A 144,179-nucleotide genomic window follows, 5' to 3' on the forward strand; every position below is an offset into this window, starting at 1 on the left:
CATGGAATCTGTTCCCCCTTCTGTGGGACTTGATCCCCCCTTTCCTTGGGATCCTCTCCCTTTTCTTCATCATCTGCTCCCCTTTCCACAGGATCCTCTCCCCTTTCCCTGGGATCTGCTTCCCTTTCCTCAGAACCTGCTCCCATTTCTGTGGGATCTGCTCCCATTTCCATGGGACTTGCTCTGGTTTCTGCAGGATCCATGCCCATTTCTGTGGGATCCACTGCCATTTCTGCAGGATCTGCTTCCCTTTCCATGGGATTTGTTCTCCTTTCCACGGGCTCCGCTCCCACTGCAGGCCCAGCACGAGGCACCTGCTCTATGACGGGCACACTCACCTCTCTGCAGAGCTGTAATTGAGTTAGGGAGGTTACCATGGCAACCTCTGCAATTAATTAAAGTGCCTGGGCACGGGAAGTTTATAGATGCTGAAAACATTTTCATATATAAATAGTGCAATCTGTTTGTGCTCCGAGGATTTGCCCCTTCCCTGCTTCTCCTCTAATCTCAGCTGAAGAATTGGGTTGTTTTGTTGTTTTTTTTCCTGGTTTTTTTTTCCCTCTGGGGATTGATAAATAACTGAGTTATTGCCCATAAATGGGTAAATAAAGTCCCTTCAGTCCGTGTCTACCTGCTGAATGCTGAGTGAGGGGACGAGGCTTCCCAGGGCAGTCCAGGACAGTGTCCCCAAGCTCTCCTGTACCCAGAGGTGCCCTGCTGGCTGTGCCACAGGTGAAATGTGTGACCTGGGCAGGCAGCAGTGCCCAGGCTCTGCCCTGCCTTGGGTGCTCGTTGGGTGTCACCCTGATTTTTTAAGATTTTCTAAGCCTTCTGATGTTTACGTTCTTGTAACAAACTTACACGCTTTATGTAAATAACTCATTGTTTTGCATTCCTTTATGGAGGAGGAGAATTTTGATGGACTGTTGGTTTTGCCAGTGTCATTGGAGAGGTGGCACTTGTTCTTTGTGCTGGCACCTGAGTCCGGCTGGGGGCTCTGTACAAATCACAAACAGGACAGGACTGCTGGGAACGTGACTTGAGCTGTTTGATTTTCCAGCATCACTCTCATTCCATGGTTATGACAATGGGAAGATGCCACCAGCTCACATCTCAGGCAGCAGACCAAGAACTTAATGTTACAACTCAGTAACATTATAAGTTTTTTGACCAATCACACAAAGCAAAAGCACATTGACAGTAGTTCCATCCAACCACTATAAGCACAGGTACCTTTGGTTAAAAAAATGCTTGCTTATTTCAAATACAATACCTGCCTGTAAGCCTTCAAACACAATGCACACAGCTTTTATTAAGCTTAAAACTTCCTAATATCTCACTAGATAAACTTTTCTGCAGCTTAGGGAGTTATTCTAGATAAGGGTTAATACACAGACCATTGTTCTATTTGTCCTTGCTTGTCTACAGTTTAAATAATTTTTCTGCTGACCAATCTCATGGCTGCTGCTTAGCACTAATCACAGTTCTGCTGTATCTGAGGCCCGCCTTTTGTAGCTTTCCCAAAACTCTCTGATTTTGTGGATTCCCACAGGCACCTTCAGGAAGGGTGGGTGAAGGGCTGGGGACAGCCTCAGCAGTGTCCTGAGAGAAGCCCCTGAATTAAAGCTGTGCCACAAAAAGGACCCATTCTTTGGGGTGATCTCCTGTCCTTGCCTGCATTTCCACCCCCAGGAAGGTGCAGATTTCACTCCCCACGTTATTCCCTTCCTCCCCATTATTCCATCGTTTTATCCTCGTGCACTGGGGATTTCTAAATGGTGTGTTAAATGAACATCTGCCACCGGCAGGGCAGGCACATCTGGAGCCGTTAATTTTTCATTATTTCCCCGTGTTGGGGGTCAGATGTTCACGATGTGGTAACGCAAGAGATTCCACTGGTGGGTTTAATGTCTCTGAAGCAGATAATTCTATTTACAGAAGTGTTTCAAACCCCCTAACTGTGAGAGCTAACTGCTAGAAAGGTTTCATTTTCTAATTATGTATTTTTTGTTTAAACCAAGAATCCTGCAGTACTTATCCAAACACCAACCCATTTATGACTTATAAAAGTTTGGAAAGTGGATTATTCTTCTCTCTGTTGTTTCTTGGGCTTTGCTCCATCCCTTGTGCTTTTTACCTCTTTCCTGTTTTAAGCAGGAGGAATCACTTATTGGCATTAAGAGTTTGGAAGCAGAATAATAAATGTAATTAATAAAATTATAATATAATTAATAAATTATATTATCATATATATATTATAATATGTTTATTAATAATTATATTAATAAATGTTTTAATATAGTAAATATACAGAGCTCTAAAGTAACTCTTTTTTAGCCCATTGTCACTTTTCTTTGCTGCCACCAGGGAGTTTGGAAGCAGAATAATAAATATAATTAATATAAATTATAATATTATTAATAAATTATATTATAATATATTTTTATAATATATATATAATAAATATTTATATATATTAAATATACAGAGCTCTAAGCTAACTCTTTTTTGGCCAATTGTCACTTTTCTTTGGGAGGTGCCCTGATCCCAGGGGCTCTGGAGCTCTGCCAGGGGGGTAAATTGTATTCTTGTGGTAAAAAATTATCAGTAAAACCTGGATTTGTGCCCTGTATGCTGTGATTTCAGTTTCCTCCCTGCACCCCGGCCCAGCTCAGCCCTGCCCAGGGCCGGGCTCGTCCCTCCTGCTGCTCCCAGCCAAGCAAATGTCACCCAAAGGTCACCCAGCAGCACAGAGCTCTGATGGAGTGGATGCTGAATTTCAATGGGGAGGGAAAAAAAAAGAAAAAATTAAGGAAGAAAGGAAGAAAGTTTTAATTTTCTTGGCATTTGCTGTGTGTGGAGCAGCATCGCCTCGGGCTGGGCTCGGTCTGGCTGAGAGCTCTGCAAAGCTCAGCCTCTCTCAGGCTCCTCACTTCCACCTGCAAGGACAAGCTCAAGGGCAGGGAAGGGACAAGGTTGGAGGGGATGCAGCTGAGCCTCTGCAGGGCATTTTTGTACCTGAATTTTGGGGCAAGGAGGAGATGCCACCCCTGAAGTCCTTGCTCCCATCCAGCCCTCCCTGTGACCTGTGTCCTCCTCAGCTTGGCTGGGTTATTGCCCCAGCCAAAATGAGCTCTCCACTTACAAACCCCTGTGGTTCTGTCGAGATGAAGCTCTACCAGCAGAGATCCCTGGTTAGCTGCCTCATCCTCTGTTTGCTAAAGCTCTGCTGCTTCTCCACCCGTCCAGGCCGGGGAGCACCTCAGAATTATTTTCTGTGTGTGGGGAAGCAGAGAGGTACCATCCTGTGATGGTGTTCACAGGGGTTCTTGGGTGAGGGAAGAGACGAGGATCTGACTCCATGTTTCAGAAGGCTTGATTTATTATTTTATGATACATATTACATTAAAACTGTACTAAGAATGAAAAAAAGGATTTCATCAGAAGGCTTGCTAAGAATAGAATAGCGAAGAATGATAACAAAGGTTTGTGTCTCGGACAGAAAGTCTGAGCCAGCTGACTGTGATTGGCCATTAATTAGAAACAACCACATGAGACCAATCACAGATGCACCTGTTGCATTCCACAGCAGCAGATAACCATTGTTTACATTTTGTTCCTGAGCCCTCTCAGCTTCTCAGGAGGAAAAATCCTAAGGAAAGGATTTTCCATAAAAGTTGTCTGCGACACCACCCCACTGATATTTTCCAGGATTGTGCCCTTTTCTGTGGCTTGGAGTGCCTTCATTTGTGGTATTAAATTGTTGTTATTCCCTCCCAACCCCACTCACCAATAAGGGCCACGCTAATGATGGTAATTGTGGTGTGAGCAGCCTGACTTTGGCGCTCAGTGACCCAAGCTGTGTCCATTTATCCAGGTGCACTCAGCTGAATTCACTGCGCTGCAAAATGCTGAGCTGGTCCTGTGCAGTGGATATTTTCACCCCTGATGAGGGGAGAGAAAACGACGAGGAGCCAGAGCAGGGCAGGAGGAGCTGCTTGGGGTCACACCTGGAGGAGGCTGCTCCTGCCATGCCCTGGCTCCTCCTGTGCTCTCCCAGATACTCCTCAGTGCCCTGGGTGCTCCCCAGGCAGGGATGGATGGTTTTGCTGTTCCCAAGGCAAGCGTGGACAGTTTTGGTGCTCCCGAGGTGAGGATGGATGGTTTTTGCTGTTCCCAAGGCAGGGGATGGATGGTTTTTGGTGCTCCCCAGGCAGGGATGGGTGTTTTTGCAGTTCCCAAGGCAGGGGTGGATGTTTTTGGTGTTCCTGAGGTGAGGATGGATGGTTTTGGTGCTCTCCAGTCAAGAGTGGATGGTTTTGGCACTCCTGAGGCAGGGATAGGCGTTTTTGGTGCTCCCAAGGCAGGAATGGATGTTTTTGGTGTTCCTGAGGCAAGGATGGATGGTTTTGGCACTCCTGAGGTGGGGATGTGTGTTTTTGGTGCTCCCAAAGCAAAGATGGAGGTTTTTTGGTGTTCTCGAGGCAGGAATGGATGGTCTTGGCACTCTTGAGGCAGGGATAGGTGTTTTTGATGCTCCCGAAGTGGGGATGGATGTTTTTGGTTCTCCCAAGGCAGGGCTGGATTACTTTGATGCTCCCAAGTCAGGGATGGATGGTTTTGGCACTCCTGAGGCAGGTATAGGAATTTTTGGTGCTCCCGAGGTGGGAATGGATGTTTTTGGTGCTTCCCAGGCAGGGATGGATGGTTTTGCTCTTCCCAAGGCAGGGATGAACGGTTTTGGTGCTCCCCAGGCAAGGGGGGATGATTTTAGCACTTCTGAGGGAGGGATAGGCATTTTTGGTGTTCCCAAGGCAGGGATGAGTGGTTTTGATGTTCCCAAGGTGGGAATAGATGGTTTTGATGTTCCCAAGGTGGGAATGGATGGTTTTGGTGTTCCTGAGGCAGGGATGGATGTTTTTGGTGCTCCTTTCCCCAAGCTCAGCCCAGCGAAGGCTCCCCAGAAACACAATCCTGGGGAGGGAGGAAAACCCCTTCATTTCTACTTTTCTCTGGTTTTTAAACCGCTCTGTTACCCTCGCAGAACATTCCCAGTCCTATTAGGGATAATAATGGAGAAAATGAGGTGATTTCTCTGGTCAGAGGTAACAAAAATCCCTGGAAGTGTTGGGAAGGACGGAGGCAGCTGTGAAATTCCTCCTGCAACGTGTCAGAGCCAGCAGGAGCGTCCCTTGGCCTGTCAGGAGCTCAGGGATGGTTTTTCTATATTCCATGTGTTCCCTGCTCTGCCCGGGCAGCACCCCCTCCCTTTTTTTATTAATGTCAGAAGACGTTTCCAGCCCCGCAGGGCACAGGCAGCATTTCCCAGCTGGGCTCGTTATTAATTCAGCCCCAAAATTTCAATTCCAGCCAGCCCGAGGTGAAGCTCCTGCTCCAGCAGGGTCCCCAGTAATGACCTCTGCTGCCTCATTTCCTCTTTTTAGCGGTAATAAATAGAATAAAATAATAAATAATAAAACAATCCCAGCTACTGGGATTTAAAAAGGGTGGAAAAAATGGGTTCTGTTTGTCCGGGATATTTCCTAAAGGAGCTGACAGCTGTTTAGGAAAATGAGCTGGGGTGTAAATCATCCTTCAAGGAGAGTCAGGGGGAAATGCACTTTATAAAGAGTAGCATTTTCTGGGTGTAAAGCTTTTGCTGTAATCTCTGTAAACTCTGGAGCTGAGCTTTAATGAGCGCCGTGTTTGCAGAGAGCTCCCAGTGCCCTCCACAGCAGGGAGAAGGAAACAGAAATAACAGTGAAGGGCAAGGGTGGGGAAGGGAATCACAGCACCTTTCCCACACACAGTCAGGATTTTAATTGACTTTCTGCTGTCAGGAAAATTAATCCACAAACACCAGAGGTTTGTGTCCAAAAAGGAGACAGAGGAGTCCTTTGACTTTATTCCAATCAAGGTAGAGGCCATGGGGCATCCCCTGGGGTCTCTCCAATTTTTGTAGGACACAGCCTCCCTTTTTATCCCAATTTCCAGCCACATTTCCCTTCTCTCTTTCCCCATTTCTGAGGTACTTGAGAGGTTCAGAGTTCCCAAAACACCTGATCCCAAAGATTCCCCTCTAATGTATAACGCTCCCTTTTAATTTTAATTCTTACAGAATTTAGGGGTTTTTCCCCATTGGCTGAGGTACTTGGAGGTTCAGACTCCCTGGAACACCTGATCCCAAAGATTCCTCTCTAATATATAATCCTCCCTTTTAATTTTTAATTCTTATGTAATTTAGGGGGTTTTCCTCATTTTCACGGTGCTTGAGAGGTTCAGACTTCCCAGTACACCTGATTTCAGAGATTTCCCTCTAATGTATAACTCTTCCTTTTCATTTTTAATTCTTATGGAATTTAGGAGGTTTCCCCCATTGTTTCTTTCATCTTTCAATGTCTAATTTCATTTATTAGCAAAACTAAAGTTTATTTGTAAAAGGAAATATATTTTCCCATTCATCAATCAGTGGAATCCTTCGCATTGTTTCTTTTCTCTCCCAGTGCTGGTTTTATCTCCCAGCAGACCCACAGCTTGTTTGGAAACACAAAACTGCCATTTCTCTCCCTGTGAAGGCAAACGGTGAAGTTTTCTCCCCAGGAACGTGAAGTGCAGAGGTTTCAGCGCTGTCACAGCCCCTTAAATGGGTCTGATGGTGACAAATCCTTTCAGGAACGCTTGTCACTCCTCGCCGAGTTTGTAAATCAAGTCGGAGCTTAAGGTACTTTTTCTCGCCTTGCATTTTAATGTTGTTGGTGTTTCCACCAGCCCGGATCTCTGCTCCTCGCTTCCTGCTCGGTCCCAGCTCCCTGGAGCTGACAGGAGCCCGTGATAATGAGCAGTAAATAATTGCTAGCCGTGGGCAAGATTCTGAGCAGGAACCAGAACATTCCAGGTAATGAGGGGGAGAATTTATCTGCACATCCACCGAGTGGGGCTGGGGAGATGCAGGGTCCTGCTCTGCCAGGTTTGTCACCCACAAGCGGGCTGGCATTTCTCAGAAGAGCTCAGCTGCTAATTAGCACCTTTAAAAATCTGAGTTTTTTTAGCCCAAGACGTCCCAGCAGCTCTCAGGAGTGCCAGCAGTGCTTTGGGTGTTTCTCAATGCTGGGTCTAAGGGGGAATTCTTGGATTTGGGGTTTGGGAAGGGCTTTGAGGTCAGGTTGTGTTCCAGGTGAGGCTTCAGCACCTGCCCAGAGCTTGAGGGATCAAACAAAGGGGAGCTGTGGCTGCTCCAAGGAGAAAATGCTTGGGTGACACAGACATCTTTTATGGAAAGTGCTTTCCTTAGGGTTTTTCCTCTTGAGAAGCCGAGAGGCCTCAGGACCAAAATGTAAACATTGATTATCTGCTGCTGTGGAATGCAACAGGTGCATATATATATATTTTTATATATATATATTTTATATATATTTATATATATTATATATAATATATATTTTATATATCTATATCTAATAATCTTCTGACCCCACTCCAGAGCATGGTCCTGGAGCTGAACTCAGCTCGGTGAGCAGAACAGAAGAATTCTTTTTGCTGTGGGAATTTTGCCCCGGCCCTGCCGCTCTCCCCACATTCCTGGAAAGCCTTGAATAATCAAATGGGTCATTTCTGCTCAGCTGCTGTGATTTATTGTCCCACGGAACCCAGATCTTCTGAATGCTAATGAAAAAAACCCCCATCAGCCGGGCTGATGCCATTCTGCTTTATGACCTTATTAAATCTTACACTTTCCTATCATGTGGTGACAATTACTGGAGGACAGGCCAGGGCTCCTGCCACCACCACTCAGCGCTGTCAGCGCCGGGCCCAGGAGATTTACACCCCTGAGCAGTCCTGAGAGACATTTTTACACTGCTGACAGGATTATATAACAAGAGAAAAGGCCATTAACAAATACAAAGGAACGGGCGGCGGCGAGAGGGCAGGTGGGGAATGGGGCAGTAAATCCCAGCTCTGGCAGCCGGCAATAAAATCACCTTGCGGGGAGATTTAATGAGCTGAGAGGGGGCAGAGCTGGCACTATGCACAGCCCGGGGCTCGGGGAGGGCACAGGGCACAGCCCGGCCTTGGATGGGCAGGTCTGTGCCAAGAAATATCCCTGGGATGTCCTGGAATGTCCTGGGATGTCCCCGAGTGTGGGCACAGCCAGCCTTCGCTGGGGATGTCTGTGCTAAGGAATATCCTGGAATATCCTGGGATTTCCCTGAGTGTGGGCACAGCCTGGCCCTGGCTGGGCAAGTCTATGCCAAGGAATGTCCCTGGGATGTCCTGGGACGTCCTGGAATATCCTGAGATGTTCCTGGAATATCCTGGGATATCCTGGGATGTCCCCATGTGTGGGCACAGCCAGCCCTGGCTGGGGATGTCTGTGCCCATGGAATATCCTGGGATGTCCTCGGAATGTCCCAGAATGTCCCTGGGATGTCCTGGCATATCCTGGGATATCCCCAAGTGTGGGCACAGCCTGGCTCTGGCTGGGGATGTCTGTGCCCCTGGGATGTCCTTAGAATGTCCTGGAATGTCCCTGGGATGTCCCTGGGATGTCCTGGAATGTTCCTGGGATATGGGCACAGCCAGTCCTGGCTAGGGATATCTGTGCCAAGGAGTGTCTTTGGATGTCTCTGGAATATCCTGGGATGTTCCCAAGCCAGGGCACAGCCCTGAATGTGCCAAGGAATGATCAAGTGAATGAATTAATTCCATTCAAATAATTAATTATCCAAATAATTAATGGAATTATTAAAACCAAAAAGCCACGCCCAGAGGTCCGTGTGAGCCCCCCTCCCCAGTGCCTGGCCTGGTTTGACCCCAGCAGTGAAAGGACAGCAGGGTCAGGCGTCAGTAAAAGACTCTTTATTCATAAATAGCTGATATCCATCATTCCCATCTGTACACCTCTCTCTGAAGACCGGGGCCACACAGCTCTGAAACTCTACAGAAAACACCCAAAGTGTCCACTTTGACTTCTCCAGGACAATAGAACACAGCTGGTTGGCATTACCAAATATATATATATATATGTATATATATTTATATATGTACATGTGCTGAAAAAAGAAGCCAGTGCAGCCTTTCCCAAGGAGTCTCTCCCAAGTATTTTCACTGTACAACATTCAGAATTTACATTGATAGAACAAGGCACAGAAAGTGTGGTATGAAGCCAAGGCCATGCTTTTGATTCCACGTTCTGTCTCCCTTCCCCTTCTCCTTCAGCTTCATCCTAGGAAGGGCTCAGGGCTCTGCCCTCCTTCACCCCAAACACGCCGGGGCAGGGAGGGATGCTCAGGCAGAGCAGCCAAGAACCTTTTCACAACCTCTTCACTGCAAAAATAAAGGAGCAGAAGAGAAAACAAGTCTCTCTAGAGGAATACTTCTGTTTTTTTTTTTTTTTTCTCTTTTTAGGAATTATTTATATTTTGTCTCGGGCTGGGTTGAAGTTCCTCCTCCTGTTTTCACCTAAGAGCTGGCTTAAAGTTCTGGAAGTTGAGGATGCAATGGGAATTTTGTTATCTCTTGTGTGACACTGCCCAGAGCCTTTGCAGACTGACTAGCACCACGTTTTATATTATCCAAACCAACACAAGGAGCACATTTAACATTTTTGTAGCCGTTTATCAGCTGGGATATCGGGGTCACAGAGGGATGGGGGAGTGCCAGGTGAGGGGATGGAGTTTGTGGTCCCAAAGCTGTGGTTGTGAGCCCAGGGTTTGTGTGTGCCCTGCCCAGCTGGGAGAGGCACTCAGGAGCCCTGGGGCTCAGCACAGGGGCTGGGGTGGAGGATGAGGGGGGAAAGGATGGAAAAATCGACAGCTTCACCTAAAAATCTGGGGCTGGGGTTTGGGGTTTCCTTCCTCCCCCTCCAGTGCCTGAACAAGGGACACCTGAAGGGATTCCTTGAGGAGATATCCCAACCAGAGACACCTGAAGGGATTCCTTGAGGAGATATCCCAACCATGGGTCAATATTCCCAATTCCATGGGTCAATATTCCCAATTCCAGAGTGGGCATGGCAGGGGCTGGATGTTCCACTCTGCCAGAGCCAGGGGCTAGTCAGTGCTGGGAGGGTTTGGGAGGAAACCCCAAACTTTCCCCTCCTGCTGTGCCCAGGCTGGGTGCAGGGCACCCCAAACTTCACCAATTCCACCCCAAAATCCTGGTGCTGGGCAGGGAGGGCTGTGCACACCCCAGCCCCTGCAGGATCAGGAGCTCATCCAAGGAGGAATTTCACCAATTCCACCCCAAAATCCTGGTGCTGGGCAGGGAGGGCTGTGCACACCCCAGCCCCTGTTGGATCAGGAGCAGTGTCCAGGGAGGAATTTCAGCAGAGCTCATCCCAGGAATGAGCAGCCCCTGGGAAACCACGAGCAGGCCCTGGGTGAGGGATGTTCCCCTTTCCTGCTGTGCTCCAGGTGAGACAGAACTCCCTGGGGGTGTCAGCCAAGGACAGGCCAGAGAGGCAACCCTGGAGATCGTCCTTGGTTGTCAAGGACTTCAAATCTCATTTCCTGTTTTCCACTCAGTTAATTACCAGCCAAGAGCAGCTCTTTGCTGCAATCTGTGTTTTACAGGCAGAAACAGCCTGAAAAAAGAAGATTCAGTTGGTGACCAGAAGCCCAGCCCGGTTCCTCCCTTGTTTAACTCACCGTGGACCTGGGCTGTGTCTCCCTTTAGTGGAAAATTGGAATTGATCAGTTATTGAATGCTTTAAAACTCTCACAGCACTGCCTTGCAGGTGGAAAAGAATGAATTTGCAGTGTGATGTGAATATCCCAGACCCTGCAAAATGATTTATGCTGAATAAGATTCTCTGAAAGGCAGCAGTGCCCAGGCCAGACAGGGGGAAAGCAGCTGTGGCCAGAGATAAAAACAAGGACAAAAGCAGTTTGCTGGATTTTAAAGAGAATTGTTTGATATCTCTTCATCTATTACAAAAATCCCAATAAAATTTATGTGGGAGTGCAGGGCGGTACGAGATGGAAATGAGCTTTATGGTGCTGGCGGAGCTGGGAGTCATTTTTAAAATGCAGCCATTAGTCTGCAATGAGTCATGGCACAGAAATACCTGGGCAAAGTGCTCAGGAAAATGAAAATCTATTAAAGCAGATTCTTTGGTGATGTAAAATCAGAATGGCTCTTTCCCCTGAATAGAGCTAGGGCAGCCACGTGGAATCTACAGGGGGGAAAATGCACATTTCTCCTTCTTTTACTTTCTAGTTCAGGGAAAATTGTTTTTCAATTATCATAATTTATACAACAGAAGAAAGGAATGAATTTTTAATTCCTGGCCTCTAATCCTTTTCCAGGTGCTCCTCCACATCTGTGTTTTGGGTCAAATCATATGAATACGTGCACGGATTTCCAAAAGGTCTTTTAAAGAGAAAGAGAGAAAGGAAATAAATATTTGGGGCATTTCTGGTTCATTTGAAGAACACAAGAGCATCAAAGCAGTCAGGAATAGGAAGGAAAGCTGGAGAGTTGTTGATTCAGGATCTCAAAGAGTGAGATCAGCAACAAAGAGTTGCTTTAATCAAAGGGAAGAAGAAAAACCAAGGAACAAAACCTAAAGGGCAACATCCAACTGAGCCCTTCATGGGGGAACAGCTTCCCTATAGAATTGTCCAGCTTGGACATTTATTCCCTTTCAGGACATGGGATTGTGGGTGGGCTGGGATTCTGGGGCAGGGCAGGGTCCTTCTGAGAGGGGGGTCCTGCACTGGGAGGGTCTGCAGAGCTCCAGGGTGGACAGAACCCCGAGGAAAGGCAGCAGAGGCTGAGCCCACACAGATCCTGGGGCTCCCCTGGGCTGTCAGGAGGATGGAGCAGAGCAGGAGGATGCAGCTCCTTTTCATCCCGATTTCCCAAACCCTCCCTTTTAATCCCAATTTCCCTTCTCTCTTTCCTGTTGGGAAGGATGAGAGTTTGACTAGAAAGTCTCACAGATATGTGTGCTTGGCAGAAGGATTTTTAAATGTAGAGTCTGATGAAGGAATAGAGATGGAAGCAAGTTTTGGTATAGAAGAAAAGAATTGCTGAGCCAGTCTCACTGGATAACCAGGGAGGCAAAGGGTGTGTTAGTTAGAAGGGGTTTTTATGGCTTAGAGCAAAGGATAAACCCACCCCAAACAAGAAGATGCTTTTACCAAGCAGAAAGATAGTACAGGCAAACAAGGCAGCAAATGTTGTAAGTAGAAAAAAGGTCTCAGAATTTTCCACTGCAAGAAAACTGAAAAAAACTTCTAGCTTAAACTGTAATGTACAGACTTTTAGTGATTGGAGAACAGCAACATGAATATGGTAATTACAGTAGTTATGATAGGCTGTAGATAATAGTTAAGGTATAGATTAGTTCTACTATAGATTGGTATTAAGATGCTCAGGAAAGAAAAGTATATAATGCATTTGTAGCCAAAATTAAAGGGTCTTCAGCCTTGTGTGCAGCTAGAGCTGACAGCTGTGGGCACAACTCTGTCACCCACGACCCTGGACTGCTGTAGCATCTTGGATAGAATAAACTGCATTCTGTATACAATAAACTGCATTTTGGATACAATAAACTGCATTTTGAAGAGCCCCTGGAGTCCCACATCTCTCATTTTGGCTCTCACAGTGGCGCCCAACGTGGGGCGCCATTAGTAAGAGCATGAATGAGGGATGTGGGTGTCCAGGCCTGCCTGCAGCTGGAACTGACAGCTGGAGGAACAGCTCTGTCATCCACGACCCTGGACTGCTGTAGCATCTTGAATAGAATAAACTGCATTTTGGATACAATAATCTGCATTTTGGAGAGCTGCCTGGAATCCCATATCCCTCATTCAGGCTCCTACACTTTCCCCATTTCTGAGGTACTTGAGAGGTTCAGACTTCCCAGAACACCTGATCCCAAAGATCCCCCTCCAATGTCTAACCCAGGAATCCCCTGCAGCACCTGGGGCACACAAACCCAGCCTGCTCAGGAGCAGAGCAGCTCTGGGGCGCTGAGAACAAATCCCCGCTGCAGGCAGAGCCGGGTTGGTTTCCCCGACAACGGCAGCTCGCAGACTCTGCTTGTTCCCCCGGTGCCATCATCCCTTGTTTTGTTTTTTTTTCTAATGCCTGACATTTTGTCCAACCAAGAACAGGTTTGTGGAGGAGGACTGGCAGTCAGTGGGGATGGAACTGGAGGAGCATGTGCTGCTGAAAGCAGTGACAGCTTGCAGCCGGTATTTCTGTCTGCCCCGAAACCTGTGCCAGGAGCCTCCTGCCAGGCTTGCAGGAGATGCTGAGCTGCAGGAAAGCTTTGCACTGGTCTCAGGATTTCCAAGTTTCAGGATTTCCATGTCTCAGCCTATTCCTGAGCTGGGCAGTCAGTGACATTTGTGATTTCAGGGCAGCACAAGCAAGGACAGAGCTGATGTTGCTGATCTTGTTGTTGTTTTGTTTAGATTTTCACACTGCAGTCCTCGGTGAAGGGACTGCCCTGCTCTCAGCCAAACACAAGGCTAAAACAGCCCCCAAACTCTTGGTCTGGGTTTCCTGCATTTCCACAAAGCTCCCAAAGCCTCATTTCTGTTCCTTTTTCTCCTGCCTGTGCCCTGGCAGCCCCATGGGCTCCAGCACCTTGGCTATGGTGAAGGATGGGAGTGAAAAGAATGGTCAAAAATAATGGTGACATTTGGCTCAGTACCAGCTCCACCAGGCCCTCACTCACAGTGACAGCTCTTTTTGGTTTGATTGAAGCCATAAATAATTTCTGCATGGAATGGGTAAAAAATGAGGTGAATTCTCTGCTTAGATCCTGATTTTTGGGGGAAATGCAATATGTAATTAAACCAAGGTAAAACAGCCAGCTCTGGACCCCACAAAATTCCCAAACTGTGCAACAAAATCCAGGCCAGTGTTGGCAGTGCTGTGTGGGGTTTGTGGTTTCAATCTGAAACCAAACCTAAATGAAGCTGTGCTGACTGCCTTCACCTTCAGCTCAGCCACAGAGAATGAAGTAACAAAAATAAATGTCTCAACTTGCTAAAATAGGGCTGGAAATTTTCCCGTGTGTTATTTGGTTATTTAAATCCACCCCCAAAGACAGTTTTTTGACTAAGAAAGTTTGCAGACGTAGAAAATTAGAAAATTCCTCTGGCGTGTGCACACACCCCCCAGTCTCAGAGAGAAGGGGTTTGTTCTGGAATTTTGGTAACAGAGCAGGCAGCAAAGCTCTGCAGCAAATGTACATTCATTAAGGGGCTGAATTTTTAAAACAAATTATTTGGAATACACACAATGTGAAATAATTATGGGATCTTCTAATTCCTCAAACATCTGAACAGGATAAGGCCAAATTTTCAGTTTTCCTGTAGCAGACATAAAGTGACAACGTGATGGGATTTTTAAACCACCCTTGAAGCGAGAAACCTTTTAACCAGGACCAACCTCCAGTGGCTCGAAATATCCAGTGTTATTTGTTGATTTTCACTAGAGAAACCTTTTAACCAGGACCAACCTCCAGTGGCTCGAAATATCCAATGCTATTTGTTGATTTTTCACTAGGCAGTACACGAACATGACTGTTCCTAAATACAGAATAACATTTCCCTCTTATGGCTCTGTGTCTCTCTCCCTCCTGCCCCGGCACTGACACAAGTGCAGGCTCGTTTGGGGCACCAAAATGTGGATTTTAAGTGGAGGAGGACAGGGAGGAGCTGGTTTTCCTCATCACCAGAGGGTTTTTAGCTTCTGCTCCTCCTGTTGCCACTGATGGGGGCGAGTTCCATCCCCACAACCCCTGCTGGCCGTGTGTCCTGGCAGGACAGAGGGACTAAAGCCCCTTCCTGGTGCAGGGGAACTCAGGCTCGTCCAGCTCGGGCTCTGGCACGTCGGGGGGCTTGGAGTGTGTCCTGCCAATCTCCTCCAGGGCACAGGCCAGCGAGTCCAGGTCCCCGTCGTGCTGGTGCCGCGCCTCCCACAGGTCCAAGATGACGGCAGAGGGGCTGCTCTGGGTGGCAAAGAAGGAGAGATTCCTGCAGGGAAAGGAGAGAAAATGGGTAAGGAAGGAGAGACTACTGCAGGGAAGGGAGGGAAAAAGAGATGAGGAATAAGGAGATATTCCTGTAGGAAAAAAAAGAGATTCCTGCAGGGAAAGGAGGGAAAAAGAGATGATGAAGAAGGAGAGATTCCTACAGGGAAAAAGGGGTGAGGAAGAAGGAGAGATTCCTGCAGGGAAAGGAGAGATTCCTGCAGGGAAAGGAGGGAGAAAGGGATGAGGGAGAAGAAAAGATTCCTGCAGGGAAAGGAGAAATACCTGCAGGGGAAAGGGATGAGGAAGAAGGAGAGATTCCTGCAGGGAAAAAGGGAAAATGGGGTGACAAAGAAGGAGAGATTCCTGCAGGGAAAGGAGAGAAAAAGGGTTGAGGAAGAAGGAGAGATTGCTGCAGGGAAAGGAGGGAGAAAGGAATGGGGAAGGAGGAGAGATTCCTGCAGGGAAAAAGGGGTGAGGATGGAAGAGAGATTCCTGCAGGGAAAAAGGGAGATGATAGAGGAGAGATTCCTGCAGGGAAAGGAGAGATTCCTGCAGGAAGAAAAGGGAAAAAGGGGTGAGGAGGAAGGAGAGATACCGGCAGGGAAAGGAGAGAAAAGAGGGCGAGGAAAAAGGAGAGATTCCTGCAGCGAATGGAGGGAGAAGGAGATGAGGAAGAAGGAGAGGCTCCTGCAGGGGAAGGAGAGAAAATGGGTAAGGAAGAAGGAGAGATTCCTGCAGGGAAATGAGAGAAAAAAGGAGAGATTCCTGCAGGGAAAAAGGGATGAGGATAAGGAGAGATTCCTGCAGGGAAGGGAGTGAAAAAAGGAGAGATTCCTGCAGGGAAAACGGGATGAGGAATAAGGAGAGATTCCTGCAGGGAAAGGAGAGAAAAAAGGAGAGATTCCTGCAGGGAAAGAAGGGAAAAGGGATGAGGAGCAGCCCAGGCTGCAGCTGTGCCCTATGCCCAGCACAATCCGCGTGTTTGGCAAATAAAACCCCTCAGCAGCTGGTGCTTGGGTTGTGCAAAGACACAACCCCTTTGATCCGGGATTTTCTATTTTGGTAATGTGCTGTTTTTAGGACCATGCAGGGGTAATTTGCACAGAATTTGGTAAAACAAAGTGTTTATCCAAAACTCTTTTTCCTTTGGCTCAGATGTGGTTTATTGAGGCTCCCACACAAAGCAGGAAGCCAATGGAAAGTTACTTTGCCTGATTTAAGTATTCCTCTGCTCTCCTGGGAATGCATTTATAGAGTTTGTGACAATCAGAAAATATTTTTGTGAGGAAGCTGCCTCCGCCAATTTAATTTAGCCAAGCAGAAAAAGCAAAGTAAGAAGTAAATTGGTTTTTACAGCATCTTTCAGTTTTAATAATCATAATATTATTACTCCTAACAGTAGAGCATGACTGTCTCTTTTTAAGATGTCTTTCCCTTCAAAAAAAATATATCTGCAGGATTCATTTTGGAATAGGAAAGAGAGAGAGAGAGTCAAGGGGATTTGTCTAGGGGAACGTGCAGCCTCCTAAGGGCTTTGAACAACTCTTGGATGGACAAAATCCTTCTGCAGCCTTGGGCTCCTGAGGGTGGGCAGAAGGATGAGGAGCTGGAACCAGGAGTAAGACCCACTTAGCCCTTCATTCCCACCCACACCCCAACACCAGAAGCAAACCAACCAACCAACCAACCACCCACCCACCCCTGAATGGCCCAAAATCCCCTTTCCAGGTGCCAACCCCTGCAGCCATGATATTTTATGAAAAATTCTTTTGTTAGGATTTTTCCTTTTGAGAAGCTGAGAAGCCTCAGAGGAAAAGAAAAACAATAATTATCTGCTGCTGTGGAATGCAACAAGTGGATCTTTGATTGGTCTCATGTTGGATGTTTCTAATTAATGGCTAATCGCAGTCCAGCTCTCTTGGATTCTCTGAGAGTCACGAGCTTTTGTTATCATTCCACTTCTTTCCTTTCAAGCCTTCTGATGAAATCCTTTCTTCTATTCTTTTACTGTAGTTTTAATGTAATATATATAATAAAATAATAAATCAAGCCTTATGAAAGATGGAGTCAGATCCTCATCTCTTCCCTCATCCTAAGACCCCTGTGAACACGGTCATGTATCATTTTCTTTTAATATAATATACATCAAATATATATATATATATATGAAATATATATCATAAAATAATAAAACAGCCTTCTGAAACGAGTCAAGATTCTCATCTCTTCCCTCGTCCTGGGACCCCTGTGAACACCACCACAAACCCCATGCCAGGGCGCTGCCGTCACCTGCTGATGCTGTTCTTCTGTGCCAGCAGCTGCCAGTCCTTGCCCTTGGCGCCGGGCGCATCGAAGGTGGCGCAGATGCGCTGCCGGATGGAGCGCGGGATCTTGAAGGCCTTGGGGCCCAGCTGGGCAGGGAAGGCGCTGTCCTCGTGGCCAAAGTAGGGGATGTTTTCTCTCTCGGCCTGTAGGGAAAGGAGAATCAAAGCTCAAATTGCTTGAACTGGAAACAGAAAATGGCTCAGAGGTTAATGTGGCTGTGCTGGGGTTCGGGGTATCCCTAGCAGGCTGCAGCGGGGTCCGGATTGTGGGAATCCACAAAATCAGATGGTTTTGGGAAAGCTACAACATGCAGGCCTCAGAAACAGCAGAACTGTGATTAGAGCCAAGCAGCAGCCATGAGATTGGTCAGCAGAAAAATTATTTAAACTGTAGAAAAGCAAGGGCAAATAGAACAATGGTCTGTGTATTAATGTTTCTCTAGAATAACTCCCTAAGCTACAGAAAAGTTTATCTAGTGAGATATTAGGAAGTTTGAAGCTTAATAATGGAGCTCTGTGCATTGTATTTTAAAGCCTACAAATAAGAATTGTATTCAAAATAAGCAAGCATTGTTTTAAGCAAAAGTACATGCACTTATAGTGGTTGGATAGAACTACTGTCTATGTGCTTTTGCTTTGGTGATGGGTCAAAAAACTTATAAAGTGAGTTGTAACATTAAGTTCTTCATCTGCTGGCTGAGATGTGAGCTGCTGACATCTTCCCATTGTCATAACCATGGGATGAGACTGATGCTGGAAAATAAAACAGCTCAAAGCATGTTCCACAGCAGCTCCGTCCTGTTTGTGATTTGTACACAGCCCCCAGCCAGCATCACTGATAGCTCTGATCTGGGATAGCTCTGACCTGCTCGGCACAGCTTGTCTAAGTTCCCAAGCAGTTTTTAGCCACAGGCAACCTTAGCAAGCTTAAGTGATACCAGCTCTTTAGTGATTATCAGCTCATTGTGGTGATTTCAGCTCTCAGCTTGCTAGGTGCCCAAGCAGGCAGATGCAGGGAGAGGGAGGAGAAGCCTGTGTGGGGTTCCACAGGAGTGTCTTTACTGAATCTTCTGCAAAGGTTTCCAGTGACAGCTCTTTTGCCTGAGCTGGGCAAAAGCAGCTCTTTATATAGGGTTCAGGGGTTTTGGAAATTGTCCAATAGCAAGGGTTAAAATAAAGTGACCTATAGTCTTACAGAGAGATAAGCAAGAGGTCCAAAGGCAGAAGAGAGGAGCTTCTAAGGTTCCAGTCACCATGAATTGACATTTCCTATCTTAAGCTCCTGAAGGTCAGGAAAGTGTTGCAGGCTCTGGCCAGCTTCAAGAGGTGCTTCTGTGAGTTGTGAAAGAACACCCAGAAGGTGTTCCTTCACCATCACAAGGACTTGTGCATAAAAACCTTTAAAATTTTGGCTTTTCCTTCCATAAGTTTTATTTTTTGGTTATTTTTGTCTTGCAGAGCAGTGCTGGGTTTCTAAATCTTTAATTTCTTAAACCCCAAACATGGGCACAAAAATTTGTGTTTGTTTCTTTATTTCTTTGGGTTTTCTTAAACACCTGAATTCCTTAAACACCTCAGCTCTCCCAGATTCTCTGGAATCCAGGTCCTTTGCAGATCTGGCCCCTCTTTTCCTGTGGAATCACACCAGCCTTGCACAACAGAGTCAAATTTCAGTGCATTACTCATCCTAGAGTGACACAGCATCAATATTAACCAGCAGCAGTGACGATGCTGCAGCCTCCATCCACCATTTGTGACAGGTCCCCAGGGCCAGCCAGGCTCAGCACCCGGTGCTGCAGCTCTGCCCTGGGCTCTGCTCAAGATGCAGAGCAGGAGAAGCTCCTGCCCTGCACGTGTGAGATAAGCACAGCGACCCCGGCGCTGCGGGGATTGTCGCGCACGGAGCGGCTCCGGGGGGGAGTTGTCACTCACAGAATTTATTTCGCAGTCAAATTATCCTCCCTCTTCAATCACTGCTGGAGATAGGCATGAGAAAGCCTTCCAGAGCAGTAAATCTGCTTGAAGCAGAACGGGAACATGCTCTGGGGACTTGTGTACAGACAGAGCCCTTAAAAACACAGCAGAGAGGGAGAGCAAGGCAGCAGCAGCACGGGCTGGAGACACAGAGAGTGACAGAGGGGTTTTATGAAATAACAGTAAAGGAGCAGAAAACACTTGGCCAGTTCTGAGTTTTTATATAAAATGATGTTCATGTTCTCTTGCCCAGCTGCCGCACTCCCTGCTCAGAGCATTTATGGGTGTAGAACTATAATCCAGCATTATTAATCTGGATTAATCAACAAAGATGCTCAATAATCTAAAAAATGCAGCTGCTGGAGTTCTAATGGCTGTGGGACAGATCAGCAGCTTGCTCAGCTGTAGGTCTGATTTGTTTTAGCCATGAGCAGGGCTCAGTCCCCACAAGGCACAGTTTGTACCCCTGTCCCCAGCTCTCAGTGCTCTTCAAAGGCTTCTTGCTAGGAAACCACAGCCACCAACCCAAACAATCAATTATTGAATTATTGATAAATTATTGTTGGTGCTGCAGAGTCTCTGTGCCTTGATTTCTGCTGGAAATTGGATCTGCAAGGCTTTAAAGACTGCTTCCAGCTTTGAGCAAAATCTACAGGAGGAAAGGACAAAACTGGGGAGGGAACCTGTGGGCAGAGAGGTGGTGCCCTCTCCTTGGAAGGGTCCAAGGGGTGGGATGGTGGAAGATGGCCTTGCCCATGGCAGGGGTGGCACTGGATGGGCTTTAAGGCCCTTCCAAGCCAAGCCAAACCAAGCCAAACCAAGCCAAGTCAAGCCAAGCCAAGCCAAGCCAAGCCAAGCCAAGCCAAACCAACTCAATCCAACCCAACTCAACCCAACTCAACCCAACCCAACCCCAGGATTCTGTTCCATGACCATCCCACCCTACAGACCAGGGGATGCTGGTGTCTGTACCTCGAGGATGGAGGTCTGGATGTGCAGCAGCTGCTCGTGGCCCTGCAGCTGCCTGACACACACGGTGCAGCACAGCTGGGTGGTGGCGGGGCTGAAGCGCTCCAGGGAGAAGGCGCCGAGCAGGGGCCGGGGGCTGCCGCGCCACACACGGGAGAACGGCACCTCCTGTGGGACAGGGACACGTCAGGGACAGGGGACATGGCCTGGGGGCACACACGGTACTGCTCTGCTGGGGTGGGCTGGGTAATGGCACCTCCAGGTCCGAGCAAAGACAGAAAATGAGGATTGAATTGATGGAACTGAGGTGTGGCAGTGACCGAGAGCTCAGAGAAACAAGCAATGGGAGATTCTTGAAAAAGATGTTTAGAGAGACTTCAGAAAGATGCATTTCACTTCCTCCCTCTTGCCAAGTTCAAATTCCTCTCTGTGTCTCCTTGAAATCACCTTGTAACCACAATGCAAGGACAGAAACTTCCCACTGAGAACTGCCAGCCTTCCCTTCTCCACCCCAAAGGAACTTCGCACCAGGAACTGCCCTGGCCCTGCCAACCTTCCCTTCTCCATCCCGAAGAAACTTCCAACCAAGAACTGCCCTGTCAGCCTTTCCTTCCACATCCCAAAGGAATTTCCCACCAGAAACTGCCTTGGTCCTGCCGCCCTTCCCTTCTCCATCTCAGAGGAACTTCCCACTGAGAACTGCCCTGGCCCTGCCAACCTTTTCTCCTCCACCTCAAAGAACTTTGCACCAGGAACTGCCCTGGCCCTGCCAATCTTCCCTTTTCCATTCCAAAGGAATTTACCACCAGGAACTGCCCTGGCCCTTCCCTCCTGTCCCCAGCCCCAGGCTGGATACCGAGCTGGGAACAGCAGCAGTAGTAAAATGCTCCCAATGATAAAGGAAACATTAGCAAAATGTTAGAAGTGGAGCAGCTGTAATTAGATTTTTTTCAGGGTGATGATCTCTGCTTTCACTCCGAGTGGAAGAATCACTCAGCTGAAAGGAGCTGTGTGAAACAAAGCAGAGCAGCAAGGAGTGCTGCAACAATGAGTGCTTGGAGTATTCCAGAGATGCTTTCAGCTCCACTCTGCGTTTATAATTAAGCTCCTCGCAGACAGAGGGGCTGTAAATCATCTCCTGGCCCCAGGCAGAGCTGGATCCTCCAGGAGATGCAGATCTGAGCAGCCAGAGGTGCCTGCCCAGCTCCTGCCATGCCCATCCCTGCTCTGCCTGCACCACCCACATCTCTCAGGGATCCCCGGCGGGAAGGGAGCCAAGCCCTGGGCCAGGACAAACACAGGCTCTGAGCAGGAATCCTGGTGCCACCTGCCACCAGCTGCCTCCCAGCAGCTCCTCAGTGTGATTTATTCATCTGCTCGGCCTCCCTGAGACATCATTTCCATAAATCCTCCTCCCCACGCTGCCCGGGGAGGCTCTGCTGCTGGACCAGAGACATTCCTGGAACAGGCTGTGTTCAGTTGTTCCTGCCAGGCAGCACAAGCAGCTGCTCTCACAGGGTGGGACGTAGGAGAGGAGCCCAGGGAACACTGGAAGAAACTCCACGTGCAAAAATAGATCCTTTTCTCTATAAAGGGGCTGGAAGCAAACCAGAGCTGTCACCAGACTTTTCACTGCGAGGGAAGCACCGAGCCAGGGGAGGTTCTGCAGCTCCTCTGAGGAGCAGTGATTGTGTTTCTGAGCTGCCCAAGGCATCCCAGTTACACCAGTTAGAAAATGTAAATTTTCCTCTGGGTCAAGGCAGCCCTGGGTTTGGCACAGGCTTTTTTCCAGCCCTGAGCCCCTGCTCTGATCAGGCTCTAAGTGCCACTCGGAGGTTGAATTCCAGACATTTATTCTTCGTGTTTGGAGAAGGGATTAGGACACAATAAAATAATCAAAGTGTGGAGCTCTATAATCTGCTGAGGGCAGAAGTGAATTTGTTGCATTAAGAGGAAACTCCTCTGATTTGATTTTTCTTTTGGGCACACTCTGGCAGGACTAGGTCATCCTAACCCTGCTTGGTTTAGATTTTAAAATACAGGTGAGTGGGAAGAACAATCAAAACACCAAAAAGCTCTTCTTCCTGAGAAGCTGAAAAGGATTAATTTATTTAATTTCTTAAGCCGTAGGCTGAATTATCCCCATGAGGGATAATTGGGGATTGCTCTGGCTCTGGGTCTGTGTTTATAACTTTCAGAGCCCATTACCCTCTTATGTTTTAGGTTTTGGGGAATGTGGCAACACATTTAAAACAGGGTTTTTGCCAAAATTCTTGAGGATGCAAAAACTGTGTCTCTGCTTCTGGGAGAAGGGAGATTGTACATTCTAATTGAGTGCTGTGTTTTAAAACCAACCCACTCCATGTGCCAGCACATTCCTTAGAATTTCCAGTCATCAAAAATCCTTGGAAATTCTTCTTTTGTTTTGATTTTTCCTTTTCAGTTTTCAACAGCCTCTCTAATTAATGGAGAAGAGAAAAACCAATTTGCTGCTCTTCAGTTCTAATGCTTGCTCTCTGCGTGCTGTGATTTGAACTCGTGGTTACATTTAAATGTCATTTTTAGCCATATTTCCATAGTTATATCAAAACTGCAATGACAGATATTAGAAACATCTTGAGGAGTGGTTAAGTTTGAGCAGGAATATTTGCCGTCTGTTGGAGGCAACTGAAATGGGGGAAGGCAAAAGCATTTCTGTAAAATGACAAATTTACAGTGTTCTGGTGTAAACGAAATCTGTGTTTGTCAGAACCAAGAGGCAACATGTTTTTGTTAAATGCTCGGGGGGTTTTAAAGCTTTTTAAATAAAAGGAACCTCAGTTCATTTGTGTTTCATTTGTGTTCTCCCCCAGTGCAGAGGGAAGCAGTGAAATGAAATGCCAGGTACCTGACAAGCAGTGAAGGGTTTGATTCTCCACAGGAAGGGAGGCACGTCCAGCACTGAGATCTGGAGGCTGCAGGTGTTGCCTTTAAAATGCAGAAGTTTGGGTTCCTCCAGCAATTGTCCCCCTTGGAGCCTTTCATCCGAAACCACTTCCTGCAAGGGAGAAGGAGAGAATATTTCCAGCATCAGGAACAAACCCCAGATCCAGTGATTTGGGGAGTCTGCATCCAGGGATCCAGAATTCCTCTCTGTGGGGTCTCAGGTTCCCCCACAGTGTTGAATGCAGTGGAGTCTCTCTCATGGGCAGCTGATGGTATTTATAATATAAATATTTATATTTATAAATATTTGATATTCCTATTTCCCAGAAGGCTGGGTTTGGGCACTGCCAGCCCCATTTCTGGGCAGGTAATGCTGGTTGGACACTGAATTTTTGGCTGCCTCCACTCTCCAACACCCCCAGTGCAGCCCAGCACAGCTGGATTCCAGAGCAGCTTTGCTGGGGAACTTCTCTGAGGGCTTTTCAGAGCCTTCAAATGCTTCAGGTGAAACCATTCACTTCCATTTCCCACCTCTGGGGCACCTCCAGAATCACTGCACAAGACCCTGAGCAGTGTGAAGGGCAGACTCTGGGCAGGGGTTTGCACTACAGCCCTCCAGAGCTCTGTTCCAAAAGAAATTTTCATGTAATTCGGTGAATTTAAAACATAATGGCAAAAAAAAAAAAAAAAATCACCCCTGCCGGTACTTAAACAATGTTTATTCCTGTGCTGCTGCAGTAAAAACACCAGTGAGGGAGGAAAGGTTGCAGAACTCTTTAAAAATCAGCAGGCAAGCAGTGCTTCCAAATTACCTTTCTCAATCCACATAAATTGTATCAAATGTGTGTCCATGGAAGGGGTTTAGTGCTTGTCAGGACCAAAGTCGCCGTTAGAGGAGCTCCTGGAATCACTGTGACCTTCTGCAAATTCAATGCTCCAGCTCTCTGAAACTGCACTAATGGATTTCTATTATAAACCAATTTTTTTTCCAGGCATTTAGGTTGGTTTAACCCCTGGTGGTGTTCCAGACTGCAAGGCAAGATGTATTTATTCTATTTGCCATCTGCATGGCAGCTGTCTTTTGTCCAGTTTGCAGTTTTCCTTATCTCTTCCACAATCACTCTTGGGAGGGGACATCTGCTGATAAGAGGCCATTGAATGTCACTGCATGGCTGATAAGAGCTACAGATCCCATTGGGAGATGTGAGCCCAGAGGGAGGAGCCAAGAATTCCTACCTGGATATAATCTTGAGTTTCTAGGAATAAGAACATGGCTTTTTCTACTGGATTCCCCAGAGGAACAGCAGCTGCCTCTTCTTACACTGGATCTTCAGAGGAAGAACACATCCTTCTCTACAGGATCCCTGCTCCAGCAGAACCAGCCCTGACACTGCAGGAGGGCTGAGCCACAATTGCAATGGGATTGCTGCCAACAGCCTGACCCACAGGGTGTCAGGTTGGGTTCTGACTCTGGCAGTGTTGGTTTAGTTCACTGCATTGTTTATTTTATCCTTTTATTTTCTTCCCTATTAAAGAACTGTTCTTCCTGCTCCCATATTTTTGCCTGAGAGCCCCTTAATTTAAAATTTATAGCAATTCAGAGGGAGGGGATTTACATTTTCCATTTCAGGGGAGGCTCCTGCCTTCCTTAGCTTCCTGTCTTTCCAAACCAAGTCAAGTGGTTGGGTTCATCTGAAGAAAGAAAATTGTGAGATTTCAGTTTTTTGGTTTCCAGCCACAGAGGGAGCAGATTATTTCTTAAACATTCTCAAAATTCTTGGAGAATGTTGGGTGGTTGTGAATGTTGTGTAAGTGCTGCTCTGCCTTCAGTGACAGATGTGGTGCTCCTCCCACAGTAGTAGCATTTGGGGCAAAACACAAAGGACCTGGGTCTCTCCAATTTTGAGAGCCAGGAGTTCCCAGCACACTCAGAACTTCCCAAAGGCCCAAGGCAGCTGCTGGGGGAGCAAGGAGAGTTTTCAACCAGGGAAAAAGTCAAAAACAAGGAAATTTTGTCTCTTACATAAACCTGCACTGTGCAGCATTAACTGCCAAACACCACTTGGCAACCCCAACTCCGACATTTTATCCAAAAACCTCTGAAATTCCCTCATCCAAAAACTTCTGTAATTTGCCATATTTTATCCAAAAAACTCTGTAATCCCCCAAATTTTATCCAAAAATCTCTGTAACTCCCCATATTTCATCCAAAAACCTCTGAAATTCCCCATCTTTTACCCAAAACCCTCTAAAATTTGTCATATTTTATCAAAAACTTCTGAAATTTGACCTATTTAATCCAAAAACCTCTGAAATTCCCTGTATTCCTAACATTGCCTTGCTTTTAGGGTTGCATCACGCCATAAATGCAGGATTGTCTCACTATCCACACACACCCTGCTCACTCCTGGCAAGGCAGAGAACTGGTAATTATTCTTCTGATCATTTCCTCCAGACTCATCAGGAAGACACCGGTACCCACTAATTGTCTAAGTGTTATAAAGAGGATAATTAGGCAGCCATTGTGAGCCTCTAACAATCCTTTTGGTGCCTTGGCTTTTATTAGCAGCACAGAGACAGCAGCTCCACTCACAGCCCTGTTCTCATTCCTGTGTCACAGCAAGAGGAAGGAAAAATTCATCTCACAACTGTTTGCATTCCAGTTCCCCAAAGAACAGCATTTTATCCAAAAACCTCTGTAATTTGCTATATTTTATCTAAAAACCTCTGTAATTTGCCATATTTTACGGCAAATTTCATGTCACAACTGTTTGCATTTCAGTTCCCCAAAGAACAGTATTTTATCCAAAAACCTCTGTAATTCCCCATATTTTATTCAAAAACCTCTGAAATTCCCCATATTTGATCCCCAAACCTCTGAAATTCCCCATATTTGATCCCAAGACTTCTGTAATTCCCTGTATTTTATCCAAAACCCTCTGAAATTCCCCGTATTTTGAGCTCCTGAGTTTACCAAAAGCCAGAGAATGTCACTGTTGTGTCCTGGAACATGGTGCAGGAAAAATCATTCTGATCCCAAGTGCCACGTGGGGATTTGGTTTGTTGGTTTTTTTAAGAGGAAATGCAGGATAATTGAATTTTTGTAAACCTGGGCTGGGTGAGTTTGGGCAGCTGAGAATGTGGCAAAAATGAGAAAGCAAACAAGAGAGTTTGGCTGCCCTAAAGCTCTCAGTGTAAATCCACAACTGCAGGGAATTTAAGGGATTTATTCAAATGGTGCAGCAAGTGCTTTAAAAAATCCAATATTCCCATTGGGTTAAGGCTGGGGATGAAAGAAGCAAAGGGTTTAATGGGAAAACCAAGCAAGCCCAGAGGAGCAAAGTGAAGGCATTTACCTGGAATGCACAAGGGGTGTTATCCACACAATAAACCCTCAGATTGTAATCCAGAGAATTGCAAGACAGGCAGCCAAAAACGGCGACTTTCAGCTGTCGAACGGCGCAGTCTGAGATGGGTTCCCCAATTAGGGCATAAGTTCCAAAGCTGTTTAAGAGAATGTGACAGGCATAAGGATCCAACAGGCAGTAGCAAGAAGTAGTTTCCTCTTCCACAGACATCACTTCCTGCAAAACGAAATTCAGGTTTAAAGAGAATAAAGCGAAGCGGAATAAATAGGCCTCGACAATAGGAGTCATGGCATTAATTCTTTATTTTTATTCAATTGGAGTGCAGTGTGTTGCTGGGAGCCACTCTGGGGGAAGGGGAGAAGGGGGACTGCTTTCCTGAGTAAATATTCCCAATTTAGCCCTGAGTCAGCAGGCAGATTTATGGCCATGCCCAGCACAGAGCTCGCTGTGTACATACAATAATAATGATGATGCCTAAGCAATTTTAGCAGCTTTTTTCAAGTGCTCTTGACTTTCTGGCTAATTTTTCCCCCCAGTGTCAAGTTAAAAAATTACCTTGAAGGTTAAAGTCAATAAGCAAACCTTGAACAATGGCTGGGCTTTGACTTCCTTCCAGAACACCCATTACAGCCACGTTTCCCTTCCTCAAAAACTCCCTCTGCTCTGCCTCTGCTGCTCAGTCCTGCCCTGTGTCCCTCTGTCTGTGTGTCCTGTGACCCTCTGTCCATCTGTCCCTGTGTCCCTTTGTCCCTCTCCTCAGTGACCCAGGCTGTCTGAGGCCAGCACTGCTGGATCTGCCCAGGGACTGAATAAATCTGAATCAGGAAAATGGGACTGGGAATGGTTTAAAGCACAGCAAACCCCAGTAAATCTGAATCAGGAAAATGGGACTGGGAATGGTTTAAAGCACAGCAAACCCCAGGCAGGGGCTCAGAGAGGGACAGGACAGAAGGACAGATTGCAGCCATGGCATCCATGGCTGGGCTTTGTAGCCATAAACTTCTGCACATCTTCATGTAAAACACCCAAACCCAATTCTGCTGCTTCATCACAAAACAAAAAATCTTTTTCACTGTGATTGTTTCTTCTTCTCTGTGTCTATGCCCACCAGAATCTCTGCACAACCAAGGCTTAACTCCATTTCCACACTGGGTGTAGGGGGATAGAATATAAGTAAATAAAGGAAGTATAGAATGTAATCTTAGCCCCTAAAGAGTTGCAGCTGAGCCAATTATTAAGGATTAGGAGCAGGCCTGATGTTAACAGGCCGCAGCCAATAAGTAGAGTGTTATAAAAGAGTGGATTGCTTGGTTGAGGGGACTGGAGTCAGTTGGCTGCTGTGAGGACAAGGAAGAATCAGTGCCTAGAGGAGATGCCTACAAGAAACATCAAGGAGGCACGAAACTCTGGTGACATGGAACCCTTGCAATGTACTGACAATAGAACTCTTGTGATATAGTGATAACAAATGGTGACCCCGACGTGATTCAGGAGACATGACCCCCTATGTGACAACAACTGGGCACAGCCTGGGGCTGGGCTTACCTCCCACTTGCCCTGCTGGGTCCTCCTTTTAAGGTGGATGCTCCAGTGCTGGGGGTCGGCGTGGGCGCAGTGTGGGATGCTCAGGGCACAGGGGGTGCTCACAGCCAGCTCGGGGGGCCCGCAGCTCACCTCGGGGCCCAGCAGCACCTCGGGGCCCTCCGGCTCCAGGCTTGGGGCAGCAAAGACAAGAGTAGCTGTCAGGAGTGAGAATTCACTGAAAAGAGTTCAAATCCAAGCACCTCCCACATCTGCCTTGGGGTCTCTGTGGTCAGGATGGTCCCGAGATGTCTTAGAAAGTCTCTTTTCCCAGCCTGGCAGTCAAAGAAGGAGTCAGGATTCCTTGGCTCTCCTTCTCAAGGTTGTTAGATAAGAAATAATTTCTTATCTGTCACATTCTTTCTCTGACCTGCTGAGATCTGTCCAGCAGGTCAAGTTGTGGCACAATCCCTGCCCTTGGGGTGCTGTTGGCTTTTTATACTAAAAACCACATGGACTTTAATTACAATAATTTTCCAATACCTATCACCTATGTTATACAGTCTGTCTCTAAACCAATGCAAAAGTGTCACCATCACAGCAGAAGATGGAGGACAAGAAGAAGAAGGACAGGACACATCCATATTCCTACATCTTGCCTCTTGTACCCCTATTCTAAACCCCCAAAATTCTACATTTTCACCCTGTGACAAATTACCATCATTCTACTCAAACTCTTGTGGCTTGTAACTCCTCACACCAAGTTAGTAATTTTTTCCATGGGCTAAAATCAAAGGCACAGGTGGTTTTGACTCTGTGCCAAGGTCTCTGAGCCCCCTGCCAGGGTCTCGAGTCCCGCAAGGCAGCCAGAGGAATTTCCTGGGCTCCCACACTGCTGCTCATTTCTGCTCATTTCACATGGAAGCAGCAGCTGGAGATGAAACAAACCCATCAGACCCCATCTAACTCCAATCAGCAGCCGGTCAGTTTAGGACTCTGGTATTTAAAACGCATTTCAATTTGTTTAACCCAAATCCAGCGCTGGAATTGCTCTGTGCCAGCCAGCCCAGCTCCGAGCACCAGCTGGTCCCGTCCTCACCGTGCTCTGCCTTCAAACGCTGCCATCAACAATATTTTCACAGGAGCGAAGATAAAACAAATTATGGCTGAAAAAACACAGGCTCATAAATTCTTCCAGATTGAGTGTGATCTCCCTGCTTTGAAAACCTATTTGTATTCTGAAGAAGGAGGGATCTTGGTGAGTTTTACAGACTCGGGGACAGGGCTGTGCTTGGAATTAGGGCTGGGCCAGGTGGACCCGTGGCTGTGGCTCTGGGACAGGCAGGGGAGATCCCACCTGAGCTCCAGGAATTCAGTTAATGGCTGCATCCTCTGCCTGCTGCCTTCCAGACATGTGTAATCTGCTTTTCTTCTCTCTCACTCCAACAAACTGGAGCCACCCCCACATCCACGTGTTTTCTGTATCTCTTGGAATGAATCCCTGGGCAGGAGTGGTGCCAGAGTGGAGGAGAATCCCTTGGACACTGAACCAGCAATTGAAACCTCTTGCCCTGCTGGTTTTGTTGCTGTTTGGTTGTATTTTAATCCATTTGGGTTCCAAATCACTGCGCGTGCAGTTCCCTCTTCAAACGAAAGCAAATGGTGTCTCCAAGATAAAAAATGAGAGGAGGAACCTCAACTGAGGTAAAAATTACCGAAAGGACCTCAACCAAGATAAAAAAAAATATAAGATACAAGAATAAAACCAGGATATAAAAAGGGGAAAAGCCCAAGGTGACTTGGGTGCCCCATTCCAGTGCCCTGACGTGGAATGGGGCACCAGCCCTGTAGCTGTGGGTGTCCAGAAAATGCCCTTTCCAAAAAACATTCTTGCTAAAGAGAGGCTGGAATGTTCCAAGGCTCCCCTCAGTCTGTGTGTGCAAGTGTTGGTGAGAGGGAGACTGCAGGGGAGGAAAAAAAAGACACAACAGGGTAACAAAAAAAAAGCCAATTCCTTTCTTCCCCTCTCTCAAGTGCCACAAAAATAAATTCTGCTGAAGCCTCGGTGCTTCCAAGTGTCTGTAGGATTCTCAAGTTATAAAAAAATAAAATCAAAGCAGCCCCAGAGCCTGAGGTGCTCTGAGCAGGGAGAGGAGCAACAGGCACAAGAATTCCAAGGGTTCCACAGGAGCAGCACTCCAAGGGCATTTGTGTGTCCCTCTCAGGGTCACAGCAGGGTGGGGACCAGGAGTGGCTCCTGCACCTTCCACTCCAAACCCATGAACAAAGGCAGGACCATGATCCCAGATCTCTCACCTGGACTCCCTCTGGGTGATGGCCAGGTAGATTTCCCAGGAACTCTCCTCTGGAATGGCCCCGTGTGGAATCAACAGACTGACCCCTGGAAAAGAGCAAGGGCAGGAGTGTCCCTTGGGAAGGGCAGGGCTGCCAGGGACAGGGAGCACCACCAGAATGTTCCTCTGCGTTCCTGCTTCTCATGGCAACCTCACCAAATGAAAGGAACATGAACTATCCAAGGAAATAAAGCTGTTGCTTTCCCATCAAATGAAAAGACATCTTAGTTCCTAAAAAGCCTCTTTGAGGCTCTTTAATTTTTGAAGTCATACTTGATCATTGTGGGATCCTAGGAAATCTCCCCATGGAGAGGGGGATCATCCCTTTGTGCCCATACACCCCAGCTCCTGCTCCCAAGTGATCCCATCCTACTTGCACACCACCAGAGTGGATCAGAAGTTAACAGGGCAGTTTTCCACTGAGTACCACTGCAGTTAAACTGTTTTATCTCGCTCTCAGGAGAGAGGGGGGATGTGTTTGGCTTCTGCCGCACAATGCAGAACCTTGGTGATGCCCTGACTCCATCAAACCCCCTCCCCAAACGCCAGTGAGCCTGAGCAGCAGGAGCTGCTCTGATTTGGTTGCTTTGCTTTAATTTGAGTTTGTCCTAAATCAGTGGAGGAGCTGGGGATTTTGGAAGGGACATGGCAATTTTGGATGCTGGGACAGCATTTCTAGAGCATCTGGAGCATGGCCAAGGAGGATCCTGTGTTTGTGGGACAATTCCAGGTCCCTGTCCCCACTCATCCCAGCTCCTGCACCCCAGTGATCCCATCCTCCTTCCACACCACTGGAGTGGATCAGAAGTTAACAGGGCAGTTTTAAACTGCTTTATCTCACTCTCAGGAGAGGGGGGATGTGTTTGGCATCTGCCACATGATACAGAGACTTGGTGAGGCACCAACTCGATCACACTGGGATTTACAACTGCTTGGCACAGCTGATCTTACATAAAGCCAGCAAGAATTACATAAATTTCAAGTGGACCAAATACATATTTTAATAATCTAATTGATGGGACTATCATTACATAAAGTAGCTAAATATACAGTATGAGGGAATTCTTAATTCATGCCTTAACTTGGTGCCTCTGCAGTGTTCCTTCCTCAGCACAAAACCAGTCTGTGGAGAAATGAAAACATTCCCCACGTTGTGCATGCCTGGGCTGTCACTGATATCAATCCTCTCTAAACACAAGCCACGTTTTTTATGGTAACCTTTAAAGCACCCGTTTTGTGGGACATGAAGGATAAAGCTCTAAATCATCCAGTTCAACCAGAGAGCAGCAGATAATCCTGGAGCCACTGCTCAAACGAAAACAGAGCTGAATTTAAAGTGGATAAATATCACTAGAGTTGAAAGATGATAACACCTAGCTGGCAGTATCTGGGCTTTTTGTGCTGTGTTTTGGGGAGAGAAAATACCCAGGGTAAGGGCTGGGATTTGGGGTGATGCAAACACAGCCCTGGGGTGCAGCTACAGGGCTGTGACCCTGCCAGGCTCTGATCTGCTGTTCAGCACATTCCAGAACAAACAAACAGCCCTGAAGGTCTAAAACACGTCCCACAAAGATCACAAAAGTCAAAAAGGATACAAAGCAGAGGGAGGCACAAAGGAGAGGGAGCATCCCAGCCTGGGACAGGGGCCTTGCTTTGGGAATCTGGAGAGATTTTGCTCCAAGGAAAGGAAAAAGAGGCAGACAGGAGGGGCAGGAGCCTGGTGGGCAGTGGGGCTGTCCCTATGTCCCCCCATGGGGCAGGGATGTGGGGCTGGAGTTGCTGCTGGAACATGAGGACCCCCTTACGTAAGATCCAGCACCGACCCTTCCCGGGGAGCCTCTCCTCTGGAGCATGCAAGCAAGGCACAGCTTTGATTAATGTGACTTTCATGCTGAAGACATCAAGAGAGGCAGTAATTTAAAACAGTTCAAACAGGCATAATGCCTCTTCAGTCCTCAGCCCAGGCTTCCTTCTGATCACTCGTGTCCTGTGTGGGCAACGTGCCCTACTTCCAAAATTTGCATTAACGGGGCCCCTGCTTCTTCCTTCCTGGAGAAAAATTTTAAATTTTAAATTCTTTTAAAATTCAGTTATAAAACACAACATCAGGCAGCCTAAGCTCAAATTCCTCTGCGTGCTTGGATGAGCAAGGAGCCACCTGTTGGGATGTGATGTCATGGTTTGCCTCAGAACCTTGGGTTCCTCCGTGATTCCCTCCCAGGTGTGTCAGTCACCTCTCCTTTCCCCTCCCAGCACTGTCTGTCAATCCTGGAATTCCAGAATTGGCAGATCCAAAGGATGCCCTCTACCCCTGGGGGCATTGGGCCATCCAGGTGTCCTTTGTCCCTTTGTCCCTCCCCTCCTGTCCCTGCCTGGTGGCTCCCTGCCCCTTCCCTGCCCCTCTCCCCGGGGTTCAAAGGAGCAGCAACCACGGGCTCAGGGAGTTCTGTTGGAGCTGGTGCTGCATTCAGAGGCCTGTGGGCCAGAATAAAGCTCTGGGTCCAAACCCTCCATCAGAACCGACTCCTTTCCTTCACCATCGCCTCAAAGCTTCTCCACAGAGGGAAACCTGAGGAGCAGCCCCTGTTATGGGGGGCAGCTCCATCCCAGCACCACCAGAGCTCCTGCAGGCCTGCACTTGTCCCCACGGGCGCAGCTGCAGCACCCAGCCAGCCCAAAGTGTCTGTGGGGTGAAACACCACACACCCAGCCAGCCCAAAGTGTCTGTGGGTGAAACACCACACACCCAGCCAGCCCAAAGTGTCTGTGGGGTGAAACACCACACACCCAGCCAGCCCAAAGTGTCTGTGGGGTGAAACACCACACACCCAACCAGCCCAAAGTGTCTGTGGGGTGAAACACCACACACCCAACCAGCCCAAAGTGTCTCTGGGGTGAAACACCACACACCCAACCAGCCCAAAGTGTCTGTGGGGTGAAACACCACACACCCAACCAGCCCAAAGTGTCTCTGGGGTGAAACACCACACACCCAACCAGCCCAAAGTGTCTCTGGGGTGAAACACCACGGTGCCGCTGTTTGGCTCAGCACTAAGGCCCAGACAAGCTCCCATCCACACGTCCCATCCCCAATATTGGTAATTATTCCAATAACCACCCACCTGTGTTGGGGACCACCAAGCGGCCCCCCAGGTGCCCGAACAGGGCTGTGCTCCTCAGCTCGCTGCTGCTGGAGATGGAGGCCAGGTTCTGAATGAACATGGCCTTGTTCCGGGCCTGGAGGGTCCCAAAGGGCCTGGGACTGCCGTGGGGGAAGGTGCCGGGGTGGGCCTTGCCGTGGAACTCAGCCCGCTCGGTGACGCCCAGGGACACCATGAAGGAGCTCTGCACCTTGACCTTGATGTCGGCCAGGGGGTTGAACAGGGAGGACTCGGTCATCAGCTCCTTGTCCAGCGGGTCCTGCAGGCAGATGGGGCCGCTGTAGGTCCTGCTGACCGTCAGCTCGGGCTGCAGGGATGAGTTCAGGAGCAGGGAGTTACCTGTGGGGACAGCAGCAGGGAGGGAGGGTGAGAGGAATGGAGGGTTTGTCTTTCCAAACAAGCTGGTGGATAAAACCAGCACTGGGAGATGAAAGAAACAATGGGAAGTATTCCACTGATTGGTGAAGGGAAAAAGATATTTGCTTTTACAAGTAAACTTTAGGGCTGCTGACAAATGAAATTAGACATTGAATGATGAAAGAAACAATGGGGAAGAAAAACCCCTAAATTCTGTAAGAATTGAAATTTAATTTTAATTTTACATTAGAGGGAAATTAATTTTAATTTTACATTAGATGGTTTTACATTAGAGGCGAATCTTTGGGATCAGGTGTTCTGGGAAGTCTGAACCTCTCAAGTGCCTCAGAACTGGGGAAAGAGAGAAGGGAAATGTGGCTGGAAATTGGGATAAAAAGGGAGGCTGCATCCTCCAAAACTTGGAGAGACCCCAGGGGATGCCCCATGGCCTCTGCCTTGATTTGAATAAAGTCAAAGGACTCCTGTGTCTCCTTTTTGGACACAAACCTCTGGTGTTTGTGGATTAATTTTCCTGACAAAGGGACACCTCAGCAACCCTCCCTGAGCTCTCAGAGCCCAAAATCCCTGTTGGATTTTGCAGACATGAAGTGTCAGACCTTGGCCCAGTTCTTCCCAAAACACCAGGTCATGTCAGAGAGCAGAACTGGTGCCAAGATCTGACGCTTGGTGTTTGCCAGACCTCAGGCAGCTCCAGAGTGCAGGAATAATCAAGGAAGGATCCTTTGGTTTGGATTCACGTCGTTTTGTTTGCCCTTTTGCCTCTCTTGTTGTTTTCTTTCCTTACATTAAACCCCACTGGGTGACAACATCTTCCTGCAGACCTTCTACACAAACCCACAGCCTGAGGGAAACTGGGCTGAAAGGGAGGTGGGACAAGAGTGATACAGGGAAAGGTATCACAGTTATTCATTTTGAGGTGTTTTACCTCAGAAAATGCTCTGAAAAATGAAGAGTGCATGGATTTAGAGTCCTCTGGCTGCTTGGTTTTGTGGTGGGGTCTTTTTCTTTGGTTGTTTAGTTGGGTATTTTCAGAGCCTCCAGAATGGAAGGTTTTTTTAAGCATTAAGCCAAGCAAACAATTCCCCAGACTCAAAACAAGACTCAGACTGAACCACAAAGGAAAATGTTCTTGTTTGAGACAGTCATTGAGATTTACACAGCCCTAATTAAAGGTTTGGATTTAGAAATGGATGAATGAACTTCCTTCAAACGTCCTTGTCTGCCAAGCCCTTTTGCCAATTTCTTGCAAGTCATGCTTGGTGAGGAACGTCTCCAGGAAATAAAGAAACTGTAAAAAACAACCCCACAAAACCCCCCCAAACAAACTCTGTAACATATTTCCCTTTTCTGCAGAGAGAACAGAGACATGGGGACACTTTCACAGCCTGCCCACGCTCCCACCCACCCACAATCAGGCAGGTCTGAGGTAGAATGGCAGCACCGAATCAGTAAACATCCTGCTCCCATCCCCTCTCCCTCCCCACCTTCCTGTTCTGAGGGAATAACATTCCTGGAAACCCGAGCGCTGCTTTTAGCAAAGGTTTTGTCCATATTTTATGGCACTGGTGGTGTTTTCTAGAGCTTTAGGGGTCTGGTTTTACACAAATTGATTTCCCTCAGTGCCTGTGTTACAGCAGGTTACAAAACACTTCCAGCTGGGGGTCCGGGATTATCAGGAAAAGAATAATTCCTTTTATTGGAGAGAAGGAAAGCTCTGAAACTGAGAACAGGAGGAGCTCCAGCTGTGCTGCCCGGGCTTGCTCTGATTTGGTTGCTTGGCTTTAATTTGAGCTTTTCCTAAATCTGTGGAGGAGCTGGGGATTTTGGAAGGGACATGGGGATTTTGGATGCTGGACAGCACTCCTAAAGCATCTGGAACGTGGACAAGGAAGATCCTGGGTTTGTGGGACAGAGCAGAGCCAATTCCAGGTCATTATCCCTGTCCCTATCCCTGGCTGCCCTAAACCCCCTCCCCAAACACAGGCGAGCCTGAGCAGCGGGAGCTGCTCTGATTTGGTTGCTTTGCTTTAATTTGAGCTTTTCCTAAATCAGTGGAGGGGCTGGGGATTTTGGATGCTGGACAGCATTTCTAGAGCATCTGGAGTGTGGCCAAGGAGGATCCTGGGTTTGCAGGATGGAGCAGAGCCGATTCCAGGTCCCTGTCCCCACTCATCCCATCCTCCTTCCACACCACCAGAGTGGACCAGAAGTTAACAGGGCAGTTTTCCACTGGGTACCACTGCAGTTAAACTGCTTTATCTCACTCTCAGGAGAGAGGGGGGATGTGTTTGGCATCCGCCACACGATGCAGAGCCTTGGTGATGCCCTGACTCCATCAAACCCCCTCCCCAAACGCAGGCGAGCAGCGGGAGCTCTGCAGAGAAGAAAGGAAATCGCCGCACTAACCTTGTCTGACTGTTTTAAAATTAAAAGTCTGGAAGCCTCCCGTGAGTGCAGAGGAATCAATGACATCCACGCCGTACTCACTCTGACTGCGCCGGTACAGGGTCACCCCCAGCGCCAGCACGGCCACCGCCAGCACCGCCGCCGCCAGCCCCGAGTACAGCGCCACGTCCGCGCCGCGCTCCACGTCTGCGGAGAGAGAGGGGTCAGAGACGGGGACAGGGACAGCGACAGGGACATGGGGATGTGAGGACACGGGGGATGTGAGATGTGGGGGGACATGGGGGATGTGGGGGAATATGGGGGGACAAGAGCTGTGTCAGGGACAGGGGGACATGGGACACGGGGATATGGAGGACACGGGGACATGGGGGATGTGGGAACATGGGGACGTAGGGGGACATGGGGGATGTGGGGCGACAAGAACTGTATCAGGGACACAGGGACACGGGAGGACATGGGGATGTGGGGGGATGTGTGGGGACAAGAGCTGTGTCAGGGGACATGGGACATGGGGGACACGGGGACGTGAGGGATGTGGGGGATATGGGGGATGTGGGGACATGGGGGGACAAGAGCTGCATCAGGGAGAGGGGACAGAGGGACGTGAGGACATGAGGGATATGGGGACATGGACATGGGGGCACAGAGGATGTGGGGGATGTGAGGGGACAAGAACTGTGTCAGGGACAGGGGGACATGGGGACATGGAGGATGTGGGGACATAGTGACATGGGGGAACAAGAACTGCACCAGGGACATGGGGACATGGGGACATGGGGGATGTGGGGAGACAAGAACTGTGTCAGGGACATGGGGACACGAGGGGATAGGGGAACATAAGGGGACATGGGGGGACATGGGGAACCAAGGTGGAGCTGGGCGCACGAGCAGGGGCAGTGCTGGACAAAAAGGGCTGAGACGGTGAGCGGAATTCCCGATGGAGCGCCCCAAACTGGAGAGCCTGTTTGGGTGTGGGGAGAAGGAATTGACTGCTGTGACAGAATGAATCCTGCAATATTCCACAACTGAAATATCCCATCCCACTCTCCTCGATCTGCTGGGATTTGTGCACCATGGAATTAAATCCCTTGGCACGCCCCCTTGGAGGGTCCTTGGGGGGTTCCCTGAATTCCCAGCTCCAGGGTGAGGGGAGGGAGCTCAGAGCCCACCCTGGGCAGGGCCTGGGTCCTGCTGGGCGCTTCTCCTGCACGGCAGAGCCCCAGGAAGAGAAACTGGATTTGTTCAGGGCCAATGAGATCAACAAAAACTAACATGGAAATCCAGAGTGCTCTGTGTCAGTGAATGCACTGCACTGCACAGAAATAGGTTGGAAAGTTAAAAATCAGCATTTAATAAACAGCCAATTACAGAAATTATTTAATTACTGCTTGGGAGGAGGCTTCTGTTGTGCTTTTCTGCTGAAAGTCAGATAATTTCATTTTAGCTGAGTTTTGAAAACGAGCGTGAAACTTCAGAGTGTTGAGATGAAAGGAACGAGCACCTCTGGGCAGCATTTCCTTGGCTCAACACTTTCTGACAAAAAAGAAGTGTCTGAAAAGTGAACCAAACCTTTGATTTTACTTTGGATTGGACCCTGCTCCAGGTGCTGGGACTGAATTTCAGCTGGGCACTCCAATCCAAAGTAAAATCAAAGGTTTGGTTCAAACATCCTTGGCAGAAAACGTCCCTCTCATCCCCTCTCTCCAACTGGTCCCAGTCAGCACCAACCATGAGATTCCAGCACCCAAAAGAGATGTTTGGGTATCAGTTTTACCAGAACCACTTAACCAGATGAAATACTGAAAGAAAATACTCTTGCAAGAGTAATACTCTCAAATACTCTCAAAACACTCTTGCTTTGCAGGAAAATACTCCTGTAAAATTTCTGCTGCATTTTTGAGTAATCTGTGAATGGAAAATGGTTCTGCTTTTAACACGTTCACAATTTGTCGGGAAGAAAAACAAAAATCACCAAGTTTGCATGGAAATATCAGCTTTGGGGAAGAATCCACCTTCTGCGGCAGGTCAGGAAACCACACTGAACAAACTTGTAAGGTTACAAAATTCAGCTTTCTAGAACAATTCCAACGTCACACGGTTCCACCAACTCAATCACTAAAAGAGAAACTTTAGGTTTTTTTCCTTTTTTTCCCTGAAACCTTTTTTTTTTTTTTTCCCATGAGATTCCCTCCTTAAAATATGCCGTAAATAGAATTTTAAGCTCAGTTTGGGATTGCAGAGAGTGAGATACTGGCTGACAATGAAGAAGGGACAGGCCAGGCAGAAAAAGCAAAGAAAAGGGGTCACAAAGCCAAACTGGAAACATCTCAGATGTGTCCAAAACCACACAAAGCCCGCCCCAAAGCTCCTCTCCCCCAGCCCCGTTTTGTTCCCCAGCACCAGGTGCAGAAAAGGAAGTTCAGGCAATAATTACATTTCTATTTCTTCCAATTTCCTATTCCCAAGTCGCTTTGTTGTTACAGGGAATTAATTACGAATTGCTATTGTTGAGTTAATTTCTGTGGGTAATTAGAGCAATGAGTGAGGCAGGAGGAGGGAGGGGATGGATCTCCAGGAATAATTGGGGTTTTTCCCTTCCCAGGGAGAGCTCCTGGGTTTTGCACCACAAAGCGTCTCCAACTCTTCCCTTTGGATCACTGCTTTAAAAAAGGAAAGTGCTGAAAATGGGAATTATCCCTCCTGCCCTGCTGGGATGATAAATGATCAAGTCTGAGAGATGCAGAAATATCCTGGCAGGAAAAGCTTCCACCCCACAGGACTGCAAAGGGGGAGGATCCCAGAGCTCATCTCCTGCCCACTCCTCAGGTGCTCTGGAATTGCCATTTCTGCCTCTAAATCCCCTCAGGTGCTTCAGCATCTCCTTCTCCATCCATTCCCACGTCAGGCAATTCCCCTTTCCCATTTTTACACAATTCTACACGGGTTAAAGATGAGAGGGAGGGCACAAAATAAAACAAAATGGGAGCAGTTGGACTCAAGCAAAATCCATCTGAGGAGAAGAATTCTCTTTTCATTGACTCTGAAATATCTCCAGGGCTTGAAGCGGAGCCTGGTCTATAAATTTGATGATTGAAACCTCCCGAGGGTCCTTCCCTGGGATGAGTTGGTGGTTGCTGAGTTCCCAGAGCTTCCCCAGTGCCAGGAAAACCCTCACAAACCTCAGGGGAGCAGAGCTCAGAGAATCCTCCTCAGGGTTTAGTGGGGTTTTAAACAGCTTTGTGCTAAAAGGGCAAACCTAGAGTGGCTCAGTATTCTTGGAATTATTCCTATGGAACACAATTCCATGAGAAAGAAGCCTTTCTTTTGGGATTTTGGTGTTTAGAAACAACCGCTGATTTGTTTCTTTTCTTTTTTTTTTTTTTTTTAATTAATCTTTACCTCTTTACCTTCTGGTCTTTTCTTTTGGAGAATTCCTTCCATTGGAGATTAGAAATTAAGGGAAGGAGGAAGGCATGGGAAATCTGGGGGAGCAGGGTGAGGTTCTGCTTTTCCTTTTTTCCCAGAAGGGAACAAAGTGGAAAAGAAACCAAACAAACCAGAAAAGCAAACATTTATAGTCCACCAATTATTCCTTAATGAGTTGCATCCTCCCGGCCCAGGGGTGGGAGGGACCCTGGCAGGCACCACAAATTTTATCCCTTTCTGCTCCAGGATCCATGTTTGTGGTAATTGCAGCCCATTTTTCACTCCACCTCCTGCCACTGTTACACAACATTTATTGAAAGCACATTTGATGGTAATGAAGTTTCTATTAACTATGATTAAGTTTCATAAAGCACCTGAAGATAATTTAAGATGCGCAGGACCAGAAAGTGAAACATTTGGTTTAGTGCATTAGGAGAGGTAATTGATTAAATTATCTCATTTCCAAGCAGAGATTTGCAGGAGCTGTGCAGGGCCCACCTCCCCAGCTCCAGCAAGGAGGGGAGGGCTGGGAGATGGGCAGGAGATCCCAGAGGTTCTTCCCAGGTTCTTCCCACAGCCCCAAGTCCTTCTCCTCACTCTTGGAGCACAGGGATCATGAGTTAGGAGCTCAGGGAAGAGATCCTTCAGTGGAACAGGCTGTTCCTCAATGATCTTCATCCCTGGCTCTGTTTTTGCATCCTGGAGCAGCTCCTGCTCTGTGAGCTCTGTGTCCCTGCCCTGCTGAGACTTCTGCTGCTCACAGTGACCCTGAGATGTGTTAAAGTCTCTTTTCCCAGCCTGGCAGGCAAAGAAGGAGTCAGAGCTCTTCTGTTCTTGTTCTCAAGGTTGTTTATTGTTTCTTATGTATAAAATTCTTTCTCTGGCCTGCTGAGGTCTGTTCAGTAGGTAAGAGAGAAGCGGGGTTAAATTCCTGTTGATGTCCCACCCTGGCAATGCCCTACAGTCCTTTCCAGGGGGAAATTCCTGTTGATGTTCTTCCCTGGCATTCCAGGGGTAAATTCCTGCTGATGTCCCACCCTGGCACAGCTCAAGGCCCTTTCCAGAGGGAAATCCTCCTGATGTCCAACCCTGGCACAGCTCTACAGCCCTTTTCAGGATGAAATTCCCGTTGATGTCCAACCCTGGCACAGCTCTACAGCCCTTTTCAGGATGAAATTCCTGCTGATGTCCAGCTCTGGCACAGCTCAAGGCCCTTTCCAGAGGGAAATTCCTGCTGATGTCCCACCCTGGCACAGCTCAAGGCCCTTTCCAGAGGGAAATCCTCCTGATGTCCTACCCTGGCACAGCTCTACAGCCCTTTTCAGGATGAAATTCCTGCTGATGTCCCACCCTGGCACAGCTCTACAGCCCTTTTCAGGATGAAATTCCTGCTGATGTCCAGCTCTGGCACAGCTCTACAGCCCTTTTCGGGATGAAATTCCTGCTGATGTCCAGCTCTGGCACAGCTTGAGGCCCTTTCCAGGGGAAATTCCTGCTGATGTTTCACCCTGGCACAGCTCAAGGCCCCTTCCAGAGGGAAATCCTTCTGATGTCCCACCCTGGCACAGCCTGAGGCCCTTTCTAGGGTGAAATCCTGCTGATGTCCCTGGCAATGCCCTACAGCCCTTTCCAGGGGTAAATTCCTGCTGATGTCCAGCTCAAGGCCCTTTCCATGAGGAAATTCCTGCTGATTTTCCCTGTGACACAGCTCAAGGCCATTCCCTCTCCTCCTGGCCCCTGTCCCCCTGCTCTCCTGCCCTGCTGGGGCTGGCAGAGCTGCAGGTGCACGACAGAGCAGCCCTGAGAGGATGCCAGGCACAGAAACACCCTCCAGGCGAGACAGGAGGAAGCAGAGCAGGACCAGATCTGCACCAGGAACCCCAAATTCCAGCAGAAATTCCTTTTTTCCCAATTCCAGAGGTTGATCCTGAGCTGAGCATGCCCTGAGCCAGGGCTCCCTGTCAGACAGGGATTGTTGAGGATGATCCTCTGGCTCACTGAACCCGCAGATGCTAAAGCCTCTCATAAAACCTTGGCTCCTCCTCACCTCCTAAACAAACAGTCCAAACAGCAAAGGAGATGAGGAAAATCATATTTACGAGAGAAAAAAAAAAAAGAACTTTGGGATTTTAATTCATGAGGTTTTTTATCTGAGAGAGAGAGAAAGAGAGGAAGTTGCACTTAATAAATTTACATGGAGCATATCTATCTCCTATATTGCTTCTGTCTCACTCTATAAATGAAACATTTTCTCCTCGTTTGCTGACAATATGAATATTTTATGTTGTCCATGTTTTTCTCTTCATCTTCTCTTTTTTTCTTTCTTTTTTTTCCCCCCTTAAATCCCTATCAGGAAGTTCCTTTGCAGCAATTTCTCACTTGGTTAATTCAGGTTATTTGTTGGCTCTATTGGACGCTGTTGTTTATTTACACCTCAGCAAGAAGGAAGTTCAATACCTCGCAGTGGATCATTGGCAAAGACACTCAGGTCAGAATTAATGATTCCTTTGTGTGTTTGATGGATGGAAAAGCTGGTGATGGGCACTTAAATTAGTTACAAGCTATAAAAATGCCTGGTTTATTCACATTTTTGTACCAAACACCTCCAATAATGGCACTTCTCTGCGTGTACATGAGCACACATATCCATGTGCCCCCAGCAAATGGAAATATGGGATAAAAGGGGGTTTTCCTATTTTTCCCATTTTTCTATTGGACTGCAGCTCTCAAAAATGAGCCTGCTCTGCCTCCTTTATGCCAAACACTTGAGCCACCATTTATAACCTAAAACCTGCCAAAGTAATCCCTAAAACTGGGAGACTCAGGCAGATTATGAGGCTCCTTATTTTAATATTTGTGAGGATGCTCAGTTCAGAAATACTTAACCCAGAAGATCGTTGGATTTTGGCTTTGCCATTTTTTTGGATGAGGTTTTTATTTCCCTGCCCACGGTTGGTTTTGCAGGAAAATGAGGCACAAAAAGACCCAGAGAGGAGGGTGAGACTGGAGCAAACCCTTCCCTGCTGCTGGCAGGAGCTGCCTGCACCAAACTGCAAAGGGAAAAGCATTTCCCATGGAAATGGAAATTCCTGCATCCAGGAGCCTCCTGGCAACAGCAGCAGCACTGCTGGGAAAATGGAAAAGAAAATTATTTGTGATTGTGCTGTGATTATTGGGGGTGTATTAGTAAAAACATGTTTGCAGGTCAATCCCTGTGGCCCTACTTGTTTGTTTTGGTTTTGGGCACTTGGAGAGAAATCAATAGGTTTTGAAGTTGGGAGAAATAGCTTTAAAGCAAACAGATAAAAGTAAAACAAAAAGCTCTCAAAAAAAAAAAAGAAAAAAAAAAAGAAAAAATCCTCTCTTTTATTAAGCAAAGAGAAAGCTTTCACCTCTGCAGGAAAGAGAAAAATCCAACTGGGAATCCTGGGAGGGAATAAACACTGGGAGAACAAACATGCAGGACAGCAGGGAGGTGCTGGAGCTGTCTGGAGCCAAAGCAACCTCTGCATTATCACAGACATGTTTTATGGAAAATCCTTTCCTTAGGATTTTTCCTCCTGAGAAGCTGGGAGGCCTCAGGAACAGAATGCAAACAATGGTTATCTGCTGCTGTGGAATGCAACAGGTGCATCTGTGATTGGCCTCATGTGGTTGTTTCTAATTAATGGCCAATCACAGTCAGCTGGCTCGGACAGAGAGCAGAGCCACAAACCTTTGTTATCATTCCTTTCTATTCTATTCTCAGCCAGCCTTCTGATGAAATCCTTTCTTCTATTCTTTTTGTACGGTTTTAATGTAATATATATCATAAAATAATAACTCAAGCCTTCTGAAACACGGAGTCAGATCCTCGTCTCTTCCCTCATCCTCAGACCCCTGTGAACACCATCACAGAGAGACACCCCAGGAAAAGTCCCCAAGAGCTGAGTGAATGGCACTGCTCTCAAAGCCTCTCTGGTTATTCTTTCTTAAAACACAGGGAAAGAAAGAAAATTAAATTACATTTCTGTCCTTGGACACCTTGGAGCTGTTCTGTAAATTTTAAGTGCTGGGAATTTTAAGTGCTGGGATCCACAGGCAGAGTGCTGAGTGCTCCCTCCCTCCAAACCCCAGCAAAATCTGATTGAAGCTCTCAGCTCAGGTATCTCTGAAGCCTGAATAAGGAATTTTAAGTGCTGGGATCCACAGGCAGAGTGCTGTGTGCTCCCTCCCTCCAAACTCCCTCCAAACCCCAGCAAAATCTGATTGAAGGTATCTCTGAAGCCTGAATAAATACACAGGATGCTCTCTGCCACTGGGAAAGCATTAAAATCCCAGGGCAAAAAAAAAAAAAAAAAAAAAAAAAAAAAAAAAAAAAAAAAGAGAGTTCATTTTGTTTATGAGAGAAAAGGCAATGCAGAACCATAGAAACAAGGACAGAGGGCTGGTTAAACACGGCCTTACAGAAAGCAGACACATCCTTGTTTACATCTCCCAGCCCTGGCACTCCTGATGGCTCCCAGGGCTGCTGTTCCACCTGACAAGGTGACAGCACAGGGACAGGAGAGGGCTCAGGGATAAACTCACAAATCCCTCCCGTGTGCGCAGCTGCAGGGCTGCTCTGCCCAGCTCCCCACACTGGGGGGGGACAACAGCAGCTTCCCAGTGCCAGATGCTTCCCAGACACTGGGTGTGAAAAATGCATGTATTTTATGATTGGCTTTTCGCAAATATTCAAATGAATGTTATATGTGCTGTGTTTGAAAGTAATCCTGTGTTAATTCTCTTAAGTACTGTGTTAAATATAGTTTTAGGCTATAAAAATTGTTAAAATAGAAACGATGCTATGTAGGATACTTTTCTTAAAGAAAGGACTCCCCTAGCAGCCACAGGACACCTAAATCTTTCAGAGAAAGAGAATTTATTGCCCTCTTATCAGAAGAAATGAACATCTTCCCACCTTGAAGGTGCTGTTAGGATTAGAAGGAAGAAGCTGACGATGACCAGACAGAATCCTGTGTTTGAATGGAATTTATGCATCATGTATGAAGTGTATGAATATGCAACAGGCTGTTGCTTTTAAGGGTTAATCCTCTGTTAACGTGTGTCCTTTTTCGGGCTCGTGCTGCCCAGAAAGAGGTACCCGGACATCCATAACTCTTTGTTTCTATTGTCTCATATTGTCCTAATTCAAATTGTCCAAATTATTATTACTCTAATTGTATTACTATTTTTATAACCATTTCATTACTATTAAACTTTTAAAATTTTAAAAACAAGTGATTGGCATTTTTCACCCTGGTGAAGGGCAAAGCCTTTCCCAGGGAGCTGCAGTTCTGCCTGGTTTAGCTCCTGCTGAAGGCAGCAAAAGGAGAAAACTCCGACCTTGACCGGCGCCTGCTCCTGCAGTTCTCCCGAGGGGTTTTGCCTGTTTGTTTGCAAGGAAAGGCTGAGGAGAACATTTGGTTATGGAGGTTGGAGTTCCAACCTGCAAACCCCCTGGATTTGGGATTTTAGCATCACCTGATCATTCACAGGCAAAGAACAAGCAACACAAATCCAAAGACCTGGAAGATTTCAAACTCCCCACGGAAAATCGGAAAACCACGTCTGTTGTGTTGTGATTTCAGGGCTCACTTCAGAACCTCGGGTCCCTCCCCTGATAATTCCTTCCCAGGTGTGTCAGTCACCTCTCCTTTCCCCTCCCAGCACTGTCTGTCAGTCCTGGAATACCAGAAGGGCATTGAGTCTCTGGGGTGAAACACCACACACCCAGCCAGCCAAAAGTGTCTGTGGGGTGAAACACCACAGTGCTGCTGCTTGGTTCAGCACCAAGGGCCAGACAAGCTCAGGCACATCCTGTCTGCTGCCAGCCAGGGTCTCTGTACAAATCACAAACAGGACAGGACTGCTGGGAACCTGCCTTGAGCTGTTTTATTTTCCAGCATCACTCTCATTCCATGGTTATGACAATGGGAAGATGCCACCAGCTCACATCCCAGGCAGCAGACCAAGAACTTAATGGTACAACTCACTTTATAAGTTTTTTGACCAATCACACAAAGCAAAAGCACACTGACAGTAGTTCTATCCAATCACTATAAGCACACATAGCTTTGGTTAAGCAATGCTTGCTTATTTCAAATACAATACATGCTTGTAAGCCTTAAAACACAACGCACAGAGCTCCATTATTAAGCTTCAACCTTCCTAATACCTCACCAGATAAACTTTCTGTAGCTTAGAGAGTTATTCTAGACAAGTGTTAATACACAGATCATTGTTCTATTTGTTCTTGCTTGTCTACAGTTTAAATAATTTCTCTGCTGACCAATCTCATGGCTGCTGCTTAGCTCCGATCACAGTTCTGCTGTCTCTGAGGCCTTTTGCAGCTTTCCCAAAACCCTCTGATTTTGTAGATTCCCACAATATCTGCAATATTATTGGTAAATATTCCAATACACATCCCTTTTCACAGGAGTAGCTAAGACACAGGAGCCTCACTTAAAGAGGTTCCCTGGCCTTCAGCCCATCCCTCAGGCCATCCCCAAGCCCGTGGCAGCTCACTGTCGCTATAGGACACGAAAAAACACAAGCTCATACCGCTGTTCTCAAGGTGAAGGAAAAAAAGGGAAGATTATTTTCTGACTCTAACATTTACAGTTTTCCAAGAGTGACAGCGGATTGGAGGGTGACAGTGCCACCTCTCCAATGACACTGGTCAGCCTAACAGTCCATCAACTTTCTCCTCCTCCATAAAGGAATGCAAAACAACGAGTTATTTACAGAAAGTTTGTGAGAAAATTCACTACAACAATGTCCACATCAGAAGGCTTAGAAAATCTTAAAAACCCAGGGTGTCAGCTCACCTTGTATGCAGAGCCCCTCGGTGCAGTTCTCGGACTCCTGGCTCAGCCCCTCGCAGTGCTTGCCGCCGTTGCGGGGCGCGGGCGCGGCGCACTCCCGCACGCGCAGGTGCTCGCACTCGGGGCTGCACACCGACCACTCGCTCCACACCTCCCAGCTGCCGTCCACTGCCCGGTGGGGAAAACACGGTCAGCAGCTCCTGTTTCATCTCTGCCCTCCGTAATTCCATGTCTAATACACTCCTAAGCAAACTTTCGCGAGATAAATGGTGTGTTTAACGAAGCTCTCAGCTCTGTGTTTCTCTTTCTGGCGTTGTTAATATCAGCTCCCCTTCTCTGCACTAACCCCACACCCACACCTACCTCCCTGATTTCTCCCCCTGAGCTGTCCTGGCAGGGTTTTGGGGGTGCCAGGAGCAGGAACAGCAGATTTGTGTTTCCAAACAAGCTGTGGGTTTGCTGGTAGACAAAACCAGCACTGGGAGATAAAAGAAACAATGGGAAGGATTCCACTGATTGATGAATGGAAAAAGAGATTTGCTTTTACAAGTAAACTTTAGGCTTGCTGATAAATGAAATTAGACATTAATGGGGAAGAAAAACCCCTAAATTCCACAAGAATTAAAAATCAAAAGGGAGGGTTATACATTAGAGGGAAATCTTTGGGATCAGGTGTTCTGGGAAGTCTGAACCTCTCAGGTACCTCAGAAATGGGGAAAGAGAGAAGGGAAATGTGGCTGGAAATTGGGATAAAAGGGAGGCTGCCTCATCCAAAAATTGGAGAGACCCCAAGGGAATGCCCCATGGCCTCTGCCTTGATTGGAATAAAGTCAAAGGACTCTTCTGTCTCCTTTTTGGACATATTTGTGGATTAATTTTCCTAACACAGGGTAAGATCCAGCCTGCCCACAGGTGCCTGGCACTGCACCCAAACCCAAACCCAAACCCAAACCCACACCAGGCTGGGCTAAAACACGGCTGCATTCCCTGTTCCTTTCCCAACTCCCTGCTGCTGCTTCCCACCCAAAGCCAAGGCTCCTGAAGCCCTCCCTGGCCAGGACTCACCGGGGCAGAGGGAGGTGCAGGTGATTTTCTGCACGGACATGCCCTCGCAGAAGGCTCCCCCGTTGAGGGGCGCGGGGTTGGTACAGGTGCGCGAGCGTTTCTGCCAGCCCCGGCCGCAGCGCGCGTTGCAGCTGGACCACTCTGTCCATGAGGACCAGCCCCCGTTCACTGCAAAACAACAACGTGGGAGGGAAGCTGAGGGGCTGGGGGACTGTGCCAGAGCCCACCAGAACCAAACCCAAACCCAAACCCAAACCCAAACCCAAACCCAAACCCATCCCAGTGGGAAGGGCTGGGCTGGGTGTAGAAGTTCGTTTGGGGGATCCCCTAAGCTGTGTGTTTGCTCGTAGCAGCAGGCAAGAAAGGAGAATCCACACAGCTTCTGAGGGTGCTGATTAAAACACCAACATGGTGGGGGGCTGAAGGGGTGTGCCAGAGCCCCCCCAGAACCAAACCCAAACCCAATCCCAGCAGGAAGGGTGTAGCAGTTCATTTGTGGTCCCTGGGGAGTCCCTGATGGTAGCAGCAGGCAGGCAAGGAGACTCTACACAGCTTCTGAGGGTGCTAATTAGATGAGGGCGCTAATTATTGGGGGTCTCACCCCTGGGAGCAGCATGGTTTCTGAGGGATAAGGGGAGAAGGGGGAGAGAGGGAGAGCCCAGGGAGAAAAGGGCCAAGAAAGCAAAGAGCCAAGAGAGAATCTGATCTCCCTGGCACAGCTTAACAGGGAGATTCAAGGTGGGTACAGAATCAGACTTGGGCCAAGGGGATTACAGATCCATGATACTTCAGGGGAGGATCACAAGCTTGGAATAAACATTTTTGAGGGATGAGACAGAGCATACCATTTAACTAAATTGTAACACCACATTTCACCCTTTTTTTGTTAGAAAGAAAACATGAAGATAAATAAGTGCCCTGCACAGTTTAACAGGGAGATTCAAAGTGGGCACAGAACAAGCCTTGGGCCAATGGGATTACAGATCCGTGATGCTTCAGGGAGGATCACAGGCTTGTAATAAACATTTTCTAGGGGTGAGACAGAGCACACCATTTAAGTGACACGCAACACCACAGCTGGGTGATCCCACGTGCACTGGGTTTGAATCAGCCCAGCAATAACAGCGCAAATCAAAGCGGGGCACAGCCACCTCTGCCCCCCAGCCCTGTCACTGACCATAGACCACCACGGTGGCCGACAGGCTCCTCCTCTTGGCCACGATGTTGGCAGCCATGCAGGTGTAGTTGCCTGAGTCGGAGAGGCGCGCCTGGCGGATGATGAGGTTGTGGTCGGCCCTGGTGTCGATGTTCTCGTCCAGATTGGAATCGATGGGCTCCTCGTTCTTCAGCCACTCCACCTGGCAGGGAGGAGAACAGGGAAACGTGGGGCAGGCCAAAGGCACCTCATGGCCTCGTTAATTGGGTGGGGAAATGCTTCCTTTGGCTGGTAGCTTAGAAAAGCTGTTTTTTCCTCAAGGAACATGGAATAAAATCCCAGCTGAGAGAGAGAATAGGAAATTCTCCCAACTATATTTTTACATATTGCACCATGCACTGGATGTTCAAACACTTGGACAGCTACCAGTTCTATAAAACAGATAATAAGCATTATCAATCCCATTTTTTTTTGGTGAAAAAACAGGAAGATGAAATTGCCTGACACAGCACACAGAGGAAAAGCTGATTCTTTCCTCAAGGAACATGGAATAAAATCTCAGCCGAGAGAGAACATGAAATTCTCCCAACGATATTTTTACATATTGCTCCTGCTGCACCATGCACTGGATGTTCAAACACTTGGACAACTACCAGTTCTATAAAACAGATAATAAGCATTATCAATCCCACTTTTTTTTTTGTGTGAAGAAGCAGGAAGATGAAATTGCCTGACACGGCACACAGAGGAAGAGCCGAGTCATCATCACAGATTCCCAGCTGACACCAACACCCTGAGAACAGAGGCCATTAGTGTTTGCTGCCATGGTCCATAAACCCCCTGAAATGCTGTGCACGATGTGTTCCAATCCATCTTCTCCAGTTCACCTCCCAACGGCTCTGAGCACGCCCAGGAATCGCCCGCAAGGCGCCTTTCCTCCCGAAACATTAACAGAAAATAGTTAAGGCATGGCAAGCTGCTGTCACAGGAGAGCAAAATTAAAAATAGAAATAAAATCAACTGATTCTATTAAAAGACCAAAGAGCAGGGGGCTGTTTTAACAGCTTTTCTAGATCTGGAGGAGCTCTGGCTGAGCCCTGCAGTCAAACTCCCTTCTCCACTCCGTTCAGATGAATAACCTTGTTTAGCAACTTGTGGAAGGACTTGGAACTTTGTGGTAATGAGCTTATGGCTGTGGTAGCTGCAGGCATTCATTAGCACTCAGCTCTGCGCAGATGGGCTGCAATTTGTACATTTTCCAGTTCCTAAACAAATCTGCAAGCGCTGACCATCAAAGCCAATTACGTTTGGTGCCAGGCAGCAGATTCCCCTCCAGCAGCACTCCCGGCTTTGCTGGGACGGATCCAGCCCTGCACATCCCAGCCAAGGGCTGCAAACTCTCCTGGAAAAGGCTCCAGGGCTGGGGCACCTAATCCCACACGGTGGCTGTGGAGTTAAATCATGATTTGACACATCTGTGCAAACGTGAGTTACCTGAGGGCGAGGCTCAGCACCACACATTTCACACTGAAAATGGGGGAGATTCCAGCTCTGTGATCCATCTCTGCCATCTCTCTGTCCTCCTGCATCCAACCCTCCCTCCCACCCAGGGAACACTTCCTCAGTGCCTGCAGGAGCCTGGGCACAGCTTGGGACCAAGAAGCTGTGCTAAATCCAGCCATTCCAAACCCTTCCCTGGACAATATCTCTGGGAATATCTTCCAACCATGCCAAACCTTTCCTTGGGCAATATCCCTGGGAGTGAGTTCCAGCCATGCCAAACTTTTCCCTGGACAAAATCCCTGGGAGTTCCAGCCATGCCAAACCTCTCCCTGGACAAAATTCCTGGGAGTGAGTTCCAGCCATGCCAAAACTTTTCCAGCCATGCCAGACCTTTCCTTGGACAATATCCCTGGGAATGTGTTCCAGCCAAGCCAAACATTTCCCTGGACAAAATATCTGGGAGTTCCAGCCATGCCAAATCTTCCCCTGGACAAAATACTGGGAAGTGTGTTCCAGCCATGCCAAACCCTTCCCTGGCCAATATCCCTGGGAGTGAGTTCTAGCCATGCCAAATCTTTTCCAGCCACGCCAAACCTCTCCGTGGACAAAATCCCTGGGAATATATTCCAGCCATGCCAAACCTTTCTAAGGATAAAATATCTGGGAATTCCGGCCATGCCAAACCTTTTCCAGCCAATACAAATCTCTCCTTGGACAAAATCCCTGGGAGTAAATTCCACCCATGTCAAACCTCTCCCTGGACAAAATATCTGGGAGTTCCAGCCATGTCAAACCCTTCCCTGGACAAAATCTCTTGGATTCTGTTCCCTTTCCCTGTGGTCTAAAGACACTGAACAACCAACGAATCCACTGACTATTCAGTTCCCCTTCCGCAGTTAACCTTAACAGTAATTATCCGAGGGGGTTTCAGCGAAGAAATTAGGAATTCAATTTAAATTATGGAGCAGCCACACGGGCATAAATCAAGTGACAGGAGTTCGATGCTGAACACGCTTTATGTGCAGTGAAATGGGCAGAGAAATGACAAACACAGCCAGCACTCCCCGAGTTCGTTATTTCACAAGTGTGTTTGTAAATGTTGACTCTCCCCAGGCCAGGGGATTTCTGGGTGGTGAGAGGGGTTCAAGGGCCCTGTTCCTGTCAGCCTCACCCTTGGCGGGAGCACACGCTGATCTTGTGGGGTTTGGTGAGCAGAAAACATTAAAACATTTCCATTAAACCGTGCTTTTCAAAGAATGATGATGCCAGCAAAGGGAGAACATTAAACAGAGAGAACATAAACACCAAAATGTTGGGACGTGAGATCAAACCCTGATTTGTCAGGGAGGATTGCACTGCCTGTGCTCCCTTCATCCCAGCCCCCCCTTTCCCTGAGAAAATCAGGTTTATCCAAGGCCATCCCCTGCTCTGCCTCAGCAGATGGAGGCTTTCAAAGATGGAGAACCAAGGGATGGATTTATGGGATAAAAATACATTTAAAGGAGTCGTGATGACAAAAGATGTTTGTCACTGGCAGGGATGTAACCTTTGGGAAGCTTCAGCCCCCACACAAACACTCACAAAGCAACCAGGGAAAATAAAAACAGCCAAGAACCTAAAACATTTCCCCAGTGGGGTGAGTGATGAGGTCTGGACTGCAGTGTCTGAAGAGTAACTCCAAACTCCTCAGAATTTCACTTCCCTCACTGTGGAGGTCACAGAGTTGCTTGTACCAGAATTAAAAAAATTCCTTTTTAAGAATTAGTCTGATGATCTGGAGCCAGACCTTGAACCTGCTATAAAATGCTGTAAGTTTGTAGAAAAATATCTGGGTTTTTTTCCTCTGAAATTCAGTCTGCACAGAATTAACACCCCCTCCCCAGTTTCACAAACACACACAAAGAAACCAGGGAAAATAAAAACAGCAAATAACCTAAAACATCTCCCCACTGGATGAATGATGGGGTCTGGACTGCAGTGTGTGAAGAGCAACTCCAAACTCCTCAGAATTTCACTTCCCTCACTGTGGAGGTCACAGAGCTGCTTGTACCAGAATTAAAATCCTTTTCCTTTTAAGAATTATTCTGATGATCTGGAACCAGACTTTTCACCTGCTATAAAATGCTGGAAGTTTGTAGAAAAATATCTGGGTGGTTTGTTTTTTTTTTCCTCAGAAATTCAACCTGCTCAGAATTAACCCCCTGTCCCCAGTTTCCAAGGAGGGCTGATCACATCAGGACCTGCAGCTCCAGGGCACCAGGATTAACTGGGCCCCTCCCTGTGTGGCAGCAGCACAATTAGCATCATCAGAAATTTGTCCCAGTTACAGAAAGCAATTACCACAGACCAGCTTATGGCATTATCAGAGTAAAATCAGCTCAACACTCCAGAGCCTGGGCAGATTATGGGAGTTAGAGAACTCTTCTCTCTGAAAAACAAAACTTATTCCAACCCACCCACTACGAGTTCCTCACCAGTCGCTCTGATGGATATTCAAACATCCCAAGAGCTGGGACTGAATTTTTGGCTCTTTTTGGTGACCCTGTTTGAGATTCCAGCCAGATTTAACACAAGAGGCAGCTCCCAGCTCTTGTGGGCATGGCGATAATTTGGGAGGTCAGGAGAATGTTTATCCTGGAGGAGGAACACAAATCCTCTGAGGAAGGTTTGAAGGAGCTGGGGCTGCTTAGGCTGGAGAAGAGGAGGCTCAGAGGTGCCCTTATTGCTCTCTGCAGCTTCCTGAAGGGAGGTTGGAGACAGGTGGGGTTGGTCTCTGACAGAACCAGAGGATGCAGCCTCAAGCTATGGCAGGGAAGGTGTCACAGAATCCCAGAATCCCAGAATCCCAGAATGATGAGGTTGGAAGAGACCTCTGAGATCATCGAGTCCAACCTGTGCCCTGACACCTCACCCAGACCATAGCACCCAGTGCCATGTCCAGGCTTTTTTTAAACACATCCAGAGATGGTGATTCCACCACCTCCCTGGGAAGAGCATTCCAGTACTTTATTATTCTTTTGGTGAAAAATTTTTCCTGATATCCAACCTATACCTTCCCTGACGTAGCTGGAGACTGTGACCTCTGGTTCTGTCAGTGCTGCCCGATGGAAAAGACCAATAGGTTGGATTGGAACATGGAACTCCTGCTCCTAAAAATTCATGCTAGAGGAATTTTCCTCTCTGTTGCAGCTGGAATTAGGATGGGGATGGGCAGGGCAAGTTACCCCTAGCCACACTTTCATCCTCCTTTCCACCCTGAGACTCAAACCAGAAGGAGAAGCCTCCACCAGCAAAAGTCTCTGAGGGGTTTAACACCAACCCAAGGGCTGCACACACTCCTCCTGCCTTTATTATTGTGATTTTATCAACACCATCACAAGCCATTAATCCTGTGCCAGAAGCCCTCAGAACAGCCTGAGCAGGTCAGCTGTACCTGCTGCATTCTTTTTAAATTAATCCACTGAGGGAGCTCTGCTCTTGAATCATTTAATCGCAGCTCTGTCACACCAGGCTGGTAAGCATATTTTTCCTTCATTAGGTTGAATATATAATCTCATTACAGGGATCTGACACGCTGACTAACCCATAAATCAGCTGGAGGAGGCTCTGATATGAGGAGATGCACTCAGTGGTGGCCACAGGGATCAGCTGAGACCTCCAGGGCTGCCCATACCCATTTCTGAGGGGTTTTTCCCACTGCAGGGCAGGCAGGGATGTTGGGGAAGATGGAACAGGAAAGCCTTATCAATATGATTTCCTGGCAAAAGATTTTGAGAATATAGAAACTATAAGTGAGATGGAAATGAAAGCAAGCTTTGAGATCCCTCAGATACTGAACAACTGGAAAACAATGGTGTGGCTGGCTGAAGGTGATCCCCTTTGGATGGAACAACACCCTCTGCTTGCAGACAGCTCCAAGGCTCAGAGCAGACCCTACAGCTTGGCAGAAGGGCCCAAAGAGGAGTTTTTAGGGTTTAAAATGTAACACAGTGTGCTAATGTAATGATTCTTATGGGCTGTATGTAAATGTTGTAGGATTTGTATCTTGGACTGGATTGGTTAGTGAGGATTAAAATATTCAACACAGAAGAAGATTTGTTGTATTGTAAGGGGAACTTAACTCTCTTACCCCTTTTACTCTCTTATTCCAATCAAGGCAGAGGCCATGGGGCATCCCCTGGGGTCTCTCCAAGTTTTGGAGGACACAGCCTCCCTTTTTATTCCAATTTCCAGCCACATTTCCTTTCTCTCTTTCCCCATTTCTGAGGCACTTGAGAGGTTCAGACTCCCCAAAACACCTGATCCCAATGATTCCCCTCTAATGTATAACTCTGCTTTTGATTTTTAATTCTTATGGAATTTAGAGTTTTTTTCTTCCCCTTTATTTCTTTCATCTTTCAATATCTAATTTCGTTTATCAGCAAACCTAAAGTTTATTTGTAAAAGCAAATCTCTTTTTCCACTCATCAATCAGTGAATCCTTCCCATTGTTTCTTTTCTCTCCCAGTGCTGGTTTCATCTCCCAGCTTGTTTGGAAACACAAATGCAGCATTCCTCTCATGCTGAAACCCAAAATGACTCAGGGTTCATTCTCTGAAATCCCAACAAAGACCCAGAGGAGGGAATGCAGGCCAGCATGGGAGGGGGGTGAGTCAAAACTCAATTAAAATCAGGTTTGGGATGGGTGTAAAGGGAGAGGTGACAGCCTGGACGTGTGCATCAATTTATAGTGGTAGAGGTGGGCAAGGAGCTGACTCAGCCAGGCTATTTTGGATCCCTGGGATAAGGAGCCATTGCTAAAAATGCCACTGCTAATGGTACCTTGTCTGCTTGCTGAAGGCATCATCAGATCTCAGATAAGTTTATTCCTATTTTTGGCACGTCTACCATTAACTGGAGCGCTGCTTTTTATCTCCGTGCACAAATGACGAGCAAATCAGCATTAATAACCCCAAAGGGCATTAAGGGTGGGAGATTCCCAGTGGGACAGAGCACAGACATGGCCTGAGTTCAGTTATGGGATGGTGACCAGAGATAAAGGGTCCTGTGCACCTCAAATCCCTGTCCCTGTGTCAGTGTTCAGGAACACAGAATCACAGAATTATTATTTGTTATATATATATATATATATATGTGTGTGTGTGTGTGTGTGTGTGTGTGTATGTATGTATGTGTGTATATAATATATACATTATATACCATATATACTGTTATACATGTATATACATATATATAATATATATGTAATATATATATTGTAATGTTATATATATAATATTTATATTATTATTATTATTATTATTATTATTATTATTATTATTATTATTATTATTATTATTATACATGCAGGTGCTTTTATTGAAGAGCTCTGGGTGTCCGGGGTACAGACCCAAATCTGACTCTGACATGGTTTAGAGCCGAACATGTTTTATATTCTATCGTTTTTTAATTTACATATTAATTATTAAACTTACATTGTTCTATTGTAGACATTGATTTCATCCGAACATGGATTTCTCATGATCCCCCTCAAACCTCTAACACGGTTTCTCATGATTCTTATGTCTAAACAATTATTACATCTGAGAGGAATGGTGGATTTGTGTTTCCAAACAAGCTGTGGGTCTACTGGGAGATAAAACCAGCACTGGGAGAGAAAAGAAACAATGGGAAGGATTCCACTGATTGATGAGTGGAAAAAGATATTTGCATTTACAAATAAACTTTAGGTTTGATGATAAATGAAATCAGACATTGAAAGAAATAATGGGGAATAAAAGCCCCCTAAATTCTGTAAGAATTAAAAATTAAAAGGAGGGATTTACACATTAGAGGGAAATCTTTGGGATCAGGTGTTCTGGGAAGTCTGAACCTCTCAAGTACCTCAGAAATGGGGAAAGAGAGAAGGGAAATGTGTCTGGAAATTGGGATTAAAAGGGAGGCTGCATCCTCCAAAAATCTGAGAGACCCCAGAGGAATGCCCCATGGCCTCTGCCTGTATTGGAATAAAGTCAAAGGACTCTTCTGTCTCCTTTTTCAACAAAAACCTCTGCTGTTTGTGGATTAATTTTCCTAACACATCCAATTACTAAATAATCTTCACATCTAACAATCATAAAATTTATCATATCCTCATTCCACAGGTGCAGTTTCACATCATCCAGCAAACACAAGGCCCAACATTTCCCAGGGTTTACCAAGTCTAACTTTCTTTCTAACTTCCCAAATTTTCCATGATTTTAAAATCTTTTACTGTCAGCTCAGCAGTGCAGGTGAGCAGCCCAACCTGAACCTTTGTTTTGCTAAATGGCTCTGAATTGAAGGAGACAGAGAAACCCATGGATCTCCTTTGGAGCTGGTTCTCAGTGATATTTGGGCAGTAATTAAAGTGCTGCTGACACTGAAAAGCTCTCTTTAGATAAGGCTGTCGGTGATGATGTTTGCAGGTTCTGCCTGTCCTGATAGGCAGGATCACATTTATATAGGAAATGCTTGGAGATAAGGAAAACATCACAGGAAGCTTTCAGTAATTGAAACCAAAGCCTTTAGAGGCTGTAATTTCACCGTTCCCTCGAGTTCTGGGGGATCAGCAATACCTGACAATCTTCCTTTTTGTTAGCAGCCTTCAGATGGGATAAATTCAAGAACGTTACTGTGAGATCTTGTGGGAACGCAGGAAATTCCTCTGGATGCCCTGGAGGGCTCCAGCCCCTGCCAAGGGGGCTCAAAGACCCTGGCACAGAACCCAAAACCCCTGTGCCTTTGATGTAGCCCTTGGAAAAAACAATTACCAACCTTTATAGCAAGGATTACAAGCCATGAAAGTTTTAAGTAAAAAGATACTGAATTTATCACAGGGTGAAAAAGATTTTTTGAAGTTTTTAGAATGAGGGTTCAAGGAGCAAGATGGAGGAATCTGGGTGTGTCCAGCCTTTCTCCTTCTTCTTCTTGGCCTCCACCTTCTGCTGTGATGGTGGCACTTTTGGATTGGTTTAGAGTAGAAGCTCACTGTCTAACATAGGTGATGGGTATTGGGAAGTTATTGTAAATATTGTACACGTAGTTTTTAGTATAAAAAGATAACACTGCCCAGGGGAGGCAGAGTGGCTCTGACTTCCTGCTGAACAGACCTCGGCAGGCCAGGAGAAAGAATTTTATAGATAAGAAACAATAAACAACCTTGAGACCAAGAAATGAAGAGTTCTGACTGCTTCTTCGCCTGCTGGACTGGGAAAAGAGAGTTAAACACATCTCGGGGTCACTGTGAGCAGCAGAGATCCCGAGAAGATCTTACAGGAGTCACAGAACAACCTGGGCTGGGAGGGTGTCGCAGACATCTTTTATGGAAAATATTTTCTTTAAGATTTTTCCTCCTGAGAAGCTGAGAGGCCTCCAGAACAAAATGTAAACATTGATAATCTGCTGCTGTGGAATGCAATAAGTAGATCTGTAATTGGCCCATGTTGATTGTTTTTAATTAATGGCCAATCACAGTCAGCTGGCTCAGACAGAGAGCTCAAGCCCCAAACTTTTGTTATCATTTCTTTTTTATTTTATTTTTAGCTAGCTTTCTGAAGAAATCTTTTTTTTATTATTCTTTTAGTATAGTTTTAATGTAATATATATAATAAAATAATAAATCAAGCCTTCTGAAACATGGAGTCAGATCCTCGTCTCTTCCCTCATTCTAAGACCCCTGTGAACACGGTCACAGGAGGGACCTGAGAGATCATTAAACACCTTTAGATTCATTAAAGAATCACATTTCTGCACACGTTGGGAACAGTGTTTAACCCCAAACCCTACAGAAATACAATTGTTAGCTAAAAAACGTGCGACACTTGCCGTGTCACTGCGTACTAAATACAACAGGCACCAGATTTCCGACATTCTGCTTTCTCTTTTAATGCTGTTTACAATTAAAGGAGGTGTTGATCCCTGTGCCCAGAGGCAGAACATTCCCCCAGCCATGAAAGCATTTCAGTGTCACCCCTGGTGGGGCCTCCAGCTGCCTTCAATCCCCACCTCCATCGCTGTGCACTCCCCAGATCCCTGCAGGACTCGCGCGCACAATCATCCCCCTGATTACAAACACCGTGATAAAGTCTCACAACTTCTCCTTTCATGTTCAAGCATTCAAAATTAAAACCATTTCTGGCAACAGGGCCAGAGAAAACAGACAGGGCTGCAAAGCAGCGCATCAAACCCAGCGAGGCCCCAGAGCACATGTCTGTATAAAAAGGAATTATCTATTCAGGGGAACTACAAAGTTATCTCCCTTCTTTTTTCTTTTCAGTTTAGCAATCTAATTCAGAAGTGCTTTGCTCCAGCATTTCTATTTCATGACCTCGCTACCTCCTGGCTGTATTGATTTATTCACAAATCTCAGAAGGAAAGCAAACTTTTTATTTTTTATTTTTTCTGCTGGAAGAAAACTCTGTGCACAGCTCCCCTGCCTGCCCCTCATCCAAGGGCTGTGTCCAATAAAGGGAGATGTGCAGGGACTGGAGAGCTCTTACAAATAAACTTTAGGTTTGCTGATCAATGAAATTAGACATTGAAAGATGAAAGAAACAATGGGGAAGAAAAACCCCTAAGAATTAAAAATGAAAAGGGAGGGTTATGCATTAGAGGGGAATCTTTGGGATCAGGTGTTCTGGGAAGTCTGAACCTCTCAGGTACCTCAGAAATGGGGAAAGAGAGAAGGGAAACGTGGCTGGAAATTGGGATAAAAAGGGAGGCTGCTCCTCCAAAACTTGGAGAGACCCAGGGGATGCCCCATGGCCTCTGCCTTGATTGGAATAAAGTCAAAGGACTCCTCTGTCTCCTTTTTGGACACAAACCTCTGGTGTTTGTGGGTTAATTTTCCTAACCCCGGGGAATCCTGACCATTCCTGGAGCTCAAACCACCCCAAATTCTGCTGCTACCAGGAGAAATCCCACAACAGGAACAGCTGGAGCCGCGGGTGAGGAAGGGCAAAGCGGGGCTGAAGGTGTGAACAGCACACAAAATAAATGGAATTTGGAAATGGAACTGGTTTTGTGCTGTCCGCAACAAATACCTCAAACAAACCAAGTCTAACTGAGGCCAGGTTTTATAGAATAAGGAGGCTGACACATCATTAGACACCCTGGTTGTAAAATCAGTCCAGACCAGCATGTCCTGTACAGGCCATGACAGCTCTCAATCTTTGCTGAATGGCAAACTATAAAAATTATGAATTTGCTCTTAAAAGCAGCTAAAAAATTACGAAATTGCTCTTAAAATCCCAATCTAAATATCAGATCAATCACCTGGGTATCTGAGACACTGCAGATACCCAGGCTGGGTCCTGAGAGTGAAACATCTCCGGTGAGAAATGAATCCCATTTCTTGTACTTGTAACCAAGATCCCTTAAAAGCAAAGCAAATAGCAAATATTGCTGTTTCAGACCCATAAGCACCTGGCCAAATGCAGCTGTTTGCACTGAGCAATCCCAGCCCTCTCTGTCGCTGCAGCAGGATTCACTAAGGCTGGAACTCTCAGCCTGGTTTTGTTTTACTGCCATTATCCTGCCCTGTTTTAGTGAAAAATGAGTATTTTATGATTGGCTTTTCGCAGATATTAAAATGAATATTATATGTGCTGTGTTAGAAAGTTATGCTGTGTAAATTTTTTTAAGTAGTGTGTTAAATATAGTTTTAGGTTATAACAAAATGTTAAAATAGCAATAGTATCTTACAGGAGTAGAATAGAATAGAATAGAATAGAATAGAATAGAATAGAATAGAATAGAATAGAATAGAATAGAAAAACAGAATAATATAGAATAATAGAAAAATAGAATAATTAGAATAGTATCTTACTATGCCATGTAAGACACTTTTTTTAAAAAAAGGACTCACAGCAAGATAGCAGCCACAGGACACCTGAATCTTTCAGAGAAAGAGAATTTATTGCTCCATTATCAGAAGAAATGAACTTCTTCCCACCTTGCTCAGTTAGGATTAAGAGGAAGAAGCTGACACTGACCAGACAGAATCCTGTGTTTGAATGGAATTTATGCATCATGTATGAGGTGTATGAATATGCAACAGGTTATTGCTTTTAAGGGTTAATCCTCTGTTAACTGTGTCCTTTTTCAGGCTCATTTTGCCCAGAAAGAGGTACCCAAACTGTCCTTAACTCTTTGTATTTGTTGTCTCATATTGTCCTAATCCAAATTGTCCAAATTATTATTACTCTAGTTATATTACTTTTATTTTATATAGTCTAAATATATTATTTTTATAACAATTTAATTACTATTAAACTTTTAAAATTTTTAAAAAACCAAGTGATTGGTGTTTTTCACAGTGTGCCAACCCCATAAATACACAAACCTCTGTAAAATACACTTTCACTGCTTGTGGAGTCCTCACAGCTTCTGAATTTTATGTGGGTTTCGTGTTGTGCTGATGTGCTGGCAGTGGAATGCGCGCTGCCCAGAAGAGAAATGATTTTACATTTCCATTAAAAGCCCTGGCTGTAAATAAACCCGTGGAACTCAGGCAGATATTCCTGGGAACATCTACAGCACTCCATTAAAATGTCAGAATCTGTGCTAAACATTTGAAAAAGCAGTGGTGGATACAACGCATTTAAATCTTAAATATATGCATATATTATGTGATAAAGATATTTTAGAGTATTTCACAAACCTCTGCAGAGCACTCAACAGTAATAGTGCAGTAACAGTAAACTATCAGCAATCGTTTAGCACAACAGCTGCCCTTTTATTGCAAAAGAAACGCAAACCCAAAACAAAAACAAGGAAAGAAAAAGAACCCGAAACTCCTGAGAGCTCCACCACAAGCAGAGCAGACAGGGAGTGGAGGGAGAGCTGCGAGTTCCTGCTAAGGCTCAAATATCAGCTTTGGTCTGAGGGTTCATTCACAAGAAAGGGATTCAGGGGGAATTGTAGGGCTCAGGTTTGCACCTCGTGCCTCCCAATGGGCTTGGCTGCTGCTCCATCCCAAGTTTTCCAGGTGGAAATGGGGTGCCTTCTCCATCCCAAGGTTTCTAGGTGGAAATAATTGAGATGTCCCCTTTCCCCATCACACCTGCACATTTCAGGTGTCCCCTTTCCATATTCACACCAGCACAACTCAGATGTCCCCTTTCCCCACCACCTCTGCAGATTTCCTCTTTCCATATTCACACCTGCACATTTCAGGTGTCCCCTTTCCATATTCACACCGGCAGATTTCAGATTTCCCCTTTCCATATCTCCCCTGCAGATTTGAGATTTCCCCTTTCCTCATCACACCTGCAGATTTCAGATGTCCCCTTTCCCCATCACACCTGCACATTTCAGGTGTCCCCTTTCCATATTCACACCTGCACATTTCAGATTTCCCCTTTCCCCATCACCTCTGCAGATGTCCCCTTTTCACATCACAGCTGCAGATTTGAGATGCCCCCTTTCCCTATTCACACCTGCACATTTCAGATTTCCCCTTTCCCCATCACACCTGCAGATTTCAGATGTCCCCTTTCCATATTCACACCGGCAGATTTCAGATTTCCCCTTTCCATATCTCCCCTGCAGATTTGAGATTTCCCCTTTCCCCATCACACCTGCAGATTTCACATGTCCCCTTTCCACATTCACGCCTGCAGATTTCTGGTGTCCCCTTTCCATATCACACCTGCACATTTCAGGTGTCCCCTTTCCCCATCATACTTGCAGATTTCAGATTTTCCCTTTCCATATTCACACCTGCAGATTTGAGATTTCCCCATCACACCTGAGGTTTCAGATGTCTCCTTTCCACATCACCCCTGCAGATTTCAGATTTCCCCTTTCCATATTCACCCCTGCACATTTCAGGTGTCCCCTTTCCACATTCACACCTGCACATTCAGATTTGATTTTTCCCTTTCCCCATCACACCCAGGCCTCAAGGAGGTGACATCCACTCCTGGATCCTCACTCCAGTGCAGGGAATGGCAGCTCCCTGTCCAGTCAAAGGAACATTTAAAACCTGATTTTCAAGCCCACTGAATGAAACAAGAACAAGCCCTGACAGCTGAGAAGTCTGAATGCCATTTGTCACCGATGGAGGAGGCAGCAGTGACACTCCCCAGCACCCCAGCACACCTGCCTGAAGGATTACCAGCCACCTAAACACTTCTTTTTGTGCCGCTGTACCCGGCAGAATTAATATTTTACACTCTGAGGCACCAATAAGGCTGAACACACAGCTCAGAGATTATCCCAAACTTCATTAAATGGGTGTTGACCAAGGATTTTCCAGGTTACAGCTCTGACAGCAACCCCAGGGCTGGGGGGAAGCAGGAGCTGGGAGGAATTACCAGCGAGGAGGGTGGAATTCATTGTGTTTGCCACTGCTGCAGGACCTGCCAGTCACCCTGATTCCTCCTGAGCTGCTCAGGGTGACGGAGCAGAGCTGTCCCTGCTCCTCATTCCGGGGAAATGCTCCTGCCACCGACTCCAGCTCAGCTCAGAGAGAGGAAACCCCTCTGGCAGTGTGTGCTGGGTCTTTAGGAAAAAGGAGGAAATGATGGATTTGACTTTGTGTTTTTAGAAAGTTATATCTTTCTCCCTGAATTATTATTGTTATTATTATTATTATTATTATTATTATTATTATTATTATTATCATTATCATTATCATTATCATTATCATTATCATTATTATCATTATTATCATTATTATCATTATTATTATCATCCTCCTCCTCCTAAATATCTCCCTGAGGGTCCCTCAGGAGCACACCCTGAGCCAAAGGACACAATTCCTGCACAAAATTCCTGCACACACAATTCTGAAATATCTCCCTGCAGAGGGGCTGCTGAGGGATTGGAGGAGCTCACCCTAAGCTAAAGGACACAATTCCTGCTCACAGTTCCTAAATATCTCCCTGAGATATTATTATTATTATTATTATTATTATTATTATTATTATTATTATTATTATTATTATTATTATTATTATTATTATTATTATTAATATTACCATCCTAAATATCTCCCTGAGGGTCCCACACAATTCCTGCACACAGTTTTGAAATATCTCCCTGCAGAGGGGCTGCTGAGGGACTGGAGGAGCTCACCCTGAGCTAAAGGACACAATTCCTGCACACAATTCCTGGTCACAATTCCTAATTTCTCCCTGAGATACTATTATTATTATTATTATTATTATTATTATTATTATTATTATTATTATTATTATTATTACTATTACTATTATTATTATTACTACTATTATTATCTCCTTGAGGGTCCCTCAGGAGCACACCCTGAGCCAAGGACACAATTCCTGCTCACAATTCCTGCTCACAATTCCTCAATATCTCTCCAGGGAGGGGCAGCTGAGGGACTGGGACACAATTCCTGCTCACAATTCCTAAATATCTTCCTAACATATTGTTATTATTACGGTAAATATCTCCCTGAGGGTCCCTCATGAGCATAACCTGAGCCAGGGACACAATTCCTGCACACAATTCTTCAATATCTCCGTGAAATGTTATTAAACTAAATATCTCCCCAAGCCAAAGGACACAATTCCTGCTCACAATTCCTGCACACAATCCCTGCACACAATCCCTGCACACAATTCCCCATTCTCTCCCTCCTGCTCACAATTCCTGTTCACAATTCCTGCTCACAATTCCTGTTCACAATTCCTGCTCACAATTCCTGCCCACAATCCCTGCACACAGTTCCTGCTCACAATTCCTGCCCACAATTCCTGCCCACAATTCCCCATTCTCTCCCTCCTGCTCACAATTCCTGCCCACAATCCCTGCCCACAATCCCTGCACACAATTCCTGCTCACAACTCCCCATTCTCTCCCTCCTGCTCACAATTCCTGCTCACAATTCCTGTTCACAATTCCTGCTCACAATTCCTGCCCACAATCCCTGCACACAATTCCTGCTCACAACTCCCCATTCTCTCCCTCCTGCTCACAATTCCTGCTCACAATTCCTGTTCACAATTCCTGCTCACAATTCCTGTTCACAATTCCTGCTCACAATTCCTGTTCACAATTCCTGTTCACAATTCCTGCTCACAATTCCTGCCCACAATTCCTGTTCACAATTCCTGCTCACAATTCCTGCACACAGTTCCTGCCCACAATTCCCCATTCTCTCCCTCCTGCTCACAATTCCTGCTCACAATTCCTGCACACAATTCCTGCCCACAATCCCTGCCCACAATCCCTGCACAAAATTCCTGCTCACAACTCCCCATTCTCTCCCTCCTGCTCACAATTCCTGTTCACAATTCCTGTTCACAATTCCTGCTCACAATTCCTGCCCACAATTCCTGTTCACAATTCCTGCTCACAATCCCTGCTCACAATTCCTGCCCACAATCCCTGCCCACAATTCCTGCCCACAATTCCTGCTCACAACTCCCCATTCTCTCCCTGCAGAAGCTGCTGAGGGGCCCAGAGCTGCCTCCTGCCCAGGCCAGCTCCCACCCATGGTGAACAAAAGTCTCTGGTCCCACCGAGCCCGAGCCAGCAGAGCCTCTCCAGAGCTGAATCAACATTTGCCTCAGCGGGGGATTTTCAGCTGCTCTATTTAAATGCTGAATTTTCTCTTTGCATTTCGATGCTTAACTCATAAAAACTGAATTTATTTGGGTTGGGTGCCGATGGCTGCAAGCACAGCTGCTCACCAGCTCTCTCTGCTTGCTATGTAAATGCGTAAGAAAAGGATTTAAAAGCCTTTTCCAACCTGCCCAGCACTGGGATTTGGGTTTTCTTCCTCTCTTCCTGCCATGCTGATGCACCCAGGGTGCCCCAAAGCCCAGCACCCTCCCAAAGCTGAGCTGTGGAAAAATGTGTCTCATTCCATGTTTGTAGAGAATTCCCTGCACTTGGAATAACCAAACTGACAGCATTCCTGAAATTCTGCACCTGGAATAACCAAAGTCTGAGAGCCTTCCTGAAGCTCTGCACTTGGAATAACCAAACTCCAACAGAATTCCTCAAGTTCTGGACCTGGGATAACTAAACTTTGACAATGTTCCTAAGTTGTGCACTTGGAATAATCAAATTGATAGCATTTTTGAAGTTCTGCACTTGGAATAACCAAACTCTGACAGCATTCCTGGAGTTCTGGACCTGGAATAACCAAACTGAAACAGCCTTCCTCAAGTTCTGGACCTGGAATAAGCAAACTCTGACAGCGTTTCTGAAGTTCTGCACTTGGAATAACCAAACTCTGACAGCGTTCCTGAAGTTATGCACTTGGAATAACCAAATTCTGACAGCATTCCCGAAGCTTTGCAATTGGAATAACCAAACTCTGACAGCGTTCCTCAAGTTCTGCCCTTGGAATAACCAAACTCTGACAGCATTCCTGAAGTTCTGCCCTTGGAATAACCAAACCCTCCCCAGGGAGGGCTCTGGCAGGGGCAGGGATGGGCTGGAGCCTCCTTCCCCCTTGTTTCCCGTTCTTTTGGGTTTCACAAACACCGACAATGCCCCAAATCACCCACTCTGCATCTCATGAAACGCCACACGAGCTCCTTTGTCCCAGTTCTTTCCAGCCTTATGTTTCCATCCAGGGCTGCATCCAAGCTCTAATCAAATCAATTCTTGGATCAGAACCAGGGATTCTCTGCCAGCATGGGGGTTTGAAACCCTCAGCACCGCTCAGCGCCCACGGAACAAATAAAATAAAATAAATTGGAGATTTTTGACGAAGGCTTTGTGGCTCAGTCATTGCCCAGCCTGTGTTAATCTGTGCTTTAACTCCGAAATAAAGCTGAGTTTATCCCCCCAGCCCAGAGCCAGGCCTGCTCTAATGGGTTTAACCCACTTTCTAAAGACACTGAATTATTTCCAGCAGACTCTTTACCTCGATGAGCCCAGAATTAGCCTGAGCCTTTATGGGACATTTTATTGGCCAAAGCAAATCTGACCTGGTGAGATTTACCAGTTTTATTAGCAGCAATAACAATTTTATTGTCAACAGCAGTAAATCAGGGTTCATTGGGAACTCTACCGCTTTTATCTGGAGCAAGCAATTGAAATGTCAGGTTTTCATTGGACATAATTCCTACCTTCCACAAAAGACAGGCACCCTGTTTAAGTGGGGAATGTAAAGCTGCCAGTTCAAAGAAATGTAAAATTCTCAGTAAAATCCAATCAGACCGAGGGTGTTTGGGGAGCCACACCTGTGGAGGTTTGTTTTGCCTCCAAAGCAGATCCATTTTCCAGAGCTCACACATTGGGCAATTCCCTGCAATGCACCATCCATTTTCCTGGTAACGAGTGAAAATACCAGAGAGCTGAGGAGAAGGTGGCAGCAGAGATTGCCCTGGCAGAGCAAATCCTGCACACAAACCCAGCCACTCGCCAAGCCCATCTCTGCCTCATTTTCCTCTCCTCGAGCACTTCTGCCTCACTGCTGGTACCTCTGCTTTTCTCCTCTTTATTTCCAGGGATATCTGCTCCAATCCCTTCTCATTAACTAAAAGCACACATTTCTCTGGGGTTTATTTTCCTTTTCTTCCTTCATTACCAAGCCCAGCCACGCTAGGGATAAGGGGCAAAACCAACTCCTGAGTGATCCAGCAGCTCTCATTGCCCAGAAGGTGCTGCAGGGAACTGCAGGGTGCAATTAAAAATTCAATGTTTCCTTGGGTTTTAAAGCCCCTGCAGCAGATTTTTAAACAGGACCCACTCCAAACCTCTCCCTCCAAGAGCAGCCTGGTTATTGCCATTTTAAGGCACCCCCATGGTTTTCCTGTTAAGATCCAGCTCTCATCACAAAAAAGCCTGTTTAAAGCGAAGCCAAGCCCCACCAAATTATTACTTGCAGCAGATTTTCTCTCCCCAGCAACCATTTATCATAATATTTTTAGGTTTGCCTTTTACTTTGCCTTGTTTTTTTGAGGAGGAAAGTAATTCCTGGGAAAATGTGCAACAATCTGCTTTCAGTTTGAAAGCACAGGGCTTGAAAATTGCCTGAAAACCCAGGATTTCTCAGCAAAACAGTCCAGAATTTGGATAAAAAGCCACATTTTTGTAAAGCTAATGAATCAAAAAAGGACACTTGAAACGTTCTGGGGGATAAAAGGACAAGGAGCAGCAGACAGGAGCTGAGCCCTGTGCTTCTCCCATCCCAAAGGTTTTCCTTGTGCCCTTGTGTGTCACAGACATCTTTTTATGGAAAATCCTTTCCTTAGGATTTTTCCTCCCAAGAAGCTGGGAGGCCTCAGGAACAAAATGCAAACAATGGTTATCTGCTGCTGTGGAATGCAACAGGTGCATCTGTGATTGGTCTCATGTGGTTGTTTCTAATTAATGGCCAATCACAGTCGGCTGGCTCGGATGGAGAGTCCAAGCCACAAACCTTTGTTATTCATTCCTTTCTATTCCATTCTTAGCCAGCCTTCCGTGATGAAACCTTTTCTTCTATTCTTTTAGTATAGTTTTAATACAATATATATCATAAAATAATAAATCAAGCCTTCTGGAACATGGAGTCAGATCCTCGTCTCTCCTCTCATCCCCAGACCCCTGTGAACACGGTCACACCTGTGCCCACCCCAAGCTCACCTCGGCTGCAGGGACGCCCTCCGGGGGCCGGCAGTGCAGGACGATCATCCCCTCAATGGGAACCTCCTTGCCCTGGGGGTCTTGCTCGAAGTTCTTCCGAAGATCTGCAGGGTTGGAGGAAAGAATTCATCACCGTTGGCGTTCCTTGGATGCAGGAATTCACCAGGACTGGCATTCTTTGGATGCACGAATTCACCAGGACTGGCATTCCTTGGATGCAGGAATTCACCAGGACTGGCATTCTTTGGATGCAAGAATTCACCAGGACTGGCATTCCACCAGGACTGGAAATCCTTAGACACAAGAATTCATCAGGATTGGCAATCCTTGGATGCAGGAATTCATCACAATTGGCATTCCTTGGATACAAGAATTCATTAGGATTGGCATTTCTTGGATGCAAGGATTCATCACAATTGGCATTCCTTGGATGCAAGAATTAATCAGGACTGAAGAAGTTGACACTGACAGAATCCTTTGTTTGAATAGAATTTATGCATCATGGATGAGGTGTATGAATATGCAACAGGCTGTTGTTTTTAACAGTTAATCCTGGGTCCTTTTTGGGCTTATTTTGCCCAGAAAGGGGTACCTGGACCGCCCATAACTCTTTGTTTTTATTTCCTCGTATTGTCCTAATCCAAATAATCCAAATTATCATTACTCTAATTATATTCATATTTCTATAACCATTTCATTACTATTAAACTCTTAAAATTTTTTAAAAACCAAGTGATTGGTGCTTTTCCCACTGCTGGAGGATGTTCCTTCAGGATCTCTCCTTGTGCTCCCAGCGCCTCAGGCTCCACGGTGGGGATTTACTGACTTCATTCCCTGCCTTGCTCACAGCTGATGAAATACAGCCCTGGCACTGCATTTTCCAAAACGCATTCAGAATTATCTGAGCAAGCTGCTGCCTGCACAAAGATGCTCGCGGTGCCTACACGCTCCTTTCCATGATTCTTTGTTAATGTTGATTTTTTCCCCCCTTCAGACAACCAATTTCTTTTCCAGTGCTCCCTTTAAGAAGGCAATCATTAACAGCCGGGCTGCTCTTGTGCCTACAAATGCCTTTATTAGGGTGAAAAATGGAGCAGGATCCCTTTGCTCTGCCTTCCCCACTAGCACAAAGAAATACTCACCTGCTTCTTCAGAGAAATATAAAGTGCTGCAACACTGTGGACTTGACTCACAATTCAGAAATATCAGAAATTCAGTGCAAAATAAAATAAAAAAAAAAAAAGGGGGGATGAAATAAAGCTGCTGGTTCTTCAGAAGGGATGGGAGAACATTCTGGGTTCTGTCAGAGATTGGACCTGCAGGGTCTCATCCCTGATCCTTCCAAGCCATAAATCCCACCCCAGAATGTTCCTGCTGTGCCCCTTCAGCTCTGCCCTCCAGAATTGCTGCTTTGCCCATCAAATCACTTGGCTTTGAGCAGAAAAACACCCCAGGAAGGGGCAGAGAGGAGCTCAGCTCCCACACAAAGCCACCAGACACCCCCAGAGCCCTCCAGGCCGGGCTGAAGAGCCTCTCCAGAGCACTCTGGGGTTAATGGGGTCTTGGGAAGGATTGCTCCCACAGTGAGGGGTTGAAAAGCCCCAGCACACGGCGCCTCCTGCTCCTGCTCACGCTGAGCCTGGCTCAAATTGCCATTTTGTGGGGCTGGGAAATCACGGCACGGAGAAAAGTCAATAAAAATTCAATTCAGATAAAGGTCCTTTCAGCTCGGCAATGCAGGGGAATTATTGGCTCAGTGTTATGACAGTTAATGCAGTGAAATAAAAAATTGAATTTACACGTATTTAGACATTCAGACTGAATCAGCCAACAAAAAGAAAAAAATCCGCTGTTAATTAAATGAAGGTTTTCTTACGCTGTCCTTTTACTTCTGACAAATGTTTGTTTTATCCTGTTAAATGTTTACCCTGGTAAAAGACACCTTTTTATGTTGTCAGGAGCTGCTGGAGCACTCCCTGGAAAGTCTCCCTTCGGGTTCTCCCCTTGCTCCTGCTCTCCTCTCCCAGGGAATGTTTCTCCAAGCTTTTGGCAGGCTGCACCTCCTTTCCCACGAGAGGAAAGGGGAGATCTGAGCTGGGGGCTCAAAGGAAAAGGGCTGTGGGAGCAATCCCTGAATTCTCTTCTTGCAGGGGCAGTGTCAGGCTCTGGTTCTGCCAGGAAAACATCTCAGGTCTGATTCCAGGAATGGGATGAGGCTTGGAGCAGCTCCTGGTCACAGCTGTGTCTGGGGTTGTGTCTCTGCTGTCCTTCTGTCTGTGGGGCATTTGGAGCATTTCCCTTTTTGCAGCTCCCCCTGTCAATTTTGTGTTTGGGGTTGTGTCCCTGCTGTCCCTCTGGCTGTAGGATATTTGGATTATTTCCCTTTTTGCAGATCCTAGGGACAGTTCTGTGTTTGGAGCATTTCCATTTTTGCAGCTTCCACTGACTGTTTTCTGTTTGGGGTCGTGTCCCCGCTGTCCCTCTGGCTGTGGGGCATTTGGAACATTTCCGTTTTTGCAGCTCCCAGTGACAGTTCTGTGTTTGGGGTTGTGTCCCTGCTGTCCCTCTGGCTGTGGGGCATTTGGATTATTTCCCTTTTTGCAGCTCCCAGGAACAATTTTGTGTTTGTGGTCATGTCCCCACTGACCCTCTGGCTGTGGGGCCTTTGGAACATTTCCCTTTTTACAGCTGCCACTGACAGTTTTGTTTTTGGGACCATGTCCCTGCTGTCCCCCTGGCTGTGGGGCATTTGGAACAGTTCCCTTTTTACAGCTCCCACTGACCATTTTGTGTTTGGGGTCCTGCCCCTGCTGTTCTTCTGTCTGTGGGGCATTTGAAGGATTTCCATTTCTGCAGCTCCCAGGGACAGTTTTGGAACAGTTTCCTTTTGCAGCTCCCAGTGACAGTTTTGTTTTGGGGTCATGTCTGTGCTGTCCCTCTGGCTGTGGGGCATTTGGAACATTTCCCTTTTTGCAGCTCCTAGGGACAGTTTTGCTTTTGGGGTTATGTCTGCGCTGTCCTTTTGTCTATGGGGCATTTGGAGCATTTCCATTTCGGCAGGTCCCAGTGAAATTTTTATGTTTCAGCCGGGTGTACTTACTGTAATTAACCCCAAAAACAGTGTTCCCACCCCTCAAAGCCCCAGAGGGTTTAAGCAGGGTGTAGTCACTGTATTTCACCCCAAATGCAGCATTCCCACCACTCAGAACCCCAAAGGAGCAGGGTTTGATCAGGCTGTACTCACAAGCGATGCGCACCGACGCCTTCCTGCTCTTGGAGGTGCCCAGGTGGCTCCAGGCCACGCACTGGCACCAATAATCCTCAGGGCCATGGAAATCCTCCACCTGCTGCCTCGTCACATTGATGGAGACCTCCCTCACCTTCAGCCCTGAGGGGGAGAGGCAGAGAATCAAATCAGCAGGGTCATAAACCTGTCCTTTAACCAACAATGCCACCGTCACATTTTCTGAAAAATCCTCTTTGCCCAGGATTTCTTCTCATGGGAAACTGAGAAACCTCAGAGAAAAAGGAAAACAGTAATTATCTCATTTGCTTCTCCTGTGTTTTGCTGCTTTGGAATGTGGTTGGAGGTTGTTTATCCAACAGGTGATTGTTTCATTGGTTTCATGTGAATTGTTTCAACTTAATGACCAATCACTGTCAGACTCTGGAAAGAGTCACAAGTTTTTCATTAGTATCTTTTTAGCCTTCTGTCTGTATCCTTTCTCTATTCTTTAGTATAGTTCAATATAGCATTCTAGAATAGAATAGAATAGAATAGAATAGAATAGAATAGAATAGAATAGAATAGAATAGAATAGAATAGAATAGAATAGAATAGAATAGAATAGAATAATAAATTAGCCTTCTAAGAACATGGAGTCAGATTCATCATTTCCTCCTTCATCCCGGAGACCCAGCAAATGCCACACTTTTCAATCAGGGCAAAGCCTTAATTACTTCCACAGTGATGTAGTGCCACTAATTAAATTCTGTAAGATGAGCGTGTCATAATGCACTGGGTTCCAGGAACTGCCCCTGTCACTGTGATATTTTGTGAAAAATCCTTTCGCCAGGATTTCTTTTCCTGGCAAGATGAGAAGCTTCAGCTTCTCCATGTTTTGTTCTTCTGGAATGTGATTTGGAGAATTGTTTATCCAGCATGTGAATTGTTTTAACTTAATGAGCAATCCCAGTCCAGCTGTGTCAGGACTCTGGTCAGTCACGAGTTTTTATTATTTATTCTTGTTTTAGCTTTCTGATGTCTCCTTTCTCTTTCTTTAGTATAGTTTTAGTATGTCATTTTCTTCTCATATAATATAATATCATGAAATAATAAATCAGCCTTCTAAGAACTTGGAATCAGTTCTCATCTCACACCTTGTCAACACCACAACATGCCCCCACCATGATCTTTGCAACTCCTCCCTCAAAATCCTCATCCCTGGTGCCTCCTTCACCCAGAATGTTTGTCTGGATTCAATCACAGTACTATAAAAATGTCTTTAAAGGACATCTCCATGCCCTTGCAAACCTGTGGCCACTCAGACCAGGAGCATTTCCCCCAGACAGAGCCCAAAGTTAAATCCCAGACTCCAGGATCCTCCCTGTGGCACCCCTGGGATGTGCCCCAGCCCAGCAGCCACCTTGGCATGGCAGCCTTGGGAGAGGAAATCCAATCCAAACCTGGCACTGGGAACCATTTGAAAGAGTCATAAAAACATTAAATGAAAATAGAAAACATTCAGGCCTTGTTCTTCCTCCTCTCTCCTCCAGCACAGTCCCCAGGCAGTTATTTCCCCTCCACTGGAAATGGAGGCAAACCCAATCTCACCGTATTTCATGCCTGTGGAGTTTATAAAGCAGCAAGGATTCTAAACCTGAACTCCATAAAAATTGGCTTGCACTTAATCTCAGGCATCATTAACAGCTGGGCAGCCCCTCCCCAAAGGCACTGGGAAGTCGCTGTGCTCCTCTGGCAAGAGGAGGGACAAGGTTCACTGGGGATGCTCCAAGAGGGGAAGCTCAGACAAGCTTTAAATCCTGTACAAAAATACAGAATATTTGATACTTTTCCAGCAGCAGGAAAAGGGGATTTTTACTTCTTTTCATTAAGCCTGGCTTACAATGAAACCCAACGACAGGAACAAACCCTTGACAGCTCCCCAAGTTGTCTGCAGAATCCCTTCAGTGCCTCAGATATTTATTCCCATGCAACAAACAAGTACAGGTTTTCTGGCTGCTTTTTGTTTTCCCCCCGTGTTGATGCCATTTTTAACAAAACTGTTTACAGAGCTTCCCTTTATTTCCTGACACGGTGACAACAAACCCTGAGGAACAAAGGCTCTGCCAGAGCCCCTGCCAGGAAAATGCACCCCCTGAACCAAACCATCCCTGCTCTGCCAGCCAAAAAATCCTTGGATTCTGGCATGAGAATGTTTTGCAGAGCGATTTGTGCATGTTTAAGGTAAGAGAAGCTCCTTCAGAGGGGATTGGAATGGTGGGACAGAGCAGGGATGCTCTGGCTGAGGTTTGGGATCCCATTCCCACCAGCAGCAGCTTCTTGGGGGAAAACTCTCCCTATGCTGATCCCATTCACACCCCCAGACCCTGCTCCCTTCCCTCCTGATAATTTTGGGAAGTAGCAAAGAGAAGCAGAGGTGTGGGAGGTGCCCCTGCTCACGACGACGGGATTTTGATACCAAACAAGAAAAAGTCATCACTTGATGATGAATTTTAGAAAAGCTGAAGCCATTTCTTGGCTCCGGGGTGCTGCAAATTTCTGAGCAGGCGTCAGTGAATTCAGGCATTTACAGTTCCAGATTTATTAAGGTGGAATATTCTCCAGCCCAGCTCTTCCTTTCATTGACACGGCGTTTAATTAATCTATAAATCAGCCTGTATTTAATGTGGCAAACAAAGAGCACACGCGGTTTGGGGAAGCTGGTGGTTCAGCGTTTTGAGAATGGGCCAGGTAGGAATTCAGGTTGTCTTTAAGGTCTCCCAGTTCACCTATTAACAAAATAAATGCATCCAAAACTGCAGAATCTCGGAATTGTTGGGGCTGGATGGGACCTCTGGAGAGCACGGGGTCTTTGGGGGAAGTTGTGCTTTGTTTATGGAGAAAATGCCGCTATTTCCATTTGTTTTAGGAACAACGACACAGAGCAAACCTATTGGGAGGAGAGGAATATTCTCCATTTATCACCCCTGTATTTCACCAGTGTTAGGAAAATTAATCCACAAACACCAGAGGTTTATGTCCAAAAAAGAGACAGAAGAGTCTTTTTACTTTATTTCAATAAAGGCAGAGGCCATGGGGCATCCCCTGGGGTCTCTCCAAGTTTTAGAGAATGCAGCCTCCCTTTTTATCCCAATTTCCTTCTGTCTTTCCCCATTTCTGAGGTACTTGAGAGGTTCAGACTTCCCAGAACACCTGATCCCAAAGATTCTCCTCTAATGTATAACCCATCCTTTTAATTTTTAATTCTTACGTAATCTGGGGGGTTTTTCTTCCCCATCTTTCAATGTCTAATTTAATTTATCAGCAAACCTGAAGTTTATAAATAAAGGCAAATATCTTTTTCCATTCATCAATCAGTGGAATCCTTCCCATTTTTTCTTTTATCTCCCAGCGCTGGTTTTATCTCCCAGTGCTGGTTTTATCCACCAGCAGACCCACAGCTTGTTTGGAAAGACAAATCCTCCGTTCCTCTCAACCGTCAAACACATCCACCTCCCCTCTGCACCTTGGGAACCACTGGGAAAATCCTTCATGGGGAGTGACAGCGGGTGAAAAATCTCTGCAAATCAAAGCAGGCACCTCGTAAAGCACCGCGACATTTTACCTGCGCCTCCAATAACTCCAATAAGCACCGCCAGCCCAACCCTTTAAATTATTGTGCAAATTAGAACCATCATCTTTTGTTTTACAGTAGAGCCGTGCAGAATATCAAGTGCTGGCTGTGGCACTGAAATGCTAATGGGCTCTGCTGGATGTTGGAGCTGCACAGACCGGTGCTGGCAGCAGATGAATAATTGCTCTCCGTGTACTAAACACAACGGAGCTGCAGAGAACTTCGGCATTTGTCAGCTTTATTTGTTTAAATGAGAAAAACACTGACAGCAGTTATTGCTGTAATCCTTCCAGTTATCAGACAAGGAAACTCTGCGAGCGGGGCTGAGCTTCTGCTCAACCCCAACCTGAAATAGCCAGGCAGGTTCTGGAGCGTGCAGGAAATGCAGCAAAGGGAAATTAATCAGCCACTAATTACCACGCTTTCATCACAGCAGCATCCACGAGCTGGGCTCTCCCTTGATGAGGCAGAGCACGGAGAGAACAAAATCCCTGCTCTGCCACGCTGGGGAATAAACAGGAAAAGCAGAGGCAGAGCAGCAAAACCACCATGGGGACACTCCGGGCAAAACCTTCCAGACATCCCAAGAGTCCTGCAAAATCCTCAGTGTCCTGCTGCTCCTGCCCACAGACACTCCTGGGCCGCTCTGAGGCCTTTATTCCCCTCATGTAAAACCTTCCATACATCCCCAGAATCCTGCAAAACCCTCCCTGTCCTGCTGCTCCTGCTCACAGACACTCTCAGGCCTTTATTCCCCTCATATAGAATGTTCCAGACATCCCCAGAATCCTACAAAACCCTCCCTGCCCTGCTCACAGACACTCTTGGGCCGCTCTGAGGCCTTTATTCCCCTCCTGTAAAATGTTCCAGACATCTCCAGAGTCATGCAAAATCCTCCCTGTCCTGCTGCTCCTGCTCACAGACACTCCTGGGCTGCTCTGAGGCATTTATTCCCCTCCTGTAAAACCAAAATAATGGAAATTTGGGCTCTGTGCCCATCATGGTGGCAAAGGCACCCGTGGGCAGTGCCAGCCTTGGGACACCCCGAGTGCCACTGCAGCTTCTGTGCCAGGAGTTCAGACACGTTCCCTCCATCCAGCACTAAAATTCCTCCAGCCTGGGGCTCTGGGTGCTGTTTTTCACCTCTCCTCCCCAACCTCTGGGGATTTTGATGCCTCACAAGCACTGGAAGGATGCAGAGGGTCAGACCCTGTTTAATTAAAGAAAACCAGCTTATACTTCCAGCATGAAAACCATCGATACTCAAAATTGGGGAAATTCCTATTCATGCTCCTCTTAAAACTTCGAGTCCTAATGGGAACTGCAGTGGCACAAAATATGAAAATGATCCCATTTATTCTAGATAATTTCAGAAATAATGCAGTCAGCCTATGTAAATATATTTAAAAGAAGGTGGTTTCAAAAGCTCAGAACCCCCTTTAACCAAAATCCCCGCTTTTGGCACCAAACCCAGAGCAGTTTTCCCAGCTGGAGCAGATCCAGGCTGTGCCTGAGGACAGACTCAGCTGTGCCCCAGACTGGACTCCAGAAATGAGGGCACTGCACGTGAATGCCAAAAATCCCAACAGCTGCTGCTCTGAAGGCTGAGGAAGAATTCCAAAGGAATTCCTGGCTATGGATGGGATCCTGGTGACAGAATTCCCCTCTCTGGATTTTTGTGCTCTGAGGATCCACCTGGACACTGCCCTGCAGTGGATTTTGTGTCCAGAGCCTTTGGGGCATCTCCAGCCCTGGACTAAGTCCAGCCCTGCAACCTTTCTGTGGTCACCCTGTGAAAAATGCCTATTTTATTCTTGGCTTTTCACAAATATTAAAATGTATATGTGTTATGTTAGAAAGTTATGCTGTATTAATTTTCTTAAGTAATGTGTTAAATATAGTTTTAGGTTATAACATAATGTTAAAATAGAAATGGTGCTATGTAAGATACTTTTTTTAAAGAAAGGACTCATCGTGAGATAGCAACCACCTAAATCTTTCAGAGAAAAAGAATTTAGTGCTCCATTATCAGAAGAAACAAACTTCTTCCTACCTTGCTCATGTTAGGATTCAGAGGAAGAAGCTGACACTGACCAGACAGAATCCCGTGTTTGAATGGAATTTATGCACCATGTATGAGGTGTATGAATATGCAACAGGCTGTTGCTTTTAAGGGTTAATCCTCTGTTAAAGTGGGTCCTTTTTGGGCTTATTTTGCCCAGAAAAAGAGGGCAAAAGGGGAAGACCCGGATGTCTGTAACTCTTTGTTTCTATTGTCTCATATTGTCTTAATTCAAATTGTCCAAAATTTTTATTACTCTAATTATATTGCTATTTTTATAACCATTTTCTTGCTATTAAACTTTTAAATTTTTAAAAACAAGTGATTGGCATTTTTCACACAGGGGAGCTGGAACCAGATGAATTTTCTCCCAACCCAAACCCAGCCCTGCTGCTCCCAATCTCAAACCCCAACGTTACTGATGCCATTTAAACCCCACCTTGTGTTACCAATCTTGGTTTGTTCTGTTATTAACCCAAAGCTTAGAAAACATAATTGCAGCACTCACAGAGAGATTTGCTGTAACCATATGGAAGGAAAGCTTTTAGGGACGACATTTCTCCCATATTGATTCAGCAGTGCCTTTAGAAGTAAAGGTTACGCCTATTAAATTATTTCTGAAAAGGTAACTGCAAAAATTAAAATTCATTCAGATTAGCATTTACAAAAAAAAAAAAACCCTCTAATACGAAACTTCTTCAGAATGTGTCACTTCAAAAGAATGCCAAGCACTACTTTAAGAGGTGTAACTTCTTTTTAAATGGCATTTTTGCCTCTAAAAAAGGAATTTCTTGTGTTGCTGGAGAAGGTGTTGTACACAGAGCGCTGCTGCCAAGGCTGGGGGTTGCCTAGCAATGTTGGGAGGGGAGAGGGGAGAAAGCAATAACAACCAGAATTGTGGAGCCACAGCAACAAATTGGTCTGCAATACTTATCAACTAAATGAGAGGAGCTGCAGGCTCCGCTCGGAGCTGATAAAATCTCCTGATCGCTCCCAAACCTCTCCCTTCTCCTTCTCTTCTCTTCCACACGCTCTGGGTGCTGTGGATTTCTCCTGCTCGGGTTATTCCCACCCCAGTTCCTGCCCTGGCTGGGGCTGGGGGCAAACCCCAGTGTTCAACCCAACAAAAATCCCATAAAAACTGGGGCTGGGGGCAAACCCAGCAGGAATTCCCCAAAAACTGGGGCTGAGGGCAAACCCCAGGATCCAACACAGCATGAATCCTATAAAAACTGGGGCTGAGGGCAAACCCAGCAGGAATCCCATAAAAACTGGGGCTATGGGCAAACCCAAAGGAATCACACAAAAACTGGGGCTGGGGGCAAACCCCAGGGTCCAACCCAACAAAAATCTCATAGAAACTGGGGCTAGGGGCAAACCCAAAGGAATCACACAAAAACTGGGGCTGGGGGCAAACCCAAAGGAATCCCACAAAAACTGGGGCTGGGGGCAAACTCTGTGGTCCAACGCATCAGGAATTCTATAAAGGCTGGGGGCAAACCCCAGGGTCCAACCTAATAAAAATGCCATAAAAACTGGGGCTGGGGGCAAACTCCGACATCCAACCCCCAAAAACATCCAATAAGAACTGGGGCTGGGGGAAACTCCAGGGTTCAACCCAGCAGGAATCCAATGAAAACTGGGGCTGGGGGCAAACCCAGCAGGAATCCCCCAAAAATTTGGCTTGGGGGAAATTCCAGGGTTCAATCCAGCAGGAATTCCGTAAGAACTGGGACTGGCGGGAACCCCAGGCTCCAACCCCACAAAAATCCCATAAAAACCGGGGTGAGGGCAGATCCAGCAGGAATCCCACAAAAAATGGGGCTGTGGGGAACCCCAGTTTCCAACCCAGCAGGAATCCGACAAAAATGAGTTTCCCTATTCCCAGCTCCTGCTCACTTGGGGCACCTCTTGGTAACTTGGGGCAGCTCCTGCTCACCTGGGACAGCTCCTGCCCACCTGGGGTCAGCTCCTCTGTCCCAGGAGCAGCTCCTGCTCACTTAGGGGCATCTCCTGCTCACCTGGGAGCACTTTTTGCTCACCTAGGGGCAGATCTTGCTCACCTGGGAGTGGCTCCTGCTCACCCAGGAGTGGCTCCTGCTCACCTGAGAACAGCCCCTGCTCACCTGTGGCCTCGTCCAGGCTCTCGTGGGACACGTGCTCGTTCTGGTGCACCCACTCGCCGTTGCACTTGAAGAAGATCTGCATGGCGGGCACGGCCCTGCACCGCAGCACGATGGGGTTGCTCTTGATGATGTAGGAATCGTCGGGCTCCTCCAGGAAATGGGGCAGGGTCCCCGGCGCCGAGGGCAGGGACTCGGGCAGGGCCTCGCTGTTCTCATGTCCTGAAAGGCAAACAGAGGAAAAATCCCATTTTTCGTGGTTCTTCTAGCATCTCGTTTTATTGCTGGAGGGAAAAATCAACTTTGGGGTTCATTTAGGATGGGTTTTCCTCTGGGTTTGATTTCAGATCGGTTTTATTCTGAGTTTTATTTAGGATTGGTTTTCCTCCAAAACGGTTTTACTCTGGGTTTTATTTAAGATCCGTTTTACTCTGGGTTTTATTTAGGATGGGTTTTACTCCGAGTTTTATTTAGGATCAGTTTTCCTCTTGGTTGCATTTAGGATCAGTTTTACTCTGAGTTTTATTTAGGATTGGTTTTTCTTAGGATCGGTTTTACTCTGGGTTTTATTTAGGATCAGTTTTACTCCAGGTTTTATTTAGGATCAGTTTTCCTCTTGGTTGCATTTAGGATCAGTTTTACTCTGCGTTTTATTTAGGATTGGCTTTTCTTAGGATCGGTTTTACTCTGGGTTTTATTTAGGATCAGTTTTACTCCAGGTTTTATGTAGGATTGATTTTACTCCAGTTTTTTTTAGGATTGGTTTTACTCCCGGACCACTTGCAGAGCTGCCTGGTTGGGCTTTGAAAGGACATGCACACACAGAGAGAAAAAAAAATCAAATATTGAAGTGTAAGGGCTGCCAAATGCCACAAAACAGCCCCAAAACCACCAGAAAACAGGTGGGGACCTGGGGGTTCAGCCCTTCTCCACATCCTCAGCTGCCATCAGGGCTCAATTCCCAGGTCCCTCAATTCCCGAATTCCCGAGGCCCTGGAGCAGAGGCTTTGCCTTTGGAACAGCTCCCACCCTGTCCAACCCTCGTTGCTGCTGTCAAACCCAGGAAATTCCCATTGATCTCTGGCGGTGCTGAATTCATTTCAGCACTTTGCCGGTTTTTGGCGGAAATTCAGAGGAAAGCGACAAGTGTGGGTGAGGAGGGATTGATTCCTGCAGGGAGAGCAGAGAGCAGAGCCAGGGGGAGAACAGGACAGGGTGGGGATGGAGGGAGCTGGGAGGGAACAGCACCAGGAGATGATGGAACCCAGAGCAACGAAATTGAGGCAGATGAGAGGGAAGTTGTGGTGCTGTGAAGGAAAACTGAACCCCTAAATTGTCACCGTGATGTTTTCCGAAAAATCCCCTTCACCCAGGATTTTCTCCTGGGAAGCTGAGAAGCCTCAGAGAAAAATGAAATCAATAATTATCTGATTTGCTTCTCCTGTGTTTGGCTGCTTTGGAATGTGGCTTGGACATTGTTTACCAACAGATGAGTGCTTGATTGGTTCCATGTGAATTGTTTTTAATTAATGACCAATCACCATCAGCTGTGTCTGACTGGGGAGTCAGTCATGAGTTTTCATTGTTAAGTTTTCTGATGTATCCTGTCTCTTTCTTTAGTATAATGTTAGTATGGCATAATATGATATGATATGATATGATATGATATGATATGATATGATATATAATATAATATAATATAATATAATATATTATAATATTATATTATAATATAATATTATATTTATAACATAACATAGCATAAAATAATAAATCAGCCTTCTGAGAACTTGGAGTCAGATTCTCATCTCTCACCTCCTCCTGGGGACTTCACAAACACCACATTCCCATGTCTAGGAGGTGACAGAAGAACGAGAGCATCCTTTTATTTCTAATAAATCCTGGGAGCTGTCCCTCAGCACGGAGCTCTGTGTGTGCAAACACTCTCCGAGCTGTGCTGGGAAATCACAGCCACCCTCAAACCACTGCAGTGCTTTCAGCCCCTTCCCAGAGTGCTTTCACAACGAAACACCATCACAACGAAACACCATCACAACTTCCAGTGTTTTACTCCCTAAAGCTGATGCCAATTTCCATCTTGTCAATCTAAATCCCTTCAGGCTTTATTCAGTCCGAGTTTTGTAAGAAAGAACAAAAATATTGTCAGATTTTGGAGATGCTGGGAACTCCCAGGCTCCCACCATGGCTCCAGCAGCTCTGGAGTGGAGGGGGAGCAGCAGCCGAGCCCGTGAGGATCCCCCAGCTGGAGAACTCCCAGTGACCCCGAGTTATTCCACTGAATTTGCTATTTAGGGCAAGGCACGGAGGAGGAAATCCCAGCCCCACAAAACCCAGGGCAGATTTCTCCTGGCAGGTTGCGTCTGGAATGTGTGATCTGGATTTTTTTTTTTTGGGTGTCAGGGAGATTTTGAGGCTGGGAGTGGCTCCCTCCCCATGAAAACCTCTCACATAGGGCACAAAATAAAACGATGCAGACACTGGAACTTCCAAGGTAAAAAGAAGAAGGGAAGTTTAATTTCTGACTCCAACAATTATAAACTTTCAAAAGTGACAGTGGATTGGAGGGTGACAGTGCCATCTCTCCAATGACACTGGACAAACCAACAGTCCATCTAATTTCTCCTCCTCCAGAAGAGAATGTAAAATAATAATTATTTACATAAAAACGCGTGAGAAAGTTTGTTACAAGAATGTGAAAATCAGAAGGCTTAGGAGAACTTGGAAGAACAAAGCAGCACATGCCCAGGTAAACCCAGGTTCATCTTTTCCCTTCAGCATTTTCCTTTGGAAATCCAACCAGGTAAACTCAGGTTCATCTTTTCCCTTTGGCACTTTCCTTTGGGAATCTGGCCAAGTAAACCCAGGTGAATCTTTTCCTTTAGAAATCCAAGCAGCACACACAAAACACAAAAGCAGGAATGATTTCCTATCCCCTCACACTCACACAGATATTTCTGTGGTTTTCACTTGAATTCCTGCTTGCAGGACATCCCTTCTCAGGTGGAGGATATTATTTATTCCTGTAACATTATTTACTTATTAATTATTATTTATTAATAAGTATTTATTCCTTTAACATTTCCCCATTCCCCTCACACTCACACAGATATTTCTGTGGTTTACACCTGGAATTGCCTGAATTCCTGCTTGCAGGACATCCCTGCTTAGGTGGAGGATATTATTTATTCCTGTAACATTAATTATTATTTATTATTAATTATTTATTCCTATAACATTTCCCCATTTACCTGCAGGAGCCTCTCCCAAAATGCCCTTAATCCTCAGGATTTTACCTCTTCCTCTTGTGATCACCTCTATTGTGCCCTAACTCAAACTCAGAATTCTCATTCCCCCTGAGCTGATTGCAAATCCCTGAGATTTTCCACGTCAATTTTTGGGATTCAAGCCCTTTAGAAATATAAAAAAAAATCAGTTTTGTAGCAGCAAAACTGAAGAGCAAAGCCTGACACACAATTCTAGTGGGTTTCATTCCTGGAAAATTACCTTTCAGGAAGGGTTTTGTGTTTTATGCTCTGCACGCGAGGCCAAAAGGGACTTTAAATCTTTTTATGACAATAATAGAAATGAAAAAGAGAGGAGGGGAAAGAAAAAAAAAAGAAAGTTAGGACCAAACATTAAATTCTTCTCTGAAATAAACACACTGCTGCTGTCAGAACACATTAGGAGATGTGGACAGCAGCAGGCAGGGATGAGTCAGTATTTCAAAACTGATTAGGATAATTTAGATGTTAAAATGAGATCTTAAACCAGTGAAAAGCTGTGGGTTCTGAAATATCTTTTTTGTTTTTCAAATTAAGAATTATTAAAAGTGAGCAGCATTATTCTTTTTACATTAAAAAACCAACCCAAAAGTTAAAGTGTTCCCAACAAACCAAGTAACTCATGATAAAAGCAAATAAATCTGGCAATAAATTGTGCAGAGACTTTTCCCAAGTGTCCAAACACAACTTCTCTTCCACTTTGTGGTGCCAGAAAAGCAAAGCTCTGAAAGTCCCAAACGGGGCTGAATTCCCCTCTCTGATCCGGCAGAGGAATCAGAGGGAGCTCTTTTCCCTCTCTGCATGGGATTTGGGATTTGGGATTTGGGATTTGGGATTTCCCTCTATCTGGGGTTGGGATTTTCCCTCTCTCTGCCCAGGATTTGGGATTTGGGATTTCCCTCTATCTGGGGTTTGGGATTTCTCTCTCTGCCCAGGATTTGGGACTTGGGATTTCCCTCTCTCTGCCTGAGTTTTGGGATTTTCCCTCTCTCTGCCAAGGGTTTCGGATTTCCCTGATTTATGGGACTGCCCTGAAGCAATTCCTCCTGCAGGGACACAGGAACCATTCCCACCTAAAAATATTCCCAGTTCCCTCCAGCCTCCTTGTCCTGCTCAGGAATTCCTTCCCCTTTGCCTCCTTTTCCCTGAATTTATAAATCCTGCCAGCAGCACTGGGCTATTCTGTTGGGTTTTTTTTTTGGATGGTTTTTGGATGTTTTGGATGTTTCTGGAGGCTTTTTGGATTTTTTTTTTTATATTTTTTTGGATGCTTTTTGGATTCTTTTTGGATGCTTTTTGAATGATTTTGGATGCTTTTTAGATTTTTTTGGATGATTTTTCGATGTTTTTGGATGTATTCTGGATGCTTTTTGGATGTTTTCTGCCCCAGTCCAGAAGGAAAAATCCTTTTCCCAGCTGGAACCATCCCAACACCTCCTTTGGACAGATCCATTCAGGAGCAGAAACCCAACTGGAGTTGACCAATATTCCAAATATTCCCATTCCTCCCACCCCGATCCCTGCTGGACTTTAACCCTCTCCAGCCCGGATTTCCTCCAGCACCAAACAAACCCAAGCGTCAGCTTTGCCAGGGGATGGAAAAATGAAAATCCGGTTCCAGAATAGAGCATTTCCTCCTGCCTGGAACCGTTTCCATGCTGAAATTGGAGTCATTATTCAGTCAGGAAAGCAGCTCAGTGAAATTTGCCTACATTTGCTTCATCAGATGACCCCGGCCCCCACGCACTGGGGGTTTTTTGGAAAGCGCTCAGAAATGGGTGGAAATGGCAGATTTTGTTGTTCACCAAGGACTGGGAAATCTTTGATTGGCTCTGTTGTTTGTCCTGATTTACTGAGGCCCCCAGACAGGGGATTTAGCAAAACCTAAATGGGAGAGCCAGGAACAAATCCCATCCCATCCCATCCCATCCCATCCCATCCCATCCCATCCCATCCCATCCCATCCCTGCAGGGACCCTTCCACCACACCAGCTCGCTCATCTCCAATCTATTCCTGATTTTTTTCAATGCTTTTAGCAGAATTCCTCATTTTTCCTGGCTGCTGTATAGCCCAAAGCCAGATTTAGCTTATTAATGAACTTTAAATGCCTCTGCTCAACAATACAGTGGGTTTTTTACTGGATATTGATGTTTTCCCTGTGAGGAAGAATCCTCAATAAACTGGTGAACCTTCAATAAATGAATGAACCCTCAATTAATCAGTGAACCCCTCAATTAATCAGTGAACCTCTCAATTAATCAATGAACCCCTCAATAAATCAACAAAACCTTCAATAAATCAACAAACTCACAGTAAATCAATGAGCCCTCAATACATTTACAATTCCTCAATCAGTGAACTCTCAATAAATCAATGAATTCTCAATAAATCAATGAATTTCCAATAAATCTGTGAATCCTCCACAGATCAATGAAACCCTCAGCAAACCCAGCACTTCCAGGGGCAGGTGCTCCTCAGGGAGCTCTGGTGGGGACCCAGGGATCTGTAAAATCCCAGCCCAGCTTATCCCTGTGTTCCCAAACTCCTAAATTCCCAGCCCAGCTCATTCCTGTGTTCCCAAAATTCCAGAATTCCCAGCCCAGCTTATCCCCATGTGTCCATCATTCCAGAATTCCCAGCCCACCTCATCCCTGTGTTTCCATCACTTCCAAGCTCCCAGACCAGCTCACTCCGGTGTTTCCAAAACTCCCAAATCCCCATCCCAGTTCATCCCTGTGTTCCTGTCACTTCCAAATTCGCAGCCCAGCTCCTTCCTGTGTTCCCATTACTCCCAAATTCCCAGCCCAGGTAATCCCTGTGTTCCTCAATTCCCAGTCCAGCTCATCCCCATGTTCCTAAAACTCCCAAATTCCCAGCCCAGCTCATTCCTGTGTTGCCAAAACTTCCAAATTCTCAGCCCAGCTTATCCCCATGTGTCCATCATTCCAGAATTCCCAGCCCCTCATCCCTGTGTTTCCATCACTTCTAAGCTCCCAGACCAGCTCACTCCAGTGTTTCCAAAACTCCCAAATCCCCATCCCAGCTCATCCCTGTATTCCTGTCACTTACAAATTCCCAGCCCAGCTCATTCCTGTGTTGCCAAAACTCCCAAATTCTCAGCCCAGGTAATCCCTGTGTTCCTCAATTCCCAGCCCAGCTCATTCCTGTGTTGCCAAAACTCCCAAATTCCCAGCCCAGCTCATTCCTGTGTTGCCAAAGCTCCCAAATTCTCAGCCCAGCTCATTCCTGTGTTCTGAAATTCCCAGCCCAGCTCATCCCTGTGTTTCCAAATCCCCATCCCAGCTCATTCCTGTGTTCCTGTCACTCCCAAATTCCCAGCCCAGCTCATTCCTGTGTTCCCAAAATTTGAGCATTGCCAGCCCACTCTGCGATCCACAAGTGCTGCAGCTCCATCTCCCCCCTGATATCCCACATTAACTCCTCCAGACCCTGCTGCTTCCCAGGGATATAAAGGATGAACTCCCAGTGGCTCTGCCCTAATCCTTCCCATCAAATATTTGGGCGACAGGTGGAAAATTGTTCTGCCAGCTGAGAAAGACAAAATCCATCCCTCCCGGCGATTTTCCGCAGTGAAAACTCCAAAAAACTGAACGTGCAGTGAGTTGTGGAAATAAATCTGGACTTTAAAAAGGAAAAGCAAATCCCCCAGCAGCGAGCCGGGGATCTTCAGGCACAAACCCCTCTTAGCTGGGAGTTAAAAATCTCATTTGTGCTGCTGAGTGCCAGGCTGGGGCACTCGAGGCTGTCACCTCTGCTGCTGGATCATGGCGGGGTTTTGGGGACACTGAGCACATCTGGGGACAGTGAGCACAAACTGAGCACAGCTGGGGCGACACTCATCTCCTCCTTTCCCCAATCCTCATCTCCCCTCCTCCTCTGCCATTTCCCCAATCCTCATTTCCTCCTTTACCCAATCATGATCTCCTCCTTTCCTGCCTTTCCCTGTCCCTACCTTCTCCTTCTCTGCATTTCCCCAATCCTCCTTTCCTACCTTTCCACAATCCTCATCTCCTCCTTCTCTGCCATTTCCCCAGTCCTCACCTCCTTCTTTCCCCAATCTTCATCTCCGCCTCCTCTCCCACTTCCCAGTCCTCATCTCCTCTTTTCCTGCCTTTCCCCAATCCTCATTTCCTCCTCCTCTCCCATTTTCCCAATCCTCACCTCCTCCTTCTCTTCCTTTCTCCAATCCTCCTCTCCTCCTTTCCCGTCTCCTCTCCCCAAATCCAGCCCTCAATCCCTGTTGCCCTGGCCCCCCTCACTCTCCCCTTTGTTCCCCGAAAAGAGAAGGGAGTTTATCAATCCCACCTTTACCCACCAACTCCAGCCCTCATTCTCCTCTGATTCTCTCAGAATGATTCTGAGAATGTCAGACCCATTTCATCAACTTCCAATTTTGTGGAATTTATGAAAGGAATTCCCACCAACCACCCCACCCCTGGTGGCTGCACGAGGGGAGGGCATTTATTTTCCCCAGCAAGGATTAATTTGTTGATAAAACATTGCTGACCCTTCCTGTGCCACAGAGATGATGAATGTGCATCCTATTGCAATCCCTTCGGCTTCCTCAATTTATTTATATCCCAGCCACACTTATTTATAAAAATGATGTATTACATTTATTAAATATTAAGTGGGTTACAAACTTGAAGAATAAATACATTTATTTAACATCTAGATTTTTTTTTTCCCTTGGAGCAATATAAATCTTTAAAGGGATGAAGGATCCTCCAGCACCCCAAAGAGATGGATTTGGAAATAAAAGTGTCCCAGCATGAGGTGTGTGAGGAGAATCAGACTTTTCTGAGTGCCTGACCTGACCTGCTGCCCTCAGCAATTCCAGCCAGGAACCCTGAGAGGAAAATTTCTGTCCAAAGCCACCAAAAATGCAATTTATGGCCCAGCAGAGGGCACAGACCTCACCCTGAGCCCGCTGAATTCACACCAAAAACTCGTCCCAGTGCTCCAGACTAACAGGAGAAATGGGTGAGCAAGGCAAAGAGGGAACCACCCAAACTAACTCTGCCCAAATTAGCACGACTCAAATTAGCACGACTCAAATTAACTCTGCCCAAATTAACTCCACCCAAATTAACACCACCCAAATTAACTCCACCCAAATTAACTCCACCCAAATTAACTCTGCCCAAATTAACTCCACCCAAATTAACACCACCCAAATTAACTCCACCCAAATTCACTCTGCCCAAATTCACTCTGCCCAAATTAACTCCGCCTAAATTAACACCACCTAAATTAACTCCGCCCAGATTCACTCTTCCCAAATTAACTCCGCCTAAATTAACTCCGCCCAAATTAACACCACCCAAATTACCTCCACCCAAATTAACTCCACCTGAATTCACTCCACCCAAATTAACACCACCCAAATTACCTCGGCCCAAATTAACTCCACCCAAATTCACTCCACCCAAATTAACTCCACCCAAATTAACTCCACCCAAATTAACTCCACCCAAATTAACTCCGCCCAAATTAACTCCACCCAAATTAACTCCTCTCCTCCTCCAAATTTCATGTTTCACCTGCTGATTCCTGCCTCGCTCCCAGAGTTGTGTCTCTGATGAGATCTGGGTTCAGTTAAACTTAATTACTGAGACAACGATATGGAAACGTTCATTTGGAAAAAAACAACAAAAAACCAGCACAACAGGAGCTCAGAGAGAAATTCAGCTTCATTCCAGCCAGGCTGAGAGAGAAACCAGGCTCCAAAAACTTCATTCCAGTGCTGAGAGCACAGCAATAAATAAATGAGGGAATTACAATTTAGGGACACTCAGTGGCTGAGTGAGACATCACAGAGCAACTCTCAACAACTGAGCCCAAAATCCCCAACGAGCTCATTAAAACTGGACTGAGCAATGCTGCGGCTCCTCCAGGTGACTCTGAACTGCTGAGAAAATTGGGCCCATTAAGTATTAATAGACATAATTCCAACATGCAGTGTTGGAATTTAAACAGGAGTTTAGAGGAGAAGATTTGGAACTCAGATTTCGCAGTTCCTGTAAAATCCTGTGCTGGCTCTATTGGCAGGAATCTCCTCGTTGCACTTTGCACAAATTGAATTTAATGATGGATCTTCATCATCTGGAATTTTATTTCATTGTGATTGGGGAAACAAACTTTAGCTGCAGTTAAACAATAAAGTGTGGGATGTAAAATTTTACAGTGTTTTTGCCTAACAAAACAAATTTGGGATTTCTGCCCAGTTTTTGAAGTGTCCAATGTCCCTGACAACAGGGAAAATCCAATTAATTGATGCTTTCTACACGTGCAGAGAGACTGAGCCACAGATGTTGCAGATCTCTCTGTAAATTCCATCAGAGCAACAAGTGACATTTAAGGAATATTTCAATGTTGTGTTTGCAGCAGCTGAACACAGCAAACAAGGAGGGGGAGCCAGGCACTGGAGCAGTTTTGGGTTCCACACCCAGCCTGTTCTGGCTGCTCCTTTTGTGCTTTTTCAGGGTGTTCTGCTACAAACATTTCCTGAAATACAACCTCAATTAAAATTAAATATTAAATAATATTTTTACAGCCTGCGAGGCCTTGGATTTATGGGTGTTTGTAGCTCCCATCAGCTGTTTTCTGCACTAGGACATGACCAGATTTCAGAATATTTTGCAGTTTTTGTTTCACCCTTCCCTTTGCACTCAGGTAACTTTGGATAAAGCAATGAGATATCCCACAAAAAATGGGAGAGCAAAACCAACCCTACCCAGCCCTGCCATGCCCTGGTTTGGAAGGGAGAGAAAACCTCACTGCCCACCCCAGGACAGCCTCACAGCCAGGGCTTCCCACAAGGGATTTTCTGGAACTTTCCCCCTTTTTTCCTGCCTGAAGCCAGCCCAGGGTGAGCAGGACAGAGCCACCTGAGACCTCTCCAGTCCCATGTCAGTGATAAACCCACCCCAAACCATCCCTCAGGAGCTGTTTTCCCATTTTTGTGATAAATTCACCCCAAACCACCCCCCAGGAGCTGTTTTCCCATTTCTCTGATTTTCTCCCACCCCAAACGATCCCTTGGGATCTGTTTTCCCATTTCCCAATTCAATTCCTGTTATCCCCCATCCCAGTCCCATTTCTCCCACCCCAAACCATCCCCCAAGAGCTGTTTTCCCATTTCCCAACTCATTCCCATTATCCCCCACCTCAATCCCATTTCTCCCACTCCAAGCCATCCCCCAAGAGCTGTTTTCCCATTTCTATGATTTTCTCCCACCCCAAATCATCCTCCAGGAGTTGTTTTCCCATTCCCCAATCTCATTCCCATTTCTCCCACCCTAAACCATCCCCCAGGAGTTGTTTTCCCATTTCTGTGATTCCCCAACTCGTTCCCGTTATCTCTCACCCCAGTCCCATTATCCCCCACTCCAAACCACCCCCCAGGAGCTGTTTTCCCATTCCCCAACTCATTCCCATTATCCCCCATCCCAGTCCCATTTCTCCCACTCCAAACCACCCCCCAGGAGCTGTTTTCCCATTCCCCAACCCTTTCCCCATTCCCCCACCCCATTTCCCCGTGCACTGAATCACAGCCCGTGCTGGTGACGCTCCCCTGACTCTGCTGTCACCACCTCACTCCCTTCCCTGTCACTTCTGCTGCTGTCCCCATCACCAGCCTCAGCTGCCTGTTTACTCAGCACCCCCGTGGGGGGAAAGGAACAAAAGAAACCCCCCAAAAAAACAAAGGGAACGAGAAAAACAACCCCCAAAAAAGCCCCTTTTGGAAACGCTCTCCCGCAGGAACCTCCCACACCCGCCGCCCCTACAGCTGACGGTTTTGTGCTGCACAAAGATTAATAATTTTCAAAACCTGACATTTTCCATCTGAATCACAAGCTACTTTGTGAGAAATCTTTTCCATATCCTGCTCCATGCTGCTTCTCACGCTGAAGGGCATTTTAGGCTGGTTGAGACGCTTTTGTCATGGTAAAGATTTCCAGCTGGTGGCTCTGCAGAGGGACGGGCGCTGCCAGCACCAAAGGACCCCAAAGGATTCCAAAGGATCCTCATTTCCTCATTTCCCGGCCACATTCCCTGCCCTGAGATCCTCAGGGATACCTTGGACAGCTCCTTCCCCACCTCCCGTCAAATCCAAGCCATTCCCGCTGTCCCCGCTTCCCTTCCCCATTTCCAGCCTGGCTTCGAGAAATTTTACTCAATTTTGTACTTTCTGATCTTTTATAGAATCCCTACGAGGCTTTTACCACCAATTTTTTTAGGAATTTTACACAATTCTAGGAATTTTACAAAATTCATTTACAGAATGTTCCAGATCTCCATGAAAGGGCCCTGCAGGTGACACCAGCTCTGGGATCTGCAGCATTTGCTGATGGGAAAAATTCCTGCCTTTGGGATCAGGGAACACCAGCCCCTTGCGCTTCAGCATTTCAGGAAAGGCCAGCCCAGCATCCTGAAAATGCCTCATTTATCCCCTAAGACAGGAGGAAACTTTGAGATTTTGGGTTGATTTCTAAAGGAATATTTTTGCTTTTCCTTTTTCTTTTCGGGCCTCCATGAAATCAGAATTTCCCCTGCTATCACTCAGTTAACAACCCCAATTTCTTTTCTGCGTGGGAAAAAGGGAACACCACGACCCAAACAGCTTTTCCAGCAGATAAAAGGCTCTGAGAAAAAAGGGAAAGGGAGGGCAGTGATTTTTCCTCAGGTCCTGCTCAGGACCGAACTCCTGGCAGAGAACAAAGCCGCCCCTTCAGATCCCAATTCACACTTCAATTTTCCTGAACCTTGTAATACAAGTCATTACATCCTCCATGACTTAGCCTCAAATTGCTGGTAATTTTTATGTTGAACAAGCACCCATTTGCAGGGGTTTTCATGCCATTAGGAGCGGGAATATTCCAGTTTGGGAGTGGAGGCTGATGGCTGGAGAGGCGGCAAAATGCAGCCCACGGACTGAAGGCAGAATGGCTCAGAAATACAGAATACAGACCTTGGGATTGAATGCTGGGGGGTTTATAGCACCCAGAGCTGGAAAATTGATGAAAATCTGCTCTTTTTTTGTCCCTAACAGGTCAGGGAGACGGTGAGCGGCCACCTCTGTGCTCTCACAACAAAAAGCAGCAATAACATCCCAAAACACTCCCAGCATTTCCCCCCCAACAATTCAAAAATTATTAAGATTTTTTGGAACCCAGGAAATTCCTCCAGCTGCCCTAGGTGGCTCAAGACCCTGGCATGGAGTCAAAAGCACCTGTGCCTTTGATTTTAACCCATGGGAAAAACAATTACCAACTGTGGTGGTGTTCACAGGGGTCCCAGGATGAGGGAAGATATGAGAATCCTGGCTCCATGTTTCAGAAGGCTGATTTATTATTTTATTATATATATTCTATTAAAACTATGTTAAAGGATATATTAAAACTATACTAAAAGAATGGAAGAAAATTTTCATCAGAAGACTTGAAAGGAAAGGAATGGAATGATAAAAAATTTTGTGACTGACCAGACAGTCTGAGACAGCTGGACTGTGATTAGCCATTAATTAGAAACAACCACATGGGACCAATCACAGATGCACCTGTTGCATTCCACAGCAGCAGATAACCATTGTTTACATTTTGTTCCTGAGGCCTCCCAGCTTCTCAGGAGGAAAAATCCTCATCTCTTCCCTCGTCCTGGGACCACCACAAAGAGATTTTACAGAAAATATAACTGTGACAAGAATATATTGTAAATATAAATGGCCAATCACAGTCCAGCTATCTTGTACTCTCCATCCGAGACAGAAGCTTTTGTTATAATTTTTAGCTATTCTATTCTATTCTATTCTATTCTATTCTATTCTATTCTATTCTATTCTATTCTATTCTATTCTATTCTAATGAAGGTTTCATCAGAAGCTAACTTTCTGATGAAACATTCTCTTCTATTCTTTTAGTATAGTTTTAATGTAATATAGATCATAAAATAACAAATCAAGCTTTCTGAAACATGGAGTCAGATCCTCTTCTCTTCCCCATTCCAAGAACCCCTGTGAACACTGTCACATCCCAGCTGTGGTGGAGCAGGATCCCTGCAAGGTTTCCCTGCTTGGAAGACTTCAAATTCCTGCTGCTTCCCAGCTGGATGCCTGAGTGAGACCCAGCAGGGCACAGACGCTGCAATCCCAGAACATGCAGGGGAGACAAACCTCCAACAAAGCAGCAAATCTGCTCTGGGGCTGCTTCCTCAGCGTTTGTCACCCCTGGGAGAAGATCTGGAGGAGCAGCACGCGGTGCCACGCTTCGTGTTGGGAGTGGAGAACAGAGAGGAGCGGCAGCGGTGACAATTTGTGATTAATAATGTACAAAGCCCGTCCTCGTCAGCTCACACAGCCTGGCAGAGACAGAGGCATCCCCGGGCTTTGCTCTGAGGCAGAACAAAGTGCAGAGGGTTTCATCTCACTGCTGAACAAAGTGGAGAGGGTTTCATCTCGCTTCTGAACAAAGTGGAGAGGGTTTCATCTCACTTCTGAACAAAGTGGAGAGGGTTTCATCTCACTTCTGAACAAAGTGGAGAGGGTTTCATCTCACTTCTGAACGCCAATTGATCCTAAAGAGCCTTGGGAATGTCACCGGGGCTGTGCCTTGGACAGGGACAGGCTGCTGATCAGGAACCCTCACAGACACTCCCAGGAACCCCAAGAACTCATCCCAAAGAGTTGGTCCCATCCATCCATCCACCCATCCATGGATCCATCCATTCATCCATCTCTCATTCACCCCATCTCAGACCTGTCCCTGAATGGAAACGGACCCTGAAGAGCCTTGGGAATGTCACTGGGGCCATGCCTGGGACAGGGACAGGCTGCTGAGCAGGAATCCTCACAGGCACTCTCTGAGTGTCCCAGAAGCACCAAGAACTCATCCCAAAGAGCTGGTCCCATCCATCCATCCATCCATCCATCCATCCATCCATCCATCCATCCATCCATCCATCTCTCATTCACCCCATCCCGGAACTGTCCCTGGATGGAAGCTGATCCTAAAGAGCCTTGAGAATGTCACTGGGGCTGTGCCTCGGACAGCTGAGCAGGAATCATCACAGACACTCCCTGAGTGTCCCAGGAACACCAAGAACTCATCCCAAAGAGCTGCTCCCATCCATTGATTATCCATGGATCCATCCATCCATCCATCCATCCACCCATCCATCCATCCATCCATCCATCCATCCATCCATCCATCCATCCATCCATCCATCCATCCATCCATCCTCAATCCATCCCTCCCTCATTCAGCCCATCCCAGAGCTGCCCCTGGATGGAACTTGATCCCCTCTACCCCAACCTGTTCCTTTGAGCCATTTCCAGCTTTAGGAGGGGAGAGAAGCCCCTTTGGGACATCCCAGCCCCTCAAGGTGCAGCAAACAGCCCCAGCTCTGCCCTCACTCTCCGCTCATCTGCCAGCAAAGTCGCTGTGAAGAACTGGGAATTATTCAGGAGCGCTGCTCCAGTGCCCTGTGAACAATATCCTTTTCATATCTGCAGCATGATAAAATCACTCGTTCCTGCTCCGCCGCCTGAGTCATCCTCTGGCAGCGTTATTAACCCCGCGCTCGCAGCCTGCTCGGGGACTCGGGGCCCTTTTGTTCCAGGGCTTGGAGATTTATTTGTCAAGCCTGACAGCTCTGATCTCCTCTTGCGGGGAACAGCGGGGCCTGAACAGGAATTTATGAAATCACGAGCTGCAGGAAATAGCCGAAATTACAGCAAGGGTTGATTTGGAAACGAGGAGGAGATAAACAACGTGGAGATAATAATCTGCATTTCCATAAGAAAAGGCTCGCTAAAAAGATCTGAGAGCATCAAGGAAGGGGGCAGTGACAGATCTCACGTGTGCTTAACATGTGGTTTATAGAGTTTTAAGGAGATATAAAAACATTTCAACTCCATGCAGGCATCTTTCATTCTGCATCTTGAGAAATCAACAGGTACAAATGAGACGCATTCGGGGTAAAAATGAGATTGTCTTTGCTCTTGCCCACGTGCTGGGATGAGTGGTGTTCCCTTAAATACACAAGCTCAGAAAACAAGCCCTGGGTGTCATTAACATTATCAGGCCCCGTCAGGGCAGTGCTGTGACATTTTAAAGCCATTTTTCATCACAAAACTCCATTACCTCTTGTGAGTTAACATATTTATTTTATATTTATTTTATTGTTTCTTTTAATTGTTTATTTTTTAATATTATTTATTTATTTTATTTTATATTGATTTATTTTATTTATATTATTAATTAATGGTGTTAATTTATTTATTTACCAAATTAAAAGCACAGCAAGCACAGCCTGGGTGGTGTTTCTGTGTCAGAACCCGGGACATTGCTCTGGCTGCCCTGGAGGGCTCGAGACCCTGGCAGGGGTGATTTGAGACCTTGGCACAGAGTCACAAAAACATGGATTTTAAATGTTTTTAAACCTGTGCCTTTGATTTTTCATCCTGGATCTTGAGAAATCAACAGGTACCAATGAGACGCATTCAGGGTAAAAATGAGATTGTCTTTGCTCTTGCCCACGTGCTGGGATGAGTGGTGTTCCCTTCAATGCACCAGAAAATAAATAAATAATAAAAATAAATAATAACAAAGTAAAAAATAATAAAATTAATATAAAATAAATTAACTCCATTAATTAGTATTATAAATAAATAAAATAAATATAAAATAAAATAAATAAATAATAAAAATAAATGATGAAAAATAGTAAAGTAAATATAAAATAAAGAAATTAACTCCACTAATTTATATTATAAATAAGTAAAATAAATATAATAAAAATAAATAAATAATGAAAATAAATAAAAATAATAAAATAAATATAAAATAAATATAAAATAAATATAAAATAAATATAAAATAAATATAAAATAAATAAATTAGCTCAGTTAATATTAAAAATAAATAAGATAAATATAAAATAAAATAAATAAATAATAAAAGTAAATAACAAAATTTTAAAATAATTCAATAACTATAAAATAAATAATAAATAATAAAAACAAATAATAAAATAAATATAAAATAAATAAATTAACTCTGTTGGGGTTAAAGGCTCCGTGGTGCGACACAGCTCAAACCCCCCTGCTGCCCCTCTGGCAGCATTAAAAGGGCTTGGAAAACTCTGGAATTCCCTTTTTGTGGTTTTAACCAGTCTTAACTACACAAACAGGGGCTGTGTGTCCTACGGGGAGCAGCAGCAGTGCAATAATAGCTGGAATCTGGTGCAATACTCTGTTAATTAGGCTGAGCTCAGCCCCAACAGGCACATTCTGTCTCGTGTTTTGAGGGCTAATTAAGAATAATATCGAGGGGGAGAACAACCAAAAATCCCCACGAAATTCCTGTGTCTGAGTGAAGCAGGAGAAGGGGCTCTGCTGCAGGGCTGAGAGGATTTTCCGTCCTGGCCACCTCCCCCTTGATCTGCTTTTTAACTAATGCACGCTGGGGGGTGAATATTTAATAAAATCTGGTCATAAAATGAAGCAAAAAGAGGAAAAAAGGATGCTCAGAGGTTGGGTTTGCCAAGCACTCTCTGGTCAGAGGTTCATTTCAGGAGAACTCGGATCCAGCTTTGGAAAAAACCCAAAGAAAACCCCAAAAAGCCCAACCAAGCAACGATTCATGGTCAGGTGAACCCAATATTTCTGGTGAATCCCAAAGCCTGGAGCTTGCAGTGTTTGGCAGAGGTGAGGAGCAGCACTTTGGCTTTGTCAGAGCACATTAAATCCCTTTTTCTCCTGGAATTAAACACCACAACCACAATGGGCAGCAACGGTTTCAGTGGAAAAATTCCAACCTGGAATTCAAAAAGATTCCAAAATATAAAAAAAAAAAATCCAAAAAATTCCAACCTGGAATTCCAAAAAATTCCACCCTGGAATTCCAAAATTTCCACCCTGGAATTCCAAACCATTGCTTTGGAATTCGAGGGTGGAGGTGGCAATTCCTTGTGGGGGAATTTCTCCATCAGCACAGCACAGGGAACAGGACAAAAAGAGAAAAATTATCCCTGGGCCAGGACTGAGGTGAATAAAACACAAACAGGGACAATGGGGTTATTCCAGGGGAGGAATAAATTCCAGGATAAATTCACCTTGTTCCCACTGCAGGAGAGGATCCCTGGGGCTGCACCTGAAGCTCCTGTCATTCCCTTTTCCCTCTTATTCCCTTTCCCCTGTGCCCTGCTGTCATTCCCTTTCCCCTCTCATTCTCTTTTCCTTCTCATTCCCTTTCTTCTGTCCTCTGGACAGCAGTTATTCCCTTTCCCTCTTTTTCCCTTTCCCCTGTCATTCTTTTTCCCCTGTTTTTCCATTTTCCCTCTCATTCCCTTTCCCCTGTGCCCTGGACAGCAGTCATTCCCTTTTTCATCTCATTCCCTTTTCCCTGACTTTCCCTTTTCCCTGTTTTCCCCTCTCATTCCCTTTTCCCTGTTTTTCCATTTCCTCTGTAATTCCCTTTTCCTTGCCATTCCCTTTCCCCTGTTTTTCCATTTTCCCTTCATTCTCTTTTTCCTGTTTTTCCCTTTCCCCTCTCATTCCCTTTTCCCTGTCCTTCCCTTTTCCCTCTCTTTCCCTTTTCCTTGACTTTCCCTTTTCCCAGTTTTCCCCTTTTCCCTCTCATTCCCTTTTCCCTGTTTTTTTTCCATTTTCCCTCTCACTTCCTTTCCCCTGTCATTCCCTTTTCCCAGTCGTTCCCTTTTCCCTGTCCTTCCCTTTTCCTTCTCATTCCATTTCCCCTGGCTTTTCCCTTTTCCCTGTTTTTCCCTTTTCCCTCTCATTCCCTTTTCCCTGTTTTCCCATTTTCCCTCTCATTCCCTGTCCCCCATCCCCTGGACAGCAGTCCCACCGCCAGCACTTTTTATCTCTTGTTAAAAGCAATATAAAATTTTTATCTCTTCCTCTGTGGCCGCATAAACAGGGAAAGCAAAACACGGCTGCCCTGGGGAGGGTTTGGACGGCCTGGCCGTGTTTGTTCCCTAAACCTCCCCTTTTATGGCCCCTGCATTGTCCCTGTGAAATGTCACCTGAGCTGGTGGCCATAAACCGCCCCTGCAGCCGGGACAGCGCTCAGGGGACAGGGACAGCACCGACAGCGCCAATCGCTGCCTTTCATATTCATTAGTGCCAAAGTGAGGCACAGCGAGGTGGGTTGTGCTGCCTCCTGGCCAGCCCTGAGGCACCTGGAACAAAACAACCCTGGAGCAATTCAGAACTGGGGCTGGCATGGTCCCAAACCTCAAACCTCAAATCTCAAACCCCAACACAAACCCCAAGCCCCAAACCTGAACCCCAACCCCAAGCTCAAACCCCAAATCCAAACACCAAACCTCAAACCCAAACCCCAAACCCAAAACCAAACCCCAAACCCCAAACCCAAATCCAAGCACCAAACCTCAAACCCAAACCCCAAACCACAAACCCCAAACCCAAAACCAAACCCCAAACCACAAACCCAAGTCCAAACACCAAACATCAAACCTAAATCCCAAACCCAAATCCCAAATCCAAACACCAAATCCCAAACCCCAAACAACAAACCCAAATCCAAACCCCAAACCCAAATCCCAATCCCTAAACCCCAAACCCCAGATCCCAGCCCCCAAATCTCAAACCTCAAATCCCAAACCCCAAACCCCAAATCCCAAACCACAAACCCAAACCCCAAATCCAAACCCCAAACCACAAACCCCAAACTCCAAATCTGCAGGTCCAAGGCTCAGCACAAGGCGAATCCTGGCAGGGAAAATGAGCAGCAAAGTTGAGGCTGGCACGGGAAGTTGCTAAAATGAGAATTACAGGAAACAAAAATCCCACTGCCTATGAAAGGAACAGATGATTCAGCCACATTGAGTAGCTTTGGGGGAAAATACCGGCTGTGGGGTCCTGTTCCCAAAAACGCTCCCGTCAGCAGCTCCAGTGTGCCCAGTACATCACCCCCAGTCTGCCCAGTACAGCACTCCCAGTTTTCCCAGTACAGCACTCCCAGTGTGCCCAGTACAACAGCCCCAGTGTGCCCAGTACAGAAGCTCCACCACCTCCAGTCTGCCCAGTACAGCAGCTCCAGTCTGCCCAGTACAGCAGCTCCAGTCTGCCCAGTACAGCAGCTCCACCACCTCCAGTCTGCCCAGTACAGCAGCTCCAGTGTGCCCAGTACAGCAGCTCCCAGCACTCCCAGTGTGTCCAGTACAGCAGCTCCAGTTTTCCCAGTACAGCAGCTCCAGTGTGCCCAGTACAGCAACTCCCAGCATCTCCCAGTGTGCCCAGTACAGCAGCCCCAGTGTGCCGTCCGCCCAGTACAGAAGCTCCAGTCTGCCCAGTACAGCAGCTCCCAGCACTCCCAGTCTGCCCAGTACAGCACTCCCAGTGTGCCCAGTACAGCAGTTCCAGTCTGCCCAGTACAGCACTCCCAGTGTGCCCAGTACAGCAGCTCCCAGCATCTCCCAGTGTGCCCAGTACATCACTCCCAGTGTGCCCAGTACAGCCCCTCCCAGCATTCCCAGTCTGCCCAGTACAGCAACTTCCAGTGCGCCCAGTGTGTCCAGTACATCACCCCCAGTGTGCCCAGTACAGCACCCCCAGTGTGCCCAGTACAACACCCCCAGTGTGCCCAGTGTGCCCAGTACATCACCCCCAGTCTGCCCAGTACAGCACTCCCAGTGTGCCCAGTACAACACCCCCAGTGTGCCCAGTACATCACCCCCAGTCTGCCCAGTACAACACCCCCAGCGTGCCCAGTACAACACCCCCAGTCTGCCCAGTACAGCAGCTCCCATCACCTCCAGTGTGCCCAGTACAGCACTTCTAGCCTGCCCAGTACAGCAGCTCCAGTGTGCCCAGTAGAATTTTGATGATTTAGAATGGGGGTTCAAGAGGAAAAATTGAGGAATTTGGGTGTGTCCTGTTCTCCTTCTCCTTCTCCTTCTCCTTCTCCTTCTCCTTCTCCTTCTCCTTCTCCTCCTCCATCTTCTCCTGGGATGGTGGCACTTTTGGATTGGTTTAGAGTAGAGACAGACTGTCTGACATAGGTGATGGGTATTGGGAAATTATTGTAAATAAAGCACACGTAGTTTTTAGTATAAAAAGCCAACAGCACCCCAAGGGCAGGGACTGTGCCACAACCGGACCTGCTGGACAGATCTCAGAAGGGCAGAGAGAGAATGGAATAGATCAGAGAAATTAAACAGCTTGAAAAGCAGAACCGACCAATCCTGACTTACTTTTTCGTTGTGGGGCTGGGAAAAAAGACTTTCTAGCACCTCAGGAGCCATTTCAACCACAGAAACCCGAGAACTGTTGCCTTGTTGTGATAACAATTAACAGATAACAATTATCAGGATAACAATTACCGGGATAACGACCCCGAGCCACCAAAGGCAAAAATCCCATTTTGGGGAAGCCTGCAGGGCTCTGACTGATGGCTCCGTAATTCGCTGTCACCTCCACGTTCCCCACTTCACGGATTTCCAAATGACACCGGAATTGTGTTGTTTGCACTTTGAATCTTGTAAAAAACCTCTCCCGGCAGCCACACGCGTTCCACGGGGGAGGATTCCTAATTTATGTAAAGTATTACAGAAAATGATCTATATGACAGTTTGGTGTAAAATGCTAAATGCAAGTCATTACTCACTGAAGATAATTTGAGAGTATTGTGTCAGGGGAGACATTAGATTGCAGAGGATAAAAAGTTGGAATAGGTATTCACATATTTATCCACATTTGCATAATCAACTGCAGGAGGTGGTGGCTGCTCTCCTGGGCCCAACTAAAACACAATGAACTCAACAGCAGTTGGGAAACTTTCCATTATTTCCCAAACTATCCACACAATTCCTGGGTGGGGTTGGTTGGTTTTGTGGGGTTTTTTTGATTTGTGATTGGCCCATGTTGGATGTTTCTAATTAATGGCCAATCACAGTTCAGATGTCTCAGACTCTGAGAGCCACGAGCTTTTGTTATCATTCCACTTCTTTCCTTGCCAGCCTTCTGATGAAATCCTTTCTTCTATTCCTTTAGTATAATTTTAATATATCATTGTCACACACATCTTTTCATGAAAAATCCTTTCCTTAGGATTTTCCCTCCTGAGAAGCTGAGAGGCTTCAGGAACAAAATGTGATCAATGGTTATCTGCTGCTGTGGAATGCAACAGGTGCATCTGTGATTGGTCTCATGTGGTTGTTTCTAATTAATGGCCAATCACAGTCAGCTGGCTCAGACTCTCTGTCCAAGCCACAAACCTTTGTTTTCATTCTTTGCTACTCTATTCTTAGCCAGCCTTCTGATGAAATCCTTTCTTCTATTCTTTTAGTATAGTTTTAATGTAATATATATCATAAAATAATAAATGAAGCCTTCTGAAACATGGAGTCAGATCCTCGTCTCTTCCCTCATCCTCAGACCCCTGTGAACACCATCACATCCCAGAGTTTCTGCTCTAGCTGCTCCCCGTGAAGATCTGGAGATTCCAGAGTGGAATCCCCCAGATCTGCAGCAGCTGATGCCCTGTCCCAGAGCCAGGCACTGGGTGTGGGTATCCATAAAATCAGATTTTATCAGTTCATAAAATCAGAGGGTTTGGGGAAAGTTCTGCTCAGACATAGCAGAACTGTGGTTAGAGCTAAGCAGCTGCCATGAGATTGGTCAGCAGAAAAATCATGTAAGAAGTAGAAAAGTCAGGACAAATTGAACAATGGTTTGTGTATTAACACTTGTCTAGAACAGAATATTATCCTATTTTTATATAGAAGGAGGAGGAGATCCACCTGTTGCATTCCACAGCAGCAGATAACCATTGTTTGCATTTTGTTCCTGAGGCCTCTCAGCTTCTCATGAGGAAAAATCCTAAGGAAAGGATTTTCCATAAAAGATGTCTGCGACACTGGGATTTGGAGCCCAAACCTGCTCTGGGATTTGGTGCAAAACCTCAGCTAATTCCTGCCCCGTCCCTGCTGTCAGAGGTGGCTTTGGGGCTTTTCCAGCAGGATTTCGACTCCCAGCATTTGCAGAATTCCAGCCCTGGCCAGGCCCTCCCTGCAGACACAAAGCTCCCAGGGAATCCCTCACAGACATTTTCCCTGTTGGTGGATTCTAAAAGAACACGACAGAGGAGCTGCTCCGATGCTGCGTGGTGGAGTCACCGTAAATTAAAAATTAAAAAAAGTATTCAGCAGCTCCAGAAAGAGTTCAAGCCCATCTGTTCCTGTAAATTACCTTTTGTTCCTTTATCTTAATGGAACCATATGCCAGGGGCTGGGAGCTGACAGCTGAGGGCTCCTGTCTCCTGCTCGGGATCCACAATTAACACCCAGCTTTAATCAGCGCCTCACACGCTCTGCACTCCCTGGCAGGGCTGGGGCAGAGCCCTGGGGATGATCCCAAGGTGTGAGCAGGGAAATCTGCATCTCCTGCACTCCTTCCCTGCTTTGCTGCCTCACTGTTATTTATAACAAAGAATTTCCATGAATCCACAACGATTCAAGTTCATTTGGAGTTCCTGAAGTTTCTGTGACATCCCCCATGAACCTGCGCTGGATTTGTGGAGCTCCAGCACTCATGTTTTTAAAGGAACTGAGAGGTAATAAATAAAAATTCCCGTTGGATAGGTGGGGAACCCCTTGCTTTTCTGACTCACTGTTATTTATATAAGTTAATTTTATGAATCCACAACAATTAAAGTTCATTTGGAGTCCCTGAAGTTTCTGTGACATCCCCCAATGAACCTGTGCTGGATTCGTGGAGCTCCAGCAGCTCATGAGGACCACGGACTGTTTTTAAAGGAACTGAGATGTAATAAATAAAAATTCCCGTTGGATAGGTGAGGAACCCCTTGTTTTGCTGGCTCGCTGTCATTTATAACAATTAATTTTATGAATCCACAACAATTAAAGTTCATTTGGAGTCCCTGAAGTTTCTGTGACATCCCCCATGAACCTGCGCTGGATTTGTGGAGCTCCAGCACTCATGTTTTTAAAGGAACTGAGATGTAATAAATAAAAATTCCCGTTGGATAGCGGGGGAACCCCTTGCTTTTCTGACTCACTGTTATTTATATCAGTTAATTTTATGAAACCACAACAATTAAAGTTCATTTGGAGTCCCTGAAGTTTCTGTGACATCCCCCAATGAACCTGTGCTGGATTCGTGGAGCTCCAGCAGCTCATGAGGACCACGGAGTGTTTTCCCAATTAACTGAGATGCAATAAATAAAAATTCCTGTTGGATAGGTGAGGAACCCCTTGTTTTGCTGGCTCGCTGTCATTTATAACAAATAATTTCATGAATCCACGACAATTAAAGTTCATTTGGAGTGCGTGAAGTTTCTGTGACATCCCCCCATGAACCTGTGCTGGATTCGTGGAGCTCCAGCAGCTCATGAGGACCACGGAGTGTTTTCCCAATTAACTGAGAGGTAATAAATAAAAATTCCCGTTGGATAGGTGGGGAACCCCTTGTTTTGCTGGCTCACTGTCATTTATAACAAATCATTTGCATGAATCCACAACAATTAAAGTTCATTTGCAGTCCCTGAATTTTGTTTGACATCCCCCATGAACCTGCGCTGGATTTCTGAAGTTCCAGCAGCTCATGAGGACCATGGAGTGCTTTTAAAGGAATTGAGATGTAATAAATAAAAAATTCCCATGGGATGGGAGGGAACAGCACAGAGCTGACCCCCCTGGAGAGGCACAGATGGGAAATCTCCCCCAGCCCTGGCTGGGCAGAGCAGAGCCTGCACCAGCCCAGACAAATGCAGGATTTGGGCACATCCAAGGAATTCCAGCATTCCCCTCAGCTCTGCCCCCCCCAGAACCACACACCAGGCCTGGCTTTAAGAAATAAAACCTAAAAAACTTCCACAAGAAACCCGAGGGCTTTGGCAATCTCGCTGTTTTGCTCGTTTTGTGTTTCAAATCCCACTCAGGAGACACAGAGATGGGCTCAGCCCAAACTGATCCCAGAATTTTCCTCCTCGAGGATGAGCTTCAATCCTGAGTGATAAAGGCTGGGAATGAGGGGTGATAAGGGCAGCAGAGCACATCTCCATCCTTAATCTCCCTCCTTAATCTCCCTCCAGGGTTTATCTCCTCACAGCCCAGCCGGGCTGGGTGATCCCAAACCCAGCCCAGCTGCTGAAATCGGCTGGAATTGGGAAATTGTCCCTCTCTGTCCCCTGGTCTGTTTCCAGCCATTATTCACCATCAAAATGTGACGTTTCCCAGCTTTAACAGCACCAAAAACGTCCTGGTTCCAGGCATTATTCAGCCTCAAAATGTGACATTTGCCAGCCTTAACGAGCCAATGTTACAGGAGGGAAAAAAGTCAATTAATGTGCAGCCACCCTCAAACCCAAACAAAAGAAAACAGACAAACAAACAAACAAAAAAAACCCCAAAAAACTCCAGCAAACCAAACAAAAATGTCAAACACAAAAGCTGGAATGAGAATTTACCCCAAAATCCAGGATGAGGGTTTAATCCAAACCCTGGGGTGAGGATTTACCCCAAATCCAGGATGAGGATTTACCCCAAACCCTGGGATGAAGATTTACCCTAATTGTCAGAACCTTCCCAGAGCCCGAACACACAATTTAAAACCAAAGTAAAATTACAATAAATTAAAAATTAAAATAAAAATTAAATAAAAATTAATTTAAAAATAATTAAAAACTAAAGAAAAATTAAAAATTATTTAAAAATAGTAAGTGAAAATTAAATGAAAATCAAATACCAAATAAAATAAAAATTAAATAAAAAATAAAAATTAAATGAAAATTAAATTAAAATTAAATTAAAATTAAATTAAAATTAATTGAAAAGTAATTGAAAACTAAATGAAAATTAAATAAAAATTAAATAAGAATTCAATAAAGATTATTTGAAAATTAAATGAAAATTAAATAAAAATTAAATGAAAATTAAGTGAAAATTAAATGAAAATTATGTGAAAATTAAATGAAAATTAACCCTCTCCTCCTGTGGAAGACACAAAATGTTCCCTCCCAGCAGCAATGTGACACCTGTGTCACACAGAGCCTGGCAGGGATGAGCAGAGCCCTTGCTCCACCTCTCCTGTTCATTAATAATTAATAATAATTAATAACAATTAATACAATTATTAATAATAAGAATTAATAATAATTACTAATAATTAATAATGATTAATAATGATTAATAATAATTAATAATAGCCTGCTTCTCCAGCACCACCCAGGCAGGAAGGGATGGAAGGAAATGTGAGGGGGAGCTCTGGGTGTCACCCTTGGTGTCACCTCCAGCACAGGAATTATCAGCCCTGTAATTTTTTTAAAGCATTTTACTATTAAAGCCTGAAATATATTCAGAGCACCAAATGACACCTCCACTAAATGTGCTTTTCCAGCCCCTAGCCAAGTTTAAAAATAAACTTTGCATCTGTTAGCATTCTATTTCTGCATAAAAAGAGAGCAGAACAAATCCTTGTAATTTTAAAGATAAAATACTCCAGTGAAGATAATGCCACCACTGCTGGGGAACTTCACAGCAGCCAGGAGTCCGTGCTGTAAACCTTTTTATGAGGTTTTAGTGCTTGGGAATGAAATTGTAAATGGGGAAGCACAGATTGCTTTGATTTAGGAAATTGTTGCCAATAAAGAGTTTACAAAGAAGGCGCTGCTGTCCCCGAGGTGTTGCGGGAAGAGCTCACAAATCCTCATGAAAATCATTGAGATTCCAGGGATGGAGCAGGAAAAAATCATGTGCAGGTGGATCAGGAGAGAGAGGCAGAGAGAGCTCAGTGATATTCTAATCACAGGAAAGAAAACGAGAAAAAAGGGAAAAGAAAAAAAAAAAGGGACGGAAAGGGGGAAGGAAAGGAAGGGGGAAGGAAAAGGAAAGAAGGGGAAGAGAAGAGGGAAAAGGAAAGGGAAAACAAGAAGAGGGAAAAGGAAAGGGAAAACAAGAAGAGAGAAAGGAATGAAAAGAAAAGGGAAAAGAAAAAGGGGAAGGGAAGGAAAAAAGGGAAGTGAAAAGGGAAGGAGAAAAGGGAAGTTAAGAAAAAGGGAGAGAAGAGAAGAGAAGAGAAGAGAAGAGAAGAGAAGAGAAGAGAAGAGAAGAGAAGAGAGAGAGAAGAGAGAGAGAAGAGAAGAGAAGAGAAGAGAAGAGAAGAGAAGAGAAGAGAAGAGAAGAGAAGAGAAGAGAAGAGAAGAGAAGAGAAGAGAAGAGAAGAGAAGGGGAAGGTTCAGGAAGGAAAGAGAAAAAGGAAAGGAAAGAGAGAAGGGAAGGGGAAAGGGAAGGGAAGGGAAAGGAAAGGAAAGGAAAGGAAAAGGAAAGGAAAGGAAAGGAAAGGAAAGGAAAGGAAAGGAAAGGAAAGGAAAGGAAAGGAAAGGAAAGGAAAGGAAAGGAAAGGAAAGGAAAGGAAAGGAAAGGAAAGGAAAGGAAAGGAAAGGAAAGGAAAGGAAAGGAAAGGAAAGGAAAGGAAAGGAAAGGAAAGGAAAGGAAAGGAAAGGAAAGGAAAGGAAAGGAAAGGAAAGGAAAGGAAAGGAAAGGAAAGGAAAGGAAAGGAAAGGGAAAAGGGAGAAGGAAAAGGAGAAGGAAAAGGAAAAGGAGAAAAAGGAAAAAGGAAAAAGGAAAGCTTTATTTGGAGCACTGGGTTACTGGGCTCTCCAGCCACTGGAGCAGACTGCCCAAATCCCTGTGTACACAAATCCCTCTCAATCTGCTCTCTGGCCTGGCCATTGCAGAGGGACAAAGGCAGGGAGCACACTCAGAGTGAAGAGGCACCTCAGGCACACTCTGATCTCCTCTGCACCTCTCCAGGCCACAAAGCCAAGGGTTTGAACCAACTGGAAATTGCTGCTTGCTGGGAAACTCCTGACCCCGGTGAGATAAATTCCTCCAGGATGCATTCAGGAATCCACATGAATCAAACACCTCAGCTGATCTGCTCTGCTCTTTAAGTTGTTTTCCAGGCTGTTTCTCCTGGCTGCTGACCTGAGAATTCCCTTCCAGTGGGGACAAAGGGGCAGGGAAAAGCTCTGCAGGCACAGCAGAGCACAAAGAGAGGGCAAACACCTGGGCAGGCAGAGAGCTGGGGTTGGGAACAGGGAAATGCAGCTTGGGAACAGGGAAAAGGTGGTTTGGGAGCAGGGAAATGCAGTTTGGGGTTTGGGAACATTGGATTTGGGGAACAGGAAAACGCTATTTTGGGGTTTGGGAATAGGGAAAATGCAGTTTGGAGTTTAGGAACATTGGGATTTGGGAAGAGGGGAGTGCATCTTGGGGTTTGGGAACACTGGAGAAACAGTCTGGGGTTTGGGAGAGAGGGAAATGCAATTTTGGGGTTTGGGAACAGGGAAATGCAGTTTGGAAACAGGGAAAATGCAGCTTGGGGTGTGGGAACAGGGAAAAGTCACTTTGGGGTTTGGGAACAGGGACATGCAGTTTTGGGGTTTGAGAACAGGAAAATGCAGCTTGGGATTTGGGGGCAGGGAAATGCAGTTTGGATTTTGGGAGGAGAAAAGGCAGTTTGGGATTTGGGAACAATTGGGGTTTGGGAAAAGAGAAAATGCATTTTGGGGTTTGGGAAAATTGGAGAAACAGTTTGGGGTTTGGGAGAAGGGAAATGCAATTTTGGGGTTTGGGAACAGGGAAAAGTCACTTTGGGGTTTGGGATCATTGGGGTTTGGGAACAGGGAAATGCAGCTTGGGAACAGGGAAAAGATGGTTGGGGAACAGGGAAATGCAGTTTTGGGGTTTGGAAAAAGGGAAAACGCAGTTTAAAGTTTGGGCACAGGGAGGTGCAGTTTGGGGTTTGGGAACAGGGAAAATGTAGTTTGGGAATAGGGTAAATGCAGTTTTGGGGTTTGGAAACATGGAAAAGGCAGTTTGGGGTTTGGGATCATTGGGGTATGGGAACAGGGAAATGCAGGTTTGGGGTTTGGGAACTTTGGGGTTTAGGAACAAGCAAATGCAATTTTGGGGTTTGGGAACATGAAAATGCAGTTTTGGGGTTTGGGGACATTGGGGTTTGGGGACATTGGGGTTTGGGGACATTGGGGTTTGGGGTCCCCCCTGGCCCTCCAGCCCTGCTGCTCCTCAGGACACCCCAGGGGAAGCTGCAGTGAAACCCACGCTGGCTTGGACACAAACTCCCCACCAGGGACGATTTTATCAGCAAATCCTTTCCCACCAACTCTGGAACTCCTCCCTTCTTTGATCCTTTAATTTTTTTTTTTTATTTTTTTAATTTGTTATTTTTAAAGATATTTTTGTGCTTTGAAGTTGTAAAATCCAGGACTTTGTTTCCAGGCAAGAACTCGGATCCAGGAGGAAATTTCAGTGCTTCAAGCAGGCTGTTATTATTTTTAATATCACCATCCATTAACAGAGCTAAATATTGATTGCTTTTTGACAAGTTATTGATGAAACCACTTTTTTTTTTTATGCCATTTACTCCCTCAGACATCACTCAGCTTTAAATTAATTATTTCAATTATTTCAAATGGAATTATTAGTTAAATTACAAGCAGCGGCGATTTAAATAGTTATGAATAAATAACAATTTAGGAGGTCAACAAGTGTTTTAATTGGTTTTAATTTGTAGGTGGCTAACATCCTCTCGGAGTAATGAGAAGAAAATGGATCCAGATCCAGAGGTGAATTTTCAGCTTTTCACTGCCCAGACCCAACCTCATTACAAATTAAGTAATTGGTTCCTGGTGCAGATAAAAGGGGCCTGGCCAAGCACTCGATTTTCCTTTTTATCTTTTTTGAAGGACAATTATTTGTTCTGCATTCAGAGCTGTGTTCATCCTCCCACAGCATCACTGTTTGAATGGGAGAGAGAGGAAAAATAACAGCAAAACCAAGAGTTCAGGGCCAGAAAATAACAATAAAAAATAAAAACAGAACCAAGAGTTCAGGGGCAAAAAATAACAAACAAACAAAAAAAATAACAACAAACCCGAGATTTCAGGGCCAAAAAATAGCAACAACAACAAAAATATAACAACAGAACCAGGAGTTCAGGGCCAAAGGATAACTAAAAAAAAACAAAACAAAAAAAACCCAACAAAAATAACAACAAACCCAAGAGTTCAGGGCCAGAGCAGCTGCAGAAATTGGCAATTCCAGGGCCTTTTATTGACTCAAAAACCAGATTTCTGTGCCTTTTATTGACCCAAAAATTAGCTTTTTGTGCCTTTTATTGACACCAAACCCACCCCTGGCACAGTTTCTGCTGGTAACCCCAAACACCCTATGAAAATATCACCCTAAATCACCAAAATTGCCATTTCCTGCAGGTTTTACGGCCAGAGATTCCCTAGGAGCTGCCTGCCTTGCTCAGGACACCTTCCAGGTTAAATAAAGAGCAAAAAGAAAATAAAGAGCTTGCAGAAACCCAGCGTGGCCAGCAGCAGCCATAAAACATTTTAAGTGAGCTCTCATTTAAACACAACCTCACTGGAACAGCAGATTTAGCTCCGTTTCACATTTACCTGGTTCAAATTCACCCAGGGAAGCCTCTTGTGTGTTAAAAGTTTTTAAAACCAGACCCAAACCTGCAGCATTTCAGCCCAAATGTTCTTTCTGCATCCACCTAAAGCCACCCTGTCAAGTGGGGTTTTTTTTTTTGCGCTGATTAATTTTAATTTTAATCTTGTCTCAAAGTAATTAATTTTTTCAGGGGTTATCTGAAAATGCCACTTGAGAAGAGGAAGGGGAAAGCCATGAATGGGGGGAAAAAGGAATTTAAAAAGGAGGAAAGGGAAAAGGGGAAAAGGGGAAAAGGGGAAAAGGGAAAGAAAAAAGGGAAAGGGAATGGGAAAAGGAAAGGGAAAGAGGGTGGGAATGGGAAAAAGGGAAAATGGAAAGGGAAAAGGGAAAATGGAAAGGGAAAATGGAAAGGGAATGGGGAAAGGGAAAAAGGGAAAAAGGGGGGAAAAAAGGGAAAAGGGAAAAAGGGAATGAGAAAGGGAAAGGGACAAGGGAATGGGAACACAGCACAGGAGCTGTGACATTTCCATGCCCAAGGGCTGGAAGGATGCTTGAATCAGAGCGGGAGAGGAAAGAAAACACCTCAAAAATCAACCTGGGAGGAAAATCTCCAGGAGCAGAAAAAGCAGAAAGGAGAAAATATCCCTAAAGCAAAGGTCTGGAGAGGCAGAGGGGGCAGAGAGGGAGATTCAGGCAAAATATAAACCTGGAAAAGTCCCCTCAGCATTGAGAGGCACTGCTAGCACCCCAAAACTGTCCAAAATGTCAATGTTAGGGTTGCTGAGAAATGAAATTGGACATTGAAAGATGGGAGGAACAATGGGGAAGAAAAATCCCTAAATTCTGTAAGAATTAAAAATGAAAAGGGAGGGTTATACATTAGAGGGAAATCTTTGGGATCAGGTGTTCTGGGAAGCCTGAAATTCTCAGGTACCTCAGAAATGGGGAAAAACCCCAAAATTCCATAAGAATTAAAAGGGAGAGTTGTGCATTAGAGGGGAATCTTCAGTGTCAGGTGTTTTGGGGAGTCTGAACCTCTCAAGTACCTCAGAAATGGGGAAAACCCCTAAATTCAGTAAGAATTAAAAATGAAAAGGGAGGGTTATAAATTAGAGGGAAATCTTTGGGATCAGGTGTTCTGGGGAGTCTGAACCTCTCAAGTACCTCAGAAATGGGGAAAAAGAGAAGGGAAATGTGGCTGGAAATTGGGATAAAAAGGGAGGCTGCACCCTCCAAAACTTGGAGAGACCCCAGGGGATGCCCCATGGCTTCTGCCTTGATTGGAATAAAGTCAAAGGACTCCTGTGTGTCCTTTTTGGACATAAACCTCTGGTGTTTGTGGGTTAATTTTCCCAACATTTGAGAAATAAAAATAAAATTCGCATTTTCCCCAGCGCAGGGACAGTGACAACGATGTCCCCGTTAACAGCCCGGAGTTTGTGCCAGCTCGGGCAGGGCTGCAGGGCAGAGGTCGAGGTTGATGAAATGCACTGACAGCACAAATCCAGCGGAAAAACCTCAATTCACATGCAATTAAATCACCCTGAAGGGAAAAAAACAAAAAAAAAAAACAAAAAAACCAACCCAGCAGGACAATGTTGTGTGAGCAAACTCCTCTGGGATCCTCTGCCCTCTCTGGAGCCCTTCCTGGGGGGAAAATCCAAATAAAATTTCCTGATGTTTCGCCCCAGATACCCCCAGCTCCTGTCCCTAAATTCAGAGCACTCAGGTGCTCTCACCCAACAGGACAGGACAGGAAAAATCTGATTTTAGGGCAGGAAAATTCTGATTTTAGGGCTCTCAGGAGAGCTATGAGAACAGCAGATCTACCAGGAACAGGGCCTGGAATAATCCAAATGAGGATTCCTGATGTTTTTCCCCCAGATCCCCTGTTCCTAAATTCAGAGTATTCAGGTGCTCTCACCTGCTTGGGTCAGAACTGCTCCTGCAGCTAGCACAGGAAAAATCTGATTTTAGGGCTTTCAGAACAGCCCTGGGAGCAGCAGATCCATCAGGAAGAAGGCATGGAATAATCCAAATAAAAATTCCTGATGTTTTTCCCCCACATTCCCGCAGATCCTGTCTCTAAATATAGAGCACTCAGCTGCTCTCACCTGCTTGGGTGGCAAATGTGAGGAAAAGCAAGGAAAAGAGGAATATAAACCTTGGGAAGGGAGGAAAATAGGGATAGAAATCTCTAGGAAGGGAGGTAGGAACCTTGGGAAGGGAGGAAAAGAGGAATAGAAACACCAGTGAAGAAAATAGGGATACAATCTCTGGGAAGGGAGGAAAATAGGGAGAAGGAAGGGGCGGAAGGAAGTGGTGGAAGGAAGTGGTGGAAGGAAGGAAGTGTTGGAAGGAAGGAAGTGGCGGAAGGAAGGAAGGAAGTGGCGGAAGGAAGTGGTGGAAGGAAGTGGCGGAAGGAAGGAAGGAAGTGGCGGAAGGAAGGAAGTGGCGGAAGGAAGTGGCGGAAGGAAGGAAGGAAGGAAGGAAGGAAGTGTCGGAAGGAAGGAAGTGTCGGAAGGAAGGAAGGAAGGAAGGAAGTGTCGGAAGGAAGGAAGGAAGTGTCGGAAGGAAGGAAGGAAGGAAGTGTCGGAAGGAAGTGTCGGAAGGAAGTGTCGGAAGGAAGTGTCGGAAGGAAGTGTCGGAAGGAAGGAAGGAAGGAAGGAAGGAAGGAAGGAAGGAAGGAAGGAAGGAAGGAAGGAAGGAAGGAAGGAAGGAAGGAAGGAAGGAAGGAAGGAAGGAAGGAAGGAAGGAAGTGGCGGAAGGAAGTGTCGGAAGGAAGGAAGGAAGTGTCGGAAGGAAGGAAGGAAGTGTCGGAAGGAAGGAAGTGTCGGAAGGAAGGAAGGAAGGAAGGAAGGAAGGAAGGAAGGAAGGAAGGAAGGAAGGAAGGAAGGAAGGAAGGAAGGAAGGAAGTGGCGGAAGGAAGGAAGTGGCGGAAGGAAGGAAGGAAGTGGCGGAAGGAAGTGGCGGAAGGAAGTGGCGGAAGGAAGTGGCGGAAGGAAGTGGCGGAAGGAAGGAAGGAAGTGGCGGAAGGAAGGAAGGAAGTGGCGGAAGGAAGGAAGTGGCGGAAGGAAGGAAGTGGCGGAAGGAAGGAAGTGGCGGAAGGAAGGAAGGAAGTGGCGGAAGGAAGGAAGTGGCGGAAGGAAGGAAGGAAGGAAGGAAGGAAGGAAGGAAGGAAGGCAGGCACTTTGGGCCTATTTGCTAAAAAATAAAAACCCCAATAATTCCAAGCAGTTCCTGTGTAATTTTACAGAGGAGAAAAAAAAATCTTTGCAGAATTAGCACGTCTTAAAGAAATCTCCCAACAATAATTCCCCCAAATCCTGCTCCCCTGATGTCTGCAGCACTCAGGGAACCTCACAGGAGCACCAAAAAAACATTTCCCTGCAGAAATGATCCCTTAAATTCCAGATTTTCTATTTTTTACATCCTCAGAGTTCAGTAACTCTGAGCTTTGTGTTGTTTGCAAGTTCTTTTCACAGGGTGGGGAGACAAAATAATTTCTTTTTCAGCTTGGGACCAAGGACAAGCTCCAGGCCCAAAAAAAGTGTAAATAACTGAATTGAAGAGAAAAAAACATTGACAACCTAAAGCTGTAATTAGATAATTAACCCAAATATGCAAATGGAGCAGAACTTATAAAAGTGACAGACCCTGAGACCAGTTGTACAAAAAAAAAAAAAAAAATTAATTAATTAAGGGTGATGATGTCAAAGTGTAATTAAGGGTAATTCCCTGCATGGAAATTCCTAGAAGTATTTGGCACTGAACTATATTGGGCAAGTCAGTGGATTTAATAATAAAAGTTTCTTAATTAAAAACATTTTTGGGTGGCTCAAAAGCCAGGAAAGGAAACCTTCATCACCTTTGTGCAGGTAAATTCCAGGTGCTCAGGCACCTCTGCCTGCTCCAAAATGGGATTTATTGGTGAAAACTGAGGGGACACAAAAAGGGATTTATTGGTGGGAGCTGAGGGGACACAAAAAAGTGATTTACTGGGGGTAATTTTGGGGGTAATTTACCTTTGTGCAGGTAAATTCCAGGTGCTCACCTCTGACCCTCTGCCTGCTCCAAAAAGTGATTTATTGGGGGGAGCTGAGGGGACAAAAAATGGGATTTATTGGGGGTGTGATGGGACACAAAAAGTGATTTATTGGTGGGAGATGATGGGATACTAAAGGGGATTTTTGGGGGGAGTTGAGGGGACAAAAAAAGGGATTTTTTGGGGGGATTATGGGACTCAAAAAGGGATTTTTTGGTGATAACTGAGGGGACACAAAAAGTGATTTTTCGGGGGAGATGAGGGGACACAAAAAGGGATTTTTTTGGTGGACGCTGAAGGGACACACAAAGGGATTTTTGGGTGGAGCTGATGGCACACAAAAAGTGATTTTTTGGTGGAAGCTGAGGGGACACAAAAAGGGATTTATTGGGGGGAACAGAGGGGACACAAAAATGATTTTTTGGGGGGAACTGAGGGGACACAAAAATAAATTTTTGGGGGGAACTGAGGGGACACAGAAAGGGATTTACTGGGGATGTGAGGGGACACAAAAAGTGATTTATTGATGGAAACTGAGGGGACACAAAAAGTGATTTTTTGGTGGAAACTGATGGGACACAAAAGGGGATTTTTTGGTGGAAACTGATGGGACACAAAAGGGGATTTATTTGGGGCGTGAGGGGACACAAAAAGTGATTTATTGGGGGAGCAGAGGGGACATAAAAAGGGATTTTTGGGGGGGGTTATGGGACTCAAAAAGGGATTTTTTTGGTGGAAACTGAAGGGAACCAACCCCTCCCCACCCCCTGCCCTGAGCCGCACGTGGCACAAGCAGAGCATTAACAGCGCAAACAGCAAATGAAGCATTTCTGCGTTTGAGGCAGACGAATGTGACCATCTGCTCCAGCAGCAGCCCAAAGCCTCCGGAACAGCAGCCTCTGGTGTCAACATCCTGCTCCTTCCCTCCTCCCCTCCTTCCACCAGGAGCTGGGCTAAAAAACACAGAAAATGCTCAGCCAGGGGCCCCCGGGGCTCCTCTGCTCGGTGATTTTCCATCTTGGCATAAATCACATTATTTGTGAGAGGAACACGCCCTGGCAAAGGGTCAGGGCTCAGATATTCCTGCCCAAAGTCACTTTTTCTCTCTGAATTCTCTCCTAAATTCTGTCACAGCACAAAATCAGAGGAAAATCCAGGATTGGACAGAACCCCTGGCACAATAACTCCGCTCCTGACACACAGCTTTGTTCTGCAGACCCCAAATTCCCCCAAATTTGGAGGAAATAATCTTTATTCCAAAGCCTGAGTGCCCCAAAAAGCTCCAGACCTGCAGAATACCATGGGAGATGGGGAATGGGAAGGGAGCTCATTTTTGGAGAGGTTGAAATAAAATTTTAAAAAAATGAAATTCAATAATATAAATATAAAGAATACAAATATAATATAAAGGTAGAAATAAAATAAAAAAAATCAATTCAGAATTATAAATACAGAGACCCCAATTTCATGTGGTTTGGAGGAAATAATCCTTGTTCCAAAGCCTGAGTCCCCCAAAAAGCTCCAGACCTGCAGCACATGCTGGGACATGGGGAATGGGAAGGGAGCTGATTCTCTGAGAGGTTGAAATAAAATTAAAGAAAAAGAAATTCAAAAATATAAATATAAATAATATAAATATAAATAGAATATGGAGGTTGGAATAATAAAAATGAAATTCAATAATATAAATCCAGAGCCCCCAAATTCCCCCAGATTTGGAGGAAATAATCTTTATTCCAAAGCCTGAGTGCCCCAAAAAGCTCCAGACCTGCAGCACACCCTGGGAGATGGGGAATGGGAAAGGAGCTCACTCCCTGGGAGGTTGAAATAAAATAAATTAAAAAATGAAACTCAATAATATAAATATTGATGGGGAAGCCCACACGAGGCACTGCAGGGGAGTGGGAGGACAGCTGGGAGCAGAGCTTGTGGTTGTTATTTTAATGAACATTTCATCCTAACGAGACCAAAATACAGAAAATACCAAAAATACAGAAATTACAGAAATTCCTGCATGGAGCAGAGCCAGGAGAGGCTCCAGCAGCTCCAGGTCCTGCCTGGGTTTGTGTTTGTCCCGTGCCAAGCTATCAATACTGGGCTATTGGAAACACCTGGAGAGCAGATCAATCAATCCAGGGATGGTATTGGTTATCCTGTGGTATTATTGATATTATCCTGTGGTATTATTGATATTAGTCCGTGTTATTATTGATATTAGTCTGTGTTATTATTGATATTAGCCTGTGTTACTATTGATATTAGTCTGTGTTATGATTGATATTAGTCTGTGTTATTATTGATATTAGTCTGTGTTATTATTGGTATTAGCCTGTGTTATTATTGGTATTAGCCTGTGTTACTATTGATATTAGTCTGCGTTATTATTGATATTAGTCTGTGTTATTATTGATATTAGTCTGTGTTATTATTGATATTAGCCTGTATAATTATTGATGTCAGCCTGTGTTATTATTGATGCAGGACCTGGGTTATTATCGATATTTTATTGATATCAGCCTGTGTTATTATTGATATTTTATTGGTATCAGCCTGTGTTATTATTGATATTATCCTGTGTTATTACTGATATGAGCCTGTGTTATTATTGATATCAGCCTGTGTTATTACTGATATTAGTCTATGTTATTATTGATATCAGTCTGTGTTATTATTGATATTATCCTGTAATATTATCCTGTGTTATTATCGATATTAGCCTGTATAATTACCAATATTAGCCTGCACTATTATTGATATCAGCCTGTGTTATTACTGATATTAGTCTGTGTTATTATTGATATTAGTCTGTGTTATTACTGATATCAGCCTGTGTTATTATTGATATTCACCTGTGTTATTGTTGATATTAAGCTGTGCTATTATAGATATTATCCTGTGTTATTATTGATATTAGCCTGTTTTATTGTTGATATTAGCCTGTGTTATTACTGATATTAACCTGTATCATTATTGATATTAGGCTGTGTTATTATTGATATTAACCTGTGTTATTACTGATATCAGCCTGTGTTATTACTGATATTAGCCTGCGTTATTACTGATATTAACCTGCGTTATTGTTGATATCAGCGTGTATTATTGATATTATCTTGTGGTATTATTGATATTAGCCTGTGTCATTACTGATATTAGCCTGTCTTATTATTGATATTAGCCTGTGTTATTGTTGATATCAGCCTGTGTTATTACTGATACAGGACCTGTGACCTCAGCTGAGGCTGGCACAGCAGAAATGTCCCACCAGGAGCTGCTGAACGTCCCCAAACTGCCCCAAAACTGCCCAAAACCACCCAAAACCGCCCCAAACCATCAGAAATGGGCACAGCCAAGGAACAGCCACCCCCGGAGTGGCCCTGCCCCAAATCCCAGCCCCTTTAGGATCAACAACTGGGGGCTCAAACAATTCCCATCATTAAATTCAGGAGAAAAGGGCCAATCTGGGCACCCCAGCCCTGCCCTCATCACCAAACTCATCCCACACCACCACAAATTGCTGCTGCTTTTACCCAAACCCAGCCTTGTCCCTCTGGAGAATTTTAAATTTTTTTTTATTTCTTTGTCCTGCTGGACAGCTCCACTTTAAGCAGAGAGATGAGAACCAAAAAAAAAAAAGGAAATAAAAACTCCCCAAAGCTACAGGAACGCTCCCTGCCCACGGAGCCACCCCATCTTCGCTTTATCAGCACGAAAATCCCCCAAACGACGCTCATTTAGCACCAAACCAAGCAGGAAAACCCCCAAACAACCCTCGTTTAGCCCCAAACCCACCCGGATCTCTGTGATCTGAGGCACAGCTCGGAGGTGCTGCAGGGAATTCACAGAATTCAGACATCTCCATTCAAAAATGAGTTTGGAGGCATCAGTGAGATAATAAATATTAGTGACTCTCTCCTCCAGTTTCCAGCCTGTCAGGGCAATTTTTTTGCTGTAAAAACACAAGCCCAGAGGTATCCATGGATATTCATTCCAACAGATTTCAAACACCATGCCAGGGGTTTCTACAACCGCTCCATTTGTCTTTAATCCCCGCTCAGAACAAGAGATCTGAGCACAATCTGTCTCTGAGGCAGCTTTGAGACAACTTCATAAACCAAAATCTCTCAGCTCCAGGCTTGGAGCTGAGATTTCACTGCTCCAGCCACCAAAGTGCCCAAAAATCACTGGTTCTGCCCCAAAACCATGCCCCAGCCCAGAACTCCAAACGTCCAACCTGAGTTTTTAATTAAAGAGCTGGAATTTGTTGCTTGGCAGCACCAGGAGCATCCTCCAGCCCCGTGGTGGGAAATTCCAGCTCCTGAGCTGGAGCTGCCAGAGGTTGGGAGGCACAGAGGGCACCCCCAGCTCTGATTTAGGCACACAATCAATTATGCTTTGTTCAATTAAATTATAAAAAAACCCCAGGAATTATTATTTTCCATTCTACTCTGGTTATTTGTTTCACTGCCCTTTAAGTTGGTGGGGTTCTGGGGGTTGGTTTGGAGTTTTTTCCTCCCCCAAAACACCCCCAACAGCCCTCTAAACAACTGGTGGGGTTTTGTGGGTCGGTTGAGGTTCTTTTCCTCACCCAAAACATCCCCCAAAAAGCACATTTTGGTTGTTAAAATCCTCCTGGCTTTGCCTTTGCTGGAGCCAATTCAGGGAGAGGTCCAGGCAGGACAGGTGGTCAGGGAATATAACAAAACCCAAGAATTATTATTTTCCATTCTACTCTGGTTATTTGTTTCACTGCCCTCTAAGCTGGTGGGGTTCTGGGGGTTGGTTTGGGGTTTCTTTCCTCCCCCAAAAAGCACATTTGGGCTATTAAAATCCTCCTGGCTTTGGCTTTGCTGGAGCAAATTCAGGGAGAGGTCTGGGCAGGTGAGGGGGCCAGGGAGGCACAAGCCCACGGCTACACCTGAGGATGGTCACGCCTATAGGGACTGGTTTTTTCCTCCCCCAAAACATCCCCAAAAAGCACATTTTTCTGTTAAAATCCTCCTGGTTTTGCCTTTGCTGGAGCCAGTTCAGGGAGAGGTCCGGGCAGGTGAGGGGGCCAGGGAGCATAACAAAACCCAAGAATTATTATTTTCCATTCTACTCTGGTTATTTGTTTCACTGCCCTCTAAACTGGTGGGGTTCTGGGGGTCGGTTTGGGGTTCTTTTCCTCTCCCAAAAAACATATTTTGGCTGTTAAAATCCTCCTGTCTTTGCCTCTGCTGGAGCAAATTCAGGGAGAGGTCTGGGCAGGTGAGGGGGCCAGGGAGGCACAAGTCTGAGGCTACACCTGAGGATGGTCTCCTCTACAGAGAGCAGAGCCCATAAATTCCAAAGGAAATGGAAGGGAAAAGGAAATCCAAAGGAAAGGGAAGGAAAAAGGAAATGCAAAGGAAAGGGAAGGAAAAAGGAAATCCAAAGGGAACTGGAAGGAAAAAGGAAATGCAAAGGGAAGGGAAGGAAAAAGGAAATGCAAAGGAAAGGGAAGGAAAAAGGAAATGCAAAGGGAAATGGAAAGAAAAAGGAAATGCAAAGGAAAGGGAAGGAAAAAGGAAATGCAAAGGGAAATGGAAGCACAAACACCACCGAGGTGCAGAGGGAGAGCTCGGCTGCGAGGAGCTGCAAAGTCGGATCGCTGCGCTGTGCAGGCAGCAGCGCTGGTGCTGAACATCACAGAGATGCTCACCGCAGCAGGATCCTTCCTCCAAAGGCAGGACACAGCCCCGCCCGCACATCCCCGCACCTCCAGCGCCCCGAGCAGCCCCGGCAGCCCCGCCGAGGGAGCGGCACCCCGGGCGGAGAGGGCTGCTGCCATCCTCTGCTGGGTGCCATGAGGAGGTGACTGCCCTCCGCTGATTTACCAGCGAAAAGTTAAATAAAATTGCCCAAAAAAAGGACTCGGAGCATCTCTAGTACACGGGAAACAGATTGGAAACAGATCCACAAGCGAGTGCGCATCGGCCGGAGGAGAGACCGAGCCCCCCGAGCCCGTCCCGGGACAGCCCGAGCGGGTCCCTGAGTCTGTCCCGGGACAGCCCGAGCGGTGTCCGGGCCCAGAGGCGGCCCCGGCCCCGCGGGATGCCCGCGGATGCTGCCCCGCACAGCGCGGAGCGCTCCGAGCGCGGAACCGCAGCCTGCGGGGATGGGATGCGCCCCAAGAGCCGAACGGCAGCGACCACCCCGAGACCACGACCGGGACCACCCAGAGACCATCCCGGAATCACGGCCGGGATCACCCCGAGACCACGGCCCGGATCATCCCAGGACCACAACGGGACCACGGCCGGGATCACCCCAAGACCACCCCGGAATCACGGCTGGGATCACACCGAGATCACGACCAAGATGACCCAGAGACCATCCCGGAATCACGGCCGGGACCACGGCCAGGATCACCCCGAGACCACCACCGAGACCACCATGGCACCACGGCCAGGATCACTCCGGGACCACCCCGAGGCCCCCAGCGCAGCCCGGCGCCGTCGTCCCGGTGCCCAGGGCGGTGCGGGTGTTTCTCCGAGAGATGGGATGTAGATGCTCCTCGCACAGAGAGGATGCGGGTGTTTCTCCCAGCGCTGGGATAGCGGATGTTTTTCCCAGCGCTGGGATGCGGGATTTCTCTCAGCGCTGGGATAGCGGATGTTTTTCCCAGCGTTGGGATGCGGGATTTCTCCCGGAGCTGGGATGCGGGATTTCTCCCGGAGCTGGGATGCGGGTTGTGCTCCCGGCGCTGGGACAGCGGATGTTTTTCCCGGCGGGTCCCCGCCATCCCCCGCATCGCGCATCTCCCGCTCCGCCATCCCCGCCCCGCAGCAACCGGTGGGACCCCCGCGCCCCAGAGCCGCCCCGGGGAGGGCAGGGCGAGCCCCGCTTACCTCGCAGCGCGGCCGTCCGGCTGCACAGCCCCAGCAGCAGCAGCAGCAGCAGCAGCAGCCACCGGTGCAGGCGCGCGGCTCCTCCGCCCATGCTGAGCCCGCAGCGCCGGGGATGGAGCCGGGGATAGAACCGGGAACAGAGCCGGGGATGCGGAGCCCGGGGATGGCGGACTGAGATGCGGAGCACCGGGATATGAAGCCACGGGATGCGGAACCGGGGATGGAGCCGCGGGATGCGGAGGCAAGGACGGAACACCGGGATACGGATCCCCGGGATTCAGAACCCGGGATGAAGCCGCGGGATGCAGAGTCGGGGATGGAGCTGCGGGATGCGGAGTCCCGGGATGTGGAGCACTGGGATGCGGAGCCTCGGGATATGAAGCCGCGGGATGCGGAGTCGATGGAGCTGCGGGATGCGGAGCCCCGGGATGCCAATCCGGGGATGGAGCTGCGGGATGTGGATCGCCAGAATGCGGAGCCGAGGATGGAGCAGCGGGATGCGGAGCCGGGGATGCGGAGCCGAGTTCCAGCCGGAGGATCAGCCGTGGTTTCGGGCGGTTTCGGGGGGTTTTTCCCGCTCGTCTCCCCCGCTCGGTCTCGCTGTTCGGCTCCCGGCGTTGCGGGCTCCGCTCCCCGCTCCGGCCGCCGCCGAGTCCGGGGCCGCGGCGCGCGCCCGCATCGCTAATGAGCCGCCCCTCCCCCCGCAGCCAATTAGGGGCGCGAGGGGCGGGGCCCCCCGGCGGCGCGCGCGCAGGTGCAGGATGGGGGGGGGCATGGTGGGGGGATGAGGACCCGCGACATCCTCCCCCCCCCAACACCCCCCCCCCGGCCCTTCCCCCCCCAAATGCGGCGGGGGAGGGGCACCCAGGTGAGCTGGGACACGCCCAGGGGCGAGGGGACACGCCCAGATGTGCTGGGACACACCCAGATGTTCTGGGACACACTCAGATGTGCGGGATGGGGACACGCCCGGGTGAGCTGGAACACGCCCAGGTGTGCGGTCGGGACATGCCCAGGGTCCGCCCCACATTGTCCCTTCACCTGGGGGTGCGGGACCCGCCAGCCCCACCCCGGGAGAGCCGCTGGAAGCAGCCCCGAGGTCCCCCCGCAGCCCCGAGGCCACGCTGTGCCACCAAGCTGTGCCACCCAGTCTGTGACACCACGCACAGCCCTGTTCCCTCCCTGCCCCTCCCCAGTCCCTCCACCCTTCAACCTCCCACATTTGCACCCAAACCCCTCAAATCCCATCCCCGTGCCCAGCAACAGGATGAAAACCCCCCGAGCCCACCTGTCCGTTCCGGGCTGTTGTTATCAATATTGCAGCGGGCTGTGATCTAAAATTCCGTTTTTTGCCCGCAGCAGCAGCAGCAGCAGCACTCCCCTTCCCCAGCTAATTGCACATCAATATTTTTATCACACACCTGCTCAGGACACACCTCGAGGGTCCAAGGCCAGGAACTCCTGGCTGTGCCCCAGTGGAGCCACCACGGCTGCTGTGCTCTGGATAAATCCAGGCACGGCTGATCTGCTCGGGATAAATCCAGCCAGGGAGAGGTTGGGAAGCAGAGGCAGCACCTGGAGGAGAGGGCACAGCTGGATTAGGGATTGTGGTTGTGAAGTACAGCAGCTCTGCCAGGCTCTGCCTTTGGATCCAGCCAGGACACAGGATTTGGGCAATTTGTGGTGTTTTCTTGCCAGAAGGGGAGAGGAAAGGGGCAAAGCCACAGGGAATCTGGTGTGTCAGAGCCACAAGGCCTGCAGAAACGCAGCAGGAGAAGGCACAAAATGGGATTTGGTGCTCAGGAGTGGAGATTCCCTCAACACAGGGCAGGAACAGACAGCTCTGTTTGCATCGGGTGCCCGCAGGGAATTCTGGCTGGGGAAGGGGAGCACGGTGGAATTCCTGGCCAGGACGTTGCAGTTTTGCATCCATTCCCCTTTTAGTTTGGAAATCAACTCAATTTCCATCACCTTTTTGGAAAATAACTCCATTTCCATCAGGATCCAGCCCAGAGCAAAGCTCAGGGCTCATACATCTTTTGGAAATTAACTCCATTTTCCATTCCACTTTTGGAAATTCCATTTCCATTCTCTCTGTTGGAAATGAACTCCATTTCCATCAGCCTTTTGGAAATAAACTTCGGTTCCATTGGGGTCCAGAGCAGAGCTCAGGGTTCACCCCCCTTTTGGAAATGAACTCCATTTCCATCCTCTTTTTGGAAATAAATTCCATTTCCACTTCCCTTTTGGAAATAAACTCCATTTCCATCTCCCCTTTAGGAAATCAACTCAATTTCTGTCCCCTTTTGGAAATCAACTCCATTTCCATCAGGTGTTGAGTAGGGCTTAGGGCTCATCCTCTTTATTTTGGAAATCAACTCCATTTCCACCCCGTTTTGGAAATCAATTTTGTTTCCATTGGGGTCCAGATCTCAGGGTTCACCCCATTTTGGAAAGCAACTCCATTTCCATCCCTTTCTGGAAATAAATTCCATTTCCACTTCCCTTTTGGAAATAAACTTCATTTCCATGGGGGCCCAGGGCAGAGCTCAGGGCTCACCCCCCTTTTGGAAATCAACTCCATTTCCATCCCCCCTTTTTGGAAATAAACTCAATTTCCACTTCCCTTTCGGAAATCAACTGAATTTCCACTTCCCTTTCGGAAATCAACTGAATTTCCACTTCCCTTTTGGAAATAACCTCCATTTCCATCCTCCTTTTAGAAACCAACTCCGTTTCCATGGGGGCCCAGGGCAGAGCTCAGGGCTCATCCCCCTTTTGGAAATCAACTCCATTTCCATCCCCATTTGGGAAATCAACTCCATTTCCATCCCCCTTTTGGAAATCAACTCCATTTCTATCCCCGTTTGGGAAATCAACTCCATTTCCATCCTCCTTTTAGAAACCAACTCCATTTTCCACCCCATTTTGGAAAAAAACCCTCAATTTCCATTCCCTTTTGTGAATAAACTCCATTTCCATGGGGGCCCAGAAACGCTCAGGGCTCATCCCCATCCATGCCCTCATCTGCCCTGATCTCACCCCATCCCAGCCTCCCCAGCCCCAAACCCCACTCATTTTTCCACTCTTGGGGGGCTCAACCAGCACAAAACGTTCTGCAATCCCTGCTGGAAGAGGCTGCGAGGATGCAGCAGGGTCGGTGCCTTATCCTGAAGAGCAGAGCTCAGCACCTGCCTTGGTGCTGCCTGCAGGAGGAAACAAATAATTAAAAGCAAAAGGAATTTGTAAACAGAATTTTAAGAGAGAGGAAAAGGGGGGAAAATCAATATCCGAGCACATCACATCAGAAGATTCCTTATTCCCTCGCCAACGTGCGTTCGCCAGGCTCCAGCTCACAAAGGCATGGAGCAAATAGATGAAAAATGCATTTTCTTCAACAGCCTTTTAGGTCATTTCTCTCTGTGTTTGATGCTGCCAAGGAAAATAAAAATATAACAATAATAATAATAATAAAAAAAACACAAAACAAACCAAAACCCCACGGAGGGGCAGAGCTGGACAGATCCACAGGAAAGTTTTCACGTGGCAGAGCATCCTCCTGAGCCTGCCCACGTCAGTGCAGCCACTTCTGCCTCGAGCCCCACTAATTATGGATTTTTGCCTACGCCACGGAGTCTGTGTTTGGTGCTTCAGATAAAAATACCGAGTGCTCAGCTCCTAACGCAGCTCTGATGGGGAAGGAGAGAGCAAAAGTAGAAATAAGGGCAGCAGCTGCGGCTTCAATCAGTGCACTTGGAAATGGAAATAAGCAGAATATTCCACAAAAATAAAATCTCGGGGTGAGGCAGCTCCTCCCGAGCTGAAGTTATCCGTCCTTCAGGAGCTGCTGCAGAATAAACAAGGGTGCAGAATAAATGCAGAAGTGAAGCTCTGGGCACTTCAGGGATTCCAGGAATGCAGGCCTGGGCCACGTTCCACATCTGGAGCCCGAATTTCCTGGAAGTTGGAGGCAGCTGCATCAAAACCCCACCAAAAAAAAAAAATTAAAAATATAAAGCAAAAAGGAGAAAGTTGCTGTGGTTTGGCCTTTCCTGAATGTGGGATCTCAGCACCTCAGGACTGAGGTGCAGAGTGACCGAGACCACCCTTGGGGGGCTCGGGAGTCCTGGAACGTTGCCAGAAGTGTCTGGTGGCTGGACTTTGATCCTGCACAGGAGACAACACCTGTACGAGGATGGGAGGATCTCACTGGGTGAATGGTGAAGGGATAAGTTAATTAGAGTGTGAGACACAGGGTTTAAGATTTCTGTACAGGGGGGGTCTAGAGAAGTAAGATGGAGGAATTGGGGCGTGTCCTGTCCTTCTTCTTCTTCTTCTTCTTAGCCTCCATCTTCTGTGGTGATGTTGGCACTTTGGGATTGGTTATTACTAAAGGTGCACTGGTCAATAAGGGTAAAAGGTATTGGGGGAAATAGGTAAATATTGTATATTTACAATATTTAGTTATATAGTTTTGAGTATAAAGATAGGTGACCGCCCCGGGGGCTCTCAGTGTGCCCATGGCTGGCTGCTGTGCAGACCTCTGTCGGGCCGAGAGAAAATCTTTTAGATAAATAACTAATAAACACTGGAGACCGAGAAAAAACCTGAAGCCTCTTCTCGTCCTTTGAAGCGCGGGCTGCCCAAGACCATCCCGAGCCTTCCCGGGTCATTAAAACAGCCAAGAAACCGACACCTGAATATCTTGAGGATGCTCCTGGGAGGGGCAGAGAGGATCCAGAATCCAAAATCTCCTCCCCGCAGGAACTCCTGGGCTCCTTTCCCCATCTCAGGTTTGTTTTTGTGTCCCCCAGCTGGGCACTGAGGAGACTCCTGCAATCCCCATTGACTCCCTGAACTTCCAGCTGCAGAGGGATTCTTGTGGAGATTGTTTTAAATAACCCAGAGAGCTGCAGGCTGAAATAAAAAATAGAATGGAATGGAATGGAATGGAATAGAATAGAGTAGAATAGAATAGAATAGAATAGAATAATTAAAATAAAATAAAAATTAAAGTAAAATCAAATAAATAAAGTAAAATCAAATTTAAATAAAATAAAATACAAAAGAAAAGAAAACAGAAAAAAATAAAAAATAAAATAAATATAAAATAACATGATAAAATAAAATAAATAGAAAATAAAAAATAAAATAAAATAAAATAATAAAATAAAAATAAAATTTATAAAATAAAATAAAATTAAAATTAAATAAAATAAAGTATGAAATAAAAGAAATAAAAATTAAAAATAAAATAAATATAAAAGAAAAAGTAAAATTTAAATAAAATTTAAATAAAATTTAAAAAAATTAAAATAAAATAAAGGATAAAATAAAAGAAATAAAAATAGAAAAATAAAATAAAATAAAATAAAATAAAATAAAATAAAATAAAATAAAATAAAATAAAATAAAATAAAATAAAATAAAATAAAATAAAATAAAATAAAATAAAATCCAGGAGGCTCAGCAGGACGCTCCAGCTGAGCTTGCCAAGGGTCTCAGCTCAGAGCTCTGCACCAGGTGAGCTCCGTGTGTGGCTGTTTGCTGGATGCCCTCGGAGCTCCCCACCTGTGCCGTGCCATAAATCAGGATTTCCATCACCTGCGTGTCAGGGGACGCAGATGAAAGGCAGCTGCCTCCTTCTGCTGCTCTGACAAATGAAAACATCCCTGGATAAAAGAGAATAAACGCACCTGAGCCATTGATGTTGTCACGGGGAGCAGCTGCAGTGTTCACACCTGAGCACAGGTGAATAATTCAGAGAGAGCAGAACCCACCCGGCAAGGACAAATCCCGGGAATCCCAGGAGTGCTGAAGTCTCCGACCCAGCCTGGCCATCAGGAGCCAGGATCGTGTGGAGATAAAGATGTTCAGGACACCGGGAATGCCCCAAACTGCTGAAATTCAGCTTTTTCCTCCTCTACCCTGGTGTTTGGGGCACTCTCCAGCTGCCCCTGCTGTCCCAAACTCGCAGAGGTGGAGGAGTTTGGGATCCCCTGGCACTTACAGAGCACATTCCCTCATCCCTGGGAATATTTCCTGCTAGGCTGGGAATAAAAACAGATAATTCTGACTATTCCCTCATCCCTGCCCCATTCTGCCAGCTGGGAATAAAAACAGGTATTGGAGATTAGTCTTGAACACATTCCTCATCCCTGTTCTGAGCACATTCCTTCATCCCTGCCCCATCCAGGATCAGGATTCCACTCTGGCAGGCTGGGAATAAAAACAGGTATTGGTGATTTAGTTCTGAACCTCCCTTATCCTGCCCCATCCAGGATCCTGCCCTGCCCAGCCAGCAATAAAATCAGATATTGGAAATTATTTCTGAACACATTTCCTCATTCCTGTCCCATCCAGGGTCCCACTCTGCCAGGCTGGAAATAAAATCAGATATTAGAGATTAGTTCTGAATATTCCCTCATCCCTGCCCCATCCAGGACCCTGCTCTGCCCAGATGCAATAAAACCACAGACTGGATATTTGGATATTCTGTGTGGCCCTTTTCCCTTCCCTTCCCTTCCCTTCCCTTCCCTTCCCTTCCCTTCCCTTCCCTTCCCTTCCCTTCCCTTCCCTTCCCTTCCCTTCCCTTCCCTTCCCTTCCCTTCCCTTCCCTTCCCTTCCCTTCCCTTCCCTTCCCTTCCCTTCCCTTCCCTTCCCTTCCCTTCCCTTCCCTTCCCTCTTTCTCTCTTTCTCTTTTTCTCTCTTTCTCCCTTTCCTCTTTTCCTCCTTTTTTCCCCCTCTCTGTTGCCATATTTACATGGATTCCTCTCCTCTCCTCTCCTCTCCTCTCCTCTCCTCTCCTCTCCTCTCCTCTCCTCTCCTCTCCTCTCCTCTCCTCTCCTCTCCTCTCCTCTCCTCTCCTCTCCTCTCCTCTCCTCTCCTCTCCTCTCCTCTCCTCTCCTCTCCTCTCCTCTCCTCTCCTCTCCTCTCCTCTCCTCTCCTCTCCTCTCCTCTCCTCTCCTCTCCTCTCCATTGCGTTCTTTTGTTTCCATATATTAAAAACTATATATAGAGAAGCTCTTTTATTTCAAAGGACAAACTCCATTCTCCTCAGAGATGAGGGAAAAAACCCTTTAAAAACCCTCATGATGTTTCTCCCAAACAATTCCCAGCCACTTGCTTTCAAGTGAAGTCCCCATTTGATCTGTCACAAGCCAGCAGCTCTGATGAGCTGAGAATTCATATTATTTTTTTTAAATTCATTAATCCGAGATGAAACACAACGCAATTATTTGCATTTCCCTGTGTTTGCTCGTTGCAAAGAGCGGCGGGGCAAAGTGGATCTGATAAAAAGCAAAATGCTGGAGCGGCTGGCTGAGCTCAGGATGGGGAATGTGCATTTACCTGGCAGCGGGCGAGAATGTCACAGCTGAATTTCACTCAATGATTTTAGGAATCACAAGGCCCAGGCATTTAGAAAATATTTCATAATCTTCGTACCGGGATTGGTAATTCGGATAAATCAGCCACACTTGAAATTTCACCTGCGGCATTTCCTTCTGTAAGTGAAGCAGACGCTTCATCCTCCAACTGGGCGAGGAAAAACTCTGACCTCAGCATTCATTATTATTTGATTATTATGCAATTCCAGGCCCTCTTTGGACCTGTCTGTGTGAATCCATGCCTTGGTCCCACCTCCAGTGGCATTATCCACGTCCTAGGGGTGTGGATAATCAGGGAGATAAGGATTGTCCTGTACTGATCCCACAGCTCCTCCTCCCTCTGGAAAATCCTGGGCAAAGAGATGCCACAGACATATTTAATGAAAAATCCTTTCCTTAGGATTTCTCCTGAAAAGCTGGGAAACTTCATCTCCTCCATGTTTTGCTGCTTTGGAATGTGATTTGGAGAATTTTTTACCCAGCATGTGAATTGTTTTTACTTGATGACCAATGACAGCCAACTGTGTCGAGGCTGTGAGCAGCCACAAGATTTTATTATGATTTCTTTTATTTTTATTATCATTGTGGCAATAATATATTGTAAACAGGAAATAGTTGGTTTCTGATTGTGATGGTGTGAATTTTACCGTCTGTATTGTCTCACCATTTTCACGAGACTTTTATTCTTTTTTATTATCATTCTTTCTTCTGATGAAATCCTTTCTTCTATTCTTTTAGTATAGTTGTAATATATAATTTTCTTTTAATATATATAATAAAATAATCAATCAGCCTTCTGAAACATGGAATCAAGATTCTCGTCTCTTCCCTCGTCCTGGGACCACCACAAAGAGATTTTTCAGGAAACACAACTGTGACAATAATATATTGTAAATAGGAAAGAGTTGGCTTCAGATTGTGATGGTGTGAATGATACCATCTGTATTGTCTCACCCTTCTCACGAGTCTGAGAATGGAATGAAAGTTTTGAAAATGCCTCTGAGTTGTCCCATTTCTGGGTCAGGAGAAAGGGAATTGTCCGACAGCTCCTGAGCACTTCTGGCTGCGTGCAGCAGAGGGAAGCAGCCGGCCCCGGAACGTGCTCGGCCGCCCAAATTAAACATTTCATTCCCGAATGTGGTGAGCTCAGGGTTTGCTGCAAGAGGGTGAAAAGAGAAAATGGGATTTCTCTGGCTTTAGAGAAACTCCCTTAACTCAGGAAAAGAAGCCAGCAAAGCAGAGTGCAGGGTTTGGCTTTGCTTGTTCTGGTGTTGGTGTTTTACCAAAAAAAACTGACTGCAAATACAGAAATGGTGTTAGTGTTTTACCAGAAAAACCCACTGCAAATACAATTGGTGTTTTACCAGGAAAACTTGGTGTAGATACAAAACTGTGTTGGTGATTTATCAGAAAAACTTATTGCAAATAATGGCCAAACATTCCTCAAAGTTCCCAGGTGAATCATCCAAGGCCATCATTGATCTATTTTAACTGCTTGTGACAATAAATTTCTAAATTTACACAATAGAGAATGTATTGTATATTGTATAAATATATACAATATATTATATAATATATTGTATATATTCTATTCTATTCTATTCTATTTACATAATGTATTATACATTATATATTATATATTATATAATATACATAATATAGTAGTATATATATTAAAGATATTGTATATTATATATACAATATATTATATATTTATACAACATACAATAAATATTTATTTTAACTGCTCAAGACAATAAATTTCTAAATTTATACAATATATTATATATTGTATAAATATATAATATATTACATTATATATTGTATAAATATATACAATATATTATATATAATATGTTGTATATATTTATACCATTTATATTGTATATAGTAAAAATTTTGTATATTGTAGAAATATTATACATGCAATATATAATATACAATATATTATATATAAAATAATATATTGTATATTATGTATACAATATATTATATATTTATACAATGTACAATAACTATCTATTTTAACTGCTCAGGACAATACATTTATGAAAGATGGAACACAACAAACCCCAGAGCAGGGACTGAAGTCTAAACATTTGGGAATTTCAGGGTTTTCCAGGGAATTTTCCCTTCAGTTTCGAGCTCCTTCTTGCCTCAGTTCCCCTCCAGCCCCGTGCCCAGGAAGCTGAAGGAGACAATTCCTTAATCCCGCTATAAAGAAGATTTGTGGCGAGGGAGGCAGAAGGAGACAGCCCAGGTAGGAATAATTATGAAGCTGTTAAAAGCCCAGATCATATGATAAAACCTCGAGACTAAATTGCTTTGAAATACAGATTTCTTCCTTTCCTCAACACTTAAAGGTAAAATAATATTAAATAACTGCTGTCTCGGGTTAGATCTAAAGGTTAAAGGCTGGTAATTACTGATTATTTAAAGGGTGGCTGTAATGAACTAAGACAAAGAGATTCACATTTCTAAACCAGCACTATATTTTAAGGTGAGAATGTGACTGCCAGGAAATTGCTCTTGGGTCTGGAGCCCAGCTGAGATTTGCAACAAAATTCTCCCAGTCCCAGGAAATGTGCAGGGCTCCAGTTCAGGACACTGCTGCTTTCAGATCAAAATACAGATTATTATTTTTTTTTAGTAGGAAGTTTGTATTTCCCATGCTGGTAAACACCTAGCATGGGAAATACAAATGTATTTGAATAAATAAATATTAAAATAAGTTTATTTATTAATAATATTTAATAATATTAATAAATCTGGGATTTTTGCAGGGTGACACACAAACCCAGTTCTTCCAGCGTGATGTCAGGGAAATCTGCGCTGCCAGTGGCACGACCTTGATAGGAAAAAAGAAATTAAAGCAAATCCCATCACTGGGTGCTAATTGTGTCACCGAGGCACAGCATCACATCAGGCTTTTAGAATGTGATCCCCAGCAAGGGAATAAATCCCAAAAATTCTCAGCCAAGCAGAGATTTCCTCTCATTTCAAAGCAAATCATGACAGGACACAAAGAGATACAAAATAAAAGATACAAAACACACCAGATACAGAACAAAGCAAGAAAAATGCTGAGATTAATCAGGGAAAACTTCTCTGGCGAGGGTTCTATCAGGCAACTCAGTGCTCTAAAAATATTAATGGGGAGCTCCATGGGCAGCCCCATCCCAGAGGGAGGAAATTCAGGGGGTCCCACAGAGCCCCAGGACGAGCGAGGATTGCTGCAAGGTGAGCCCAATGCGGTGAATAAATAAATAAAAATAAAATAAATAAAAATAAATAAAAAATGAATAAAATGAGTGAATGACTAAAATGAATGAATGAATAAATGAATGAATGAATAAATAAAGGAATGAATGAATAAAACAAATGTGCTCTGACTCCATGATTCAGAAGGCTGAACAATTGCTTTATTAAGCTATACTATATTACACTAATACTGTACTAAATTACGTACTAAAGAGATACTATTCTTAAGAATATATTTTCTTAAGAATATACCTATTTTCTTAAGAAAAAATATATCATAATATATATTTATACATAATATGTAATATATAATATATTATATAATGTATGAAATATATTATATCTATTATATGCATTATATATAATATATTACATATAATATATTATATATTATTTTATATATTATAAATATTATTTTATGTATTTTTCTTATATTTATTTTCTTAAGAACACTTAAGAAATTAGAGAAATATTAGAAATTATATATGATGTATTACATATGATGTATTATATGTGATGTATTATATATTATATATTATATATTATATATTATATATTATATATTATATATTATATATTATATATTATATATTATATATTATATTATATATACCATATAATATATAGTTTATAGAATATATAATTTATAGAATATATAATATATATTATAGAATATATTATTTATATAATATATATAAATATAATAATAACATATATATTTTCTTAAGAATACTTAAGAAAAACCCGCGACTGTCTGAGACAGTCAGACACAGCTTTGAGTCTGGCCAGTCACTCCAAACAACTTTCACCCGTGTCCAATTAACAAATCACTTTAGGTAAACAATCTCCCTCCCTGGGGATGCTCCTACAGCCTCAAATTTCTGCATTTTCTGAGAACAGATCCATCCCTGAACCCACCCAGCCCAGATTTTGTGCTCTAAAATCTGTGTTCTACATCCCAAAACCCAACATGCCCATCCCTAAGGACCCAAAGGAGAGGTGCAAACTGTCCCAGATCAGTTCTAACTCCCTTATCATTTCAGCTGAGGGTTTTGGGTGTTTTGGGCTCCTGGGGCCCCACACACCTTCCCTTCCAAGTGAAGTTCCATCCAGCAACAGCTGATTAAAGCAAAACTCTTCTCTGCTTTCTCCCTGTAGCAGATAAAAGCCATTTATTACCCTGTCCCTCTCCAGGCCAGGGAAGCTCACCTGGCTGTCCCATATTGTCATTTTAATTAAAGCCACATCCTGGGAACCACTGTGCTGCTGAGGCCCTGATAAGGATCCCCTTATCAGTGGATTTGTGATGCTATCTGGGCCAGCCCATGATTACCTGCCAGAACAAAGGGGATGTTATTAAACAAACCCTGTGGGGGCAGAGGATGGAATCTGCACTGGGATCCTTCCTCTCCTGGGGTCACACGGGGAAAAGGAGGAGCTGCTGCTGCCTCACCAAGGAAATTTTCACTCCTCTGCTGCCATTTATTAGAGAGAAACGCCAACTTTAATATCAATTAACTCCTGGGGGATGATGGCTCCTGAGGGCTTGCCTGAGTGGTTCACTAAAAATGTGGAGTGATGGGGTTAGCTTTCCCAAAGCCAGCTCTGCTTCCCACACCCAGCTCTTCCTCTCCTTCCCAAACCCAGCTCTGCTTCCCTTTTCCAAACCCAGCTTTGTCTCCCTTTTCCAAACCCAGCTCTGCTTCCCAAACCCAGCTCTGCTTCTCTTCTCAAACCCAGCTCTGTCTCTCCTTCCCAAACAAACCCAGCTCTGCTTCTTCTTCCCATTCTCAAACCCAGCTCTGCCTCCCAAAACCAAACCCACTCTGCTTCTCCTTCCTTCCTTCCTTCCTTCCTTCCTTCCTTCCTTCCTTCCTTCCTTCCTTCCTTCCTTCCTTCCTTCCTTCCTTCCTTCCTTCCTTCCTTCCTTCCTTCCTTCCTTCCTTCCTTCCTTCCTTCCTTCCTTCCTTCCTTCCTTCCTTCCTTCCTTCCTTCCTTCCTTCCTTCCTTCCTTCCTTCCTTCCTTCCTTCCTTCCTTCCTTCCTTCCTTCCTTCCTTCCTTCCTTCCTTCCTTCCTTCCTTCCTTCCTTCCTTCCTTCCTTCCTTCCTTCCTTCCTTCCTTCCTTCCTTCCTTCCTTCCTTCCTTCCTTCCTTCCTTCCTTCCTTCCTTCCTTCCTTCCTTCCTTCCTTCCTTCCTTCCTTCCTTCCTTCCTTCCTTCCTTCCTTCCTTCCTTCCTTCCTTCCTTCCTTCCTTCCTTCCTTCCTTCCTTCCTTCCTTCCTTCCTTCCTTCCTTCCTTCCTTCCTTCCTTCCTTCCTTCCTTCCTTCCTTCCTTCCTTCCTTCCTTCCTTCCTTCCTTCCTTCCTTCCTTCCTTCCTTCCTTCCTTCCTTCCTTCCTTCCTTCCTTCCTTCCTTCCTGCCTTCCTGCCTTCCTTCCTGCCTTCCTGCCTTCCTTCCTTCTCCAAACCCAGCTCTGCTTCCCCTTTCCAAACAAACCCAGCTCTGCTTCCTAAACCCAGCCCCAGCTCTGTTTCACCCTCTCCAGTTTTGATTTCCTGATTTCCCCTGGAACAGAAGCCACAGGATGGAATTACCACAACCCCGTTTCCCTGCCTTGATCCCATCCTGGATCCCAAACAGCCCCAGGTATCTCCTGGGCTTTCTGCAGCACTTCCAGGTGAGGCAGAGCTGTCACAACACGAGGCTTCACCCATTTCAGTATTTTTTTCACCAAACCAACCCTTTATTTCTCATAACCAGGCCCAGAAGGAGCTGCTGTTCCTGTCTTCCCCCAAAATCCACCTCAGCTCCTGGGACCTCACAGCCACCAGCAGAATAAAAAACCCTCCCACCCCTTCTCACCCCAGGATGAAGAAACAACCCAATATTTCTGGGAATTCAGCCCTTCCAAAATGAACTTATCATGTTCAGACCAGTGATGGTGGTTAAATTCATAATAAAAAGTGGAATTGTACAAGGAGGAATTAATTTTCAATTTGCAGCTGTAAGAAAGAAGAGTTCCTGGGCAAATGTCAGTCAACAGCAGCTTCTCTAAAACGCATTGTTTTATCTCAAAACCAAAAAAAAAATCATGAAAGAAAAGTCACCAAAGGGAGTTGGCAGCTGATAAAAACATTACTCCAAATAAACTCAAGCACTGTAGCAGGTATAAGATGGAAATTCATCAGAACTTAATGAATTGGTCCTTAAAAAAACCCCTTATCGTGCTCATCCATATGTATTTCGGTGGGCTAACAATGCCAGCTCCGTTTTGAAGGGCTGCCAGCTCTGTTTGATGTGGTTCCCTCTCATCCTGGTGGCTGCGGGAGCCCCCGAGGCGTCCCAGGAGTGACTTCCCAGGATTTGTGTGGAACCAGCTCCATCTATTGATGGAGAGCAGGGACGTGGATGGAGGGGATCCCAGTGGGTGTTGTGCCCCAGAACAGGATCCTGAGGAACTGGGATGCTGTAGGTTTGTTTTGGGGGAATCGGAGTGCTGTTGTTTTTGTTTTAAACTGAAGAATTGGGGTGCCGTGGGTTTGTTTTACACTCAGGAATTGGTGTACTGTGGGTCTGTTTGACCCTCAGGACTTGGGGTGCTGTGGGTTTGCTTTAAATTGAAAGAATTGAGGTGTTGTGGATCTGTTTTAAACGGAAAAACTGAGGTGCTGTGGGTTTGTTTTAAACTGAGGAATTGAGGTGTTGTGGGTCTGTTTTGAATGAATTGGGGTGCTGGAATTGAGGTGCTGTGGGTTGGTTTTAAACTGAAGAATTTAGGTGCTGTGGGTTTGTTTTACATTCAAGAATTGGGGTGCTGTGTGTTTGTTTTACACTCAGGGTAAAACTGGGGTGCTGTGGGTTTTAAATGGAGGGAATTGAGATGCTGTAGGTTTGTTTTGACAGAAGGAATTGGGGTGCTGTGGGTTTGTTTTACACTCAGGAATTGAAGCCCTGTGGGTTTGTTTTAAACTGAGGAATTGGGGTGCTGTGGGTTTGTTTTAAATTGAAGGAATTGAAGTGCTGTGGGTCTGTTTTAAACTGTAGAATTGAGGTGCTGTGGTTTTGCCTAGAATTGAAGGAATTGGGGTGCTGGAATTGGGGTGCTGTGGATTGGTTTTAAACTGAAGAATTGAGGTGCTGTGGGTTTGTTTTACACTCAGGAACTGGGGTGCTGTGGGTTTGTTTTACACTCAGGAGCTGGGGTGCTGTGGGTTTGTTTTAACTGAGGCATTTGAGATGCTCTGGGGTTTTTCTAAACTGAAAAACTGAGGTGCTGAGGGTTTGTTTTGAAGGAATTGGGGTGCTGTGGGTTTGTTTTAAACTGAAGAATCGGGGTGCTGTGGGGTTTTTTGAGGGAATTGAGGCCCTTTGGCTTTGTTTTAAACCGAAGAATTGAGGCACTGTAGGTTTGTTTTACACCCAGAAACTGGGGTTTGTTGTGTGTGAGCTGGGGGTTTATTTTAAATTGAAGGAATTGAGGTGTTGTGGATCTGTTTTAAATGGAAAAATTGAGGCGCTGTGGGTTTGTTTTACACTCAGCAATTGGGGTGCTGTGGGTTTGTTTTAAACTGAAGGAATTGAGGCCCTGTGGGTTTGTTGAGGTGCTGAGAGTTTGTTTTAGCTGAAGGATTTGGGGTGCTGTGGGTTTGCTGGGGTGCTGTGGGTTTGTTCTCCTCGCACAGGGGATATTTCCCTCCAACATTTCCCCCAAATCCCAAATTTCCCAGCCCAGCTCCTTCATTTTGGCATCCCAGCCCCTGCCATTACCAGCATTTTCTCCTCAGTGATCACGTAGGAGACAGAACTAAAAACCCCTTCAGATGAACTCCCAACCCTTTTATTTTCCAGCCACTTGGTTTCCAAATCATCTCAAAATATGTGAGATATTGCAAGACAGGGCAGCAGAGTTCACAGGGACTGAGAAGGATTTCCTTGGCAGCTGCACCACAAAAAGTTGTGAATGTCCCTGGCTTCGCACTTCCTTTGTTGTTCCCAGGATTTAGTTCGGTTTCTTTTGCCCTCACCTCTAAATTTGTACTTTTCCTCATTTTCTCTCAGGCTGTCGCTAAGTAATATCTAATTTTATGTAATACAAATAAAGAAACTTCTACATTTCTGACCATTTTTTTTGTCAAAAACCTCCAGCCAAAGCTGAACATCTCCCCAAGCACCCGACATTTCTGCTGTCAAACTCCAGTTGCTACGGAAAGGGGAGAATTCTGCTCGTGCTCCAAAACCAGAGCCTGAGGGTTCGGAAATCCAAATTGGGAGTACTGGAAATCCAGAATGGGGGTTTGGAAATCCAGAATGGGGGTTTGGAAACCAGAATGGGAGTACTGGAAATCCAAATTGAGAGTTTGGAAATTCAAATTTGAGGATTTGAAAATCCAGATTTTGGGGTTTAGAAATCCAGATTTAGGGTTTGGAAATCCAGATTGAGGCATTTGAAAATCCAGGTTGGGGGTTGGAAATTCAGGTTGGGGATTGGAAATTCAGATTGAAGGATTTGGAAATCCAGAATGGGGGTTTGGAAACCCAGAATGGGAGTACTGGAAATCCAAATTGAGAGTTTGGAAATTCAGATTTGAGGATTTGAAAATCCAGATTGAGGGTTTGGAAATCCAGATTTTGGGGTTTAGAAATCCAGATTTAGGGTTTGGAAATCCAGACTTTGGGGTTTAGAAATCCAGATTTTGGGGTTTAGAAATCCAGATTTAGGGTTTGGAAATCCAGATTGAGGCATTTGGAAATCCAGGTTGGGGGTTGGAAATTCAGGTTGGGGATTGGAAATTCAGATTGAAGGATTTGGAAATCCAGAATGGGGGTTTGGAAACCCAGAATGGGAGTACTGGAAATCCAAATTGAGAGTTTGGAAATTCAGATTTGAGGATTTGAAAATCCAGATTGAGGGTTTGGAAATCCAGATTTTGGGGTTTAGAAATCCAGATTTAGGGTTTGGAAATCCAGATTTTGGGGTTTAGAAATCCAGATTTAGGGTTTGGAAATCCAGATTGAGGCATTTGGAAATCCAGATTGAGGCATTTGGAAATCCAGGTTGGGGGTTGGAAATTCAGGTTGGGGGTTGTAAATTCAGATTGAAGGATTTGGAAATCCAGATTGGGGTTTGGAAATCCAGATTGGGAGGTTTGGAAATCCAAATTGAGAGTTTGGAAATTCAGATTTGAGGATTTGAAAATCCAGATTGAGGGTTTGGAAATCCAAATTTTGGGGTTTAGAAATCCAGATTTAGGGTTTGGAAATCCAGATTTTGGGGTTTAGAAATCCAGATTTAGGGTTTGGAAATCCAGATTGAGGCATTTGGAAATCCAGATTGAGGCATTTGGAAATCCAGGTTGGGGGTTGGAAATTCAGGTTGGGGGTTGTAAATTCAGATTGAAGGATTTGGAAATCCAGATTGGGGTTTGGAAATCCAGATTGGGAGGTTTGGAAATCCAAATTGAGGGATTTGGAAATCCAGATTTGGGGTTTGGAGATCCAGATTTGGGGTTTGGAAATCCAGCACCTGCAAATGGAAGAGCAGGCAGGGAGGGAGAGGGACTGAGGAGGGAGATGAGTGAAATTTGAGGTGTCAATCCCACATTTATTAAGGAATTTATAAAATTAACTCCTTATTAAGGAGTCTTTGAATTCTGCACTTCACAACTGTGAATCTGTTTTGTCTTTCACACTGGCTGTGGTGGGCAAAGAATTGGGTGAAATAACAGTGAAAATAGCAAAGAAACACTTTTGGAGGAGGAATAAGAGTAACAGTAATAATAGCAATAATAAATAGCAATAATAAATCACAATAATAGCAATAGCATAGTATTAATAACAATAGTAATAATAACAACAGTAATAGTAATATTATTAATAAACAGAAATAATCATAATAGTAATAGGTAATAGTAATAATAACATCAACAAAACATCAATAATAAAGATTTTTATTTTTATTTTTATTTTTATTTTTATTTTTATTTTTATTTTTATTTTTTATTTTTATTTTTATTTTAAAATAGAGCTTCAGGAGCATCCCAGGGCTGTTGCTGGCGGTCTGACACACCTGCCCAGGTGAGTTCTGCCCCCCACACCTTCCCCTCCCCTCTCCCACACAAACCAAAGCCCAGCTTTGTTCTCCTGTTGCACAAAAGCTGCTTTAAAGCCCAGCCCGGTGTTTTACGCTGTCAGCCAGAGCCTCTGCCCATGTTTTATTCATGTGTCACTCTCCTGTTCACTGCTAAGGGTTTACAAATGCTTCATCAATTATTAACAGCCTGATACCTGCTTGGGGCTTGTTGTTGTTGTGTCTCCTTGGGTTTTTTTTGTTTTTTTTTTTTTATATAAAGAGGTGTTGGGAGGGTGGAGGAGAGAGCTACAAACGAAAGAAAACAAATTAAAATAGGAATTCAATAATTTACAGCCTGTTCTGAGAGAGTTCATGTTTAAAGGGAAGCAGCTGCGGCGGAGATAATTGAATTAAGGGCTTGCAGTTGGTTCCAGAGCTTGGGTGATCTCACTGAGGAGAAATCCAGTGCTCAGCCCTGTGGAATTCAGCCAAGGGATGAGGATCCCGGCGTTCCAGGGGTGGAAATGGAAATTTCCTGGTGGGAATTCCAGCGCCACCCCAGCAGCTTTGAGGATCTCCTCCCCTGATGGTTCTGAATTTTCATCAGGTGTCACCTGGGCATTGCAGGGAAACTCTTCCGACCTGGCTGTTCTCCAGCCTTTTGAGGTTAAAAATAAAATCTGGGTGCTGATTTCCTTCATTTTCCCACAGGTTCTGAGGTGAAATAATTCCTGCTAAATCACCATGGTGCTCCCACCCTTCCATCACCTCCCCAGTCTTGGTGTTCAGCAGGAAATCAGAAGCCAACACCAACAAGTGCCACGATATGAAGTGGAAAATTATTGCAGGGCCAAGAATATTTTAAAAATCATTGTGGCTTTAAAAGAAGTTGTGCTTTTTCTTGTCCTTTGGATGAGGGATTTAAGGGACAATAAGAAAATGTCAGGAGATGCAGCTCAGGTGCATTTTCATGAATTTTCAAACGCAGTTCAGGTGCAAATTCAGTTCCTGACACCTGAATGAGTCCAGGCAGAGCTGGAAACTATTGATGTTCCCATAATAAAAAGAGGAAATCTCCACGGCCTTTGTGATCACAGGAAATCAGAAGTGAACACCAATGAGGGCCACGATATTGAGTTGTCACCATCACATTTTCTGAAAAATCTCCTGGTCCAGGATTCTTCTTCTGGGAGACTGAGAAGCCTCAGAGAAAAAGGAAAACAATATTATCTGATTTGCTTCTCCTGTGTTTTGCTGCTTTGGAATGTGGTTGGAGATTGTTTATCCAACAGGTGACTGTTTCATTGGTTTCATGTAAATTGTTTTTATTAATGGCCAATCAGTGCCAAGCTGTGTCAAGGGTCTGGAAAGAGTCACAAATTTTCATTATTATCTTTTTAGCCTTCTGTAAATATCCTTTCTCTATTCTTTAGTATAGTTTAGTACAGCCTTCTTTAGTATAATATAGTATCATAAAATAATAAATCAGCCTTCTGCGAACATGGAGTCAGATTCATCATTCCTTCCTTCGTCTGGGAACCCCACAAATACAAGATTAAGTGGAAAATTATTGTAGGGCCATGGATATTTCAAAAATCACTTTTTCTTTCCTTTCTCTCTGAGGTTCTTGCTGTGCTTTCCCCTCAGTGCAGCTGCAGAAGAGGGCCCACACTGAAATAAATCCTGGCAGATCCAGCAGAGCCTCCTCCCCTGAATCCCCCAGAGAAACGCCCAAGAACGAGTCCCTTTTTTCCTGCTGTTTATTTTCCTAGAAGGCAGCGAAACAACAAACATTTGCCTTTTTAATTTCCATTAGTGGCACATTGAGATGTTGATAAACTCTCAGAGAGCTGCTTCCTTCTCCAGAAGAACAAACTCTGGAGGAAATCCTGCAAAACTGACTGAAAATTTGGGAAAATGCCTTTAGAGTTGGTTGGGAAGCTGGGAGAGTCCTGGACCATAAATCCCAATTTCATTTGGATTTTTTATTTTTTAATTTTTCCTGATAATTTTATTTGGAGACTCAGAGCTCAGTGGGTGCCGTGCCCATGGGATATTGGTTGAAGCAGCAATCCTGGGGTGTTCAGAGCTGCAAAAACAACCCCAAAAACGCAAAATGCAACTTTCTAGAAACTCCTGGCTGTTCCCAGTGCTGGCAGAGCCCTGGGACAGAAATCCACAGAATTTAATTTGGATTTTTCCCCTCAGAGTTCAGTGGGTGCTGTGCCCATGGGATGTTGGTTGGAACAGCAATCCTGGGGTGTTCAGAGCTGCTCAGCCTGACAAAAATAACCGCCCAAAATGCAAAATGGGTTTTTTTCTGGAAGGTTCTGGCTGTTCCCAGTACTGGGAGAGCCCTGGGACAGAAATTCCCGTTTAATTTGGGTTTTTCTCCTCAGAGTTCAGCAGCCAATTAACGCAGGTTCATTCGCCCAATGAACCCCCTACACCTTCCCTGCCCCATCCCAGGTGAGCCCATTGCAGCTCCAAAGCAAAGTTAATTTTGTCCTTTTGTCCTTTTTATTTATTCTCTGCTGCTTCTCTTTCCATGCCTGTCTCCCGCTTTTAAAATCTGTATTTTTCATTTGAAGTGGAATTGTGGTTTATGATGTATTTATATAGTTTTAAACTAACTTTTATACTTACAGGCAAGCAATTACTGCTCCAGAGGAGCCCAGAGTTAATATTTTTGGGTTTGAAGCCTCACTTTATTTGAGACTATATAAATAAGGTTCTCATGAAGTATTTATGCAGCCGAAGCCAGCTCTGGGAAGAAAACAAAAGCAATGAGTAAATAATGAAGAATCAGATTTGTGCTTTTTCATTTTGAAAACTGTGTGAATTTTTAACTTTTTTCAAGGGAAAGCAAAGCTTTGCTCCCCCTCGTGCTGCTGTGGGGTTTTCACTCTGCCAGCCCTGCACTCTTGGGCTTTTTGTGCCAAAATTTTGCCACAATTTTTCTCTTTCTGCCCTCAATTTGCAGAGTGCCCAACACCTCCAACTCCTCAGTGCAGTGGGGAGAGCTGAGCTTTTCCAGAATGAGCCTTAAAATAACCCAAATTCAGCGTAAACAACTGCCACTCCACCAGGTAATTATGGCTCCTCGAGATAATATCATTTGCATACGCATTTATACCTCCGTGAGTGTTCTTGGAGACTTTAATTAAAAATTAGGCTTTCATTTCCATGATTTCATCCCTTTCTGCTACTCCCACTGTTTTTTAATTTCATTTCAGGGCCCCTTTCTCCACAGAGGGGTTTTTGATGACCCTTCAATGTCTTTTAAAGACATTTCTCCTGCAGGCACCGAGTGTGATTCGATTTGGCTGCCCCCACCTGCATCCCCCGTTTCTGGGCGCAGCAATAAGCCATGATTCAGCACCTTGCCATCAGCTAAAAAAAATCAAATTTCAGCAGCTCTCGTTCCTGCTGCCTGTGCTGGGATCAATATCTGGGAGCCCCCATCACCCCCGGAGCCAGGAGTGACCCCCACGTCCTCCAGGAGCTGCTGGAAATTCAATGCAGCGCCTGGGCTGAGGGGCCCTGCATGCCCTGAATAGAAAAAATGGTTTTTTATAAAGATTTTCTACCTCACTTTACACCAATTGGATTTTTCAGAAGGCTCTGAGTCCTTCAGGGTTGATGCTCTCAAACTGGGGGTGAGGGGAGAGATGGGGGGAATCTGCCCTGGGGGCTGGACCCACACCTGATCCCAAATTGATCCTAAACTGATCCCAAAGTGATCCCAAAATGATCCTAAACTGATCCCAAATGATCCCAAACTGATCCCAAACTGATCCCAAAATGATCCTAAACTGATCCCAAATGATCCCAAACTGATCCCAAACTGATCCCAAAATGATCCTAAACTGATCCCAAATGATCCTAAACTGATCCCAAACTGATCCCAAAATGATCCTAAACTGATCCCAAATGATCCTAAACTGATCCCAAACTGATCCCAAAATGATCCTAAACTGATCCCAAATGATCCCAAACTGATCCCAAAATGATCCCAAAACTCCCCTGAGAAGCTGCTTGGCTTGGGAATGTCCAGAGGGAATTAATCCCAAATTTCATCTTGAAAGCTGCTTCTCCATCCTATCCTGGGTTGGAACTAATCCCAAATCTCACCCAGGGTTGTTCAATTGGGAATGTCCAAGGGAATTAATCCCAAACCTCACCTGGGAAGCTGCTCCCCATTCCTGGCCTGGTTTGGAATTAATCCCAAATCTCATCCAGGGTTTTCCATTTGGAAATGTCCAGTGGGAATCAATCCCAAATCTCATCTAGGAAACTGCTCCCCCATCCTATCCTGGGTTGGAACTAATCCCAAATCTCACCCAGCATCGTTCAATTTGGGAATATCCAAGGGAATTAATCCCAAACCTCACCTGGGCAGCTGCTGCCCCTCCCCAGGCAGGTTTGGGAACATCCAGAGCATCCCTGAGGGAATCAATCCCAAATCAACCTGGGATCTGCTCCAGTGGGACAGCTCAGGGATCTGGGATATTCCTTGGGAATCCCCTGGTGTTGGAGCAGCTTTGGCGGTGCAGGATTTCTATTTATTTTTATTTTTATAATAAAGGATTTTCATCCCCTCGGTAGGGCGGGCAGGGGCTGGGGGTGTCTCTGGTCACGGCTCCACGAACAAACTGCTGCCCCTCACATTGCCTCCACTTTTGGGGAATAAAAGGCTGAAAACTTTGTCATGAAACAGAAAAAAAAAAAAAAAAAAAACAAAAACACAAAAAACCCCAAAACAAAACAAAACAAAGAAACCTCAAAACAAAAAAACCCCAAACAAACAAAAAAAAAAAAAAAAAAAAAAACACCAAAAAAAAAAACCCCACAAAAAACCCTTCTTTCCTTCTTTTCCAAACTGGACAAACTGCTGGCTTTGGATAGAAAGCTCACTGTGGGTCACTGCAGCTTTTCTGGAATGTTCTTTTCTGGAATGTTTGCGCCTTTTCAGTGGTGGCAGGACCTCCAAACTGTCCATATTGTGGGCAAAAAGAGAAGAACAGGGGTCCAGAGCGCCCAGCTCTGGGCCTTCATTTGGGGCAGAACAATCTGGGATGCCCAAACAGACCCAGAATAAATTCAATTTTCCACCTGGAGCCTCCCTGGCCCTTCCTCCCATCCCTGCCAGGTGGGAGAAGCTCAGGAGCATTTTTGGTGCCCACCTTTGAATGAGAGGAGCTGTTGAGCCCAGGAAATTCAGGAAACGGCTCTGGCTGCGCTGCGAGTGTGCCTGTGGCTGCAACAGCCACCCTGGGCTCTTTTATTGATATTATCCTGTCTTGTTTGCTCGCCTGCTGCTTCTCCCTGTCTTCATTGGCAAAATCAATCTCTCCTGTCTTCCTTTTTCCCTTTTTTTTTTTTTTGGTTTTATTAAACCATTGTTGCCTTTTTTTTTTTATTGTTGTGAGGCCAGGATTGATCCCTGGCGAGCATAAATAGAGGGAATCACAGCACAGGGAGCTGGGGTTTAACAGGGCACAACCCTCAGGTGTGCCGGGGGAATCTGGGGCTGTTCAGGTGTGCCAGGTGAGATTTCCTCACTCAGAGGATCCATTCAGGTGGCCCAGGGCTGATTTTGGGTGCTCAGGTGTCCCAGAAGAAATTCCCCTGCCCAGAAGATCCATTCAGGTGTCCCAGAGGGAATTTTGAGCTGTTCAGGTGTGCCAGGTAAGATTTCCTCACCCAGAGGATCCATTCAGGTATCCCAGGGCTGATTTTGGGTGCTCAGGTGTCCCAGAAGAAATTCCCCTGCCCAGAAGATCTGTTCAGGTGTCCCAGGGGAGATTTTGGGTGCTCAGGTGTGCCAGGGGGGAAATCTTACCTGCTCAGGTATCCAGGTAAGATTTTCTCACTCAGAGGATCCGTTCAGGTGTCCCAGGGGAGATTTTGGGTGCTCAGGTGTCCCAGAAGAAATTCCCCTGCCCAGAAGATCCATTCAGGTGTCCCAGAGGGAATTTTGAGCCGTTCAGGTGTGCCAGGTGAGATTTCCTCACTCACAGGATCCATTCAGGTGTCCCAGAGGGAATTTTGAGCTGTTCAGGTGTGCCAGGTAAGATTTCCTCACTCAGAGGATCCATTCAGGTGTCCCAGGGGAGATTTTGGGTGCTCAGGTGTCCCAGAAGAAATTCCCCTGCCCAGAAGATCCATTCAGGTGTCCCAGAGGGAATTTTGAGCTGTTCAGGTATCCAGGTAAGATTTTCTCACTCAGAGGAGTCATTCAGGTGTCCCAGGGCAGATTTTGGGTGCTCAGGTGTCCCAGAAGAAATTCCCCTGCCCAGAAGATCCATTCAGGTGTCCCAAGGGAGATTTTGGGTGCTCAGGTGTGCCAGGGGGGAAATCTTACCTGCTCAGGTATCCCAGGTAAGATTTCCTCACTCACAGGATCCATTCAGGTGTTCCAGGGGCAATTTTGAGCTGTTCAGGTGTCCCAGGGGAGATTTCCCTGCCCACAGGATCCGTTCAGGTGTTCCAGGGGGGATTTTGGGTTCTCAGGTGTCCCAGGTAAGACTTCCTCACCCAGAGGATCCATCAGGCTGAAATCAGGCTGAAATCCTGCTGAAATAATGCTGAATTTAGGCTGAAATCCTGCTGAAATAATGCTGAGTTTAGGCTGAAATCCTGCTGAAATAATTCTGAAATCCTGCTGAACTCAGCCTGAAATCCTGCTGGAATAATGCTGAATTTAGGCTGAATTTAGGCTGATCTCAGGCTG

General features: G+C 45.8%; 1 protein-coding gene across 1 annotated transcript; it reads right to left on the reverse strand.

Moving 5' to 3' along the window:
- Positions 1-14,794: 14,794 nt before the first annotated feature.
- UNC5D (unc-5 netrin receptor D) lies at positions 14,795-119,817 on the reverse strand. The gene is made up of 19 exons (XM_059490674.1): positions 119,727-119,817; positions 119,279-119,478; positions 118,826-118,985; positions 78,996-79,214; positions 71,195-71,338; positions 67,951-68,054; positions 48,892-49,072; positions 47,715-47,882; positions 46,653-46,817; positions 41,922-41,951; positions 36,376-36,561; positions 33,553-33,930; positions 30,393-30,477; positions 28,101-28,269; positions 26,544-26,771; positions 23,150-23,299; positions 20,266-20,430; positions 17,285-17,463; positions 14,795-14,996 (listed from the first exon to the last, which is right to left on the reverse strand). Exons 1-19 carry the CDS (start codon positions 119,815-119,817, stop codon positions 14,795-14,797), a joined length of 3,204 nt encoding a protein of 1,067 aa, XP_059346657.1.
- Positions 119,818-144,179: the final 24,362 nt, after the last annotated feature.

Source organism: Ammospiza nelsoni, chromosome 30, assembly GCF_027579445.1.
Source record: "Ammospiza nelsoni isolate bAmmNel1 chromosome 30, bAmmNel1.pri, whole genome shotgun sequence".
Classification (NCBI taxonomy): Eukaryota; Metazoa; Chordata; class Aves; order Passeriformes; family Passerellidae; genus Ammospiza; species Ammospiza nelsoni.

Bases quoted from the DNA above. Each gene is read 5' to 3' on its own strand.
- UNC5D (XM_059490674.1), bottom strand. From the start codon at position 119,817: ATGGGCGGAGGAGCCGCGCGCCTGCACCGGTGGCTGCTGCTGCTGCTG. The intron at 79,215-118,825 runs GTCTCTCCTCCG...TTTGCCTTTCAG, and splicing joins GGACGGGCTCGGGGGGCTCG to GACATGAGAACAGCGAGGCC. The intron at 28,270-30,392 runs GTGAGAGATCTG...TGCTGCCCCAAG, and splicing joins ATCACCCAGAGGGAGTCCAG to CCTGGAGCCGGAGGGCCCCG.